Source organism: Sturnira hondurensis, unplaced genomic scaffold (genome assembly GCF_014824575.4).
Source record: "Sturnira hondurensis isolate 20B ecotype Veracruz unplaced genomic scaffold, ASM1482457v3 Scaffold0008380, whole genome shotgun sequence".
Lineage (NCBI taxonomy): Eukaryota > Metazoa > Chordata > Mammalia > Chiroptera > Phyllostomidae > Sturnira > Sturnira hondurensis.
In genome coordinates this window covers 3,440,816-3,562,772 of record NW_028081011.1, presented here as the reverse complement: position 1 = coordinate 3,562,772, position 121,957 = coordinate 3,440,816, and the positions used below count along the sequence as shown (strand labels likewise).

General features: G+C 48.0%; 5 protein-coding genes and 2 pseudogenes across 11 annotated transcripts; 3 read left to right on the top strand and 4 right to left on the bottom strand.

The window, feature by feature from the left end:
• Positions 1 to 336: 336 nt before the first annotated feature.
• SRRT (serrate, RNA effector molecule) lies at positions 337 to 12,325 on the top strand. 4 transcript variants are annotated; one of them, XM_037054868.1, is made up of 20 exons: positions 337 to 573; positions 905 to 1,041; positions 4,963 to 5,091; positions 5,307 to 5,453; positions 5,686 to 5,874; positions 7,679 to 7,848; positions 7,982 to 8,166; positions 8,368 to 8,466; positions 8,554 to 8,671; positions 8,857 to 9,014; positions 9,362 to 9,423; positions 9,537 to 9,615; positions 9,864 to 10,052; positions 10,400 to 10,573; positions 10,667 to 10,820; positions 10,991 to 11,184; positions 11,363 to 11,519; positions 11,702 to 11,803; positions 11,919 to 12,045; positions 12,190 to 12,325. In XM_037054868.1, exons 2-20 carry the CDS (start codon positions 920 to 922, stop codon positions 12,191 to 12,193), a joined length of 2,559 nt encoding a protein of 852 aa, XP_036910763.1. In that variant the 5' UTR covers positions 337 to 573; positions 905 to 919; the 3' UTR covers positions 12,194 to 12,325. The 4 variants fall into 4 exon arrangements, with proteins under 4 accessions (XP_036910763.1, XP_036910762.1, XP_036910760.1 ...); XM_037054867.1 differs by having other exon boundaries at positions 338 to 573; positions 11,714 to 11,803; positions 12,134 to 12,325; XM_037054865.1 differs by having other exon boundaries at positions 338 to 573; positions 12,134 to 12,325.
• A 58-nt stretch (positions 12,326 to 12,383) lies between these two features.
• On the bottom strand, positions 12,384 to 13,419 carry UFSP1 (UFM1 specific peptidase 1). The gene has a single exon (XM_037054874.1). The coding sequence runs from the start codon at positions 12,964 to 12,966 to the stop codon at positions 12,556 to 12,558; it is 411 nt and encodes a 136-aa protein (XP_036910769.1). The 5' UTR covers positions 12,967 to 13,419; the 3' UTR covers positions 12,384 to 12,555.
• A 173-nt stretch (positions 13,420 to 13,592) lies between these two features.
• ACHE (acetylcholinesterase (Yt blood group)) lies at positions 13,593 to 19,325 on the bottom strand. Of its 4 annotated transcripts, none has more exons than XM_037054873.1 (5): positions 19,225 to 19,325; positions 16,553 to 17,645; positions 15,730 to 16,214; positions 14,797 to 14,966; positions 13,593 to 13,947 (listed from the first exon to the last, which is right to left on the bottom strand). In XM_037054873.1, the coding sequence occupies exons 2-5, from the start codon at positions 17,618 to 17,620 to the stop codon at positions 13,826 to 13,828; spliced, it is 1,845 nt and encodes a 614-aa protein (XP_036910768.1). In that variant the 5' UTR covers positions 17,621 to 17,645; positions 19,225 to 19,325; the 3' UTR covers positions 13,593 to 13,825. The 4 variants fall into 4 exon arrangements, with proteins under 4 accessions (XP_036910768.1, XP_036910766.1, XP_036910767.1 ...); XM_037054871.1 differs by having other exon boundaries at positions 16,553 to 17,642; XM_037054872.1 differs by lacking the exon at positions 19,225 to 19,325 and adding an exon at positions 17,938 to 18,021 and having other exon boundaries at positions 16,553 to 17,642.
• A 3,669-nt stretch (positions 19,326 to 22,994) lies between these two features.
• LOC118992769 (AP-3 complex subunit sigma-1-like) lies at positions 22,995 to 24,296 on the bottom strand (annotated as a pseudogene).
• A 4,796-nt stretch (positions 24,297 to 29,092) lies between these two features.
• LOC118992768 (tropomyosin alpha-3 chain-like) lies at positions 29,093 to 29,887 on the bottom strand (annotated as a pseudogene).
• A 12,186-nt stretch (positions 29,888 to 42,073) lies between these two features.
• On the top strand, positions 42,074 to 47,981 carry MUC3A (mucin 3A, cell surface associated). The gene is given in 14 exon segments (XM_037054726.1): positions 42,074 to 42,138; positions 42,542 to 42,693; positions 43,193 to 43,394; positions 43,396 to 43,721; positions 43,724 to 43,885; positions 43,973 to 44,161; positions 45,131 to 45,246; positions 45,343 to 45,419; positions 46,248 to 46,390; positions 46,831 to 46,890; positions 47,237 to 47,257; positions 47,260 to 47,398; positions 47,603 to 47,776; positions 47,862 to 47,981. Coding segments are annotated over 14 exon segments (1,929 nt in total). The 3' UTR covers positions 47,965 to 47,981.
• A 48,707-nt stretch (positions 47,982 to 96,688) lies between these two features.
• On the top strand, positions 96,689 to 100,133 carry MUC17 (mucin 17, cell surface associated). Its single transcript, XM_037054724.1, has 5 exons — positions 96,689 to 96,706; positions 96,982 to 97,040; positions 99,173 to 99,324; positions 99,816 to 99,884; positions 99,970 to 100,133. The coding sequence occupies exons 1-5, from the start codon at positions 96,689 to 96,691 to the stop codon at positions 100,131 to 100,133; spliced, it is 462 nt and encodes a 153-aa protein (XP_036910619.1).
• The last annotated feature ends 21,824 nt before the right edge of the window (positions 100,134 to 121,957 follow it).

Here is a 121,957-nt window from a genome sequence, read left to right as displayed (position 1 = left end):
AACAATGAATGAATGGGTTTTGCACGTAACGCATACCAAGCACCAATAAAGGCTGGTTCTCCAGAAGGAGCACAAAATGGTGGGAGATGCTTTAAAATGGTTGCTCTACCCCGCTAAACGCCCGCACTCTCCAAGCCCCCCAGCCTTGCGCGGGTAGTGTTGGACAATGCCTAGAAGGTATAGAACCGGACACTTCCGGGTAAGTGCGACCTTCGACCTCGGCCTGAGGAAGCTCCCCTTCACTCCGCCCTCCCCAGGCTTTCTTGGTCCAGCCCAGCTTCCGTAGTGCTTCTCGCTCAAGCAGCTCTCGTTCCGGAAACAATCGCGAGTTTTCCGGGTCCCCGTCCCTTCCCATCATCCCCCGGTGCTTCGGGCCTTTCCTTGTTTAGTTGTAGTTAGGGCCGCGCGGGTAGTAGTTTGTAGTTCCAAGACCTGTTCCGCGAGTGACGCAGGCACTGCGCGAGCGGCGCGCCGACCGCATCCTCGGCTGTCCCACTTTCTTCGCGCCTCCTCGATCCCATAGCTCAATAACCTGTGTCTGACGATTTTCGCGGTCCTCATCGCGCGCCCGAGGCAAGGGGCGGGCCCTGGTCTCTCAGAGAACCTGCGGGCGGGAACGCGATACTAACGGCCGCGACCCCTCCCAGGTGGGGGAGGGGAGGGGCCTAGAGGGTCGGGGCTAGGGCGGGATGGGGCGGGGGGGGAGGGGCGGGCCACCGGGTGGGCTGGAGACCCCTGGGGGCGAGTGGAGCGTCGGGGCCGTCCACCTGCTGTCAAGGAGGGCCTAGGATGGTGGGGACCACGGAAGGCTGGCCTTTGCTGGGAGAGGTGGATGTGCTGCTCCAGGTGGGGCGAACGTTTCCTCTTGTCATTAATTCCCTGAACACCCTTGTCTGGGCTCCAGGCCTCAGACCGCGCTATGGGTGACAGTGATGACGAGTACGATCGAAGACGCAGGGATAAGTTTAGGAGAGAGCGCAGCGACTATGACCGTTCGCGGGAAAGAGATGAAAGACGTCGAGGGGACGATTGGAATGACCGGTAAGATACTTTTTCTCAGTTTTGTACCACCGTCACACTCTGTTGCACTCCATCCTCATTGTGTTTCCCTTATAATTTTATTAGGGCAACTCATACGAAATCGCTCATACTTCACCGTTTCATGTGGTTTATTTAACCTATTTGTACTTGGCCAAAGATTTTTGAAATATCCAGAACATCAAACCAATAGAGTTAAGAGAGTTTGAGTCTGGAAAAGCAGTATTTATAAATGTCCTTGAAATGCGTCTATTTATTGTTTCTAAATGATACCTCAAAGAAAAATAATGTGATAGAATTGACTTGGACCCTGGCTGGTGTAGCTCAGTGGATTGAGCGCGGGCCTGCGAACCACACGATCACGGTTCGATTCCCAGTCAGGGCACATGCCTGGGTTGCAGGCCAGTTCCCAGCAGGGGACTCACGAGAGGCAACCATACATTGATATTTCTCTCTTCTCTCCTTCCCTTCCTCTCTAAAAAAAAAAAGATAAATAAAGTCTTAAAAAAAAAGAATTGACTTGGAGAGGTGTCAGACCAGTTCCCAGGCAGAATGTGATTAAATTTCTTGTAATTGTCTTGCTTAAAATTAGAAAGTTCTTTGGCCAGTGATAGGTTTGAGTTGATAGCAATTAGGTTTCTGGGGTATACTTGAGTTGGTTATAGGTAGGGTATTTATATTAAGAAACATCTGATGTGACTTCAAATAAAGTAATCAAGATTAGGAGGAATTGTGGGATATTTTCTTTTCAGTATAAGAGGTGTCACCAATATCTAATTAGTTAGCTGATGGCAATGGCTTGATTTGTAAACATTACTGGGAAAATTTTTTGCTCAATTATTGTGATAATAGAGATTTAAAAAATGAATTTAGTAAATCATTCAGTCTCTAAGTAAATGTGTCTCTTCACTGTGGAGACCCCTGCACTTTGTTTTCCTTGGTATTTTCTAAGAAAGAAGAAAAGGTGTTATGAATTCTGTAGATGAGTAAGATACAGTTATTGCCTTTAAGGAGCTTGCAGTCTGTGGGCCAAATGGCCTGGAGTGTGTGCTACAACAGGGTATTTTTGAGAGGTCGTCTTAAGGATGGTAAGCAATGAGGGAACAGATCTTTATTTTATTTTGTTTTATTTGGGGGGCGGGGAAGGAGGGAGAAAGAGAGGGAGAGAAACGTTGGCCCGTTGCCTTTTGTACATGCGCTGACCAGGGACCGAACCCACAACCCACCTGACCAGGAATTGAACTGGTGATTTTTCTCTTTGCAGTACCATGCCCAGCCACACTGTCAGGGCAAGGGAACAGATCTGTTAAGGAAGGGGAGTAGTGGTGGAGGTGGTATGTCAGGGAGAGCTGCAGGGAAGTGCCGCTTACACGTGGAAAGATGAGTGTGAATTCCCAAGACACAGGTGGTGTGAATAGCTTTGAGTTGTGGGCATAATGTGTGCGGAAAAGAGTATGTATTCAGGTTTTTTTCAGAGTATTGGTTCTCAAAATGGGGTCCACAGACCCTAGGCCCCAGGGCCTGGGGGATGTGTGAAATTACAACTGTTGTTATGGTAATAGTAAGTATTGTTGTTTGCAGTGTATTGACATTTGCACTGAGGGTGCTATAGCAGGGGTAGGTAAAACTGCTGGTGCCTTAGCACACATCAAAGCAGTGGCACCAAACAGGGGTGGGGGATCCTAGCCATTTGCAGTTAATGTCTTTGATGAAGCAGCTTTTATTAAATTGGATTGTTGAATATACATTTTTTAAAAGATTTTATTCGTTTTATTTTTAGAGAGAGGGGAAGGGAGGGAGAAAGAGGGAGGGGAATATCAATGTGTGGTTGCCTCTCATTGCGCCCTAGTGGGAGCCTGGCCCTGCAACCCAGGCATGTGCCCTGATTGGGAATCAAACCGGTGACCCTTTGGTTCACAGCCTGTGCTCAGTCCGCTGAGCCACACCAGCCAGGGCTGAATATATTTTTTTAATACATAGGACAAATGGGAAATATGCATATAGGAGTATAATGGTTATCTTGAGTAGGATTGAACTGTGAGCCAAATAACAGGTTGTTTTTTGTTTGTGTTGATTTTAGTTGTTTCTATGGGATGCCTTTAAAAAATATGAATGAAAGATTGTCAAAGAATAGTTATTCATATTTGTGTATTTGGCAGATGTTTTCATGAAAACAAACTAAAAGAACCTGTTACTTCAAGAAAAATTATCAGGCCCTGGCCCATGTGACTCAGTTGGTTGGACTGTTGTCTGGTAAACGGAAAGGTTGTGGGTTTGATTCCTAGTCAGGGCACATGTCTAGGTTGTGTGTTCATGCCTGTTTAGAGCACATACGAGAAGCAACCAATCTGTGTTTCTCTCTCATATAGAAGTTTCTCTACCTCTCTCACTTCTTCTCTCTAAAAATCAGTGAGCATGTCCTTTGTTGAGGATTAAAAAAACAAACTGTCAGTTTTATAGACATTGAAGAAGTGTAACTTTCCAGTGAAAACTAAAGTTTTGGAAAACTTACATCTATTAATGTGAGATTATCAGCTTGTCACTACTTGAAGACTTTTCTGAGGAAATAGGTAGTGATACTAAACAATGTGGTCTTTTGATATGGTGTAACAAGATATATCAAGATCCATTCATAGAGCAAGGTAGAACAATGGATTTTAATGTAGCAAACTAACTCTTGTAGGGTTTTGGGTGGTATCAAAGAATATTCCCAGTCATCTGAAAAGTATTCCCTGTTCCAACTGCGTATCAATGGGAGGCCAGATTATTTACATACTTTTCAGTTGAAGAACATATATCACAGTAGATTGAACACAGAAGCAAATGTGAGAATCTAGCTGTCTCTGTTAAGCCAGACCTTGAAAATATTTGTAAATGTAAAAAGTACCATTTTCTCACTTTTTTTGGAAAATAGCCATTTTTAATAAAAATATGTAATTTATGTTAATATACAACTTCAAATTGAATAGGTATTTTTTTCTGTTCATATTTTAAATACAGTAAGTATTAATAGCTATAACAAACATAAGCCAAAACTTTAACATTCAATAATTTTTAAGAGCGTAAGGGGTTCCTAAGACAAAAAAGTTTGAAAAACCACTGAGTTAAGAGCAAAGGATTTTTTTGCAATGGGGATTAAAGCAACTGGTGACTAGTGGTGAGGCTGGGGTGACAGCCAGGAACCAAAGTTTTGAACAGTGCGGTGTACTGGCATTTAAGCAAGGGTATGGTACCATCAGATTTTTGTTTGAGAAAGATCACTTTGTAGAGAAGGGGCAGGTAAGCAAAACCAGTGCTGCCCTCAGAGGAGGGGTGACCAGAGGATAACAAGGAAGAGGGCAGTTTTGGTAGGTTGGGAGACAGTTAGGTTGGGACCCTTTGGTTCTCAGGCCGACGCTCAATCCACTAAGCAGCACGAGTCAGGGGGGTTGATTCTTTTTTTTTTTTTTTTTTAAAGTATTTAGTCTTTTTCTAAATAAGTCTTTCTATATTTTTTAATATTTTATTTATTTATCTTTTTAGAGGGGAAGGGGAGAGGAAAGAAACATCAATGTATGGTTGCTTCTCATGCATCCCCTGCAGGGAACTGGCCCCTGCCGGAAACTGGCCTGCAACCCAAGCATGTGCCCTGACTGGGAATCGAACCGCTATCCTCTGGTTCGCAGGCCCGCGCTCAATCCACTGAGCTACACCAGCCAGGGCCGGGGTTGATTCTTGTATGTGTCCTGAGCAAGGATTGAACCTGCAACTTTGGTGTATTGCAATCAGGCTCTAACCAATTGCACTTCCCAGCTAGGGCCTAGAGGGTAGTTTTACAGTTTTAGGCTTTTAGTCTTGTGTCTCAGGATTGGAAGGGCCTGTCCAGGAGTGTGATTTTAGGATATCCAACTGTGTCTTATTTACTGTTACTGTTCTTATCTCCAGAGAATGGGACCGTGGCCGGGAGCGCCGCAGTCGGGGTGAATATCGTGACTATGACAGGAATCGGCGAGAACGCTTCTCTCCTCCCCGCCATGAGCTCAGCCCCCCGCAGAAACGTATGAGGCGAGACTGGTGAGATGGCAACAGTTTCTCTGTCTTCCTTCACTTGTGTTGATAACTTGGACCATTTCCTTTTCTCTAACTTCCTATAAACACATCTTTTTTGTCCCTTTAAATCCTCGGGTGACAGATCACATTTCATATGCCCCTCCCTCTATCCCATCCTCCTTCATGCTCTGGAGAGATGATTCTCTCCTCTGTCTGACTTTTGTGTCCCCCACCCTCAGGGATGAGCACAGCTCTGACCCATACCACAGTGGCTATGAGATGCCCTATGCTGGGGGGGGTGGGGGCCCAACTTATGGCCCCCCTCAGCCCTGGGGCCACCCAGACGTCCACATCATGCAGCATCATGTTCTGCCTATCCAAGCCAGGTAGGGACCTGGGATTCTAGGGTTCTTGGGAAAAGGGAGTTGTTGGACTTGGGGAATGGTTGGGGTTGCTGAAGACCATGGCAGGGAGTGGGCTAGACACACTGGAGTGCCTGTGGGGGTGGTCACCGTTGATGCCTGGGGTGAGGTCCATGTGGGCAAAGGAAGAGGGCAGCTGGCTACCTCGGCTGCCCCAGCCCCTACAACCAAGACTTCCTGACCGGGCTCCCCTCAGGCTGGGTAGCATCGCAGAGATCGATTTGGGTGTGCCACCACCAGTGATGAAGACCTTCAAGGAGTTTCTCCTGTCGTTGGATGACTCTGTGGATGAGACAGAGGCAGTTAAGCGCTATAATGACTACAAGCTGGATTTTCGAAGGCAGCAGATGCAGGATTTCTTCCTGGCTCATAAGGATGAGGAGTGGTGAGTGCCCCTACTTTCCTGTTATCTTTTCCCTAGCATGTTTCCCCTGGCCTTGCCAGGGGAGCCTGCAGCCCTGTCCTTTTCCCATTTCCCCCAATCCAGAACTTCCTAGGGGGTGGGGGAATGGGAATTGCAACAGCATTAGCTGATGGGTTCTCCTCACTTCAACGTCTGCCACGGTCCCCCACCCATCTCCCTTCCCCACTGTCCTCAGTCAGTGGGACACCTCCAGGCAGCTGGCCAGAGCCACCTGTTCCCTTGGGACAGCAGACAGACTGCTTCCCACTTGCTGGATTTGGGTCATTGTCATCCCTGATCTCCAGGACCTGTGTGACTGTGGCATCCTCCCAAAAGCAACGAGTGAATCCAGACAAGAAAAGCAAAGATGTCAGGGTCATTTGACAGAAAAAGAATTTTAATTTTTTCTTTTTGTGGATGTTTTAATTTTAATCAACCATCTTTTCCCCCCTTCCTGCTCCTCCTCCTCATCCTCTTTCTGCTCCTTCTCCTTGAAAAGAGCCAGAACTGGGAACTACACCCGCTCATCGACGGAGCTCGGAGCAAACCCACCTCCACCCCCACCATACCCAGCCCATACATGAGCCCCTGGGCTGAGCCACGCTGCCCCGGCCAGGCAGACAGGCAGGGCACTGCTGTGCACAATGCAGCAGTTTAGCTGAATGTGATTGCTCAGGCAGTTAGTCAGTCAGGGCCCCCACCGCGGAGTCCCGCGGGGGTGGGGCATCCAGGCCGGGACACCCCAGCCAGGAGCCAGCCGGTGGCCCACCTGACAGCATGGGCCCTGGGCGCACTAGTTAAATCTTGAGCTCTGTTTGACCAAGCGGCCAAGGTAAAGATCCTGGAGGTGACGCCTGCGGCTTTTCTTTCCTCTTAATGCTCAACTTGTGGTTATGTTCTGTCTTTCACTGTCCTCTTTTTTTCTTTCTTTGTCTTACTCATGTACTTTTCTCTCTCTGTTTGTGTTCTTGCTCCTTGCCTAACACTACTACCTTTTATCTCCCCCACTTTCTCTGTCTGGTCTTTCTGGTCTTTAGTTTTCCCCTTTGTTTTTGATATCTGGGACTTTCTCACACTTTATCCTTTTTTCTCATATTTCTAATTCCTTTTTTTTTTATTAACCCAAGGTCTTGTTTTAAATGTCCTCATGCTCTACCCTAACCCTCTACCCCTCTCTTCACACCCTCTCTGTGGGCAGTACCTGAGGTTAAAAGGGCACTTCAGTTTCTCCCTGTCCCTTCACCATCTGCTTATTTTTCCCAAGGGGGGAATAAAGGTATCCTGCCTTTTGGCTTTTCCTATCTGGTACATTTCAGGTTTCACCCTGTCTTCCACCTAGGGGTGGAGGGAGTTGGTGGGAGCAGTCCTTTTAACGACTCTAGTTTGGGGTTGGCAAGGAGAGGGAGGTTCTTTGGGACCTACTATTTTCTTATCCTTCCTTTCAGAAGCTTTGGGAAACTGCACTTTTAAAGTTAGTGTTTCCCAGAGACTTAAGGCAATCAATTTGCCTTTTCAACCTTGGTTCCCCCTGTAATCATTACTCTTCCCAAATATAGAACTTTTAATTCCTGGCTCTCCCCAAAATCTTCTCAGAGCGTAAACTCTGGTTCCTTTGGGGGTATTGGGTGTTTTTATTATACTCCTTTCCCCGGTCTCTCTGCTTTTATGGTCTTTTGTGGGTGTGAGAGGATGGGAGTGAAGTCCTTATTTTCCCGGGCCCCTTCCAATGTCCTGGCCTTGGCCTTCAGTGACAATTTTGTATCTTCCCTCCCCACTTCCTTTATAGGTTTCGCTCTAAGTACCACCCAGATGAGGTGGGGAAACGTCGTCAGGAGGCCCGGGGGGCCCTACAAAACCGACTGAGGGTGTTCCTGTCCCTCATGGAGAGCGGCTGGTTTGATAATCTTTTCCTGGACATAGACAAAGCTGATGCCATTGTCAAAATGCTGGATGCAGGTGTGCAGACTGGTTGGGGCAATGAGTATCTTGTGGTCAAGGTCTTGGTTGGGAAATAGAAGTAGGTTGACAGAAAGCCAGAGGCTGAAGGCCAGGGCCCTTGGATTATGACTTTTTTTCCCTTTGCTGGTAGCTGTGATTAAGATGGAAGGAGGTACAGAGAATGATCTACGCATCCTGGAGCAGGAGGAGGAGGAGGAACAGGCTGGAAAGCCTGGGGAACCCAGCAAGAAGGAGGAAGGCCGGGCTGGATCAGGCCTTGTGGATGGAGAGCGCAAGGTCAATGAGAAGGAAGAAAAGAAAGACGATGGCAAACAGGTCAGTGTTGGGGCCTCTGGATGCTGCCGGTGAGTGCCAGGGGAAGAGAACGGAGCTATTTCGATGGTGGTGGGGTCCACAGGAGTTAGAAGTAGAGGGCTCTGTGCTGGGGTAGGGGAGAGGTGGACTTGTGGGCTCAGCTGTTGAAGTGGAAGGGGTTGATGGGGAGATAGCTATCCCAGTGACTGTCTTTACCTGTAGGCTGAAAATGGCAGTGCTAGTGATGACAAAACTAAGAAATCTGAGGGTGATGGGGACAAGGAAGAGAAGAAAGAAGACTCTGAGAAAGAAGCCAAAAAGGTAGGGACTCTCTTAAATGGAGTTAATGTTAGGGCAGGCAGGGGTCCTTGTTATCTGGCTCATGACGTCTTGCCATGGCTCCCACAGAGCAGCAAGAAGCGGAACAGGAAGCACAGTGGTGACGACAGCTTTGATGAAGGCAGTGTGTCAGAGTCGGAGTCAGAGTCAGAGAGTGGCCAGGCTGAGGAGGAGAAGGAGGAGGCTGGTAGGTTTTATTTTCTGCTTATAATCCATTCTCTTTGTATGAATGGTGGGGTAGGTGAGAAGTTGGTGAAATTAATGGGATGGTGGTCTCTTGGGAGAGACTGGTAGGGTGGGAGTTTGACAGCTTTTTTGTCCTCTCCAAAACCAACAATAAAAACTCACCAAGTCCCACCACTTCCTGTGTAGAAGAAACACTCAAGGAAAAGGAGAAACCCAAGGAGGAAGAAAGGGAGAAGCCCAAGGACACTCCTGGGCTGGAATGTAAACCCCGGCCTCTGCATAAGACTTGCTCTCTCTTTATGCGCAACATTGCACCCAACATTTCCAGGGCTGAGATAATTTCTGTGAGTGGGGAAAAATGGCATTGGGGGCAGGGACAACACCCAGGCTCCATTCTTCCAAGGGGTGGGAGGAGGCATTAGGCGGGGAGAGCATAATCTGGTGGTGCTTTTGACACTCACCACTAGTTCTCTGACAGGGAGGCTTCCCTTCTCATGGGCCCATGTCTTTTGAGGGCTGGTCCTAGTTGTACCATTTACTTTGAAGTGCTGCTCTTAAGTTCTTTGTTGTTTTTTCCTTATCTGAGTAGAGGCTAATAGGCAGTTCCTTAGGGTTCTGAGGACATGGGGTTTGAAGAAAGAAGTGAATCCTTGAATCACTAAGTGGAGTTTCTGTTCCTCCGCCTTTCCAGCTTTGTAAAAGATATCCAGGCTTTATGCGTGTGGCACTATCGGAGCCCCAGCCTGAGAGGAGGTGAGGAATGGAGAGAAGTATGACCCTGGGTAATTTGGAAAGGTGCAGGGGAAGGTTAATGGTCATCATCACCTCCACCCCAGGATTATGTTGACATCTTTGTTCTTGTTTAGGTTTTTCCGTCGTGGCTGGGTGACATTTGACCGCAGTGTTAACATCAAAGAAATCTGCTGGAATCTGCAGAACATCCGAGTGAGTGCTGGGAGCCAGACTGTTTTGAGGAAGAGGTGTGGCTCTGTATGCTGCACACCTCTTACTGCTTTTTTCATTGTTTACTACTTTCATTTTGCTTCCTATTTCATCCATTCAGTCTGCTCACATTAATTGTGTACTGTTGTCTGTGGGCTAGGCCCCGAGACTGACTTCGGGGAACTCACAGTCTAATCACTGCTCTCAATAGGGCCAGTCTTCGGTGTTGGTAAGCTTTCTGTACCTTTCAGCTCCGGGAGTGTGAGCTGAGTCCTGGCGTGAACAGAGACCTGACCCGTCGAGTCCGCAATATCAATGGCATTACCCAACACAAGCAGATAGTGCGCAATGACATCAAGCTGGCAGCCAAGCTGATCCATACGTTGGATGACAGGACCCAGCTCTGGGCCTCTGAACCTGGGACACCTCCTCTGCCAACAGTCAGTGACTCTCTGTAAAACTTTTTCAAAAGCAGCCCAAACCCCCTCATCTGTGGGTATCTCTAATCTTACATGATCTGTGGCATTGACCCTTTGTGCTTTCCTGCTTGTTGGTCCCTCTTTAGGCAGCACCTCCAGCTTCTAGCAGAACAGATTGGTGTTAGTGACTATTTGTGGGCTATGGTAAAACAAATAGAAACATGAAGATAAATCCTAAGGCAGTGATAACAGGCCAAGTGAGCCTTGAATTCTTTCAGCCTCACTTTGCCTTTCAAATTGGGTTCCTAGGCTACATACTCGGAGGGGCTTTCTGTGTCTCACTTCCCTCTCTTCTCCCTCTCAACTAGAGTCTGCCCTCTCAGAACCCAATTTTGAAGAATATCACTGACTACCTGATCGAGGAAGTGAGTGCTGAGGAGGAAGAACTGCTGGGGAGCAGTGGGGGGGCACCCCCTGAAGAGCCTCCTAAGGAAGGGAACCCAGCAGAGATCAATGTGGAACGAGATGAGAAGCTGATCAAGGTGCCGGCAAGAGCAGAGTGTGTAGGGAGAGCCTGGCTCAGGGTGGTAAAAGGCATGAGTGTGATGAACTCACACTTCCTTGTTTTCTCCTAGGTTTTGGACAAACTTCTCCTCTATTTGCGCATTGTGCATTCCCTGGATTATTATAACACGTGCGAGTACCCCAATGAGGATGAAATGCCCAACCGCTGTGGCATCATCCATGTTCGGGGACCCATGCCACCCAACCGCATCAGTCATGGGGAAGGTGAGCTCTTTGTCTGAGTTCCATTTGGTTCCCCTTTCTCCCCAGCTACCTCTAGTTTTCTACTCTGGAGCAGTGCTCTTGTCACTTTTCCCCCTAATCTTCTCCTTTCATATTCCTTGGTCCTGGCTCACTTCTCCAACCTGCCATCTGTCTTTGTTCCCAAACTACAGTATTAGAGTGGCAGAAGACATTTGAGGAGAAGCTGACTCCGCTGCTGAGTGTGCGGGAATCTCTTTCAGAGGAAGAGGCCCAGAAGATGGGTCGAAAAGATCCTGAGCAGGAAGTGGAAAAGTTTGTCACCTCTAACACCCAGGAATTGGGCAAGGATAAATGGCTATGTCCTCTCAGTGGCAAGAAATTCAAGGTCTGGGATGTTAGAGTGTTGTGGGACAGGTGGGAGCAGTGGGCTGAGCCAGGAATCTGCCTCCAGACCTGGAAGGAAACGTCTTTGGGACCAGGTGGGAGGGGAGGGTGATTATCTTGGGATATGGGGATCTAGGGAACTGCTTGCTCAGTTCTGATCCTCTCCTCTTGGCATCCAGGGCCCTGAGTTTGTACGCAAACATATCTTCAACAAGCATGCAGAGAAAATTGAGGAAGTAAAGAAGGAAGTGGCATTTTTTAACAACTTTCTCACTGATGCTAAGCGTCCAGCTCTACCCGAGATCAAGCCAGCTCAGCCACCTGGCCCTGCCCAGAGTAAGATACGATCCATGAGGGTCTACCACATTCCCTCACCCATGACAGTTGAAGGACTCCTGGTTCTTTAAACAGTTGCACCCTGAAGTTTCGGCCTTACCCTCAGGCTGTATTCCTAAAAGCCAGTTGTCTGTGTCCTCCTGCTCCCCCCCCCCCAGTAATTCATGTTCCTGTCTGTGTTGTACTCCCCCCAGGTCTGACCCCAGGACTCCCCTACCCACACCAGACTCCCCAGGGCCTGATGCCCTATGGTCAGCCCCGGCCCCCCATTTTAGGCTATGGAGGTAAGTATAGGAAGGATTTCAAAGGGCTTGGTGGTTTTGAGGGGTTGGGGAAAGAAAGCAGTTAAAATGTAGTTGAAATCATAGGTTCTCAGCTCAACACTGATCTTTTTCATAGCTGGTGCTGTCCGCCCTGCAGTCCCCACAGGAGGGCCTCCATATCCTCATGCCCCTTACGGTGCTGGCCGAGGGAACTATGATGCCTTCCGAGGCCAGGGAGGTTATCCTGGGAAACCTCGCAACAGGTGAGAGTGCTAAGATGTCTGTTTTGTTGCCTGCTTCAAATTGGGACCCTTAACTCTCATCCCGTTTTACCTCTTTCTTACCTCACAGGATGGCCCGTGGAGATCCACGGGCCATTGTGGAATATCGTGACCTGGATGCTCCAGATGACGTGGATTTCTTTTGAGCCATCTACTTTTCCTCACTCTTGGTATCCTGTACTTACGACTGCCGTGTCCCATCCAGCTCTGAAAATTTTTTGTACGTCCAGCCCTACTGCCAATAAAAGCACTTCTGCAGTGACTCCTGAGTACATATTATATACTTCCCAAGATCCTCCCAAATATTGGCCGTACAGTGGTTAAGCTGGGCCTTGCAATTTTATTGATGCCAATGGTTCCAGGCTCTACTGGGGCTTCCTGGAGACCTAACATTGGGCATTATCTAAGCCCCTGCCTTTTGAGAGTAGGTAGGTGAGTGTGTGGGACCAGAGTCTCAGTTCCAGGGACTTTGCCTCAGTCCTGGAGGTGCAGCTATTTTTCAGAGTTATGGGTGGTCCAACACAGGTTATAGAAGGAGTTTGGGTCAAAAGTTGTGTTCACCTCCTGCCAGCTCACCCACCCAGCAGCCTGTAGTTCACTGGGGTTTTTTGGAGCACCCCAGCAGTGAGGGTCCAATACTAGGACATAGGCTTCCATGCCTGGCCCCAGGCAGACTCCCAGCAAGGCTTTGGACCGCGCATCTGCATCCCCCCCAACCATTACAGGCCCCCCACCTCCTATGAAGTGGGAGTAAAGCCTCTCCAGTTCCCCCTGAAGCCCAGCTCCACGGGGAACGTGACAAAGGCGCCCCTGGGGCCCTCTGAAGTGGTCGAGACAGAGATTGGCCTCTACGCAGCCGATCCAGTTCCGGGAGCCCCGAAACCCAGGGGGCTTGTCGCCCATGTCCTCCAGTGCTGCCTGCACGTCCACCAACCCGGGTACGCCCGCAGTTTGTCCGTCTGGCCACGAGCATAGCGTCTGTAGGGTGCGGTATCCGCAACCCCAGCCCCGGTCGTCCAGGCCGTCGCAGCCGTAGTGATAGTAGAGGTAGTGGCCCGAAAGGATGGCCAAGCGAACGGGGCCATGGCCGGGTGGGGCAAGGCCCAGGTGGACATCTTTTAGCAGCTCCAGGGCGGTCGGAGGGAGCAGAGGTGGTTCAGGTAGGGCAATGTTGAGTCTGGCGGTGTGGGGCCAATTCCAGGGGGAACTCGGGCTCCGGCACTTACTCTCGGCCTCGGGTCTTGGGCTAGCTGCGGGAAGGAGGGGCAGGCGGGCTCTGGCGACAACCTCTCCCGGCACGGGGAAGCAATGGAGACCAAGTCGACCCACAGGGTTCCCACAATGCACCCCGCGCCTGCGCCGCCCTTACTGCGCAGACTCGAGTTCTGCCTCCCGGGGGCAGTAGCGGGCGCCCTGTATCCCACCTCTAACTGAGCGAGGCCGAGGGCTTCAGGGACCACCTCTCCATTCCCTCAGCCCTAGTGGTTAGGCATTCTGCCAATCCCCGGCTTCCCAACTGCGCACACGCCTTTGGCTGTAACAGTTTATTGGCAGCCCAGAGGGGCGAAGGCACCGTGGGGTAGGGGCTCGGCCGAGACATGCAGAAGACGCAGAAGACTGGGAGCCCCGGGAAAGGGAGGGAATCAGGGCGGGCAAGGTCTAGGGCTCCTCTGTTATATCCCAGCCCTTAGATAAATAGTATATACAGCTAGGGGACTGGGAGGGGCGGGCGGGGTGGTGGAACGTGGGGGTCCGGCCTGGGTCACAGGTCTGAGCAGCGATCCTGCTTGCTGTAATGGTCAAACTGGTTCTTCCAGTGCACCATGTAGGAGCTCCAGCGGTGGAACTCGGCCTTCCACTGGCGCTCTGCCTCATCCAGCGTGTCTGTGGCCCCGGGCGCCCGGCGAGGAGGTGGGAGGAAGACATGGGGAAGGCCAGGGAATGGACATGGGTAGGGGGCATGAGTGCAGGAGGACACAAGGAGTAAGTAGGGGGCCAAGTGGGTGGTGGAAAGAGGATCAGAATGTCGGAGACAAAAGACCGGGGAAGATGAAGACAGAGGGAGACCAGAGAAAGATGGCAGGAATGAGGATGGAGGGGTAGAAAATGACCGGTAGACAGGAGCACGGAAGGGATCAGGAGGGTGGAGCATCCATGGATCGATGGCGGGGGCGGAAAAAGAGACAGAAATGGTTGACGGTTATAGCCCCACTGGGAGATGCTATCTAGCCCCAGGTCTTCTCTCTCCCCCAACACCAGGCTCAGGCTCTAAGGAATAATTTTATAAAGAAACAACTGGCTTTTTCATTTGCATTTAAACAAAAGCGTGTGGGTCCCTGAGATGGGTCGTAGGTCACCACTCCCCTTGTCCAGTTTGAGGTTTTCTGAGGGAGGGCGAGGGCGCTGGGTCGGAGATCCCTGAGTGGGGCCCTTCCCCATGGTCCGACTACTCATTAGAGGAGGGGCCCAGTGAGGCCGGAGGAGGGGAAGAGTCTGTGGTCACAGCCACGGGAGGCTGGAGAAGAGGAGAAAGAAAAGGAGGGGTAGGGGGAGGCCGGGCCTGGGCCTCGGGGCAGCCTCCCCGTGGGCGGGGCCTGGGCAGGTGCTGGGAGCCTCCGAGGCTGGTGGGGAGAAGAGAGGGGTTATACACCCCGCCGGCTTCCATTACCCACTCTCTCTCCGCGCCCCACTTCTCCCCCCCTGCTCCGCCCCTGCTCACTGGCCCCTGCGTACCGGTGGCACTGAGCAATTTGGGTAGGAAGCCGTTCCAGAAGGCACAGGCCTGGGCGCGCAGCCCCCGCCGCACCTCCAGAGGCTGCAGGTTGAGGCTCACGTACTGCTGCGCTTTCCCCGTGTACGGAGGCCACTGCGGGGCTTTGGGATCCTGGGGGTCATTGGGGTCCCTGTGGAAGGAAAGGGAAGGCTCAGCCTCACGCAAGCCCGACTTGCCCTGGGGTTGGGGGATGGAGATGGAGAGGAGGAGGAGGAGGCAGCCTGCTTCCAGACCTCATGCCCTCTTTGCTCCGAGGAGAGCCCCATCCCTTCCCTCCCAACACCGCTTTAATCCTTCTTTCTCTTCTCCAGTATCCCTCAACATCTAGAGTCTTCCCCTTCCTCCTGTCCGCTTTTTGTCTCTCCCTTTCCTTCAATTTTCCTGCTCCATCGTTGTCTTTGTTTCTCTCATTTAAAAAATTCATGATTTATCGAGCCCTTAGAGTGTAACAAGGCCCAGTCCTATCTCTACAGACATCATATTTGCTTTGAACAACACCCATGTGATATTGGATTTATTGTCCCCTTCTTCAGACAGGTAAAATGTGTGCACTCGTGCACCACAGCTAATGAAATCACCACTGATCCAACTGATCCAGCTCTGCAGTTCACACTCTTAACTACTACGGTAACTCCTCTGTCTCTCCCGTTCAGCTCTTCTTGCCTGCCTCGGTTGCTGTCCTTGTCTTTTCAGGATCTGCCACCCCACTTCCTCCTTCCTTCCTCACCCATTCTCCTAGGTCATTCTCTCTCTCCCCTTTTGTCTCCTCTCCTCTGTGAACTTCCCCTTCTCTTTCTAGCCCTTCTTGTCTGTCTCTGCTTGTCTTCCACTTCTCTCTCTGTCCCCCTGCCTCCCTAGCTCCCAGAGGCCATCCTCCCCTCCTCACTGCTGACCCTGTGCGGGCGAAGTTGGACCAGTATTTCATCAGTCGCTGGGCAAAGGCTCTCTCCTCGATGGTGTAGTTTAGCGAGGGTTCCAAGGGGAGCCCAAAGATGAACTCAATCTCGTAGCCGTGGGGCACCCCCATCCAGAGGGGCCAGGAGAGCGTAGACGCACGATGTTCAAAGATGTAGGCATAGACCCGAGCACCCTGGGCGGCCAGTCGCCCAGCCAGTTGGGCCACAGGGCACACGACATTGTGGTCACCCACCACGTTGCTCATGGCCTCTCTCAGGCGTGCTGGGTCCTCAGGGTTCAGCCAGTCTGTGTAATGCAGCACCACAGCCTCGGCAGCCAGGTCACTTGCCTGGGGGACCCCGACCCGCACCCCAGCCAGGAACTGTGCCCGGCTGATGAGAGACTCGTTGTCTTTGCTGAAGCCTGGGGCCCCGTAAACCAGAAAATAGGAGCCCTCATCCTTCACCACACCCACCAGCACCTGAGGGAACAGGGGGAAGTAATGGGAATGGGTGGAGGTAGGGGCAGACACAGACAGACACACAGACAAAAAACCAGAGAGATGAACAGTTACAGATGCAGAACCACAGAGGAAGAGAGTATGAGATTGGGGAACAGGTGGAAAGAAGGAAAAAATAGACCCGTATTTTCTTTTCTCTCTGTCTCACTGGCCACCCCAGGATCAAGCCCTCAAGGAAGAGATGCCTGGGCCTTTGGGAATGGGTCTTATGGATCCCTCATGCCTGGGTCCCCAGAGGGAGGGTGGGTGGGAGAACAAGCCTAGAGGAACCAGTTCCACCCACTCCAGCCATTAGTCACCTGCAGGCCCTGGAAGTCTCCAGCATTGATGAGGGCCTCGGGGGTGTCACTGAGGAAGTCTCCGTCTATCACAGGCACAAAAGAGAAGCGGAAGACGCTTTCCTGAGGCAGCACATGCCACTCGTGGTCCACCAGGTCCTGAGCTGGCCGTGTCCGCAGGCAGGCGACCAACTCTGTGTCATTGCTACCAGCCCCACCTGGGGGACAGCCTACAAGGCGGGCCAGTAGTGTGGCCCTTCGGCGGGCCTCTCCCGTGCCCACCGTAGCCCATGGCCCATTGGGTGCACCGCTCTGCAGCACAGCCCTGTGGAACAAGCTCCGGCTGGGTGGGGACAGAAGGTGCATGCCCACAGAGGCAGCACCTGCACTCTCCCCAAACAGAGTCACTGACATTGGGTCCCCCCCGAAGGCTGCTACATTCTCCTGTACCCACTGCAGAGCCAGCCTCTGGTCCAGGAGACCCACATTGCCTGGGGCCTCCCTACTCCCTGGCAGGGCCAGGAAGCCAAAGGCTCCCACCCGGTAGTTCATGGATACCAGCACAGTCCCCTCTGCTTGGGCCAGGAAGCGGCCATCATACACATCCAGGGAGGAGGCCCCACTGTAGAAGCCACCCCCATAGATCCAGACGAGGACAGGGGCGGGGGATGCAGGCCGAGGGTATGGTGTCCATACGTTGAGGTACAAGCAGTTCTCACTCAGCTCACGGTTGGGGTTCCACATCTCGATGCCCTCAAAGCCAGGGTACAGGGTGTCCACGTATTGGTAGCAGACACTTTGGAAGGCTGTGGCATCCAGCACCCCTGACCAGGGCCGCTTGGGCTCCGGTGGCAGGAAGCGACGGGGGCCCACGGGTGGTTCTGCGAAGGGGATGCCCAGAAAAGCAGAGACAGGGCCCCCAGGGGCCATTAGGCGGATGCCCCGAAGATGGCCCCCACGCACTGTCACCAGCAGCTCTGGGTCCTCCGGGTGCTCAGCTTCTGCCCCTCCTCCCAGGAGGAAGAGGAGGAGGAGAAAAAGTGGGGACGCTGGGAAGAGAGTGTGCAGGGGACAGCATGGGGGCCTCATGGCTACCAAGGCAGGCGGGCAGCTGCTGGGAGAAAGAAAGGCAGAGGATGAAGGCCTGAGGCTGCTAGGAAGGAGATTAGGTAACGCTCCTGCTGGAGGGTTATCTCTAAGCTTCAGAGAAGGTGGGGCAGGCTGGCAAAGAGGAAGCGAGAAATGGAGGAAGGGAGACAGACCAACAGAGACAAGGACACAGGCAGAGAAGCGAGAGGGGTCAGTGATCAGGCACACATACACCCAGACGGACGAATGTAAGGAACAGAGATGAGACCTTCCAAACAATACCCTCCCCTGCCCCACAGAGGACCCACTACCCTCACCTCCTTCCCCCAGCTGGGTGGACTGGTTTGGGCCCAGTGCGAGCAGTGCGGGTACCCGCACCAGAGGCCGCAGTCCACGTACTGGCCACAAGACAGGGGCGGGGCCCTCGCTGACGCGAGGCGGATGGGGGCGCTTGCGGTGGCGTGAAGGCTCAGCCGCTTCTGCCGCTGGCCAGGGCCGGGGCCCTGGAGGGTGGGTTGGGCATTCAGGGTGTGGGAACCGCAAGTTCTGGGGCACCCCAAATCCTGCCTACTCCACATTCTACCCGCCCAGCCCGCCTCATCCACTGCCTGGCACAGCGCGCTGGTTCCCTTGGGTGCCTGTCAGTTGCGCACCCCTGTCGTCTAGCCCCAGCGAGCGGATTCGCCAGCCTTGGACCCCAGGACTCCAGTTCTCAGTCTGTCCGATGCTGTTGTGCATGCTTCCGCCAGCGGGGGGCACTAGAGACCAAGAAAATATCGGCGCTCCGGGCCCAGAGTAAAGAAGCCGGGAACTTAGGGCGGGGGTCTAGGCGCTTGCGGACACTGCAGAGGGGTCTGACGAGCGAACCGGGACGCCTGTGTTTTCGGAGCTCCGGAGATCCCCCACTGCAGGGCGGGGGCGCTATTTTGGGGCAGCAGCTGCTGTGGTTCCGGCATCTCCAGCCAAAGGATCAAAATTCCCCGGGTCGGAACTCCCCCCTCTCGCGGCGGTCACCCAGCCGCCGGCGTCCTGAGATAGGGTGGTGATGGTGCTGAGATTAACTAGGAAACTCGAGTGGGGCTAATTATAACTCGGGGCTTCCGCTGAGCCTCCCCTTCCCTCCAAATAGAGACGGAATCCCCGCGGGAGGGGGATGCCTGGGCCTGGCGGGGCGCTTACGCTGGGCGCTTGCAGGGGCCCCTGCGCTCGGGTCTCGGGACTGGGGTGGGGTCGAGGGAAATGGCAGCCGGACGCCAGGAACCTGCGTGGACCGGGTTCCGCCCCAATCAGGGGCCGTCTTATAGTGGCCCCAGACCTGAGGACCAGCGGGCTAGGGGCGCTCGGGGGTCCCCACAGGAAACCGAGAGCAAAGGCAGCAGCCAGCCGTTCGGGGTGCCGGCTCCCTACGCAGGCAACAGTAAGTCTCCAGCGGCGAGCGAAGAGTTAAGGATGAGAGTGGGGTGGCGGGGGGCGTCGCTGGGCAGGCCCGGGGGCGCAGTGGGCGTCAGGTTTGGGGGCCTGGATCCCTCCGGGAGCGCACTGTGCCCCGGACGCTGAAGGGGCCGAAGGCTGGGGGAGGGTCCCGGGCGGGGCGGGAGACTCACCTGAGGCGGCCAAGCGGGGCCGGGCCGGGCCGCGCCGGGAGCTGGAGGCGGCCGATGTTCCCCGGCGCCGGCTGAGCAGACTCTGACAGCCGCCGCCTCCGGCCCCCCGCACACACCCCCTCCGGCCCCGCACCGCGCCCCCGCCTCCGCCCACTGTCTCCGCCCCCTCCCCTCCCCACCGCCGGGAGCTGCCACCTCCTATCCCTCTTCTTTCTTGGGAGCTGAGACCCACAGACCCCGAGACCCTGACGGAGCCCTGACAGACGCCGACAGACGTCCAGACACACCGTGACCCGCACTACCAAAAGACCCGCAGTGACGGAGCAGAGTCCCACAAGACCTACAGATGAACAGAAACCCGAGGAAACAGACACACGCAGACGGACTGTCTCATGCAGTGACAGCCACAAACACAGTGAGACATTGACAGACGGATGGACACTCTAGGACAGGGTGACAGCCTCGGTCGGCGCTGGGGGACGAATAAATGAGCATCCCTGGCCACAACACAGCAGGGATGGCAGGGGCGGGGGGAGGACCGACATGTGAAAATGTGGCTGGAGGAAGTGAAAGCGTTCCTCAGAGGAACGGGCGGTAGTGCTGGAGAAAAGGTGACACGCGACACTCTTGGGGACGAAGGCGCAGCTGTGGAAATGAAGATGTGGACACGAGATCATGAGTGGAAATGAAGGGGACCCCCATAAAGGAGACGGGAGGGGGGGAGAAGTGACTTGTGGATACTCCAGATGGAAGGCCAAAGTGGTGGCACGCAAAAGGGTGCGGTGCGAGGCTGCCCTCCGCTGCAGCAGTAGAAACTTCCGGAACCCCGGCGGGTGGGTTTGCGCTGGTTTCCTGACGGGTGACCTCGGACTTTCGTCAACAGGGGCCTGTAGGTATGACATCACTATGCCAGGCTCTTATTGGCCGCTGGGACGGGCAGGTGGGAGCGGCCTGGCCAGGGGACCCCTAGACTGTTCGGAGGGGCCGGAGCTGCACCGACCACGTCCAGCCCTAGGGGATCACCCTTGGGAAAGTGTGGCCGCGAAGGCGTCTCACGCTCGGGGTGAGGGCGGAAAAGTGTGAGGCGGTGCCCGCACAATTGCGCTGCGCGAAGATGCCATACTCTCTCTGGGTGGCCCTCTCCGGAACCCGAGGCCGACTGCTCGGAGACTCGCTGGACCGGGCGAGCGTTCTAGCGTGCGCGCGCGCGAGCGACGGTGCGGGGCGCCGCGTGGGGCGGCCGCGCGCGCTCACGTTCACTCAGCCGCCTAACACCCCACGGAGTCCCTGGGTCGCGCCTGCAGCTGTGAGGGGCCGAAGGCACCGGATCTGGGGTCTCAGGAGTGTCATGGGATCCTCACGAATCGAGAAATGTGCCCCTCCCTGGGCTGCGCGGTCCTAGTTCTCCTAACTGGCGCTCCCCACCCCCAAAGCTCGCCTGTGCGCCCCCCGGGAACTGACCTCCGCAGGGCCGGGGACCCTCGCTAAATCTGGTCCATTAGAGGGCGGTGGCCGCCAGGTGGCGCCGAAGGCAGCCGCTCCGGCCTCGAGGACTGGGTTGGAATGCAGAGATTAAGCCCCACGTCATCTCTTCCCACCTTCTGGCTTTCCGGGTTCTAGTCTCCAGGCACCCTAAATCCCCCGCAGGGACACCGAGATTCCCTGCGTCCTGCCTGCAGCGTCCTGGACCTACTGGTTGAGGCCTCCCCAGTGGTCAGACCATATCCCTAGTCATTAGGGTTGTGAATAGAGACAGGAGACAGAAAAATGGACAGCCGGTTGCAGTTGCTGGAGAGAAGGATATGAGGCAGGTTTCCCAGTGAGGTAATTATGAATTATTAGAATGATACAAATCAACTATGAATAAATGAGCAGAGGCTTGCTCCAGGCCTAAGGCTGTGGAAATTTTTGGCCTGTAAAGGCCCTGACAGCGATGGGGGCTTGCCTCCCTGCTGTTCTCCAAAAAGGACTGTCCCATGCAAGTGTCTCACCTGACTTCTCTAATCCAGCGTCCCGAGGCCTGTACCACAAAGACAGAAGGAAGAGACAACTTATAGCCCCGGGTTATCGTGAACTAGTGATGCCTTAGACAGTAGAAGGTAAAAGGACAGGGCGTGTTCTAGGAGCTGGCCGGGCAGAGACTGCCTCAGAGAGGTCAGTGCTGAAAGCCTGGATCTGCCTCTGGAGTCAAAGACAGGATACCTGTGGTGATCTGGAATCTCTCAGGAAGGCACGTCATACATGCATCTGGGGGGTGTTAAGTGGATTTAGCCAGAAAGTGTCCAGATACGTCTGCAGAGGCTGGAGTGGAGAGCAAAACCAAGGGCAGTTCCTGCCTGCCTGGGAATGGCATCAGTGAGGCAGTGAGGGATCCATGGGAGGTAAGGGCAAGGGGGGTTGTGAAGAGTTCTTTTTTTTTTTTTTTTTTTTGTGAAGAGTTCTGAAATCAGTCAGAACTTTACTCCTTTCAGGGGTGGGGACTATGGAGAGTTAGTCAGCAGGAGAGGGAAGAGGAAGTAGAGTTTTCAAAGATGCTGGAGAATCTGAGGCAAGAAGGGATGCAGCCGTTAATGTCAATACCCCCTCCCCCCTCCCCAAGCCTGGGGAGATGGGAAGAAGGGCAGGCAGGCCTAGTACGGGAAGGGATGTAAGGAGGGTTATGGGGGGTGGGTTGGAATCCAAGGAGGGTGTCTTACTTCTGGAGCCCCTGATGTACGTCTCCATACCCTGGGTCAGGGAGGGGTCAGTTGAATGTTCACTTGCATGAATCTGCAAGATGTCATGGAGTGCTAGGGCATGCAGGCCCTTTGCCTCTAAGGTGGGTGTTGCAGAAGGAGACCCGGGTCTCTACAGCTGTAAGTAGCTCTGGGAGATGTGCCCATGGGCCATGTGTGTGTCCTCAGCCTGCAGTGTGTCCCGGGATTGTGAGGATGGAGACCATGCAGGTTGTGTTTCCATCTCAGGGAGGTTTTAAAAAATTGTTTTTAATGTATATTTATTTTTAAAACAGTGACGAAATATACCTTTATTTACTTTGTTGAGTCAGAGGGTTGTAAAACTTTTCCTTATCAGGAAAACAGAAAGGTGCTTTAGAAGTCCAGTTACCTTGGAGCTTATTTAAACAGAGAAAAACATCAGAATGTTTTCAGGCAATACATTCTTGGCTCTTTAAATAACAATTGTGACAAATAACAGAAAGAATTCAGGAATATTGCACTTGTGATCTGTACAAAACGCCAACATTTGGGGTTGTACATAATTTAAAGAAACGTCTCAAACATTAAAAAAAATTCTGTTACAGTCAATACAGAGAGGCATGCCTTAAGGGGCCATAGGAATGCAGTTTATTATTATTTTTTTTAATTTTAGAGAGAGGGGAAGGGAGGGAGAAAGAGAGGGAGAGAAACATCGACTGGCTGCTTTCCGTACCCGGAACCTGCAATGACCCAGGCACGTGTCCTGACTGGGGAATTGAACCAGTGACCTTTTGGTTTGCTGGACTGCCCAATCGACTGAGCTACACTGGCCAGGGCCATTGGAATGTGGTTCAGAAAATAAAGGAAAAAATCCCACTGGAACTACTCAATTTCTTAAAAAATCGCTGAGTAAGGAAAGCAATACTGAACCGCCACCCCGATTGTAGATGGCTTCTCCACAGTACCTTGACTTAAATCCAAGAGCAAAAGTTAACGCTCTCTTTATTTTTGGTAAACAACTGCGTGGCAAACGTAGATGACCTTTCCCCCTGGATTTTACCTTGGCTTGGCCTTTTAAATGTTTTCTTTAAAAGAGGATGGGTCTGGCACTTTTATACTGATGTCACCAAATATTTCTTGGGATCTCAAGAAGATTCACATTCTTTACAGCTGACGCAACATGGGCTGGAGCTCCCATTAGACCAGCCTCCGATTTCTCCAGTTAATGCATTGGTGTGTGTCATAGTTCCACTCATGTTCCACTCATGTTCCACTCAAGTTCCACTCCAGTACCATTCCCCCATGACCACCTCCGCAGGGATATTGTGAACCTTGTGTACATGGAACATTAAATCCAGTACACAGACATTTTCAAAACACTTGCCTAATGTTTATTTATACAAGTACTTGAATGATATCTCCAATGCCATGTTCACTGTCTGAAAAATCCACACAGAAGACAAAATATAACATTGCATAATGCCTATCAGTTTGTTGTCATATTCTCCAATTAATAATCCAATAAATTACAAACACTTGCACCTCTTTTGGATACCGAATGGAATGCATCCCTCATGCTTTGCTGCTGTGTATCTTCGCCGTAAAGCTGGTGGAACTGGGAGAGCTGTGGCTTCCTGTGGTTGCTGAAGATGAGGATCACCTTGATTATAGCCAGGTGCTGGGGGCCAGGGTGGAGGGCGGGTGCTCAGCCTCGCCTCGGGACCTCACTGGTGAGCCTCCTTCTCAGAGGGCTTTTTGATGAGCAGGGACCACCCCAGAGAGCCTGGAAAAAGGGTGCAGGTGTTGGGAGATCCACAGGGCCTTGGAGTAAGCCCTGGACTGGATTCTTGGGTTATGGTCCAGTGCTCCAAGTGAGGCCTCTGGAAAGTCACACTACTTGTCTGGGCCTCAGTTTCCCCATGTGGAAAATGATGGATTGCACTTATGTCAGAATTATGGGGACCACTTAGGCTGCTTCACTTGGTGTTAGGTCGAGTCCTTACGTCTGCGTTCTTAGCAAGTCAGCAGGGCAGTCCCATGAGGGTGCTCTGAGGACCACCTGAGGAGAAATGCTGGACTAGGTGCCCCCACAGTCAGTCCCAACGGCTGACAACAAGCTGTGTGGGTCATCAGGAGGTGCTTTGGGCAGTCAGCCAGAGCAAGAACTGACAGGGACACCTCTGGTCATGAAGGGAGATAGACAAGGATTTGAGCTTGTATTTGCAAATGGACAGAACTTCCAGGAACAATTCCTCTTTTACCACCCTTAGTCAACACGGGGCCTTGACTCATCTGCCGAGCGATGGCACCTTTCCCGAGGAGGTCCGACATAATAACCTCCCTCGTGTCCTCTGTGACGCTGCCCTCTACAGCCATCGCTACGGGGATGTCCTTGACTCTCCCATTTCTTCCTTCACCATGTCTGTTTATCCAGGAATTAGTCTTGATTCTCCCACCAGGTCTGCCAGCTCAGGGAACGCTTCTGCTGCACGTGCATGTCTGTGTCTTAGTGCTGCCAACACGGGGACGCCCACTTCTCTGGCAGCCCTTGCCCCACCTCTGCCACCAAAAGGCCTTCTCATCCCTGCCGTTCATTGGTTAGGATTTAGTTCAACTATGTGGTACAGAAAACCAAACAATGATGGAAACATGCTTTTCTCCTACATAAAGGAGACCTGGAAGTAGGCCAGGTACAATTGGCAGGGTGTCCTGGAGGCCAGAGACCAGGTTCCTTTACACGGAATTGTGTTCCTCAACCTTCATGAAGCTTCAGTTTCATGGTGTAATGGAGTTGCTAGAGCATCAGCCGTACCAGCTGCATTCCAGCCCGCAGGAAGGAGGAAGGACTGAAGGAGGGCATTGCTCCTCCCTTTAAAGATGTTCTTTGGAAATCATACACACAGCCCTTCATTTACATCCCACTGGCCAGAACTTAATCCTCAACTCGTAATTGGCTGTGCAGGAGATTTCAGAGGTGTAGTTTTTGTTCTGGATGACTTGGTACTTATCTAAAGTTTTGCTGTCCCAATACTAAGGAAGAAGAGAGAGAGCAGGTACTGGGGCTAGCCCTTGCTTGAGGCCACTGCCTCAAGCTATTGAGTGAGTGGGGTTGTTAACCTGCAGAGTTGGGAGCTTGAGCCAGGCCAGAGACTTTCCTCCCTTCTCCCTACACCTTCCTGTAACGCCTTCTGAAGCCTGGCCTAAGGTACATCCTTTTACATGATTCCTCCTTGGATTCATCCATCCTGTTTTTACCTTTTTGCTTTTGCTAGTTTTGAGCATTTCACACCGTTTTTAGCCTGTCTCTGGATAGGCTAATTTTATTTTCACAATTCCATTAAACATTTAACCAGTTTACAGTATTCCTCATGCAGTTCCTTCTGCTTATTCTCACCTCCTTTCTAGCAGGAGGTAGGGTGGAGTGGGTTTCATATCCTGTACACTGAATGGATTATGGACATTGCTACCCTTCTGAGGTTGATTTCTGTCCATAAATTATAATGGTTCTGAAAGGAGTGAAATGTATAATTTAATTCACCAGGGGTACATTTTGCCTTGTGTTACCATTTATCAGCCCTGGTGTCAGAACCCTGGAGGAATTCAAGTTCCTGGAGTATGACTCAACTCCCAACTGACAAGGTCCCTCGTGTGCAGACCCACTGCCTGTGCAGATTCTGGCTCCAGCCCACCCTGATGCTGGTTTTGGTTTACATATTAGCAGCTCATCTTGCATGACCTATTGGGGACAGCTAGGTTGCACCAGGTACTATCTACTATATCGGACACTCTAGGAGCTCCTGAAAATGTCTCCAGCTGTTTCTGCAGGTATCAGCCAGCCAATGAAGGCATTCCAAAGCAGAGGTTCCTTGGATGAACCTGGCTGTGATTCTAGGGACAACAGACATCGTACACAGGAGTGTGCAGAAGCGGGCAGGGCTTGCCTGGGCCTCCCCCACCTTCACTGGATACAGTGCAGGCTGGCTGCAAGGCTGGCTACATGGCCAACAGTTCTGTGGACAGCTGGAGCCCCAGGTCAATGTCTACAACGTTGGGGAAACCGGAGTGAGTTAGTGAGTAGTCAGATCCAGTGTTACTTTCATGTTAGCGTTTACTGGGGGCTTGTTTGCCAGGCACTGGCCTGAATACTTTGCTAAAAAACATCACCCCAGCTCTGGCAGCTCAGTTGGTTGGAATGTCGTCCAGTACACCAAAAGTTTGCTGGTTTCATTCCCGGTCAGGATACACACCTAGGTTGTGAGTTCTATCCCCACTTGGGGTGCATAAGGGAGGCAACCAATCAATGTTTCTCTCTCATGTTGATATTTCTCTCTCTCCCTCCCACTCTCCCCCTTCTTCTTTCTCTAAAACCAGTAAATATATCCTCAGGTGATGGTTAAAAAAATTGTCCCATTTAACTTCTGATTACAGTGTTCCAGGGGGCACGCCCTATTCTTATAATTGAACAGTTGGGAAACAGAAATTGAAGTGCAGAGTGATTAAGCTTTTGTTTACTTTTATCAGCTGGTAAGTGGAGGCCTTGGACTTCGGATGAGAACTCTGACCTGCACTGGTGTTGGTGTGCTACAGAGCCACGCACCTGTTCTGTGGCTTCCAGAAAATGAACTAGAGTCCAAGAAAAGAAAGGCAGTGGGGCAGGCCCCTTTTGTGAGTTTCTGGGGACAGCGTCCTACCTGCCTCCCACTCTCCCCCACTCCCTTCCCCACTTCCGTTCCTCCCCACTCCATTTTTCTCTCTATTCTTCTCTCCGTCTCAGGCCTCACTTGGCGATTCTGCCTGTCAGATCTTCCAGACATCTTGGACCATGAAAACAGGTCTAGGTGGCAGATGCCTGGGTATTGCTCCAGCATTCTGAAGGGGGAAGGCAGATGAAGAATACCCAACTCTGGGGGAGAAGAAGGGCAGGTAATGGTTTCTGCAGTTCTCAGGGACCTTTCCTCCTCTCCACTTGGGAACCTCACACCTCCACCTCACTCCCACACTCTGACAGCTCTCCTGAATGCAGGACCGGCATGTTCAGCCAGGCGAGGGCCGGAGGGTGTGGGGTGCCCAGCCTCCACAGTGGTCAGAGTCTCTCCATTCCATCCTGAACCCCCAGGCCACCACAGTGGTCCCTCAGTTCCCAGTGTTATCTCTCTGACTCTTTCCTCACCATCCCCATCTCAGGGGCTACTTCTGAAGTCTCTTTACTCTGCTCAGACCACCTCCTTTCCTGGGGCTCCATGGTTTTCAGGGATTGAGATAAAAGGGAAAAGGGTGCCCCTTCCCCAGTTCCTTCTCTGTAGGCTGAAGGGCTCTTGGAAAAATGGGAAGGAGGGTCTGGCATCCTTAGGGACCCTGGAGTTCGAGGACAATGGAAAAATTTAGGTAGTGAGGGGCGAAGGGTGGGAGAAATGGGTGAAGGGGGTCACCCATTTTGCTTTATCAAAGCAGAATAAAACTCATTGATACAAAGAACAGATTGGTGGTTGCCAAAGGTGAGGGGTGAAAGGTGGGAGAAATGGGTGAAGGGGGTCAAGAGGTACAAACTTCTAGTTACAAGATAAACAGTCTTGTGGATGTAACCTGCTGCGCAGTGACTGTAGTTAATAATGTATCATGTATTTGAAAGTTGCTAAGAGAGTAAGTCTTAAAAGTTCTCATCACAAGAAAATAATTTGTAAGTCTGTGAGGTCATGGACATTAACTAGACTTATTGTGGTGGTCATTTCACAATATATACATATATTGAATCATTATGTTATATTATACACCTGAAACTAAGGTAATGTTATATGTCAACTATATAGCAATGAAAACAAAACAAAATAAACATGCTACAGGCCATTTAAATAACCCGGAAAAGCATACTGCTAATCCTGAAAGTATTTTTGAAGACATTAAATATATAGTGCTCATGAGGATAGGGTTGAACAATTTGTGTTTTTTAAATATAAATTTGTGAATGCTTTTGTATATTATAGATATTAACCTTTTATCTATCATTCACATTACAAATAATCTGCCCCCCCCATCTATTTTGTCTACTTTTTATTGTTTTGGCATTTTTCCTTTATACATAAAAGTTACTTTTTTATGTGGTAGGATATGTGGGATTTTATTTTTATAGCTTTTGAGTTTTGCATTTTGATCAAAGTAGTTTCTTCTTCAAGTTAAACACATAGTCTTATAAAGTTTCCTCCAGAATTTTTAGTTTTTTCCTTGTGTCTTTGATTTAGTTTGCTTTATATTTTAATGTTGTAAGATCTAACTTTATTTTCTGTTATGTGTGTAGTCAGTTGTGTTTTTAAATAAACAATTCATCTGAATTAAATTTCATCTTTGTTGTATATTCAAATAATTGGATTTACTTCTGGCTCTTCCATTGTTTCATGGATTTATTGCTTATTCTTATGGCAATACCATACTGTTTGGATTATAGTAGTGTTACAGTATATTTTTTCTTTCTTTGAAGGAGGCATGAGAGCAAATAACTGGTCGTTTCAACACAAGGTATGATCCAGTTTGTGAGCCATAGAGAAGGGGGTAGAGATGGGACAAGGATTCTGTCTCAGAGTTCTCACCATTTTGATTGGGCCACTTCTGATGAAAAAAAATAATTGCCCCCAAATACCTTAAAGTTAACACCTAAACATCACTTTTTTTTTTTTTTTTGCTAACTCCTCCTGGAATCACCTTTCTGGTTTGGCTCATACTCTGCACAAAGCAATGACTCCCCACAGTGGAGTCTTTCTCTGGGCTCTGTTTGGCTCTCAGTAAGGAAGGTCAATACTTCTGTCCCTCCCCTATGGAGAAGGCAATATGGATAAGGTCAAAAATTACCTTCTAAAAGTGAGAAAGGGATTAAATTGCTGCTTGAGAACTGTGGAATTATTTGGAATATTTTACAAATGGTTGCTACAACAACAAAGAAGGTAATTACAAAATGTGTATGTCACAACATGCTTTAAAGACACTTTGCATTGTGCTCACATTCTCTAAATGTTCCCAAAGGTGTTCAGACTTTATCCCAACCAGAATCTCTGGGGAGAGGCAGAGACAGATTGGCAAGAAAGACATTGCGGGGAGGGGATGGGGCAGAAGCAAAAGGAGAAAGCAGCCTTCCAGTTAAAGATCAGCCCTCAGTTTAAAGGTCAGCTTCTGCCCCTTGTTCCTCAGAGGGAGACAAGGTCAGAGGGAGAAGCAGTGGGAGGTGGGACTGGGTTGCTATACATCTCATTCTGGTCAAGCAGGGTCTGGTCCAGCATCCTTTGTGAATAGAGCCGTTCCTCTTCAATGCATTTCAGTTCATCTTCCAAATCATCAGCTGTCTGTTCCAGCTTGGCTACCAATCTCTCAGCAAACTCAGTGCAGGTCTCTGCCTCCTTGAGTTTATCAGTAAAAATCTTTATCTCTTCCTCTCATCTGTCTTCTTTTTGTGAGTACTTTTCTTCAGCAGCAGACACTTTGGGTTCTGCTCAGCCAGTCTGATCTGCTTATCCATCTCTCAGCAACAGGACGCTGCCAGCTCAGCTGATTCCTCTGTGCATTCCAGGTCCCCCTCAATAATCATCAGCTTATGAGCCACCTCTTCACACTTACTATCTGCCTCTTCTGCAGTGTGCTTAGCTTTTCTGAATTGAGTTTCCTGGGGTTTCATCTTTCCTTCATCTTTTAAAGCTCAGTTTTCAATAACTTTCATACCTCTCTCGCTCTTATCAGCAGCTTTCTCAGTTTCCTCCAGCTTTTGCAGGGCAGTGGCCAGGTGCTTCTGAGCATGGTCCAGCTCTTCTTTAACCAGCTGAATCCTATGGTTCAATGAGACCACCTCAGTCTTAGCTAGTTCCCGGGACATCTTCTCCTTCCACTTCCAGCTGGAGGAGCTGGGCCCTCTCCACTGCATCATTGGCCTGCTGATGCAGAACTTGGACCTTGCATTTCACCACCTCAATAGTGGTGATCCCTGCCATGGTGCCCACCCAGCTCCTGCTCGTGTTCAGTTTCTTGCCTTCTCTGCTTGGTGTTGTGGCCACTCCTCTCTGTTAGTAATCTTATTGAGGATTTCTTAGAAGTGACATTTTGCTTCTCTCTTGCTGCTTTCAAGATCCTTAGCTTGTCTTTGTCTTTTGAAAGTTTGACTATAATGTATCGTGGGTCTCCTTGAGTTCATCTTATTTGGAGTTTGTTGAGCTCCTTGGGTACTTATATTTATGTCCTTCATCAAATTTGGGAAGTTTTTGGTCAGTATTTCTTCATATATTCTCTCTGTCCCTCTCTTTTTTGGGGACTCCCACAATGTGATATTGGTCTGGTTGTTGATGTCCCACAGGCTTTTTTTTTCACTCTTTTTTTACTCCTGTTTTTTAGGCTCAATGATTTCCATTGTTCTGTTTCAAGTTGTAGATTCTTTCTTTTGCCTGCTCAATTTTGCCTTTGAATCCCTCTAGAAAAATTTTAAATTTCAGTTATTGTATTTTTCAATTTCAGAATTTCTTCTTGGTTTCTTATGCTTTCTATCTGTTTATTGATTTTTTCATTTAGTTTCATGCATCATCTTGACTCTCTCTCTATATCTTCCTTCTTCAGGGACAGTTTCTATTTATATTTTTTCTTTGAATGGACCACACTTTCCTGTTTCTTTGTATGCCTTGTGATTTTTTTGTTGAACACTGAACATTTGAATTTAATAATGTAGTAACTCTGGAAGTCAGATTTTCTTCCTTCCCCAGGGTTTGCTGTTTTTTTGTTGTTGTTATTGCTTATTGTGCATTTCTCCTTCCTTCCTTCCTTTCTTTCTTCCTTTTTTTCCCTTATTGTAGGGGGGGGGGTCTCTGTTCCAAGGATCAGCATGAGGTGTAAACTAAAGTCTTCTCAAGCCCTTTCTCATCCTTTCCCTGTGCATGTATGGTCACTTTCTGATTTTCCCCAGGAATGCAGTTGTTTTTGAATGTCCTAGTCTTTAATTTCTGATTCCTAAAAGGGGAAAAGCAAAAAAAAAAGGCAGGGAAAGAAAAGGGTACCAGCCCTTTAAATCCCCTGAAGGTGGGGGAGGGGCCTGCAAGAATTGGGAGAGGTACAGTAACAGTGGCTGTCTCTTTTCTTGCACCTTTGTGATCAGAAGCAGCAATTACTGATTAGAGCACAGACCCAAGATACAGGAATACGTGGTCCTTTTGCCTACCCTAGCTCCCACAAGCCATGGGCAAGCTGCTCCAGGAACACTGTGCACAACTGCTTGCCATGTGGCTGAGAGTGTGGGATGGGTAGCTGCTACTGTGCTAAAGCTGAAATTTACCAAAATTAACAGTGATTTTCTAACCTGGTCTTCCCCTAGAAGTTGCAAGCCCTCAACAGACTCCAGAGTTGCAAAAACAGTTACATCAGACAGATTCTACAAACGGAATTGTTATCTAGATGGGGGATAAATTCTTTGTGTCATACCCCACAAAATTCCTAGAATCCTCCTCTAAATTATTTTTTAATTACTTTCCAACACATAATACAGTCTCCAAGTTGTTAAAGATAAACAAAGCCAGACACTAGTTAAAGTGGTAAGGACAGATTTTTAATCAGTAATACACTATTGCAATAGGAAAAAGAGTTCAGCATGAACTGAACTCCACTTTGATTTGCAGAGGTAACTAGGCATTTAAAGAGAGAGTGAGGGAATAGGGAAGCAGGTAATCAGGGCCTCAGGAGAGTCAGGAAAGTGAAAAATTACAAAAAGGGGAAGTGGGGTTGGTCTATGTGAAACTCATCCAGGTTTGCTAAGTGATGTTTATTAACATCAGGCTCTTACTCTCTCCATAGGCTGGGACAGGGGCTCTACCATCAGATGTTGGCTGGAACAGTCAATTATTGTGGCAGTCTTGCGTCTTCTTAGACGAGCACTCACTTTAAGGAGGGCTAAGGTCATGCTAGAGAATGGCCTTGAACTGTTAGAAACTAAGTTAATGTTTGTTCAAGTCTTTTTTTTTAAAGATTTTATTTATTTATCTTTAGAGGGAAAGGGAAGGAGAGAAGGAGAGAAGTATCAATGTATGGTTGCCTCTCATGAGTCCCCTGCTGGAAACTAGCCTGCAACCCAGGCATGTGCCCTGACTGGGAATCGAACTGCGATCGTGTGGTTCGCAGGCCTGCGCTCAATCCACTGAGCTACACCAGCCAGGGCTTGCTTTCTAAATTTTGAATGTACTTATACTCATGTGTGTGTGCATGTTTATAGAAAATATATATTTGTATTTTAACAAAACTGTGTCTACTGGTTCCACTGAACAAGACATCTGAGGGTCTTTCCATATTGGTACCATTCTATTTGATTCAAACATAGTGTGACTTTCCATAGTCATTCTAGTTTCCTATTTGGGGTTATCTGGGTTGTTTTCAATTTATATCAGAAATGCAATAAACTGAACAGCAACAATCCTCATGAATGCCTCCTTGAAGTGTTTCTTGAACACAGAGATGGAATGATGGAATTACTGGGTCCTTGAGTGTGCATTTAAATCTTATTAGGTTTAAATTGCTTTTTCAAAGCAGCCCAACCTACTTACACTCCCACCAACTGGGTAAGGGTGTTTATTCTTCATACCTTTCCTAACACTGATTGGAATCAAACTTTCTGATACTTGCTAATTGCCTGGATCAAAACTAGTTATTTTGTTTCCACTGGCCATCTGTATTTCCTTTTCTGGGGCCCAGCCCAAATCCTCAAATAGTATAATGACTTCCCGATTGGATTCTGCATCGCTCTCATGGCCTTGGCCATGGGGTCACAGTTCCAGGGCTAATAGCAAGATGGAGGGAGGGAAGAGCAAGTGGCTGTGGGAGTGAAGGAGAGTGAGGTTCCGCCTTCTTCCTGTACAGCTGGAATTGAAACTAAGGGGAGGCTGTAAGAATTGGCCCCAGACTCCAGAGTCCAAAGTCTTGGCCAAGCTTATTCTCCATCCAGTTTTGCTAGTTCTTGGGGTGGGGGTGGGGGGCTAGGGTGGGAGGGGTGGGAAGGAGGCAGTGTCCTAGGAATTGCTCTGAGTATGTCAGCCAGGTGGAGATGGGGCTGGGGAGGATGTGTGTTGGTTCACCAGCAGCTCTCCCTTTCTGACTCCTCCTGGGCTCATCTTATCTTCTCCGTCACTTCTTACAATAAAATCAGAGATATAGGGAGAAGTGGGGTGAGGTGGGATAGTGCAAGAGAGAAGGAAGAGGCCATGTGATCCACCACCATGCTCAGCTGGGCAGTTGGAGCTGGGTCTGCTGCATATACTGTGGCTGCCTCCCTGCTGCTGTCCCCTGAGCTTGTGCCTACTCTGTCCCCAGCCCTCACCACAAGGGGCCCATGCAGCTACTTGGGCTCCTCAGCCTCCTATGGATGCTCAGGGCCTCCCTGGGGGCCACAGGTAAGGGGGTGAGGTCAGTAGGGCAGGGTTGAAGAGACCCTCCTGATGTTCTAAGCCAGGGAGGTTGGGGGAGGGTGTTAGCTCTCAGGCCACAGGGGAGGTTGGGGAAGGATTTCTTAGAGCTTCCCTGCAAGGAGAACTGAGGCAGGAGGAGGAGAGGGAAGTTGGGTCCAGCTGGTACTGCTCTCCACCAGCAGGTTGTAGAAGTCTGCACTTGAATCAAAAGGCAGGGGAATAACCTCTTTCCAGAAATCTGCTCTTCTCACTTTGACTAGTTTTCTGAGAACCCCTTCTCTTCTGTCAAACACAGGGGACCCAGTGTGTTCTGGGCACAGGTGTTGTTTGCAGGGCTCGGGTGGGGGATCTTGAAGTCTGATTTGTTCTCAATGGGTGCGTCTAAGACCAGCTGGTGTGGGACCCTGGGTCTTTTTTCTCCCACCTCTCAGGAACCCTGCAATTTATCTGCAATTACCTCCCCTATGCCTCTCAGTGTCTGCTCCTGACCCCCAATCCTAGTCCTTCCAGACCCAGAAGCCCACGCTCCATCTTCTCACTGCCCTCCAGGGCTACTGCTTTGATGAAGGGGCTCTAGCCCAGGAATCTTCATAACCTCCTTACTTCCCTGACACACATACAGTAAGCTGAGGTGGGCTAAGGGTAGAGGCAGAAACCAGAGCTCTCAGAGCAAAGATATTTGGGTGGGAGGTGAGAAGGAAGCTAACCCTAAGTGCTGACCAAGGTAGAGGTGTACATAGAAGTGATTTGCTTCCTTGCACAACCAAAAGAAGTATAACAACCAATATAAAAATAATAAACAACCAGAACTGCCAGAAAATCAAACTGCATGGAACTCTGACAACCAAGGAATTAAAGAAATATTTATCCAGACCAGTAAGAGGGGCGGAGATGGGCAGCTGGAAGGAGAGGACCACAGCAAGGCAGCAGACTGGATGGTGGGTGAGGTGGGGGCTGGCTGACTGAGAAAGTAAAGACTCAAAACCTCTAGCTATAAATTTCTACGGGGTTGCAAAGGTTGGAGAAACTCCCAGTTTCAGAGAGAGTTTGTTGGAGAGGTCCACAGGATCCCAGAATGTGCACAAACCCAACCAGCACCTGATTGGGAATCAGCACCTGAAAGGGCACAATCTGCTTGTGGGAAGGGAGGGAAGGGACGGAAAGTGGGGCTACAGCAGAGCCAGTTGGGTGGCATTGTTTCCTCTCTGACCCCTCCTCCACATACAGTGCCACAACACAGTGAAGTGCATTGCTTCACCATGACTATAATACCTAAGGCTCCACACCTTACAATATATAACAGGTGAGCTGAGACAAAGAAATACGGCCCAAATGAAAGGTTAGATCAAAACACCAGAAAAAGAACCAAGCAATGAGAAGATAGGCAACCTGTCAGGTGCAGAGTTCAAAACACTGGTAATCAGGATTCTCACAAAATAATTGCATTCAGTTGCAAAATGAAGGAAGAAATGAAGGCTACTCAAAGTGAGATAAAGGAAAATATACAGAAAACCAACAGTGAAGGAAAGGAAATCAGGACTCAAATCAACAATTTGGAACAAAAGGAAGAAATACACATCCAACTGGAACAGAAGAAACAGGAATTTTAAAAAATGAGGAGAGGCTTAGGAACCTCTGGGACAACTTTAAGCACTACAACATCTGAATCATAGGGATGTAAAAGAAGAGAGGGAAGAATAGGAAAATGAAAACTTATTTGCACAAACAATGAGGGAGAACTTCCCCAATCTGGCAAAGGAAATAGACTTCCAGGAAGTCCAGGGAACCCAGAGAGTCCCAAAGAAGTTGGACCCAAAGAGGAGCACACCAAGGTGCATCATAATTAAGTTAGCCAAGATTAAAAAAGAGAATCTCAAAAGCAGCTAGAGGAAAGAAGACAGTTACCTACAAAGGAATTCCCATAAGACTATCAGCTGATTTCTCAAAAGAAACCTTACAGGCAAGAAGGAGCTGGAAAGAAGTATTCAAAGTCATGAAAGGAAAGGACTTACATCTGAGATTACCTTATCTAGCAAAGCTATCATTTAGAGTGGAAGGGCAGATAAAGTGCCCCCTGGGGAAGGTAAAGTTAAAGGAGTTCATCATCACCAAGCCCTGATCACATGAGATGTTAAAGGGACTTATCTAAGAAATAGAAGGAGATCAACCCTAGGTGATGTGGCTCAGTGGATTGAGTGCCAGCCTACAAACCAAAGGGTAGTAGGTTCAATTCCCAGGCCTGGGTTGCAGGCTAGGTCCCCAGTAGGGGGTGTGCAAGAGGCAACCACACATTGATCTATCTCTCCCTTTCTTTCTCCTTCCCTTCCTCTTTCCCTGAAAATAGGTAATTAAAGTTTTAAAAATATTTCTAAGTAAAAGAAATAGAAGATCAAAAACAATGAACTGTAAAATGACAACAAACTCACATTTATTGACAACTAAACTTAAAAAACAAAAGCAAAAACTAAGCAAACAACTAGAACAGGAACAGAATCACAGAAATGGAGATCACGTGGGGGGTTATCACTGGGGAAGACTAGGGGGAAAATGGGAGAAAATGTACAGGGACTAAGAAGCATAAATAGTAGGTAGAAAATAGGGGGGGGTTAAGAATAATGTGGGAAATGGAGAAGTCAGAGAACTTATATGTACAGCCCGTGGACATGAACTAAGAGGGTGGGGAATGCTGATGAACTCCTTTAACTTTACCTTGCCCAGGAGGCACTTTATAAGATAGGGGGGTGAAGGGGATAGAGGGGACAAAAAATGGGACAACTCTAATAGCATTATCAATAAAATGTACTTTTAAAACGAGATCCCTCATCAGGCAGGCAGGCATGAGTCCTGGAGACCTTAAGGTTTACCTGTGAGTGTTAATAATAAAATAGATATACTTTCTATTACCTACTCTATTTCTCCCACTGGGTAAATTAGTTTACAAACATGAACCCCTCTATAAATGTCATCAATTTCACTTTACAAGTGTTAAGAGTGACAAACAAAGGTTTCCTAATGTTGTGAGTTAGTGGCAGAGAACACTCATGCAACTATAGCACTTGCCAGCAGAAAGTGCCTAGACTACCTGTCCACTCAGGGTTAGGGTTAGCTCCCTTTTTTAAAAAGTATATTTTATTGATTATCCTATTATGGTTGTCCTAATTTTTTTCTCCCCTTTCTCCCCCCTCCATCCTATACCCACCTCTACCCTCCAGTATTTCACACTCCCTTCCTTACTCATGTCAATGGGTCATACATATAAATTCTTTGGCTCCTCTATTTCCTATACCACTCTTAACTTTCCCATCTATTTTATGCCTACCACTTATGCTTCTTATTCCCTGTACATTTCCCCCCATTCTCTCTCCTGTCCCTCCCTGCTGGTAATCCTCCATATGGTCTTCATTTCTGTGATTCTGTTCCTGTTCTAGTTGTTTGCTTAGTGTTTGTATTTGTTTTTTAGGTTCAGTTGTTGATAGTTGTGAGTTTGTCATTTTACTGTTCATAGTTTTGATCTATTTCTTTAACATCTCACGTGATCAGGGCTTGGTGATGATGAACTCCTTTAACTTTACCTTCCCCAGGGGGCACTTTATATGCCCTTCCACTCTAAATGATAGCTTTGCTAGATAGGATAATCTCAGATGTAAGTCCTTTCCTTTCATGACTTTGAATACTTCTTTCCAGCTCCTTCTTGCCTGTAAGGTCTCTTTGGAGAAACCCACTGACAGTCTGATGGGAAGTCCTTTGTAGGTGACTGTCCCCTTATCTCTTGCTGCTTCTAGAATTCTCTCCTTCATTTTAATTTTGGCTAATGTAATTATGATGTGCCTTGGTGTGTTCCTTCTTGGGCCCAACTTCTTTGGGACTCTCTGAGCGCCCTGGATTTCCTGGAAGTCGATTTCCTTTGCCAGAGTGGGGAAGTTCACCTTTATTATTTGTTTAAATAAGCATTCCACTCGTGGCTGTTCCTCTTCCCTTTCTGGTGCCCCTATAATTTGGATGTAATTTGGATGTTGGAACGTTTAAAGATATCTTGGAGGTTCCTAAGCCTCTCCTCATTTTTTTGAATTCTTGTTTCTTCCTTCTGTTCTGTTTGGTTGTTTCTTTCTTCCTTCTGGTCCACTCCCTTGACCTGAGTCCCAGTTTCCTTTCCATCACTATTGGTTTCCTGTGCATTTCCCTTCATTTCAATCAGTTTAGCCTTCATATGTTCCTCTAATTTGTGGCTAAAATCAACCAATTCTGTGAGCATCCTGATCACCAGTGTTTTGAACTGTGCATCTGAAAGGCTGGCTATTTCTCGGTCACTTAGAATTATAGGCTCTGGGGCTTTGAGCTGTTCTTGAGTCATAATGTTTGGTCTGTTTACACCTGTTATGTTTGAGGGGTGGAGCCTTAGGTGTTTGCCAGGGCCAGGACACCCAGTAGCTGGGTTGTGACACTGTATGTGGGGGCGGGGTCAGAGACGGGGAAAAAAATGGCACTTTGCTCCGCTCCGCTCTCTCTCAGATTTCTGTCCCCTCTGCTGCTTCCCACAAGCAAACTGGGCCCCTCTGGTGCTGGTTCCCGGGTGTGTGGGCCCATGTACTCTCCAGGACCCTGTGGGTCTCTCCAATGAACTCTCTGTGAGCCTGGGAGCCTCTCCCGGTCCCTCGACCCTGAGAAAGTCTTTCCAGTTGGTGGTTTCAGGCTCTAATTCCCACTGGGGCCCTAGCCTGCAGGGTCTGTCTCACTGTTCGCGCCTTTGCTTGATTTATCTGCATGTGAATGTGTGACCACAGTCAGGCAGCCGCCCTGCGCCCTCACTGGGTCCGCCCGTCACTACCCCACGCCTGGGATCCACCAACCGCCTCCACCTCCGCTCCTGGGTCGGTCGGTTGGAACCATCTTTCCAGCCCAACCCCACTCTGATGCTGACTCTGCTCCCCGCACTGGTCTGGCTGAGTGGCTTGTTGTTGTTGGACTTCCATACAGTTCAATTTTCACTGTTTTGGCTGCGTTTTTGTTTCTAAAACTTAGCTGTCTTTAAATTTAGTTGTGGGAGGGGGCACAGTGTTTCCACCTATGCCTCCATCTTGGCCAGAAGTCCTCATTTTCTTATTCTTCCCTCTCTTCTTTACATCCCTATGATTCAGATGTTGTAGTGCTTAAAGTTGTCCCAGAGGTTCCTAAGCCTCTCCTCATTTTTAAAAATTCCTGTTTCTTCTGTTCCAGTTGGATGTGTATTTCTTCCTTTTGTTCCAAATTGTTGATTTGAGTCCTGATTTCCTTTCCTTCACTGTTGGTTTTCTGTATATTTTCCTTTATCTCACTTTGAGTAGCCTTCATTTCTTCCTTCATTTTGCAACTGAATGCAATTATTTTGTGAGAATCCTGATTACCAGTGTTTTGAACTCTGCACCTGACAGGTTGCCTATCTTCTCATTGCTTGGTTCTTTTTCTGGTGTTTTGATCTAACCTTTCATTTGAGCCGTATTTCTTTGTCTCAGCTCACCTGTTATATATTGTAAGGTGTGGAGCCTTAGGTATTATAGTCATGGTGAAGCAATGCACTTCACTGTGTTGTGGCACTGTATGTGGAGGAGGGGTCAGAGAGGAAACAATGCCACCCAACTGGCTCTGCTGTAGCCCCACTTTCCGTCCCTTCCCTCCCTTCCCACAAGCAGATTGTGCCCTTTCATGTGCTAATTCCCAATCAGGTGCTGGTTGGGTTTGTGCACATTCTGGGATCCTGTGGACCTCTCCAACAAACTCTCTCTGAAACTGGGAGTTTCTCCAACCTTTGCAACCCCGTAGAAATTTATAGCTAGAGGTTTTGAGTCTTTACTTTCTCAGTCAGCCAGCCCCCACCTCACCCACCATCCAGTCTGCTGCCTTGCTGTGGTCCTCTCCTTCCAGCTGCCCATCTCCGCCCCTCTTACTGGTCTGGATAAATATTTCTTTAATTCCTTGGTTGTCAGAGTTCCATGCAGTTTGATTTTCTGGCAGTTCTGGTTGTTTATTATTTTTATATTGGTTGTTATACTTCTTTTGGTTGTGCAAGGAAGCAAATCACTTCTATGTACACCTCTACCTTGGTCAGCACTTAGGGTTAGCTTCCTTCTCACCTCCCACCCAAATATCTTTGCTCTGAGAGCTCTGGTTTCTGCCTCTACCCTTAGCCCACCTCAGCTTACTGTATGTGTGTCAGGGAAGTAAGGAGGTTATGAAGATTCCTGGGCTAGAGCCCCTTCATCAAAGCAGTAGCCCTGGAGGGCAGTGAGAAGATGGAGCGTGGGCTTCTGGGTCTGGAAGGACTAGGATTGGGGGTCAGGAGCAGACACTGAGAGGCATAGGGGAGGTAATTGCAGATAAATTGCAGGGTTCCTGAGAGGTGGGAGAAAAAAGACCCAGGGTCCCACACCAGCTGGTCTTAGACGCACCCATTGAGAACAAATCAGACTTCAAGATCCCCCACCCGAGCCCTGCAAACAACACCTGTGCCCAGAACACACTGGGTCCCCTGTGTTTGACAGAAGAGAAGGNTGTCCCCTTATCTCTTGCTGCTTCTAGGATTCTCTCCTTCATTTTAATCTTGGCTAATGTAATTATGATGTGCCTTGGTGTGTTCCTTCTTGGGTCCAACTTCTTTGGGACTCTCTGAGCGCCCTGGATTTCCTGGAAGTCTATTTCCTTTGCCAGGCTGGGGAAGTTCTCCTCTATTATTTGTTCAAATAAATTTTCCACTCGTGGCTGATCCTCTTCTCCTTCTGGTACCCCTATAATTCGGATGTTGGAACATTTAAAGATGTCCTGGAGGTTCCTTTCATTTCTTCATTCCTTTCTGGTTGGATGTTTTGTTCTTCCTTCTGGTCCATTCCATTGATTTGAGTCCCAGTTTCCTTTCCATCACTATTTGTTTCCTGTGCATTTCCCTTCATTTCAATTAGTTTAGCCTTCATATGTTCCTCTAATTTGTGACTATAATCAACCAGTTCTGTGAGCATCCTGATAAACAGTGTCTTGAATTGTGCTTCTGAGAGGCTGGCAATCTCTCGGTCGCTTAGAGTTATAGGCTCTGGGACTTTGAGTTCTTCTTGCGCCATCTTTTGGGCTGTTTGTGCCTGTTTCGGAGGCACAAAGATCAGAGCCCTAGGTGTTCACCAGAGCAGGGCAACTCAGTCGCTGGGTTGTGACACTGTATGTGGGGGTGGGGTCAAAGAGGAACAATGGCGTCCCGTCTGCCGCCTCCTGCTGCAGCCCCCACAGGTGGCCGGTGCCACAGCTGCCACTGTCACCTGGGCCCACGTGTTTCGTCCCACTGCATGTGAGTGTGCCACCGCTGTTAGCCCTCCACTGGGTTCGCCCCCTGGGGCCTGGGTGGTCTGTCTCACTGTGCACGAATGTGCGACCGCGGTCAGTCTGCCCCACACCCTGACTGGGTCCGGGCTACTTGCGCGCCTAGGTCTGGGGATCTTTTCTGCCTGACCCTGCTCCGCTGCTGGCTCCGCCCCTCTTGGTCGGACTTCCATATAATTCAATTTTCTGGTCTTTAACTGTGTCTTTGTTCTCCAAACCTTTGTTGTATTCAAACTTGGTTGTGGGAGAAGGCACAGTGTTTCCACCTATGCCTTCATCTTGGTGGAAGTCTTCCCTTTGCTGTTCTATACACAGCTTTCTCCTTTCTGACCCTTCATCTCCTGGTGCCCAGGATGTGTCTCCACCTCCAGCCCCACCTTGGCTAGGTTCTCTCTCTCCCTAATGAAGAGGAGAGTCAGCTCAGACTGCACCGAGTCACAGGGAAAGCAGCAGAGGTGGCAGCGAGCCACCAGGGACCAGGACTTCTGGGTAGTAGGTAGAGGAGGGAGGAGGATGCAGAGTAATGGAAGGGAGCAAGGAGGAAGGAGTGGGGGTGTCAAGGGCAGAAGGTAGAAGCCTTTCTTGAACCTGCAAGTGACCATTCCAAAGCTGGAAGGACAGACACTCCAATGAGGTTGACAAGGTACTGAGGGTATCTCCCACCTCCCTTCCCATTGGAGAGGCTGCTCTGGGAAGCAGATAATATTGGCCTTCAGAACCTGAAAGTCCTCAGGCCCAAAGTGCCACTGACTGGGGAATAAGCAATAGCACTTCCTGCCTTCTATGTTACATATATGGAAAAATGAAAAAGGAAAAACTTATGGGGTATTATGATGACAAAATGGCCTATGAATAAATTCTTCTGTTCTATTTACAATTCAGGAACTTCATCCATAGCCACATAGTCTTCTAATGCACTCCTCCCCAGGGAAGGAGCAGCCCATGCTGCTCTCAGTAACTACCCACGTTCCAAAGGCAAAACTGGGTGGCCACTCAACACCCCTAAAACTACTTCTCCCATTCCTGGCAGGAGGGAAAACATACTTTTGACTCAACACCTCTACACATTTCAAACACATTCCTGAAACATTTCTCAAATCTCCAATCAATTCCAACACCCCAACAACTCCAATATCCAAGTTTGTCATCCAGGTAGAAACCACTCCACCTACTATAATTGTCTATACGAGTGCTACAGAGTGCATCAAACCAACCAGAGGAGTAGTCACCACCACTTACCCCACCACTACATGTATAACAATGACTCAGGTGACCTTGCTCAACACTTATACAACAGCTGTGACAAGAAATAACACACCATCTCTAAACATGTTGTCAAAAACTGTAGCAAGCACAGTACCTTTGGCTACAATGACATCCTATGAATCTAGCCTAACAGGGACTACCATGGATACACAGCAGACATCCACAAAAACTGAACCAGAAGAAAAAACTGCAGCCCCTGCAGACAGGCAAGTTGACAGACACAACCTCTTATGCTACATCTACCAGGAAAACCACACCTACCCTGACCAGTGATGTTTCCACAGAGACTGTCACAACAGAGATAACTTCTACTCCCACTGTGACATCCTCAGTCACTCCCACAGAAACAGTCAGTTCTCCCATATGTACCACCTCTACCCCAGTGACCACCAGTACCTTGACATCCACCACCGCTTCTGTCTTCTGTGCCTGTTTCTGCCATGCAGCCAGAGCCCCCTTTCAGCACAAACACTATGCCTATGTCTTCCTTGATTACTACACACTCTACTACTCAGGCCCCACCCACCCATAAATCTCCCTCCACCACTGTCACTGTGGTCATGACTGAAGTCACCACTTGTGCTCACCCTTTGACCTCTGCAACCTCAGTCACAGCAATCTCACTCACTCCCTCCACAATGGCAACACCCATGACTGCTCCTATTCTCAGGAAACCAACCTCTACCCTGACTATGACTCAAACTACTCCAGATACCAGTACTTCACAGGGCTCCTCCATGGGAAGCACATCTACACCCACAGTCACCCCCTCTGTTCCTACCATGGGCACCATGCACACATCCACAGCTACTACCCTGTCTACTGAAATCCCTACCACTGCCTCGACACAGGTCATTTTCACATCTACAGGCACCGTTGGGTTCTTGATCCCCATGACTGAACTCACCTCAACATCTATCTTTTCCAGTATGCTGGCCACCCCTACCAATATCATCACGTCATCTCCCACCACACACAGTACAGCAACAATAGCCAATGGCACCTTAGTCTCTGCTGCTACGACTTGAGATGGTGCTTTGCTCTCCATAACTTTGGATACATTCTCAAGTATGTCTTTCATGCCCCTTCTTCCTTCATTGAGTACATCTACAAATGCAGTAATCAGTTCTTTTAGTACCATTGTCTCTTCTTCAACATCTGAAATAGCACATTTGACTTCTGTCTCTTCTACCAGTGCTAATTCAATGCTCTCTACTATCTCTACAAATTCTCCCCATTCCTCACAAACTGTCACTGCAGGTACACATTCTTCTGTCACTGCTTCTCCTACTTCATGTGAAACTACAAAAACTTCTTCAATCATATCTTCTCCAATAACCTCTTCTATTGAAACAACTCCGACTGTTTTGATTTCCCCCACCATCCCATGTCCAGAATACATATCCATTACAATAGTGCCTACTTCTCCCACCACTCCATGCATAGAAATTGATCCAGATAGTAGTTACTTTTACTCCCACTATCCCATTATCGGCCTTTACCTCTATTACTGAGATGGCCACCACCTGTCCTAGTTCCACCAGTATGACAACAGTATTTCCTACACATACAGACACTTCTACTTCAGATTTGGAAACTGATCCCACCAACATCATAACTGATGCCCCAAATTCTCTCAGCCCTGGGACTATTCCCATTAGCATAGTTTCAACAAGCACACGAAGACCCACCAGTGGTACCTGGATGAGCTCCTACTCTGTAACCACCCCACCTGTGTCCAGCTTCACTAGCCTCCCACCGACCATGAAGTGAAGCAGCAGCTTTCCAACTGCATGATAATGTTGAGCAAGTCGACACACCCCAGCCCAACGATGACCAGGACTCCAAAGACATCAGTGGTCACCACTCAGACTCCCACCACGTTTACATCACCCAGGACAACTTTGACCACTACTCAGATGACCACACCGTCTCTATTGACCACCACCCCAGGTTGGACCTCCTTTCCCCCCTACTAAATTCCCATGTATCCAATGTCTGGCTCTATCCTGAAATTCCCTTTCTTCCTGTGCTACCCAGGCACCTGTGACAATGGTGGCACCTGGATACAAGGCCATTGCCTTTGTCCCTTGGGGTTCTCTGGGGACCACTGTGAGCTCCAGGAGATCAGATGCCAGAATGGAGGTCAGTGGGATGGCCTCAAGTGCCACTGCCACAGTACCTTCTATGGCTCCCAGTGCGAGTTTGCTGTGGAAAAGGTGGAACTGAGTGAGTTGCCCGAGTCCTGCCCTATGCACTTTCTCCTGGACGGTGCCCCTGACTCTCCCTGGGCCCAGCCCTGTGGTTGGCCTGGAGCCATCAAGACTTTCATCCCTGCCTTATCTCCCAAGCCTTCTCCCATACCATCTCATGTCTCTTTTCTTTCCTCACCTCCAGGGGATGGCTGAGACCATAGTCCTTCTGGGACCTCTTCCCAGTCTGAACTGCTCAGAACTATATTAGTTTCTAATTGCTGTTGTAAGAAACTTTCACAAACTTAGTGGCTGAAACAACACGCATTTCTTATTTGACAGTTCAGTAGGTTAAAAGTCCAATGTGGGCCTTGTTGCACTAAAATTAAGGTTCTGACAGGGCTTTGTTCCTTTTCAAAGGATCTATTTCTTTACCCTTTCTAGATTCTGGATCCTTCAAGATCCCCTCTCTCCATATTCAAAACCAGCAACATTGCATCTATGACTTTCTTCCATCCTCACATCTTCCTCTGACCAATTCTGACTTTTCCTGCTCCCTCTTCCACTATTAAGGACCTTGTGCTTATATTGGGCCCACCTGAGTAATTTACGTTGATTTTTCACATATTAAAGTCTAAAGTCAACTGATTAGTAACCTTAATTACATCTGATTACATTTGATTCCTCCTTGCCATGTAATATAACATATTCATAGGTTCTGGGAATTAGGACATAAACATCTTTGGGGGCAATTATTCTGTCTCCCACTGGGGCAGACAAGGGAGAGACCACAGGTCTGACTTCCGTGCATCCTGACTTCTTTCTTTCCCCCATCTCAGGACAACTTACCCCATAATTCCTACATCTAGCCCTCTTGCTATTTAGTTAGTCCTCAGAGAACATGGGGAGGGGCATGACAAAAGCCTCTGGGTTGGGGTGGTGGTGGTGATGTCAGATAGGAGTATATGGTGTAAATGGTGATTAGAACAGAGCATGCTGTGTGCAGAAATGGTGGATGCTGAAGTGGGCATGGAGGTGTCTGTCCAGCAGACATTCACCCCAGACCTCAATGACAACACTTCTGAGGCCTACATGGATTTCAGCAACACCTTCAAGAATCAGGTGAGGAGAAAGGGAAGGGGACTCAAAAGTCCTCACCTGGAGCTGAGCTTGGGCTCCTGAATGACCTCAGGTCTGGAGGTTTAGACATGAGCCCAGGGATCCTTGGCATTCCAAATGAAGAATGTTTACCGAAATATGCAGGGGTTCAAGGATGTGGAAATCCTGTTCCTGGGGTCACAGAGATAGTGTTAGGTGAGGGGAGTGGGTGCGAAGAAAGGCTAGAGAAGACATCCCTTGGTTTTGGAAATCATCAGATTTCATAAGGAGAGGGATGAAGAGAGTATGCAAGAGAATCACTCTATGGGGGAAATTTTTAAATCTCTACCCAAGGATATATTTTAGAGGGGGAGGAGTTGGGGGGGAGAGAGACAACAAGATAGAGAGATAAAGAGAGAGAGAAATATCAATGTGAGAGAGAAATATTGATTGATTGCCTCCAGTAGGTGCCCTGACTGGGGATCAGACCCACAACATTTTGGTGTATGGAACTATACTCCAACCAACTGAGCCACCTGACCAGGGCCATGGGGGATTTTAGAGATCATATTCTGGGGTAATTTCTCTGTAAGAGTAAAACCATCATTACATTTTTAAGTGCATTGTAAGTAGAGGGACTGCATGGGACACACAGGGAGGTGGTGCACATGGGCTGGTGGGAAGCCTGGTGTCTGGACTGTGGTTGGTCTCTCTCTGGCTGGCATCTGGTCTGCTGGGTGGGTCAGTATGAGTGAGGCAGAGAGTCCAGGATGGCCTGGTTTGGTAATGGCTTAAAGCAATGCAAAAGAATGGCAATCATTCCTTGTCCTGCCTTCCCAGACTGACCAACTCAGGGACGCTGGCAGCTCCTTCTGAACATAATGTCTGAAATCCCAACTCATTGTCTCTGGCCCCCTTCTTCCCAATATGTGTACCCATGGTTGGTCCTGGAGGTGTCCTTCTAAGAATCTATGTGTCCCAGCCTGGACACCTTTCAAGGCCCCCGATCCCCTTGACCCCCTCAGGAATGGAAGCATCGTGGTAGACTATTTGGTTCTGTTGGAGTTGTCCTTCAGTGTCCAGCTGGAGAATGAGTATGGGAAGATGAAGACAGCCCTCAAGGAGGAACTCCAGAATGCCAGCAAGAACAGCTGTCTGAATAACCAGAGTGAGGTGAGGCTGTGGGCCTTGGGCTGGAGGGAGGGGTCAGTGTCCCAATCCCCATCCCAGCCTGTACTAGTTCAGACAGGGGTCTCCTGGGTTCAGGTGCCAACCTTGGGATACCTCCAGCAAGTTTTGAGAAGGGACACAGGTCCACAGCCAATTGGGTCAAGAATGGGGCTAAGGAGGAACTTGACAGAGTCTGGATTCTGGGGAAGAGACCCATGACAGTTTTCAAGGCTTCCAGGATTGCTGAGGACTCCTGATTAATCATAGATACGATGAGGGAGGCCAAAGGAGCCTTCCCTTGCAGCCCGTCCACACACTCCCCTTACCGACAGAGCCCTTGCTGCCATTCACTGTGCTTGCCCTGCTTCCTTGTCCATGAACCCTTGACCTTTCCCACCTAATTCAACCTGTGCCTGTGTCCCCCCCCACCCCCCCCAGCCCTGTGTTATGACTCCATCAAGGAGAACAACAACATCACCACGGAGCTGAGCCCGGAAGGTCAGGGAAGGGCAAAGGGCTGAGTGGCCCTGGAGGCCATGACTCCTCTCAGCAGTGACATATGCCCATTGAAATTCCCTGGGGATGCTGGAGAGACCTTCTGGGGAGGCATGTGAGGTAGCCCTGCAGTACTGCCCTTCCTGGGCAGCAAGTAAGGTGAGGAGAGGGTGTGGATCCTGGGGGCCTGGCCTGCCCTCCCCTCATGTAATCCCAGGGTCTACCCCACAACACCCCATTCTTGGAAATGTGGTCGAGACATTCATTTTCAGAATCATTTCAGCCAGGGCCCTGAGCTGCGTGGATGAGGTCACTGTCTGTCTCTACCCTCCCTATCCCATCTTCCCAGCCATCTGTTGCTGCGCGCTGCCCAGGGTTATAAGGATTTCTACTTTCCCTTGGTGGAGGGGAACCGGCTCCGCTGCCTCACCAAATGCACGTCGGAAGTGGATGGCGCCATCGACCGTAATCAGGGCCAGTGCTTTCTGGAGAATAGTGGTCGGGCTTGCCCGTGAGGCCCGCCCACGGGCGGGAGTCCCGCCCACAGCCTTTTGGGTCTACCAGTCAGCCCCGCCCAACCAGGCCCCCAGCCCCTCTAAGCCGCACCCATTCGCCCGCGGGTGGAGTCCCGCCCACCTGCTACCNAGGGTAAAGGTGCTGAATGATCCTGCCAGGGAGGTGGTGAGGGTCTGTGACTTGTGGCTGCCTCCTCCAGCTGCTTCGCTACCAACACGCACTGGTTCCTGGGCTCGCGCTGCAAGGTGTCTGTCTCCTGGAAGGCGCTGACTGGGGGCCTAGCGGGGGCCGAGACCCTGCTGTTGCTGCTGCTGGTGGCATTCGGCATCCTCGTGGTGGGTCCCCGACGGAGGCGCGGTGAAGGTGGAGACTGGTGAGCACTCTGAGGATGGGGGTGAGGGTGGTAAAAGGGTGTCAGATGGGACAGCCCTGCCTTGACTACGTGCGCCTTGATTCAGGTCCGGGGACACGAAATGGTTCCTGATGCGGGATGAGGACTCTGTGGGGACTTTTACAAACTTGGGCTTCCAAGAAGACAGCACAGACAAGTACTTCCCCTAGGGGGAGGAGCAGGAGTTTCCCTCCCCACCACTTCGGCCTGAACAGGACCTGAATATCTCCCTTGCTCAGGACAGACATATACCTCCTGCTAGGGAGCTTAGCTCGCTGCTTGCAGTCCTTGCTGTGGAACATCCAATGTCCCCTGCACAGGCCACTCCAGCAAGGCAGGCACAGGGGCAGAGGAGCAGCCTGGACCCTGCATGACTGGGTCCCGCTGGGGACCCAGTCACCACCCCCCCGCCCTTTTCCCTTCCTCTTTTCTGTCTCTTTAGTCAAGGAGGAAAACTTCCATGTTTTTACTCCCTCTCTCACGCACTCTGGGGCAGGTACACATCCAGAGACTTGAGGTGGCCTTGTCCTGGATGTGAGCCCTGCACTACCCCTCCGCACTGTCCCAGGCAGCGGGAAGGAACCATCTACACTGCATCCATTTCCAGAAATGGTCCCAGTCTCATGCAGCTCAGTGTCCTGGTTTCCTTGGGCAAAATGAGAACGTCCTCTGAAATCTGTCTTTCTCCCGCCTTGGGTAAAACCTACCTGGAGACTAAGTTCAGATCCAGGCTCCACTGTTAGGCCTTGGGCAAATCAGTGACTTCTTTGAACCTGTAAAGTTAGTATAGCATACTTGTTCTGATGCCTTGCACAGTTATTATGAAAACCAGAAGTGTTCAGTCAGTTCTCTGGCCCACTGTACCTTCCTGTGTCGGCCCCCATGCTTAGATGGCTTCCTTCAGATCCCCAGTAGCCGTGTCCTTGTCTGGGTCTCAGGCCTTAGTCTCCATTTTTCTGTGAGCATTCCTATTGCCTGTTCCTCAGCCTATACTTAAAGCCAGCCCGATACCCATCTCAGCCTCCTTCCCTCCTTATATAACTTCCTGCCCTACCCCTTGCTCCCATTTCATAAATCATCTCCCCCTCTGAACCTGCTTCTTAAATCACTCCTCCCCCACATCCCAGCCCCCAGCGTAGTCTCCTCCAGGACCATACGCTCCCCTTCCCCATCCTTGTACCTTCAGCCCTAAGTCCTTACTCTCCACCCCAGTGCTCCAATCTGGTATCTTCCTTCCCCACCCACACCCCTGTCCTTAGATGATGTAGATGCCCTTGTCATCTTAGGCCCCTGCAGTTGTGTTCCCCAGGCTCTGGTCCCCCATTCTGAGGCTCCATCCCTTCCTTTCCCCCTAGGGATCTTGGATTCCTATGGGTGGGGCACTGGGACATGGGTTCCCCCCAGTCCTCAAGGGTGAGGGCAAGTAGGCCCCTGAGGGGAAGCTCCCTCAACCCCCTCCTCATTTCCCTCATTCTCACTCCCCTCCCCTACTGCCTCATCCCCCTTCTACCCGCTTCCCAGCTCCTCCTCCTTGCCCTCTTTCTGCTCCCACCCCTGTCCCTGCAGTAACCTCTGAGGCCAGAAGCCCCCAGCCTCCTGAGCAGGAAGGTCTCTTTTGGGGCATGAGGTCTGCAAGTCTCTAATTCTCCCATGGAACACAATATAACACTTACTGTAAAAGAAGCTGCTCTGTCTTTCTCCTTCTTGCTTCCTGGGGCCTCCACTTGGTTGGGGAGCAGGGACATCTGGAGGAGATGTTATAAGAGAGCCTGAGAAAGCTAGTTTCTGGGGGGCCCATTGTCTTAGGGAGTGGGAAACCCTTCCATCAGCAGCACATGGGTGCCGGTTGGGTTCATTATCTGTACTTTTCCCTTCTTGACCTCAGGAGCTTAGGGCTGAGTCAGGGAGGTGGGTAGCTCAGACTGGGTGAGCTGCTATTTGTGCTGATGGGTAAGCTGGGCCTCCCAGAAGATCTTGACTCTCTAACCCTGGGCGGCAGACACACTCATACCAGGGCCTGCCATGCCCGGGGCTTGGGCCCTTCTGCTCCCCCTATTGTGGGCAGCCAGGCCTGCTGAACTGGAGCTGAGGATGGTCAGAGGTGGCAGTGTGAGGCTTTTTTAGTGAGGGTTTGGAAAAGGTTCCTGGAACCTTTTCCCAGGACAGTCAAGGGACTGGCAATGGCCAGGGATGGCAATCAGGAACATAAAGCCTCGGGTGTGAATGGAGCTCCACCTAGGAGAGGGGCTGGTGGTTAGGCTCTGGGGAAGGTTTGCACTACTTTGAAAAAGGCCAGCTTGAGGTGGGCGGTAGTGAAGGAAGGTTAAAGGAAGGAGGGGCTTCTCAGGAGTTGGGGTGGAGGGTTCTTCACTCAGCCCAGCCTGTTGCTGGCTGCTCCTTTCAGGGTTTGTCTCCCCCTCCCTCATAATCACCTCTCCCTGGCATTTCCTGGCTCCTGACTGTTGGCAACCATCACACACTCACAGCTCTGGCTTCCTCCCTTTGGCCCAGCCCCACCTGTGACTGGGTCTTGCTTACTGGCAAGACCCTGGCTCTGGGTGGTCAGCTCTCCAGGAGTTAGAAGGGAGGAGGGCTGACAGGCTGCTCTTTGTCCAGCTTTTGTGATTACTAGGCACCACTCACCCAGCCCCATTATTGCACCTCCACCCAGGGCCAGGCACCGTCTTTCCCCAAAGCAAAGGTCCCCAGGGTCCTTTTAATAGGTTCCTGCTCCCTGGGAGGTGCTCATTTCTTGGTCCCTCCTGACAGGCGAAGGTCCTGCAGCCAGGGCTCTGCTCTCTGGGAGATGCTGGTGATTTTGCATCTTGCCACTGGCTCTCTGGCTCTGAACACTCACCACTGCCATGACACCTGATGAGTGCAACCCAGCCTGGCCCAGAGCTCCCTGGTGGTCCCTGCATGTGCTGGCCTCGGGCAGGGCTGCAGCAGGTGGCTGGCATTTATACTTCTGCCCTCCCTCCCTCCCTTTGCAGGGCATGGGGCTCCCAAAGGGCTGGACACCGGCCATGACCTCATCCTGCATTTGGGAGTGTTGAAGTGGTCACCCCAGAGACCTATGGGTACAGAGGAAGAGGCATGGCCTATGGTTGTAGAGTTGATGGCCAGCACCAAGTGCCTGGCCTAGGGGCTGAGTTGGAGCTGAAATCTACCCCCTAGGCCCTCCAGGCTTTCCCTGGGAAAGAGGGACTTTTTCTTTACCTAGACAGTGGTCTCTGCCTGCCTCATCCTGGGGGCTGCTTCTGCCCAGAGGGCCAGGTCTTTCTGACCTCACAGAGGCACTCACTATCCAGGTTGCCAGCCCTGGCTGGGGAGGCAAGGAGTCCACGGGCATCTGGCAGCTTCACTGCTTGCTTGGAGAGAGCTTCAGGGGCCCCTGGGAGAGCCCCCTCTAATTGGAAATGGCTGAAGGGCTGAGGGGGAGACAAGCTCTGGAGCCCTTGTTGAACCTTGTCAGGGCCATTTGTCTGGGGAGCAGCAGATTACAAGCTGATTTCCAGTGGGTTCTCTCATGCAGAACAGAATCCCTTGATTCCCCAGCCCCAGAGACAGGGAAGAGCTCTGGGGAGGGGATGGACAGGGCAGACAGTGGGGCCAAGGGCTATGGGGGATCAAGCCCAGGGTCCCAGGTAGAAGAGGCAGCTCTTGAGTTGAAGGAGCTGCAGGATGTTCAAGGAGGGAGGGCAAGTGGGTAGGAGTGTCTGCAGGAGGGAACTAGGCCCTCAGAGTCCACCTCAGCCTGACGTGCTGATGTACCTCCTTCTCCCTTACTCAGACACGCTGAGAGGCAGTGCCTCAGGCCAGGAGGGGCTGAGGGGAGAAGAGCAAGGGCTCTGGGTGTGTAAAGCATGTGAATTTAGGGACATCATAGGAGTACATTAATTACAGCTATATTAGCTTTGAAGTAATAAACAGAGTATAGGAAGCTATGGTGGGGCATCGGTGGGGATGTCAACCTCAGGAGGGGTCCTGCCTGTTCCCACTCCTTGGGCAGACTCTGGGCCTCACTCTGGCCAAGCTGTCTGAGAACAGGGATGGTGGTGGTGGTGATGATGACGATGGTGAAGGGCCTAATAGTCAGCAAGAGCACAGCCTCTGTGTGTCCAGCTGTGCATTAAGGGAGAACCACCCTCAGAAGTAGAGGCTCCTGTTCCTAAGGCATTGACACAGATGAATCCACTAGCATGCAAGAGTTAAAAACCATCTATCTATGATAAGCGCAGAGAGCTGTCAGGGGTCAGGAGGTTGGGCAAATAGGGTCATTCCAAGGGGACACCGGAAAGTCTGATGATACCTGGAGGCCAACTGCCCCCATTCACAGAGGTCTCTGCTGTTTACAAAGCCATTTCAGAGCTCCTATGACTCTCACAAGGGAAATTGTGTAGGCAAGTGAAGGCAGACAGGAAATTGAGGCTCAGAGTGGGTGAGTGGCCTACTTGGGGCCACACAGCAAATAATTAACATGCTGTTACCCATTTAACACTAGGTTTGTGCTGCCCTGTACCACACTGAAACCACAGAAGGACCTCAGCCCTCTGCAACACCCCACTGCCTGAGTGTATTCTGGGTTTCCAGGGCAAGGAGGGGTTCAAATGTTGGGTCAGAGACCACCAGTGGCATCTGTAGTTTTCTTTGTTTCTAGTCTGCACCCTCCCCTGGGTAGTCCAGTTCACTGTGAGGACTGATGAGGTTTTGCACAAGTACAGTAAGGAGCACAAATGCCAGTTTGAGAAGGTAGGAAACACATGCATGGCTAAGCAGGGGAGCCGAGGGGTGGGGGTGCCTGGAAGGCGAGGGGACGTGTACTGCATGGGTGTGAGTTTCGAGGGGGTAAGGTCAGTGGTGAGGGGGCATCTTTGGGTGACAGGAGCATTAAAGGCAAGTGGAGGTTTTTAGACACCAGAGGACCATATTGGGTGGGTTGCCCCATGCCAGGGCAGATCTGAAGAGAAGCAGTGAGAGCCGTCCTCGCATGAGGTCATGAGGGTCCAGCTGGGGATTCAACTCTCTGGAAAATGGAGAGGAAAGTTCCAGTAGGTGATGGGCTGTGAGGGCACTGGGGTAGATGGTCCTAGGTCTTATGTGACTGAGAGGGAAGGGGCCTCTTTTTGGTGATTAACATTGGCTTTCAGGTGGACCTATTGATTTTGGGTGACCATGGAGTTTCTGGGTGGAGCTTTTCTGGAGGCCTTGGGCTCAAGAGGGAGCCCAGGAGTGGATTTCTGCATGCCCCATTAGCTGCAGGGGCCACAAAGTCCAGACAATGCCAGATCAACCTGGGGCTTGGAACCTGTACCGTGTTTTGTGTACGTAAAGTTCCAAAGCGCTCTTAGCCGGGGTTGGGGAGGGGAGCTCCTCAGGGTAACAGTGGGAGACAGGGACTGTCCTGGAGGGTCTGGGGCAGGAGCTGAAAGGGGTCAGAGCTCTGTAGCCTAGAAAGTTGAAGGTGGAAGTGGAAACGATGAGCAAGTACAAAATCAGGAAGAATGTGGTAATGGTGAGAACAGATTTGTCCATGATAGACAAGGGGGCAACTTTGAAACTTGTGTGATGTGAATTTAGAGCAGTTAAAAGCATGTGCTATTTGATACTGAGAATAATAAACTTACTCATTCAGCACACACTCCTAGGCCAGATGGTGGGTGCTCTGGACAAGGTAGGGTGAGTGAAACAGCTTATTGTTGAGTTTTTTAGACGGGAACATGGCAATGGTACAGAAAGAAGCATACCCTGAGACTGGTGCTGAGGCTCTGAAAGGGGCCCCGGGATGCCAGAGGAATGTGGCGATGGGCCTCCAAGGCTGCTCCTGCCTAGGCTGGTTGGGGAGGTTGCAAGGAGAGGTGGATTTATAGCTTGGTGGCTGTTGAATAGTACAGGGAGAAAGTATTAATAGTTATTCAAAGGCCTTAATTAAACAAATTCAGAACTGACAAAGCCATACATAGTTATAGGGAGAATTAGAATATTGATTTTAAAACTTCCTGGGGTACAGCAAATTGGGAAGCCATGCTGACCCTGTAGTTTGGCCATCATATATATAAATTTTTATTTATTTTTAGAGAGAGAGGAAGGGAAGGAGAAACAAAGGGAGAGAAACATCAGTGTGAGGGAGAAACATTCATCAGTTGCTTCTCCTATGCACCCTGACTATACATGCCCTTACTGGGATAAAGCATGCAACCCAGCCATGTGCCCTGACCAGGAATTAAACTGGCGACCTTCTGCGTTGTGGGACAACACCCAACTAACTTAGCCATACTAGTTAGAGCTCCTATTTTCTTCTCATAGCCTCATTGGACATTTGAGTTTCTTTGCTCAGCTTCCTAGTTGAGCTTCCCTGATTCTGGAGATTAACCTTGAGAAGGACAGCCTCACCTACTCTGCCACATCCTTTGTGTATGGTGGCCGTTGCCACCAGAATCTTGGACTAGGAAGGGTCTGAGGCTCTTCACCCAGGACACTGTTTAGGGCAGCATTTCCTTGTCCCTTCCAGGAGTGAGTTAAAGCCTTGGGCACAGAAGGGGCTGTTTGTCTGGAATCTGGGGGGTGAAGCAGATCCTTTAGTTTAGGGCTTCCACTTAGACAGTAAGCAGGGAAGAAGAGCGGAAGTGAGGAAAAGGATGAGTAGGTGGCATCTTGGGACCGAAAAAGATGAGAGATTCCACAGGATGAAGGGCAGCCTGGTGAGATGGAGAGGAATTAGGATTCTTGGAGCTTGTGGGTGTGCCCCGAGAGATGACTATCGTAGAGATGGTTAAGGACAGATTGAATGGCACCAAAATGGAATAAATGATACAAATACAGGAATAAAGACAAGAGAGAGCTGATGTCCAGAGTCCATTCCCATAAGTATCCTGGCTTTCATCTGTGCCCTAGACCCCACTACATGGCTGCCATGGCCTCGTCCATCTTCTGCTTTTGCTCTCACTGCCCCTTCAGTCTGAGCACAGTTGGGATCACGGTATTTCACTGGGCATTCTTAACTGCTTCTCAGTGAAGGCCAGAGCTGGCATGTTGCTAGCTTTCCCGCTGCTCCCACTCACCTCTCAGTGTTTAGCTGCACCCCAAGCATTTCTCTGGGTTTCTGTTCATACCATTCCCTCAGCTAGAACACTTTTCCTTCCTCTACTCTCCAAACCCTCCCTTGTGCTAAAAGTAGAAGCCAACTTTAGGTTGTGCTTGGATTCCAACTTATCAGTTGGTTGAACTAGGAAAGTATTTAACCCTCAGAAACTCAATTCGTGTGTCGAACAGAAATATTAGTGTCAACCTGACAGGATTAAATTAAATAAAAGAAAGCATGGGGAAGAATTTCCATGATGCATTTTCTTCAGAAATGCTCCCTGAGCACCTGCTCTGGGTCAGGTTGAATCGAACAGGAATGTTCTTTCCTCTCATGGAGGCTCTGCTCTCAGAGGGGGCAAAGGCACCCCATTGGCCATGGCACCCACAATCACTGAGTTACGGCCCCAGTGGGACAAATGTGGGAATCTGGTAGGTGGCCAGTAAGTGCCAGTAAGTGTCTCCCCACCCCTATTCATTCTTTGTGATTCGGTTAGGGACAGGATCATACACTGCCTATATATGCCTTTTGATTGTTTGACTTGTCTACTTTTGTAACTTAAAAAGCCCAATACAATTTATAATGCCTAAATCCAAAAACCTTCTTTTTAAAGAAGAAGAAAGATAATACTTTCTCTTTGAAGCTTTCCTCAACAAGAGAGGCAGAGGGGTTGTTCCCCCCTTTCTCCCCACTGTTCCTCTGCACTTCTGGCTCCCACTCTCCCCACTTGAGGGCTTCAGCTACCCCCACATTGGGGACGAGGAGCTCCATGAGGGGTGGTGGCTCATTGGTCTGTGGTCCTCAAGGCTGCGTGGCCCTGGCAATCCCAAGTACTGCGGTGGGAGGGCAGCCTGAACAGGTGGGCTGTAGAGCTGAGAAGTAGTTTTCCCATGGGTGCAAAAAGGCAGGGAGGCTGAGGACTGTGCTTGCCTCTAGGTGAGATACAAAGGGGCTTCTGAGATGCAAGTGGAGGAGTCGCCCTCAGAGGCCAAGAGGGCAGCGTGGCCCTTTGCTCAAGGGAGGAACAAGTGGAGAAGGCAGCTCTGCTGCCTGGCCTGGATTTCCTTTGAGTCCTGCCACCCTTGGCTTTGGGTTGACAAGAGCCCACAAGTGCGCTATCTCCCCGATCCTCCTCTATCCATGACTCGGGGTTGTTCCCACCTCCACCCTTGGCAGCCTTTCCAGTTCATCCTCTCTGCTTCCACCATGCTGAATTAGAACAAACCTAACTCAGAGGCAAGAAGATTGGGCAAAACAACCCTGGCTGATGTGGCTCAGTGGATTGAGTTAATGGACTGCAAACCAAGGGGTTGCTGGTTCAATTCCCAGTCAGGGCACATGCCGGGGTTGTGGGCTGGGTCTGTAGTAGGGGGTGCTCAAGTGGCAACCACACACTGATGTTTCTCTCTCTCTCTTTCTCCCTCCCTTTAAAAATAAACAAGCAAACAAACAAACAAATAAAATCTTTTTAAAAAAGAAAAAAAAACAAAGAAGATTGGGTAAAACAAATGTAACTGCTGGCTTACAACCAAGCAATCTTTTCCATTTTTTCCATTAATTTAGAATTCAAAAAATCTTAGAGATTTTTTTACCTTCCACCTCAACTGTATTAATCAACCACTGATGGTGCCCTTCCCCTAATGTTTTGATGGTGGTCTGCAAAACCAAAGACCCAGAACTGTTGATGTGGGTGACCTGTCTTCACTGATTGCTCACTCCCCATCTATACTGGCCTCCAGTCCTGGTCCACCCCTTGGCCTCTCCCTGAGAAGTTTTCAAAACCATGTGAAAATGGCATCTGGGACAGTGGAGGGTGCTGCTATTCTGACTGCCTCCGTGATCCCCTCTTCCAGTGGTCAAGGAGGGGGGTGAAAAAGATGTAGTTCCATGGCATCTTTGGGGAAGAGAAGGGGACTGTCAAGAGAGACAAGAGGCCACATGCACTGCTCTCTCAAGAAAATACCCTATAAACCATCTGTAGAATCTCTAATAACCCCTAGGTTTATGGCACTATAGTCATAAAGATTCTTTCTATACTGGATCTTATCAATCTCATAGGCAGGGTGAGGACGAACCAGGGATTATAGTCCCATTTTACATAGGAAAAGAGGGTCCTACATGTGCAGTCACATGTTTTAAGTGGCACAGAAAAGATGTAAGAAGCCCTCCAGTCCAAGGGCTCGGGCCCAGCATTCTTACTGTTAGACAACTGTAGCCCATTGAGTGAGTTGCAGGACCCAGGGTAGAGGAGGAGCTCACCTGGGCAGGTTGTGAGGACCACAGGATGGTCAGGCAGAGGTGGAAGTATAGTAGGGTGAGTGGCTTGCCTTAGTATAAGTGTGTCTGGAGACAAAGGACAGGGAGTAAATTGTGCATGGTAATGTGCTTTAGCTCTCCTACTCCCCCTGGTCCAGTGGAAACTGCTAGGATGAAGGGGAGTTTCAGATATAAAGGAAAACTAAGTATCAGCCAGATGATGGAAGGTGAGTGAATGGTCTGCAAGTCACAGAGTGTGAGGAGCAAAAGGAATGCGCATGGGCATTAAGAGTACAGTGAGTACAACTGTCTGCTCAAATTTATGTTAGAGCGCCCAAGTAAATGAACATATCCCAGGGTGCTCGGGAAGGAATGTGCAGGCAGAAATATATACATATTTCTACACAACCATACAGATTTGTCAAAGCTCATAGCCATACTACTAGCAATTCAGCTTGTCAATTGCAGCCAACCCCTCCCCCAAATTATCTAGTGACATCTTGTCCTCTAGACGAAAAATAGTATTCTGCAGAGGAGACAGAGGTCTAGATCAAACCGTCCAAAAACTGTCCAAATCTATAGGTCCCCCTGACACTTCCTGTGTATCCTTGAAAATGAAAGCCCTTTACCTTTCAGATGGGCTGCAGCTCTCTCTCAGCCAGGCTGAGACAGACTGCCCCTAAACTCAATGACAACTTCACAGACCACAGCATCATCTCTGATTCTTCTCAATCCACAGAATCACCTTCATCCCCCTTTACTGAGAATGTGTCCACATCAAGTTCCAGTGAAGTCTTTTTAAAAAATATATTTTATTGATTATGCTATTACAGTTGTCCCAATTTCCCCCTTTGCTCTCCTCTGCCTGGTACCCAGCAACACCATCCCTCCAGCAACACCCCCCTAGCTCATATTTATGGGTAGTGCATGTAAGTTCTTTGGCTTCTCCATTTCCTATGCTATTCTTAAAATCCCCTTGTCTATTTTGTACCTACCAATTATGCTTCTTAAATCCTGCACCTTTCCCCCCATTATTCCCCTTCCCAGCTGATAAGCCTTGAAATGATCTCCATAACTATGATTCTGTTCCTTTGCTATGTTTGTTTTTTAGATTCAGTTGTAGATAGTTGTGAATTTGTTGCTTTTTTAATGTTCATGGTTTTGATCTTTTTTCTTAAGCAAGCTCCTTTAACATTTCCTGTAATAAGGGCTTGGTGGTGATGAACTCCTTAGCTTTTCCTTGTCTGGAAGCACTTTATCTGCCCCTCCATTCTAAATGATAGCTTTGCTGGATAGAGTCATCTAGGTTGTAGGTCCTTGCCTTTTATGACTTTGAATACTTCTTTTGAGCCCCTTCTTGCCTGCAAAGTTTCTTTTGAGAAATCAGCTGATAGCCTTATGGGAACTCCTTTGTAGGCAATTCTCTGCTTTTCTTTTGCTGCTTTTAAGATTCTCTCTTTATCTTTAACCTTTGGCATTTTAACTCATGTGTCTTCATGTGGTCCTCTGTAGGTCCAACTTGTATGGGACTCCTGTGCTTCCTGGACTTGTGTGTCTATTTCCTTTGCCAAACTGGGGAAGTTTTCTTTCATTATTTTGCACATCAGTTTTCAATTTCTTGCTCTTCATCTTCTCCTTCTGGCATAATCCCTTATAATTTGGGTGTAGGCACACTTGGAGATGTCCCAGAGGTTCCTATGCTTATCCTTGTTTTTTTAAAATCTTGTTTCTTCATAACTAAGGTGGGGGGTGGAAATGGGAGGGAGGTGGGGAGCACTGGAGGGGGGCAGGGCTGGGAATATAAGACAGAAAACTGTACTTGAACAAGAATTAAATAAAAAATAAAATAAAATCTTGTTTCTTCTTTTTGTTCTGGTTGAATATTTCTCTCTTCATTATGTTTCAAATTGTTGGTTTAGATCTCCATTTCCTTCCTTTCTCTCTTTGTTTTCTGTGGATTACTCTTTATTTCACTTAGTGTAAACCTCATTCATTCATTCATTCATTCATGCTGTACTTAAGGAGTTTTCTGAGCATCCTGATAACCAGTGTTTCGAATTCTGCATCTGATAAATTGGCTATGTCTGTTTCATTTAGTTCTTTTTCTGGGATTTTGTTCTGTTCTTTCATTTGGGCTACATTTGTTTGTTTTTTCAATTTAGCAGCCTCCCTGCATTTTTTTCTCTGTATATTAGGTAGAGCTGCTTTTGCTTCCTGTCTTAGTAGTTTGGCCTATGTTGAAAGGCATCTGTAAACTATGTGGGGCAGAGCCTTAGATAACTGCCATTGCAGGGTTCCTGCTTTACTGCTTTGTGGCTGTGTGGGGAGGGCTCAGAGAGTGGGTGATGCTGCCACCTGACTGCTGGCAGTTCACCCAGCGCTTGCCCCATTTCCAGTCACTTCACCCCCTTTCCTGTGTGTGACTGGCACTCTTCCAGCTGCTGCCCTGATGGCGAACTCTGGAGTGGATGAGTTTGTGTATGTTTTAAGACTGTGTTAGCCCTTTAAGTGGTGAAAATCCAGCAGTTTCTTCTTCTGCCCCAATGGTTTTTACAGTCAGAGGTAACAGGGATCTATCTTCCCAGGACTAGAATCCTGTGCTGTTCTGTCTAGCCTGGTGGTGTGGCGACAGGGTGGTGGGCTGGAATTGCTCACTCTGAACCTATCCCTCCCGACTGTTCTGCTGCTTCCACCACTGCCTTTCTGTGCCACACGACCTCTCCACCTGTTTTTGTGACTCCTCCCCTCTTACCTGTCTGGATGAATGTGGCTTCTTTAAATCTTTGGTTGTCAGACTTCCGTACAGCTTGATATTCATGGACAGATCCACTGTCTTTATAGGCATTCCTGATTCTTCAAAACATACTGCTATCCTGGACTGCACCATTGCCATTACATCAAGGCCAGGTGAATGCTACCAATTCTGGTGCATTAACAACATCTTTTCCTCTAGGGTCCAACTTCACCACCATCTCAAAAGTGTCCAATATTTTCTACTTACTCTTATTGCAGCATGGACAATGAAAGTCCTGCATCCCCACCAAGCCCTAGTGAGCTCTCTGCCTGCACTGTGGTCTCCAAAGACTGTGGTCTCCAGTGGTCAGGTAATAGACACAACTCTCAGGGGAGCCAACCGACTTCAACCCTGTTTCTGATGTGTATGAAGGCATGGTATCTTCTGAGGTTTCTCATACAAAAGGCACTGGAAGTTCTGCAGCCACATCAAACCCTGAAGAGTCACCTACAAGTCCAGCTGTCTCAGAATCAACTGCCACTGCAGCCGCCCAGGATTTCACAGACCACACAATCACCTCTGATTTCTCTAAACTCACAGACACATCAACAACCACCTCTGCCAATGATGATGGAAGCCCTGGGTCCACATCAAGTCCTATTGAATACTTTATTACTTCTGCTGGTAATGGACAAACAACTGTGTCCATTGGACATCCAACCACATAAAACCACATATTTTTATCAAGGACCCACTTTCTATACAACAGGCTCAGATGTGTCCAGACCAACTTTTCTACTTGCTCTTTCTTCCTATAGCACAGACAATGCAAGTTCTGCTTCTCCATCTAGTCCCAGTGAGCTCTCTACCTGCACTGTGGTCTCCAAAGAAACAGACATGACTCTCACAGAGGAGTCAACTGTCTACACTACTGTTCATGATTCATCAAAATCGTTTCCTTTGAAACCTCCTTTATAAAATCTAAAGGATCTTGCACACAGATAGGTATCAGGAAACATCAACACAGCCTTTACTATGGAATCCACTGTCTAAAGAATTCACTCTTAGATTCATCTAACAGTTCCATGTGATATCTTCTGTACTAGTTGGTTTATAAACCATTCTTTTCCATCTGATTCTGGTGATTCAGTTTTCCCCACAGTGGTCTCTGGGAAAGCATCCTAACTCTTCTTGAAGCATCCACCATCTATACAATCATGTCTGATTTTTCTCACCCAACTTTCAGCTGTCACCTTCTCTACCACTGTTAATGGAAGTCCTGTTTCCACACCAAGCTCTGGCCAAACAGTTTTCATGGACAAGGTAACTGTGTACACCACCATTTCTGATTTGTACAGTCCTACAGTTTTTGTTGATACTTCCTCTACTGCTCTGAGTGGTGATCCTGCACCCTCATCAGCTTCTGCCTTATTGCCTTCCATGACCACATAGCCTTCACGGAGACATTCAGTGGCTTTATCACTATTTATCCCTCCAACACAACTGATTTATCCAATGCCTCTGACATCACAGCAGATCTTAGTGCATTATTCTTATAAAGCCCATCCATTCTTCTATCTCCCCAGTCACCTCTGGACAAATATTTACCGCCTTGGGTGAGGATTCCACTCTCTTTTTCACCAGCAGTGATTCTGTCAAGTCATCTCTTTCTACTTCCATTGCTTCTGCCACAGACAGTGCTAGTCCTGCCTCCCTGCCAGCTGTCAGTTCTTCCTCTACAAGTAGAGCCATCTCTGGACTGATAGCCACTACCTTCAGTGGAGGATCTATAATCTTCCAAATCAGCCTAGAGCCACCAAACACAACAGTGTCGTCCGACAGCTCCTGAACCACAGTCCCTGATACCTCTTCTTCAGCTTCAACTATTCCAGGCTTCTGCTCCAGGCCAGTTCCTGACCCTTCTTCAGCCATTAAAACATCTGGTTTTTCTCCTGTCTCCACTTCACACCTCTACTTATCCTCCCTCCCCTGAATTCAGTGCCACTTCAACTCTCCATTCCCTTTTCACTAGCACCTTCACAACTGTAATGACGACTCACTCTCCAACTATGACACCAAGTGAGTCTCTCTGTATTTCACTCTGTGGGCCTCTCCTGTCCACCTTTCTTCATCAGCTAATCATCTTAGACTTTTTGTGGTCTTGTTTCACCCTTCCCACATTTTCTTGCTGCCAGTGCACATCGCCCCTACAATGGGATATTACTCTGTTCTGATTGATAGGCTCTTGTCTTCTTTGGCCATCCTCTTTCATCTCCTGTTTCCTTCCTCCTGTTGTCACTCCTCTTCTCCCCACTGTCTCCTGGGGATTGAGGTGGCAACTGAGGGGTCTTAGTTGCTGTATGATCATCTGGCTCCATGCCCCTCTTTCAGTGCAATTCCTGAATGATGGGACTTGGAACAGGAGCCAGTGTTTTTGTCCCTTGGGCTTCCATGGTAACTGCTTTGCATTTTACCCCATTCACAGAGCAGTGCCAGAAGGGGACTACCTGGAATGGAAAAGAGTATGTCTGTCCCCAAGGCCAACTTAGTTACCAGTGCCTACACCTTTTGGATTTCTTCTTCTTAGAAAGAAGAGACCTTTTCTGAGACCTGTAAATTGCCTCCCTGCTCCTTAATTATTTAAAATTGGAGGACAGCACTGGAAGGAGCATTTGTCACCACAGCTTCACTATGTAGGAAGAGGAGAAAATGTGACTTTTACCTAGGCCAAAACACAGGTAGAACACAGACCTTCTGCTTCCCCCTTCAGTGCCATTTTCACTAGCTCACATGCCCTTCTCATCAGGTTGTTTCTATTTCAGTCCTTTCTGGAACCTACCACTTAGTTTTCTCTGGGTTGTGATCCTGGCCACTATTCAGAGACAGGGGAAGAATTTTAGTGACTCCTACCTGTTTCTTGAATTTTCTTCTTCTCTTCTACCCATTTTTCTCTGCCTCCATGAGACCAACAGGTGGAGAATTAACCAATTTCAGAAGACATTACTGAAAGATGAATTTCTCATGCATAATGTGGCCTGTTCCCACAGAAATCCCCCCAAAAGTTAGTGCAATGTTAAGTGTTACAGTGAAAGTGACTTCACAGAAGAACAGAAAAACATACCCTCCCAGGCATACTGGGACTTCACTCGGCTGTTCAAGAGCAGGGGAAGGCCAGATTCCCAATGTGGGTGTCTGATGTGAGAGGAGATGCAGGAGTTCATCCTGATTTACTGTTAAGGGTTTCTCAGCTCCTGCGTCCCTTTAGTCTACCCACATCCTGGGAGGGGCCTTTGGAGAGCTTCCTTCTTTGAGTCGTATCCCACCCACATCCTGGCAGAGAGTGTCTCTGTGCCTTCGCACCCTTCTTTCCTATGGGCTAATACATGGGCTCCCTAGGGGAAGAGGCCCTGGGGGTGCCTCCAAGATAGGGAACAAAGGCTGCTGCCTGCTCCAGACCTGTATATGCTCTCTGCCTCTTTTTTTTTTTCAGGTGAATAAAGCTTACATGGGCAATGACTTCCCCCAGTTCAGAATTGTGATCGTTAGGAAACTGCTGTTTCCTAATGATGTGAGGGGTGGATTTGTAGACTGTGGGAAACCCCTTCTCTTCCCTTCTTCCTCCTGTCCAGAATGGTCAGAGTAGCAGTACCTGGCTGGACCAGAGGGGCCCCAGTCCTGAGGCAACACCTGAGGTCTCTGAGACCATTCATTCATTCATTTATTCATCATTCATCTGGTCAACAAACTTGTATTGAAAATCTGCCCTATGCCTGGTGCTGGGAACACAGTCTTCATGGTCTTCATGAAGCTTAGAGTGGCAGAACACAGACAGCAAAGAGGCTATGCAACCTGGTTAGAGTTATGGTAAGGGGCACCCAAGGCGCAGTTGGAGAGGTCCTGGAGGCAAGCTTGGTGATGTGGAGGGAAATCTTCCTGGAAGAAGTGACAACTAGGTTTGAAAGATGAGGAGGAATAGGCCAGGTAGAGGGAAAGGAGGGGGAGGCTGTTACAGCCGGAGAAGCAATGATGAGGAGCCCAGAGGTGAGAGAGAGGGGGCAGATTCCAGGAATATAAGAAACTGGCTGCCTGAGGGCAAAGGAGTCATGGTGGGAGAGGTGGTTGGAAAGATGACCATTACCAAGTCATTTAGACTCCAAGAATCAGCAGTTAGAGCCCATGTGGGATAGTATCTGATTTGCACTGCAGACTATAGCCTGGCTGCCAGACTGAGAATAGGTGGAGGGATGAAATGATGGTGGCCTGGACCAGACGTGTGACAATGCAGAAGAAAAGTAGTCTGATATGAAGGGTTTTTAGGGGGCAGGACCAGCAGATCATAAGGATTTGATGGGTGGGAGAAGGATAAATGACACCAGATTTCTGGGGTGCTGGAAGTGTGGGGTCCGTTTGCTGAGGTGAGAAACATTAGAAAGACAACGTGCCCGATCTCATCTGATCTCGGAAGCTAAGCAGAGTCGGGCCTGGTTAGTACTTGGATGGGAGAAACACAAGGAAGATGGAAGGAATGGAAGGAATGGAAGATGGAAGATGGAAGATGGAAGATGTAGGATGGAAGAAGATGGTAAGTTTGGTGTAGGCCATGTCAAGTTTCAGGTGCCAGGGTCCAGCTCTGCAGAGTGGAGATGAAGATGAAGATGGAGATGAAGCAGCCAGCAGTCAAACACGTGAAAGGAAGAGTTTGAATGGAGCCACCGGCGTTTGCATCCCTGGAAGCCCTGAGAGTAGACCAGATGGCCCAGGGATGGCCCCAGCACAGGAGTAACAATATCCCAGGAAAGAAGCACAGGGAGCACCAGGACCTAAGGGATGGGCATGAGAAAGAGACCTCCCTAAGGAGAGCAGAAAGACGTGGAAAAAGGGTTGGAAGGGTTCCCTGAGGTCATCATGTCCCAGCAGCTGGGGGAGGAAAGGGTTTCAGGAAGAAGAGAGATTCACACTGTCAAGAGCCCCTGGTTTCATGGCTCAGGGGCCCCCAACTCTCCCCTCTCCCCCCACTTTGGCACTGTTAGCACTATTGTCTCCATCTCCGTTTTGGCCCAGGATATTTTTTGATTCAAGTCCTCCTGGGTCCTGCCCCTGACTTCTCTGTCACAGTGCCTGTGAGCAATGACTGATCTTGTCTCAAGATCTCGTCCCTTGGCAGCGTTGCTGGCCACCTAACAAGAAGCTTCTACTTTGGAATCCTATGTTTCTAAGGTGATTTCATTTCCATAAGCTCATTTATTTGGTTTCCAAAACATAATTCAAGAGTCTCCATTTTTAATTTTGTAATTTAAAATATTTTTATTGTGGTAAAACACCCATGACATGAAATTTGCCATTAACCACTCTAATTTTACGGCTCAGTGGCACCAAATACAGTGGCACTAAGTACACGCCACGCATTGCTCTGCAGCCACCGGCACCTTCTGTCTTCAGGACGTTCCATCTTCCCAAACTGAAACTCTGTTTGCCCGACATACAAACTACATGTTCCCCCTCATCCCATCTCTGGCAACTATCTCTCCACGTTCTCTTTCCATAAATTTGACTACTCTAGGTACCTCACATTTGTATTCACATAAATACTCATAGTGTATTTGTCCTTTTGTGACTGACTGGCTTACCTCATTTAGTGTAATTTCCTCAAGGTTTATCCATGTTGGAGCAGGTGTCAGAATTTCCTTCCTTTTTAAGGCTGAATAACATACTTGTAGACCTATGCATACAGACCACATTTTACTTATCCATGTATCCATCAGTGGACACTTGTGTTGCTTCCATGTTTTAGCTACTGCAAGTAATGTTCTGAATGTGATTGTACAGATATCTCTTTGAGTGCTTGCCTTCAATTCTTTTCAGTAAATATCCAGAGGTAGAATAGCTAGATAATATGATAGATCTATTCTCAATTTTTTGAGGGTCCCTCATACTGGTTTCTGTAGCAGCTGCACTGTTTTACATTCTCAGCAATAGTGCACAAGGGTTCAATTACTCCATATCTTCGCCTAGGAGCTTCCAGTTTCACGAATGAATTTGGCCTGTTGGCATTTCCTGTGATCACTGATATTTTGGGATCTTGGATTGTTTTGCTCTGTAGGCTTCCTCTAGGTTATTAACTGCTAGAGGGAAGAGTCTTCAGTTTGTCTTGCCTCTGAGTCATAAGACTGATTGTCTCTCTCCACCCCTCTTGCTTCTTGGGCCTCACTTTCTGGGAGAGTGGGCAATATGGGGTGACTGATGAACCACCAGCTCCTGGTTCTAACCATGGCAGTGTCACGGTGAAACCTGGCATCATCTTGGAGGACACTTCGTAAGTGCCCACTCCGGTGTCCTGGAAGACATTTTACACTTCAGAGTTTCAGGAACAGTTTGCAAACATCACTAAGATTGTAAAGGCCAAGATTTATGAACGAGACCAAGAAGCTACCCAGTAATTCTGAAGAATGCAAAGGTAGGCCCAGCTTTACCCTTTGGTATTGTTGGTGGGGAAGGGATGGGAGGGGATCCCTTGGGGAGGTCTCAGCCTCATCACCTGCACCGCCCCCTGTCTCTCCCCTCTTCTGGAACTTCAGATCCCTAAAGGGATCTAAGACCCAGGCCCAGGTGCCTTCCCAGACTCTATCGTGCTCCCAGAAGCCTCTTCCTGTCCCATAATGAGGTTGTCACCAGCCTTGATGTCCCCATTTGAGTTTGCTCACAGGCCCAGCTGCATCTAGGGTTGGGTCGAGACCCTGGTAGTCTTGTTTCAGCATGGAGGGCATGGTAGAAAAGAAAGAGGAGGCTGGCTACCCCAGGGGGAAGAGGGCAGCATCTCTGTTTTGTTCTTTTCTACCACTCTTGGCAGACTCCTCAGCCCTGTGCTTTGATGAGGAGCTCACCACCATGAATGAGACTTTGAAGCTGGGCTTTGATCTGTAAGGTAAGCAGCCCTACGGAGTAGTGGGTGTGGGGAGGGCATGGTGTGGGCAGTAAACATGGGGGCTATGGCCATGTTAATGAGGCTGACTTTTTCTGTCCATCCCTCACCCCCAGAACAATGCACTCAGAAGTCAGCGAAAGACTATGCTTACATCTACTATGTGGATGAGGTGAATGGGAAGCTGGCCTGAGTGATTAGGCGCACCCTGTGGATGAAATTGAAACTTAACTGTCACCAGGACGAGTGCCAGCTGCAGAGAAGTGGCCCCTGATGCCTGCGAGTGCCCAGCCCCTCTTAGCCCTGTGCCCACCCTCTTGGCTGGTAGAGCCACACCCTTGCCCACAGTCACCCGAGAGGGCAAGATAGGGGTGGGCAGAGCTCAAAAGGCACCACCTCCCCCATCCCCTGCATCCTTTTTATTGCTACCTGAGACTCCCAGCCCCACCAGAAGGAGGGGGAAGCACAGATTATAGACCTGAGCATCCTAGGACTGAGCAAGTCCCTTTCTGAGAAAGTTTTAGTTATTTCCAAGTCTATATCTATATGTCTGTATCTATCATTCAATCTTTTGTTATCCCAGCCATGGACCTATTATTACATCAAGCAAGAAATTCAGGAGACTGTAAACTAAAGTACAAAAACCATAACATAAGAGGCTTGTCATGGTGCCAGCTACTTAGAGATTAGATGGGAGGAAGCACCCATCACTCTCAGATTCTGAATTCCTGCTTTGCACGCCTCGTTTCCCACCATCCCCTCACTGCCCCTTAGCCTTGGGGAGTCAGGGAGGGTACCCAGCACTTGTCTTCAAAGTGAGAGCTGGTTTCCTGGGCTTTGAAATAGATTTTTTTCTTTTCCTTTTCTTTTTCACATCCCCAAAGAAATAGGTTTTTTCTTTGGGGATGTGAAAGATGTTGGTGGGCTAGCCTGGGCTTGCGGGTGTGTCCCCAGATGTCCAACCTCAGGCACACGCTGGTACTGGGCAGAAAAGCCTGTGAACTGAGTGCCAGCAAAAGCCTAGTATGTGGGAGTGCGGGGGCCGTGCTGGTGCTACTGGTGGTCGTGGTGGTTGGCCTGACCATCATCTTTGGCTGATTCCAGAAGAAACTGCACAGGTGAGCTTCTGGGCCTGGGTCTGATGAGGAGCCCACATTTGGAATATCTCAGCTCTGCTTCCTTTAGCTCAGCAACTGGACGTCAGCCAAGGCCAGCAGGATCTGGTCCCTCCCACCTCTGGGTTTAGCACGGAGCAGCCTGCTGGTCTAATAGGGTGTATCCCTTTGGCAGAGAAATGGAAACTAACACTTATGTACTGAAACTGGATAATGTAATGAAATGATGTGGCATTTGTAATCACCTTGGCTGCCACAGAGTCCAGGACACTGGAATGCTGGGAATGGCCACACCAAGACACTGAGAATGTGCTGTCTGATGTCACTTGGCCCAGCTGCAAAATGAATACGATTTATATGAGAAAGTTGCCATGAAATGCCATTCAGCACAAGCCTTGAAGTCTCGGCAAAGAAAGCCACTCTGACACTAGCCCCGTGCCCCCACCTCACAGATAAGGAAACTGAGGCCCACTGAGAGGAGTGGAGGCAGGGCAGGCCATGGCGATGTTCCCAGGCAAGCTTTTTGTTTTGGACAGCTCCTCCCTGACTCAGGGCTTGGCCACAGTCAGACCCATCTGGAAGCTGATAGTCAGGGCCTCCTGAGCCCCCTCTTTCCCTTCTCTGCCAGCAGCTGCTCACAGTGTTTCTGTTAGCAGGCGAGAGTATATTATACTCAAGAGTGGCAAAGAAAAGCCATCCTTGGCAGTTTCAAGAACATAGACATCTGGGAAGGTACCTCTTGTCTGGGGCAAAGCGGGGTAAGCAAAGCCGGAGGGTTAAAGGCTGGGAAGTCATCTCAGCCAGAACTGGTGTGGTTGTGGGTGACACTCGTCCTGCCAGCCCGTCCCACACTGGCTTTGACAGCCAGCTGCTCTACAGCATCCTGACCTGGAGCTCCCACAAGCAGCCCCTGATGACCTCCAGTCTTTTCTCAGCCCCTCCAGCTGGTGTGCAGTCTCCCCCCACCATTTCCCTCTTCCACGCCTTTCAGCTACTGCACCATTGTCTGGAAGGTTCCCCTCGCCCAAGTCTCTGCACCCCCAATACCGCTCTGTTTCCAAGATCAGGTTCAAACATTGCCTCTCTGTGTATTCAGAGTCCCTAGCAGCCCCAGGCCCAGATGCTGTGGAAAACTATCATGTCATGGCTGTCTACCCCCATCCCCACCCCTGAGCAAGTCCTGCCTCCCCAGTCCTCCTGAAAACACTGTGGAGGGGCAGCAGGGAGGGCTGGGAGCTGGTTCCTGCTCCCAGAGAGCACCCCAAGTGAGGGCAGCAGATACACACACAGTGTGAGGGGTGATAGGATTATGTCCAGAAGTTTGCCTGACTCAGTCTGGGCAGAGGGTGTTGCCTGAATCTCTGATTCACTATGGACTTAAGAGCATTGCTACCTACGAGCTGGTGTTTAAGCTGTGTGCTGCCTGCTTCCAATGAGGAGCAAGCCCTTACCCCAGTGAGAAGGGACAGGGTGTTCCAGGCAGGGGGCACTGCTTTAAAAAAGGCATGGAGGTGAGAAAGAGTGTGGCCTGCACTGAGACTGTAGACAGGTCCATGGACATGAAGTTTGCAGAGCCAGGTCACGGAGGGCTTCGTGGGCCACGATTGGAATACCCATTGCAGGGATTAAAGGAAAGGGGCCAGATGTGCATTTTGAGCAGTTCACTAAGGTGCATTTAAGGAGACAGCACTAAAGTGGGAAGACTAAGGGAGTGCGTTCCCAGTAACACAAGCAAGGGACAATGAAGCTGAGCAAAGGCAGTGAGGACCGGGAAGAGTGGACAGCAGATGAAAGTGTTCAGATGCCAGTGAGAAGGGCAGGGCTTGTTGCTTACAGGCTTGGGGAAGGAGAAAGCCTGGTTGTGGGGTGTGGGGGTCCACTGCCTTAGGCAGGACACAGAAGGGAGAAGCAGCAGGGGGTGCATACTGAGTGAGGTCTGACTGGGGCTGACAGAGGATGAGGTGGGCAGAATGTGGGCACGGGAAGGGAGGGAGGCACAGACGGGGCCCTGGAGATGAGTTGAAGAAGGCCAGGAGGAGTGGTTGGGAGGGGTCTTTTAGCCTGTGGCAGAGGATGAAGTTACCTGAAAGACTGGGGAAGTGGGTGCTGAACCCATGCCAACTTGAATGAGTAGATTCAGGGCATAGCTGGTTTCTGCCTGCGTGTTGCCATCACTGTGAGTGTGTTTTGGTGACCCTGAGCAGTCCCTTCCCCCCACTGCACCCTGACCCCAGTCACTCCTGTGCCCACACTCACTATGGCCATGGCTTCTGACCACAAGACGTATGAGGGTGCTGCTGCTCTGGTTCCCTCCTGTCCCTGCACCACACTGGGACAGCTCCCCAGGCTCCAGAGTTATCAAGACCCACCTCATAGATAAGCTACAAGGGTAGAAGAATAGATGGGCCATGGGCTATGCAGTTTAGGGCATATTTGGACTATTCCTTTTTTTACAGATTTTATTTATTTATTTTTAAAGAGATAGTCAGGGAGGGAGAAAGAGAGAGAGAGAAAGAAACATTGATGTGAGAGAGAAACAGATCAGCTGCCTCTCAACCGGGGACCTGTAACCCAGGCATATGTCCCTACTGGGAATCGAACTAGTGACCTTTTGTTTTTCAGAATGATGCCCAACCAAATGAGCCACACCGATCAGGGGAGGACTCTTTCTTTCACTAGAAAAAAAAATTCTCCCCCTCTGTGTCTCTTCAGCCTCCCCCAACCCACTCTCTTCCCAGTCATTCTCCCCACAGATCAGAATTTGAAGAACAAATTCAGCCTTAAAACCACCCATAGCCACTTCTGGCCCTCCCTGAAGAATGTGGACCCCACCACAGCTAGGAGCTGCTCCCATTTCCCCACTTCTGCCCCCTGCCACCCTGAGGCTTCCAGAGAAGGGTAGGGCACATTTGTTCCAGAAGCAGTCCTCTGGCCTCACCTCCTCTCACTGACCCTCCAGCTGCACCTTTAGAGGCCCAGCGAGGTGACAGCTGATCAGTGAGTGGGGCAAGGACTCCCAACCCTCACCCAGATCTGGACAACAAGACAGCAGCAGACAGAGAGCCCACCACAAGTCAAAAGGAAACAGATCTTGGGGCCCAAGGCAGTGAGCTCAGAGCCGACAGGCTGGGCTCTGACCCCTCCTATGAGGCCCTCTCAGCACACAGAAGTCCCAAGGTTGCCCAGACACCACTGAATCCTTGTTTGTTCCATCCACAGTGACTCCTCACTTTGGAATTTTTCTACCAATAAAAAAAGTCTAAAGAGCAGAGTGTGGTGTGTTCCTTCCTCTCCTGCGGTTGCCTCCGGAAAGGTGCTCTTCCAGGGGAGGGCACTCCTCCCAGGGTCGGGTGCCAAGTCCAGATGTGGGGGGCTTTTATCCCCTCTTGTGCTGACATGTGGAATACAGAGCCGCTCACCTTCTCCAGGCTGGGCAGGGCCAGGCTCACCTCTGCTTGGGGTCCCTGTGGCAGGTGAAGCTACGGTCAGATTCCAGTAAAAGAAGTGAGCACTCAGGGAGTCAGGGGTGAGAGCAAAGGAGCAAGCACTTGGTTCTGCTGACCTTGAGGGGATGCCCGGGTCATTCCAGATGGCCATGGGGCCCATGTCCACGGTGAACCCACAGTGCCCTAGGCTCACAGAACCCAAACTCTCAGTCATCCCAGGATGGTGTGCCCATGACTGGCACCCTGTGTCCTGAAGGCTGGGGAGGGTTACCCACAGAAGCAGTAAAGAGGGCTTGGCAGAAGGGATGGAGTCAAACACAGGGTAGCTTTCTTCTTCAGGCTCAGGTCCAGTCCCCTCTCCTCCACCCCTCACCTCCCTCATGGGCTTCCTCAGTTCTTCCAGGTTGCTTCAGACCCAGGTTCCTGCCTTCCTGTTGGGGTGTGTCTGTATGCTGCCTGCACAGGGAGGTGCTCCCCCTTCTCTGACCTTTGGCCTGTCATGTGTCAAACTCCCAGACTGACTCAGATGTTCCCCGTTTCTCGGATCTCCAGTGTCTCAGGATCAAAGGGCTCTAGGGCCCATTTATTTCTAGGGTTCCTTGGCTGATCTTTAGTTCACTTATTTTCAAGACGGCAGAGGACAGGTGCGCTACCCTCTAAGCTCCGATGTCAAGACCGGTGAGAATGACAGCCTGCCTGCTGCCCCTTCTCCTCCTGCTCCTGTCTCACCTTGGTACTATTGACGGAGGTGAGTAACCCCCCAGCACCTGCCCCTCACAGCTCCAGCCCCACCAGAATCGCTGAGATCTGCCAAGGTCCTAAGGACGGCTGCTTCCTGAGGGCACAGGTGGGGGCTTTCTGCCCGGAGTGCAGCCTCAAGCCCCTTGTCTTCTCTTCTACCCTCCTCAGTGAGATGTGGGGGAAGAGCAAGGGCTTTGGAATTCATTCAAGTTAGCATCTCTCAGCCTCAGTTTTCTCTCCAGAAAGTGAGAAGGAGAATGCTGACTTGCTAGCACTAGATGTTTGGATGAAATTTCCCAGCACAATCCCTGGCTTATGACAGATGTTTGGCCTGTGTTAAGGTCTGTCCTTACCTCGTGAATGTGTCCTTCCCTACCCCTCTCACCTCCCATCCCTGCACCAAATGCCCATTGTCTTTTTTACATAACATGAGAAAAAGGCCTTAAATCTCTGCCCTCTGTATAACTCTGGTCTTGGCCATTTCTCCCTCACCCCACCCTCTTCATGTCTCAAGGATGTCACAAGCCTGTTGGGTGTCCTAGAACCAGGAGAGGGGCCACTGCTGTAGTCAAATGGGCAAAAGATAGGGTTTTGGGCGCTCCAGGTTCTAATCCTATTGTGAACCTGCTGTTATGCCATGGGGCTACTCAGTTCATTACTGGCCTGTTTATCCCAATAAAGGACAAGGGTCCTCTAGGGTCCTTACAACTCAACTGCTCTTGGCTCCATTGCCTCGGTCCGGCTGCAGCGTATCTAAGGGTCCCTCGGGTGAGAGTAGGCGTCGACGCTGGGTAACAGGCAACTACACAGCTCAAAGGCAGGTGAAGCACTGTTCCGTTTATTGCAAGTACAAGCAAGTTTTTATATTTTCATTTCTGGTAGTGATTAACATTACAGGTGCATAGCATGATCAGTTAAGCAGAAAAAAATCAATACCAAGGTAACCAGAAAAAGTATGAAAGTTCCCATAGTGTCAGTTATGTTAAACAAAAGCTATTTTGACCAGGAGAACCATTAATCAGACAATTTGAAATAGTTCTCTGTACACAGTTTGAATGTCTTACTGTTTATTAAAGTTCTCAGAATTTGTCATGGGCAACAGGTACGCTTAGACCGAGCAGAGGTTAGGAAATTCATTATAAGCCTTTGTAATGTCTAACTTAGCTATCTATCTTGCTGTCTAAAATGTTTTTTGTATACTGTGGACTCTAACTCCTTGGTAGTTGTTTCTATGTGCTTAGTTTGTAATAGCTAACCAGCTTCTTCTGTTTTTATGCCTGTCTAATTCTAATTGATATATATTCCTATTCAAGGTAAAGGAGGGGCTGTTACTCTAACAACTCTTTGACAATCAGGGGCTATTTTCTTAAAGGGGTTTTTTGCTATTCTATGAGGCAGTTCTGTGGGAATACATATTTTTCCCTGAACTGTTCTTTCTTGGGTGGCTTTCACAGGAACAAATAAATAAAATACGATGCCTTAATTCAGCCAGGGTGATATTGCTTAGGACTTGAGCCAACTGTTGTTTTTTCCCTGAGAGTGGTCATTAATTCTAGGAGATTCCAAATTATCAGAAGTGCAAAGGTTAGAATACTAAGAAACAGTAAGAATAAAAGCAACACCATATATCCACTAATGCCACGTCCGTCCTGCTGGAAAACACTTCTGTGAAGACTTTGTCCCCAAGCTGTGACTGTGTCAGCTGACCTGGTTAGTACTGGACGTGGCATCTCCCCCTTTTTTATTTTTCAGAAGAAAGGTTTTGAGATTCAAAGAAGTCTTGTGGACAGAGGAGAGAATCACTTGGAAGATGACTGGGAAAACAAGAATAAGAATGAGAACGATAATTATGGTTACTCCAATATGAGTTAAATTTGACCACCATATAGTAGGATTAACCGAATTTTGAATGGCTTTCCAAATCCTCTCTGCAATATCTGTACCTGACATTTCTAATTTAGAATGACAAATATCTCTAATTTTTCTCTGGAGTTGTTCTATGTCAGGAGCAAGGTTGGTATCATACCAGATTCCTTGCAAATGAGCTTTGACTTTGTCCCAAGGGTCAGAGTCATTAGTATAAGGATATGGAGTTACACAAATCCACTTATATTCTGCATGACATCTAGTAATCATCTGCATTTTGATGTTCTGGCTCTGATTTCCTAAATAAATAACTGTGTCTTCTAAGGCATTAACTCTCGTTTCTAACCTTTTATCTATAGACTCTTAAAGGGCAAGGGCAATAGACACATTACGGGAAAGCTGGTTAATGTGTTGAGCAGTATGGACTTCCTGCATTAGGGCTGTGGTTGAGAGCGCTAGGGAAGTGATTATACTGATAAGAGCTGTAATTCCTAAAATGAGAGTTGCAACAAATCTCTTTGATCTCGTTAATGCATCAAGCTTCTGGAGAATGTGATATCCTGGATCATCATACCATTCTCCTGTTAACGTTACTGGGAGAAGAACATGGGCTGGCTGGTGAATAATTAAAAATGTTGACTGGTTCTTAGGTAGTCCTGAATTAACACAATTCGTCAAAATACAATTTTTACATAATATTTGGAAAGAATTGCCTATTTTAGTAATATTGGGATTTCCTGTCAAAATAGTATGGGGGGTATTGACACATGTATGAACTGCAAAAATATCTGATATATTTTTGGTAGGTCTGCTGAAAATTATCATATTAGTTGCTGCAAGAAGGAGGAAGAGGTCTGAATATAATGCCATCCGATTATGACTTGGAGACATACTCTGATATTTTGGACTTACCCATCCTGGAGAGAACCACCTTCCTAATGATTCTTTAGGAGTGAAAATATTGTTTTGAGAAATTTGGAATTTACTGGCAGTATTAATAATATATTTGGTATAGTTATAACCTGGGGAGGATACAGAAAAATCATAAATAGTTAAAATTAGTGTCTCTGGGCTTGTAAACCATGGCAGCCTTTTTGAATCCACAATCTTGCCACCATGGAAAGCCTGTTTGTCTAGTAATTTGTCTTCAATAAAGATCTCTGTCAGTATATTTGTTGATGCAAGAATCTAAAATAAAGTCAAAATTATCTGTCAAATTAATATGAGTCATTATAATTATAATGACCAAGAGAAACTATATTTAAGCCCCAAATAGATCTATTATTATTTTTCCTAGGAGAATCAGTTATAAATCAGTTCTGTAATTGATTGGTAAGCAACCTGGGGGAGGAGTCCCAGTTGCAGTAAAGCACATAGGGGCATCATCACTAAAGCCTTTGAAAGTAAAGTTACGGATGGTCCTATAGGGTACTAATGAATCTGATATTCCTGGCAAGAGTCCTGAGTTGTTAGTATATACCTTAAGGTTCCTGGTTCCCCAGGCAGTAGGGTGAAAAGGGGGAGGATTAGGGATATAAGCCCAAAAAGATTGATTACAACCAACAGTAACTACCTGGGCTGACACCAGTGCTATCATAGCAAGAAATAAAGTCTCAGGAGAAAGGGATTGGCCACTATCCGTGACCACTCTTGTTGCTTCTTCAGAGAACTTCTTAATCTGTCCCCAAGTGGGTAGATCAGCTCTGTGAGTAGCTTGTGCTAGATGTGGAGGCGGCTGTAGAGCAGGATCAGAGAGATTCAGCTTAGCCATCTTAGGTGTTAAAACTTTAGGTTCCCCATCTTCATGGATGGGCTCAAGGAACTGTGGGAGTGGTGACCTCTGTCGCTTCTTTGACCCCTCGGATGAGCCTCTCAGGCAGCCATATGGGTACTTCTGCATCCTGTGGAAAAATACAAGCATATCCTCGCCCCGATGTTAATAGGGGATCAGGTCCTCTCTACTGCCCCGTGATCAAGTCTTTCCACTTGACCATTAGGACAGGGGAAGGTGAGTGTCCCCAGTGTCTCATCATGGGTGTGAGACTTTGATTATTAGCATTTAAATGATTAATTACAAAAAGAGCATGCCGGAGAATGTGGTGGGGAGTTAGATACTTCTGACTCCCGTCTTGCATTTTTTGAATTTGAATTTTTAGGATTTGATGAGCTCTTTCAATTATACCTTGACCTTGAGGATTATATGGAATTCCCATCTTATGTCTTATGCCAAACTGCTGGCAAAATTCTATAAAGCTTTTGGAAGTATAGGCTGGAGCATTATCAGTTTTGAGTTCAAGAGGTTTTCCCATATAAGCAAATGATTAAACCGTATGTTGAATAACATCCTTATTTGCCTCTCCAGTTCTTGCTGAGGCAAAGATGACATGAGAGCACGTATCTATAGCAACATGTACAAAGGATAGTTTTCCAAATTCAGGGATGTGCGTAACATCCATCTGCCAAATAGCATTGGGCTTCAGCCCTCGTGGATTGACTCCTGAGGGTAGAGCTGGAATACGCGTGCAACACGCAGAACAATCCCTTACTATTTGCCTTGCTTGTTCTCTAGTTAACTGATATTGCAAACGCAAAGCAGTAGCATTTTGATGATGCAGTGCATGCGAAGCCACTGCTTTTTCTATAGCTGTAAGTATTATAGTTTTAGTTAATTCATCAGCTCTTTGGTTTCCTTCTGCCAGGGCCCCTTGAAGCCCTGTATGCCCCCGTATATGTCCAATAAAAAAGGGGTTACTTCTTTGCTGGATTAAAGTTTGCAGGTTTTGTAAAGCTGCATAGATACTGGAGTGATAGGAAATAGCTGCAGTTTCTATGGCAGGAAACAGGTTGACTATATAGAGAGAGTCAGAGTGAAGATTAAAAGGTTCTGACACCTGCTGGAAAGCAGAAATAACTGTAGTCAGCTCGGTCGCGAGACCCGCGGTGATCTTTTACTTTTGCTTTCTGCTTTTGCGGCGCGGCAAGCACCAACAGTCTGAATTCATCAGGATTATAGCTCGCCGCTTTATCTTCTAATTCAGCCTGATAGTCTGGTGGTAATTCATCATATTTCTCAGGTGGTTCTTGGTCTGACTCAGACTCACTCTCACTTTCTTCCACTCTACAGTTGTTGCTAGGCGGCGGGGCGGAAGGTGCCAGGCTTTCGTAGCCCTCTATCTTGGGACCTGCGCACAGAGGCTGTTTTTCCTCCTCTGTTGCCTGCTTTGCAAGGCAAACAGCCTCATGCGTTGGGTCAAAACTATCTTTCAAAATATTCCAAAGGGAAAAAGCATCTATCGGGACCTTCTCCGGTCCGTGTAGAGTATAATACACTTTCATATCCTGACCCAGTTTCTGCCAGGTATCTAAATTCACTGATCCCTCTTCAGGGAACCAGGGCGCACATTCTTGAACAAAATGAAAAAATTTTCTCAGCTGCCTCCCGGAGACATTTACTCCTCTTTTGTGCAGCATATGCTTAGTTATATCAATAAATAATCCTCTTTCCTTGGACTCTGAATGTCCCATGATTACTCGCCCTTTGCTACCTGGTCTATTCCTACCAGGGGGTCTGCAGCACCCAGTTGGCGAGAGCCTAGCCTACCCGATAAATATAAGGGGGGGGGGTCTTACCTGAGGGTCCCTGTTCGGGCGCCACCTGCTGCAGTCCGGCTGCAGCTTATCTAAGGGTCCCTCGGGTGAGAGTAGGCGTCGACGCTGGGTAACAGGCAACTACACAGCTCAAAGGCAGGTGAAGCACTGTTCCGTTTATTGCAAGTACAAGCAAGTTTTTATATTTTCATTTCTGGTAGTGATTAACATTACAGGTGCATAGCATGATCAGTTAAGCAGAAAAAAATCAATACAAAGGTAACCAGAAAAAGTATGAAAGTTCCCATAGTGTCAGTTATGTTAAACAAAAGCTATTTTGACCAGGAGAACCATTAATCAGACAATTTGAAATAGTTCTCTGTACACAGTTTGAATGTCTTACTGTTTATTAAAGTTCTCAGAATTTGTCATGGGCAACAGGTACACTTAGACCGAGCAGAGGTTAGGAAATTCATTATAAGCCTTTGTAATGTCTAACTTAGCTATCTATCTTGCTGTCTAAAATGTTTTTTGTATACTGTGGACTCTAACTCCTTGGTAGTTGTTTCTATGTGCTTAGTTTGTAATAGCTAACCAGCTTCTTCTGTTTTTATGCCTGTCTAATTCTAATTGATATATATTCCTATTCAAGGTAAAGGAGGGGCTGTTACTCTAACAACTCTTTGACAATCAGGGGCTATTTTCTTAAAGGGGTTTTTTGCTATTCTATGAGGCAGTTCTGTGGGAATACATATTTTTCCCTGAACTGTTCTTTCTTGGGTGGCTTTCACAGGAACAAATAAATAAAATACGATGCCTTAATTCAGCCAGGGTGATATTGCTTAGGACTTGAGCCAACTGTTGTTTTTTCCCTGAGAGTGGTCATTAATTCTAGGAGATTCCAAATTATCAGAAGTGCAAAGGTTAGAATACTAAGAAACAGTAAGAATAAAAGCAACACCATATATCCACTAATGCTGGAAAACACTTCTGTGAAGCCGTCATCTCCAAGTCGTGACTGTGTCAACCGACCTGGTTAGCACTGGACGTGGCACTCCATGACTGTGGGGACCTCACTCAGGTTGGCAGAGGATGACAGCGGTCCTTGTCAGACCTTCCAGGAGCTTCCTCTGCCCCTCCCTCCACTCCGAGAAAGAGGGAGGTGAACCAAGGCAGAAACCAAACCATAGGCCTCAGGACCCCCAGCAACTTGAGATGTCATCCCAGGGTGGCCTGAGCACAGATGGAAGAAGGTTTGGAGAAAAAGGCCAGGGCCTCCTATTGCCATGTCCTGAACTTTGTCCTGCCCTCAGCTCTAGGAGCAGTGGGACCTCCTTGTCTCCTGGCCCCAGAGCATGATCAGCTCTTCTCCACGGAGGAAATGGGATGGGGGAGGAGGAGAAAGTGTACCTGAGCATAATCCTCGAAACTGTATCCTCCTTGGCCCCAAACTACCCACAAGAGGCAGGGCCTTCTCTGAATGCCAACCTGAGCGCTGACCAAGGGAATGAAGAGGATGGGGAGGCACGGGGATAGAGGCTTGCATGAGGATGGGGCAGTGGCTTGGCTTGCTCTAAAGGCCATCACTTGGCAAAGATCCCCAGTGTGGCATTACCTGGAGCTACTATCTTACTAGTATTAAGAATGACAGCCGCCCCCTGGCTGGTGTGGCTCGGTTGGGCATCATCCTGCAAAGTGAAAGGTTGCTGTTTCAATTCCCGGTCAGGCACATACCTGGGTTGTGGGCCAGGGTCCTCAGTTGGGGCATGTACAAGAGACAACTGATTGATGTTTCTCTCACATATTGACGTTTCTCTCCCTCTCTTTCATCTTACCTTCCCCCCTCTCTCTAAAATAAACAAACAAATAAGTAAATAAAATCTTTAAAAAAAGAAAGACACCCTCTTCCTGATGCCTTTTCTAGACCTTCCAAACTTGTAGTCACTTTAATGTTGTTTTAGTCAGGGAAGATCTTTCTGGCTCCCTCCCTTGCATTCCTCCACCCTCCTGCTTTCTCCTTTCTTTTTTATTTTTTTTAGATTTATTTATTATTTATTTATTTATTTATCTTTAGAGGGTAAGGAGAAGGGGAGAGAAACATCACTGTATAGTTGCCTTTAATGCATCCCCTGCAGGAGGCTCGCCTGCAGGGAACCTGCCTGCAACCCAGGCATGTGCCCTGACTGGGAATCGAACCGTGATTCGCAGGCCTGTGCTCAATCCACTGAGCTACACCAGCCAGGGCTCCTTTCTTTCTCCCTTTTTTTTTTCTTTCCCTCTCTGGACCTTCTTCCCCCCCCCCCCCCCGTCTTGGCCTTCTTTCTCCTCCTTCCTCAATGCCCCTGCCCACCCCCTTGGCCTCTTCCCCACATTCCATACTTTGGCTCATTGTGTCTCTAGCCTCAGTCCCCGCTTTATGAAATGAAGTCTTTCAGATTCGCTGGCCTACTCTTCAGGATTCTGTGTTCCCACCATTGGGCCTGGCATTGGCTTGCCTACAGAGCCCTGGCCAGCTTTGAGTGGTATCTGACTCGCCCATGCCCCCTCCCTGTGGACCCAGAACCACATCCTTCCACTGAATACTGGGCAGGGGATGCCAGGATAAGGCATGGGCCTTCTATTGGCCTCCACCTGGCTTTTCCTGGACGACACATCCTCTCACCCTCCTTTATCCAGCACACACTGGTTATCTTGCACACCAGCAAAATACAATGTCCTGTCCATGCAGCCCAGTGCTATTCAGCCTTGGGAAATATTCTCTCACCTTCCATACCTAGCAGGAATAGGACCAAGGTGTGGATGTTTACTCACCTGTCTTTAACATGTCTTTCTACCCTCCCCTGTCCACACCTGTCCTGGGGTCTTTCAACCACCCCTTGTTTCCACCACCACCCTACGTTTGTCCTCCTCCTGAGCAAGCTTAAGGAGCATACACTACAGTGCCTAGCCTTTCCATTTCCCCGTGGGGGTGACTTTTCCTTCAAGTCCACCCATCCAGCATGGATGAAAGTAAACAAGGCATGATCTGCTTGGGGAGGAGAGGTGGCTGATCCCTCAAAAGGGAAGGGCCTCGAGCCTCTTCCTCCAGGGGCTTTTATTGGATTGTAACACACAAGAATACAGGGTGGCAACGATCAAATAGTAGATAATATTTCAAAGAAATCTGAGGGCTTAGTCTGAGTCAGAGTCTGTCAGGAAGGGGGGTTGCAGAAACTTTGGAAGACATACTCACTTCCTGCTCGGACCCTTATCATGTGAATGAATGAAAGCACTCTTAGCAGAGCAGATTTCACAGGTTTGTCAGGAATTCTTTGTGATGCCAGATTCCGCACCCCCCCACCCCATCCACACTCCAAGGCAAGGAGCTGCACCCCTCCCCATCAGGTATTCAGGCTTAAGGGGATTAGAGCCAGGAAGCACTTCTCCCAGAGAACATGGGGATTCGGGCTATGTCACATAGCCAGAGGGCATGGGTCTATTGCTCACTCTTTGTTGCAGCCCCCTGAGTCCATCCATGGTGGCCTCCCAAGTGATCATGTGTGGCTTAGGTTGCTCCCCCCTGTGAGGAGACTTACCCATCAACAACATAGACCATGTTTGGGGGCAGGGAGAGGAAACTGAGGCAGCATTTGCTACCAGAGACAAGCTTTGTCTCCTGTGGCTCCCATTCCAGAGGTCTCTTGCTCATCCTTAGCCACAGAGGGTAGAGTTACAGTTCCTGAAACCAGGCAGAGCAGTCCACAACATTTCCCCACCCCTAACCCCACTCCATCTACAAGGCCTGCCTCCTCTGAGATTCTTACCTTCTCCCCTCAAACCCACCCCTGCAACCACAGGCGACCAGAAAAGGAACATACATTTTTTTTCTTTGAGCTGCCATAATAAATTACCACAACCTGGGTGGCTTAGGACAACAGAAAGTTTTTATCTCATGGTTCTGGAGGCCAGAAGTCCAAAACCAGGTGTCAGCAAGGCTGTGCTCCTTCTGAAGGTAGGAGGGAAGGATGGGTTCCAGGCTTCTTCCATGGCTTCTGGTGATTTGCTGGAAATCTTGGCATTCCCTGGCTTGTAGACACATCACCCGTCCCTGCCTTTGTCTTCACACGTGGTTCTCTCTGTGCACATGTCAGTGTCCAAACTTCCACTTTTTATATGATATCACTTCTATTAGATTGTCCTCAAACCATTCCACGACTGGAACCCATTAGTTTCCTAGGGCTGCTGTAGCAAGTATTACACACGTTGTGACTTAAGACACTAGAGATTATTGACCACAGTTCTTGAGACCAGAAGTCTGAAATCAAAGTGTCAGCAGGACCATGTTCAGTCTGGTGGCTCTAGGTTGGATCCTTCCTCACTTTTTCAGCTTCCTGGTATTTTTGGCCATTCTTGGGGTTCTGTGGCTTACAGAGAACCCCAGCAGTCACTTGGCTGTCTTCTCCATGTATGTCTTCACACTGCCTTCACTCTGTGTCCAAATTTTCTATTTTTCTAAGGATACCAGTCATGTTGGGTTAGCACCCACCCTAAGGGCTCCACTTTAACTTGATCACCTCTCTAAAGACCTGTCTTCAAATAGGGTCACATTAGGAGGAAGTAATTATAATTTTAATATGTTTTTGGGGGGGACACAGTTTAACCTGAAATAATTGCCCCAAATCAAAAGGCATATTGGTTGCCGAGAGTGCAGGAAATAGGCACTGACACAGCTAGCTGGAGGGAGTGTAACTAGCACAATTCCACAGAATGCCACTTAGAAGGAAGTAACACAGTGTTCAATGCTTCTGCTCTTTCACCTAGCCACTTCCATGGTTAAGAATTTATCCCATCAATATACTCGCACACTTGCATAAAGTCATGCCCATGAGGACATTCATATTTTTCTGTTGTTGTCACGACAAAGTTCAATGAATTAGTCACACATAACAACACCCTTGGATTATCTCACAGTTTCATGAGCCAGAAGTTAGGGCACAGATATGGTTCAGCTGGGTTCTCTGCCTAGGATCTCACCAGGCTGGGGGCTGCTCTGTGGAGGAATCCTCTTCCAAACCCATTCAGGTTGTTGGCAAGATCAAGTTTGCCACAAGGTTCCCCTTCCTCTGAAAAGCCAGTAATGGTGTGTCCTCATGCTTCAGATTTCTCTTCTTTCCTGCCTCCTTCTTTCAAGTGCTCATGAGAAAACACTGAGCCTGCTTTGATTATCCAGGATAATTTTCCCACTTTGATTATTAACTTTAATTATACCTACAAAATTCCTTTTGATACAACATATTCTTGGAAGTAACACCAAGGAGTACCAATCCTGGGGGGTCAAAATTTTGCCTATATCACAGCCCAAATATTCATTCCAGAAGATTGATTAAATAAATTACAGTACATTTATTCCATGGAACACTGTGCAGTCATTAAAAAGGAGGCAGCTTAATATGTTATTGATGTTCAAGAAAGTAAGTGAAGAAAAGCAAGACATGGGACAATGTGTGTGGTATGAAACTATATGGGCTTTTTAAGGATATATATAAATCCTTAAAAAGCTTCACAAGAAACCAGTTTATAGTAGCTGATTTTGAGAAAGGAAATGAGAAAAGGCAGGAGAAAGACATTTTTCAGGCTATGTCTTTTGTACCTTTCAAGTTTTGTACCATGTATGCAACAATTATTCAAAAATCAAACCCATTTCTCCTTCCTCTTCTTCTTCCTCCTCCTCTTCACTTCCTCCTTCTTTTCTTGTTTTTCAAAACAATTTTTTTAGGTAGGTCCTGAGAAATGTCAAGCTAGGGCTGTATTTTCCTTTACTGAAGTATGATCTTCCTGAATACTCTACCCAGCACTCTGTGAATTACGAGTTTTTCCAGTTTGGCTAGCAGGAACAGCATTGTTCCCATCCCTATGTGAGAGCCAATTTCTGTTCCTTCTAATCTTTTCTAGTGGTATTTCCTTGAACTTGGGTAGTTTCTTCATAAGCAACCTCTAATCAGTACTTGCACTGCTCTTTCCTCTCCAGTAACTCTGTCTTAGAAACTCAAGATGCCTGGTCTCCTAAGACTCTTGTCTGCATCTCCCCAAGTCAGGAAACCTGCTAGGATCTACTGGGGTTCTCTCTCCCTGCACTGATGCCTGGAATCTGTTCTTAAGCCACTGAGCTAGGGCAATTGCAGGGTTCACCCTGTCTGTTTCTCGTTTCTTGAGAACCACTGCCCTTTGTTACCTGACATCTAGTGTATCAAAAATCATTGTTTCATATACTTTGAATGGTTACATGGTTGTTTGAGGGCTGGGTATTGTTTTAGGTAGGAGGTTAATCTAACCCTCATTACTCCATCTTGACCTGAAGTGAAATCCAACAGCTTTGCTGAGGATCTTTCTTAGTGTTTAATCTATTTTACATACTTAGCTAACTACATTCCTTTAAACATTTAAAGTTGCATTTATAAAATTAACACATTACATTTTCTGTTTAAAGACTTCAAGTGTTTGATTAATAAACCAAACCTTTCCAAGTACACATGAAGCTCCATAATTCTAATGCATTAAATGTATTTATTTTAAAACTTCCCCAAAACTTAAGTAATTTTACACACCTAATAAATTAACTATTTATGGCGAATCTTACGTTCTCTTAAATGTTCAAATACTATCTACAACCCTAGCAAGATTTTAATGTAAAATAACAGATATAAATCCATCACTCAATTATATATTTTCAGTTGAAACTACAGGTTGGTTTAATAAAAATATTAATACTAAGGTTTGAATTTCTTTCTTTTTTTTCTTTTGGTTTGAATTTTTTAAGATGATGAGAGTAATTGTATCTGTTTTAGCTCTTCACTGTATTAGTTAGGATATTTTTGTATTTGCTGTTACAAATATGCCCAAATGTATAATAGCTCCACCACAATAGAATTGTTTTCTTGCTCATACAGCAATACAAGGCAGATGTTCCTGGTTGTCAGGTAGCTTTCCTTCATGTGATGATTCAGGGATTTATATTTCTTCTCCCTGAGGCTCACTATTCCCTTGGGCCTCCTCATCATCTGCTTCTAACAGGCAGAGCAATTGGGACTATGAGGAAAGCTTTATGGGAGAAGCCTGGAACCGGCATCCATCAGCTGTGCTCACATTCCATTGAGAAGGAGGTAGCCACAAGTAACCACTTACTTTCTCTAAGTCTGACTCCTGAATTGGGCAGGAATTCCCTGTCTAATACCTCACCATGTGACATTGTTCTGGCCTCCTCAAGTACGTGTGAAGCATCATCCCCCAGCCCCAATTTTCTTGCTTTACCTCTGTGTGGACTAGGTCTTGATGCCTGATTTCTAGACTGTAACAAAGGAGGTGGTTGAGGTATCAGGGCCCTTTCCAGAGGAAGGTGGGGGAACTCACAGAGGTGTCGAGGGAATGAAGGATCCTCAGATTGGTAAGCAGGGTTAGAGCTCCAGCAGACTAACTTCCCTTTCTCTCAGATGTCAGCGAGGTAAGGACTGTTTAGAATAGAGGAGGATGTATATCCTAGGAAGATGACTAGGACCCCCAGAGCCAACAGAGCAATAAAGCAGGTGAAAGACAGTACCCTAGGAAGTAGAGCAAAGGAGGCCCCTTGGTGTAAAAAATTGGAATAATCTTCAGTAGGCTGGCAGAGAAACCTGATTTTACAGGCCATGACTGCTTGGATACCGGGGTCTCATAAATATTCCTCAAAGGTTGGGGGAAATGAGCCAGGTTATGGAAGAAGGTTGAGGCTCAACCTCACTAAAAACAGATTAGGAAAAAAGGCGTAAGACAAAAAATGCCTCCAACAACTACATTCAGTTCATTTCCGACAATGCACTGTGACACAAAAATTTCTCTGAAGATAGCTTTAGTCAACAGTCCACCATAAATATGATTTCTAGCAATGACTCCTATAAAGCCCAAAGGGTATATATAGCTCATCATTAAAAGCTGTAATAAAAGAGCGAACACATTTGAACTAATTCTTTTTTTAAAAATATATTCGATTTATTATGCCATTACAGTTGTCTCATTCCCCCCTTCACTCCTCTCCACCCTGCACATCCCTCCCCCACCATTCCCCCCGTTTCGTTCACGTCCATGTGTCACAAGTTCTTTAGATTCTGTATTTCCCATAGTATTCGTGCCCTCCCCCTACCTATTTTCTACCTACCATCTATGCTAATTATTCTCTGTACCTTCTCCCCTCTTCTCCTCCTCCCACTCCCCTGTTGCTATCCCTCCATGTGATCTCCATTTCTATGTTCCCGCTCCCGATATAGCTGTCCTCTTAGTTTGCTTTTTGTTTTAGGTGTGGTTGTTAATAACTGTGAGTTTGCTGTCCTTTCACTGTTCATATTTTTTATCTTCTTTTTCTTAGATAAGTCCCTTTAACATTTCATATAATAAGGGCTTGGTGATGATGAACTCCTTGAATTTGACCTTATCTGAGAAGCACTTTATCTGCCCTTCCATTCTAAATGAGAGCTTTGCTGGATAGAGCAATCTTGGCTGTAGGTCTTTGGATTTCATGACTTGGAATACTTCTTTTCAGCCCCTTCTTGCCTGTAAGGTCTCTTTTGAGAAATCCGCTGACAGTCTGATGGGAACTCCTTTGTAGGTGACTGTCCCCTTATCTCTTGCTGCTTCTAGAACTCTCTCCTTCATTTTAATCTTGGCTAATGTAATTATGATGTGCTTTGGTGTGTTCCTTCTTGGGTCCAACTTCTTTGGGACTCTCTGAGCTTCCTGGATTTCCTGGAAGTCTATTTCCTTTGCCAGACTGGGGAAGTTCTCCTCTATTATTTGTTTAAATAAGCATTCCACTCGTGGCTGTTCCTCTTCCCCTTCTGGTACCCCTATAACAATAATGCTGGAACGTTTAAAGATGTCCCAGAAGTTCCTAAGCCTCTCCTCATTTTTTTGAATTCTCGTTTCTTCCTTCTGTTCTGTTTGGTTGTTTCTTTCTTCCTTCTAGTCCACTCCTTTGATCTGAGTCCCAGTTTCCTATCCATCACTATTGCTTTCCTGTGCATTTCCCTTCTTTTCAATTAGTTTAGCCTTCATATGTTCCTCTAATTTGTGGCTAAAATCAACCAACTCTGTGAGCATCCTGATCACTAGTGTTTTGAACTGTGCATCTGAAAGGTTGGCTATTTCTTGGTCACTTAGAATTATAGGCTCTGGGGTTTTGAGCTGTTCTTGAGTCATAATGTTTGGTCTGTTTGCATCTGTTATGTATGAGGGGCAGAAACTTAGGTGTTCACCAGGGCCAGGCGACCCAATCGCTGAGTTGTGATGCGGTCTGGCTGGGTGGTTCGTTGTTGTCGGACTTTGTACAGTTCAATTTTCACTGTTATGGCTGCGTTTTTGTTTCTAAAACTTTGCTGTCTTTAAATTTAGTTGTGGGAGGGGGCACAGTGTTTTCACCTATGCCTCCATCTTGGCCAGAAGTGCTGGAGTAATTCTAAATAACCTCACATACCTTATCCAAGTGAAACTACCACTAACATTTATGCATCAACTCTTAAGATGAACTGTCTATGAAACCCTGATGCCAACACCAAAAATTACACTACTACTAAGGGGCGAGTGCATTCACAACCTTATCTAACGACAATGCCACCTCTACTTGCAGAACCTGCTGAACAGAATACATCTTCATATCAGAATACTAGAACCGATCCTGGTAAAACTTCCAAAAAAGATATTACAGTATTAACAACAATTAATGCCACGAGTGAACAAGAGACATCCACTAGAAGAGCTAATAAAGTAATACAAGCGCCTTCGAAGAGTGACAGCCCTACAATAAATTCTAAAGAGACTAATATATCTACAAAAATTTCTACACCTAGTTCCGCCTTTATTGCAGGGTCTATAGAAGCTGATCCATCCAAAACACTTCAGACTGACAACATGACTACAAGGACAAATTCCACAGAAAGTAGCACAATTTCAACCATGACCAGTGAAATCAGCATCCCAGAGACATCCACTGCACACACCACGACACCTGCAGCATTTACTTCTGTGAGCACCTCTTCCCTGACGATCTCTACAGATGCTACTTCATCTTTAGCACCTTCTACAGGCAGTTCGTCTTCTCCTGCATCGTCTACAGAAGCTAGTTTGTCATCCACAACCCTGTCTGACAGTACCACTTTCAGTCCACCTTCCACTGAAAGTAGCACAATTTCTACATTGACCAGGGAAACCAGCATCCCAGTGACATCCACGGCACACACCACGACACCTGCAGCATTTACTTCTGTGAGCAACTCCCCGCTGACAATCTCCACAAATGCTGCATCATCCTCGGCATCTTCTACTGATGGTTCCACCTCTACTGCAGAGTCTACAGGCGCTGGTCCATCCTCAACATCTCCGAGTGACAGCACCACTTCCACTTCACCTTCCACACAAAGTAGCACAGATTCAACCATGACCAGTGAAACCAGCATCCCAGTGGCATCCACTGCACACACCTCGACACCTGAACCCTTTACTTCTGTGAGCAATTCTCCACTGACAATTTCTACAGAAGCTGTGTCATCTTCAGCACCTTCTACAGGCAGTTCTGCCTCTACTGCAGGTTCTACAGGATCTGGTCCATCCTCAGCAACTCCGACTGACAAAACCAGTCTCAGTCCGGCTTCCACTGAAAGTAGCACGATTTCAACCATGACCAGTGAAACCAGCATCCCAGAGACATCCACTGCACACACCACGACACCTGCAGCATTTACTTCTGTGAGCACCTCTTCCCTGACGATCTCTACAGATGCTACTTCATCTTTAGCACCTTCTACAGGCAGTTCGTCTTCTCCTGCATCGTCTACAGAAGCTAGTTTGTCATCCACAACCCTGTCTGACAGTACCACTTTCAGTCCACCTTCCACTGAAAGTAGCACAATTTCTACATTGACCAGGGAAACCAGCATCCCAGTGACATCCACGGCACACACCACGACACCTGCAGCATTTACTTCTGTGAGCAACTCCCCGCTGACAATCTCCACAAATGCTGCATCATCCTCGGCATCTTCTACTGATGGTTCCACCTCTACTGCAGAGTCTACAGGCGCTGGTCCATCCTCAACATCTCCGAGTGACAGCACCACTTCCACTTCACCTTCCACACAAAGTAGCACAGATTCAACCATGACCAGTGAAACCAGCATCCCAGTGGCATCCACTGCACACACCTCGACACCTGAACCCTTTACTTCTGTGAGCAATTCTCCACTGACAATTTCTACAGAAGCTGTGTCATCTTCAGCACCTTCTACAGGCAGTTCTGCCTCTACTGCAGGTTCTACAGGATCTGGTCCATCCTCAGCAACTCCGACTGACAAAACCAGTCTCAGTCCGGCTTCCACTGAAAGTAGCACGATTTCAACCATGACCAGTGAAACCAGCATCCCAGAGACATCCACTGCACACACCACGACACCTGCAGCATTTACTTCTGTGAGCACCTCTTCCCTGACGATCTCTACAGATGCTACTTCATCTTTAGCACCTTCTACAGGCAGTTCGTCTTCTCCTGCATCGTCTACAGAAGCTAGTTTGTCATCCACAACCCTGTCTGACAGTACCACTTTCAGTCCACCTTCCACTGAAAGTAGCACAATTTCTACATTGACCAGGGAAACCAGCATCCCAGTGACATCCACTGCACACACCACGACACCTGCAGCATTTACTTCTGTGAGCACCTCTTCCCTGACGATCTCTACAGATGCTACGTCATCTTTAGCACCTTCTACAGGCAGTTCGTCTTCTCCTGCATCGTCTACAGAAGCTAGTTTGTCATCCACAACCCTGTCTGACAGTACCACTTTCAGTCCACCTTCCACTGAAAGTAGCACAATTTCTACATTGACCAGGGAAACCAGCATCCCAGTGACATCCACGGCACACACCACGACACCTGCAGCATTTACTTCTGTGAGCAACTCCCCGCTGACAATCTCCACAAATGCTGCATCATCCTCGGCATCTTCTACTGATGGTTCCACCTCTACTGCAGAGTCTACAGGCGCTGGTCCATCCTCAACATCTCCGAGTGACAGCACCACTTCCACTTCACCTTCCACACAAAGTAGCACAGATTCAACCATGACCAGTGAAACCAGCATCCCAGTGGCATCCACTGCACACACCTCGACACCTGAACCCTTTACTTCTGTGAGCAATTCTCCACTGACAATTTCTACAGAAGCTGTGTCATCTTCAGCACCTTCTACAGGCAGTTCTGCCTCTACTGCAGGTTCTACAGGATCTGGTCCATCCTCAGCAACTCCGACTGACAAAACCAGTCTCAGTCCGGCTTCCACTGAAAGTAGCACTATTTCAACCATGACCAGTGAAACCAGCATCGCAGAGACATCCACTGCACACACCACAACACCTGCAGCATTTACTTCTGTGAGCACCTCTTCCCTGACGATCTCTACAGATGCTACGTCATCTTTAGCACCTTCTACAGGCATTTCGTCTTCTCCTGCATCGTCTACAGAAGCTAGTTTGTCATCCACAACCCTGTCTGACAGTACCACTTTCAGTCCACCTTCCACTGAAAGTAGCACAATTTCTACATTGACCAGTGAAACCAGCATCCCAGAGACATCCACTGCACACACCACGACACCTGCAGCATTTACTTCTGTGAGCACCTCTTCCCTGACGATCTCCACAAATGCTGCATCATCCTCGGCATCTTCTACTGATGGTTCCACCTCTACTGCAGAGTCTACAGAAGCTAGTTTGTCATCCACAACCCTGTCTGACAGTACCACTTTCAGTCTACCTTCCACTGAAAGTAGCACAATTTCTACATTGACCAGGGAAACCAGCATCCCAGTGACATCCACGGCACACACCAGGACACCTGAAGCATTTACTTCTGTGAGCAACTCCCCGCTGACAATCTCCACAAATGCTGCATCATCCTCGGCATCTTCTACTGATGGTTCCACCTCTACTGCAGAGTCTACAGGCGCTGGTCCATCCTCAACATCTCCGAGTGACAGCACCACTTCCACTTCACCTTCCACACAAAGTAGCACAGATTCAACAATGACCAGTGAAACCAGCATCCCTGTGACGTCCACTGCACACACCCAAACACCTGAAGCCTTTACTTCTGTGAGCACTTCCCCACTGACGATCTCTACAGGTGCTTTGTCATCTTCTGCACCTTCTACTGGCAGTTCCACCTCCCTTGCAGCATCTACAGGAGCTAGTTCGTCATCAACAACCCTGACTGACACTACCACTTTCAGTCCGGCTTCCACTGAAAGTAGCACTATTTCAACCATGACCAGTGAAACCAGCATCGCAGAGACATCCACTGCACACACCACAACACCTGCAGCATTTACTTCTGTGAGCACCTCTTCCCTGACGATCTCTACAGATGCTACGTCATCTTTAGCACCTTCTACAGGCAGTTCGTCTTCTCCTGCATCGTCTACAGAAGCTAGTTTGTCATCCACAACCCTGTCTGACAGTACCACTTTCAGTCCACCTTCCACTGAAAGTAGCACAATTTCTACATTGACCAGGGAAACCAGCATCCCAGTGACATCCACGGCACACACCACGACACCTGAAGCATTTACTTCTGTGAGCAACTCCCCGCTGACAATCTCCACAAATGCTGCATCATCCTCGGCATCTTCTACTGATGGTTCCACCTCTACTGCAGAGTCTACAGGCGCTAGTCCATCCTCAACATCTCCGAGTGACAGCACCACTTCCACTTCACCTTCCACACAAAGTAGCACAGATTCAACCATGACCAGTGAAACCAGCATCCCAGTGGCATCCACTGCACACACCTCGACACCTGAACCCTTTACTTCTGTGAGCAATTCTCCACTGACAATTTCTACAGAAGCTGTGTCATCTTCAGCACCTTCTACAGGCAGTTCTGCCTCTACTGCAGGTTCTACAGGATCTGGTCCATCCTCAGCAACTCCGACTGACAAAACCAGTCTCAGTCCGGCTTCCACTGAAAGTAGCACGATTTCAACCATGACCAGTGAAACCAGCATCGCAGAGACATCCACTGCACACACCACGACACCTGCAGCATTTACTTCTGTGAGCACCTCTTCCCTGACGATCTCTACAGATGCTACGTCATCTTTAGCACCTTCTACAGGCAGTTCGTCTTCTCCTGCATCGTCTACAGAAGCTAGTTTGTCATCAACAACCCTGTCTGACAGTACCACTTTCAGTCCACCTTCCACTGAAAGTAGCACGATTTCAACCATGACCAGTGAAACCAGCATCCCAGAGACATCTACTCCACCCTATACGACACCTGCAGCATTTACTTCTGTGAGCAATTCTCCACTGACAATTTCTACAGAAGCTGTGTCATCTTCAGCACCTTCTACAGGCAGTTCTGCCTCTACTGCAGGTTCTACAGAATCTGGTCCATCCTCCGCAACTCCGACTGACAAAACCAGTCTCAGTCCGGCTTCCACTGAAAGTAGCACAACTTCAACCATGACCAGTGAAACCAGCATCCCAGAGACATCCACTGCACACACCACGACACCTGCAGCATTTACTTCTTTGAGCACCTCTTCCTTGACGATCTCTACAGATGCTACGTCATCTTTAGCACCTTCTACAGGCAGTTCGTCTTCTCCTGCATCGTCTACAGAAGCTAGTTTGTCTTCAACAACCCTGTCTGACAGTACAACTTTCAGTCTATCTTCCACTGAAAGTAGCACAATTTCTACATTGACCAGGGAAACCAGCATCCCAGTGACATCCACGGCACACACCACGACACCTGCAGCATTTACTTCTATGAGCAACTCCCCGCTGACAATCTCCACAAATGCTGCATCATCCTCGGCATCTTCTACTGATGGTTCCACCTCTACTGCAGAGTCTACAGGCGCTGGTCCATCCTCAACATCTCCGAGTGACAGCACCACTTCCACTTCACCTTCCACACAAAGTAGCACAGATTCAACCATGACCAGTGAAACCAGCATCCCAGTGGCATCCACTGCACACACCTCGACACCTGAACCCTTTACTTCTGTGAGCAATTCTCCACTGACAATTTCTACAGAAGCTGTGTCATCTTCAGCACCTTCTACAGGCAGTTCTGCCTCTACTGCAGGTTCTACAGGATCTGGTCCATCCTCAGCAACTCCGACTGACAAAACCAGTCTCAGTCCGGCTTCCACTGAAAGTAGCACGATTTCAACCATGACCAGTGAAACCAGCATCGCAGAGACATCCACTGCACACACGACACCTGCAGCATTTACTTCTGTGAGCACCTCTTCCCTGACGATCTCTACAGATGCTACGTCATCTTTAGCACCTTCTACAGGCATTTCGTCTTCTCCTGCATCGTCTACAGAAGCTAGTTCCTCATCAACAATCCCGACTGATACTATCACTTTGAGTTCACCTTCCACTGAAAGTAGCACAACTTCAACCATGACCAGTGAAACCAGCATCCCAGAGACATCCACTGCGCACACCACGACACCTGCAGCATTTACTTCTGTGAGCAATTCTCCACTGACAATTTCTACAGAAGCTGTGTCATCTTCAGCACCTTCTACAGGCAGTTTCACCTCCTCCACAACCCTGACTGACAGCACCACTCCCAGTCTACGTTCCACAGAAAGTGGCACAGTTTCAACAGGAAGCAGTGAAACCAGCACCCCAGTGACATCCACTGCAGTCACCACAACATCCACATCGTCGACCTCTGTGATCACCTCCTGGCAGACTACTTCTACTATGAAGAGCACTTTTGCTTCTACTTCTAGTGCTCCACTAACTACATTATGTAAGCAATTTTTTAATTTTGTGTTTAACTTACATTTATTCAATCTCTCTCTTCTGTTGTTAATTGTAAGTGTGTACTCATGTAGTACTTTTCCTCCTACTAGTTGTCCATTAGATAATTTCATCTACAGTCTCTCACTGTATTATTCATTTCTCTCTTTCTTTAATATTATCTAGGTTCCCTTTTTTTACAACATAGTTTATCTTTCCTAACCTTGACACCCACTTCTATTTCCCACTAAGGTATCCACACACTTCATATACCACTTTTATACTCTGGCAGTTCCCACTCTATTGCATTTTATATATTCTAATTTCATTAACTTTATGGCTTTCATTCTCAGCTTTACATCTTTTTAGAGTTATCCCCATTGCTTTTGGTCATGTTTAAGTGGAAATTTCTGGGTTTTTTTGTTTGGTTTTTTTTGCAGGAGATGTTGCCAATAGTATTCACATGTACCTTGGCAACAGTTTCTCTGCCGCCTTTCAGTTCTATTTGATTTTAATTTATCCTCTGAGCATCCACCATAGAAGCAAAAGAAGGTTCATTTTAATCCACTCTACTCTGCCTCCATGTCCTCGAATGCTTATCCTTATGCCTGCATCTCTTCTCTTTGATTCTAGAGATTTTCCTCAATTGTCTTCACTCTGGCTAGATGAGTACTGCCTGACCCACTTCATACCCACTGTTATAATATACTGTTATATTATTATATATAGTATACAGTATATGGTATACTATTACACCAGTCAGTATTATTATGAGATTGGGAAAGGGTGTTTGACATACATTGAAGGAAGTACAGTAAGTCTTCAAATAATGTCTCATTTAACTTTGTTTTATAATAGTATTAATGAGATGCCTTAGGAATTTAACTCTTGTTCATATCAGTCAGTTTATGGTAGAGTTGGTTTTGTTACACATTATTTTAATTTGCAGAACCTATTGATGTTGTTAAGTGAGGACTTGCGGTGTAGTAGTTAAAATAATTGAAAGCTTTACTGATTTAAATGAACACTATATATGCTTACAGACACATGACCTGTGTCTGACACTGCCCAATCTGTCTTACACTGATAAAGATGAAAGGCAGCTCTTCAGTTTTTGTTTGCTGCATTTTCTTAAGGCTTTGTAAATTGTTCCTCTGTTGAGTTCTATTTTCCCTGACCTTTCTATTATGTGGATTTGTCCTCTGGTTTCTCTCCAATGTGTCTTTGTCTTGGTGAGTTCTCTCTGGTTCTTAGGTGGTGGACTGAGGGTCTTCAGAAGGGAGTTGTACACCTTGTGTTCCCAGGAAATCCTGCAGGTGTTTCACAGTGAATGCCAGTTGGCTGTGTGACTGCTGAGCCTGGAGCTAGTTTTGGTCATCTCCCTGAAGGCAGATGGTCCCTTCTGTCTTCCTCCTATCCCCTTGAGGTTGGCTTTATCTTTAGGTTGTTGGGCAACAGGTGAACACCCCCCAGCATCTGCTTTTGCTTTACTCACATCTATGGGCTTAAGCACTTTGATACAGTTTGGACGTTCTTCAGTAATGAGAGAGAAAGAGAGAGAGAGAGAGAGAAGAGAGAAGAGGATTTATGAGTCTCCAGTGTGCCCAGGACTCTTGTGTCAACTCACCCATTCTTCCTGAATGTCTTGGTCCAGAGGCTGTAAGCAGAGGCAGTTTGATGTGACTGTTATGGGTGTGGCCCCTGCTCTTTGAGTCTGGTGGGGTAGACCAGGAGACAGAGGTAGGGCAGGGTTTTGTAGAGTGCATGCACCCCTTGAGTGCCTCCCCAGAGGAGCCGTACCTTAAATACTGGTCTTCACAAGCACAGCTCTTTTCAAGAAAAGCCAAAAAGAACAGAACTTTTGACTTTCCAGGTTGGTTGGCATAGATGTTTGAGAGCTGTCTATAACCATTTCCTATCTTGAAACTAAGTCTGCACTCTTCCCTTGAATTCCATGTCCCAGCAAATTAAAAATGGGTCAGAAACAGTCACAACAGCAATGATGTTGTCCAGGACAAGCTCCTCTGAACCAGGTGTTGCAGGGACAATGTCATGCTTATTCCCAAGCTCAGTGGACTCCAAACTTATGAAGTTCCCTGAGTTCTCTTCAGTCTCTATCTTTTTTTTTCTCACCCTCAGTCCTGACTGTGTTGCTCCCACTTCTCACAGCACCAAGTTTTTCTTTCTATGATTTCTGGTGCTAAAGGAAAGCATGCTGGAAATAGGACTCCACAACCAGACCAACTCTGCTTCCATGTGGAACCTTAGCCTCACTCCACCTCACCCCTCCCATTTGTAAAGTGAGCATAATACTGCCTGTCCCACCCAGGGGCTCAGAGAACATCAAATTACACTGTGGTCTGTGAAAATACATAGCAAGATACAAAGTACTGCACAAATACATGTGGTTGAGATGGGTCTTGTCCCTTTCAGTGATGTGCCTCAACGGAGGGACATGGAATGGGAAGGCCTGTGAATGCCCCCCTGGCTTTACAGGAGATAAGTGCCAGTCTAAGACAGTGGTCTGCCAGAATGGAGGCTCCTGGGATGGAATCAAGTGTGTATGCACCAGCCTGTACCAGGGGCAGAAGTGTGAGGAGATGGTCTCGAACATCGAGATAAGTGAGTAAAACTGCAGGGCTCTTTCTTCCCCAACCTTGGGCCGCACCTCCACACTGGCCACCCATTCCTGCTCCTTCTTTGCTAGGAATATGGCCTCTTTCTGGGGCAAGAACGATTTTACCCAGTGCTAAGAAAGTTGAAATATTTATAAAATGAATAAATCAAGAAGGTATAGTTTGGAACAAAATACAAATTTGGTACAGAGTTTACCATAAAATATACTTAAAATAAGTGAGTATATGATGGAGAAGAATAGAAAAAGTGTATAGAATTCTCTAATAGAATATAAGACCCAAGTTCCCTTGGGCTCCATTGCAAAGCCATGAGGAGTACATTGTACCTCCTCTCTCCAGGGGCACTCTGGTGAGATCTGAGTGGGGGTTGGGGGTGGGAGACCAGGCTACTCCCCCCCTCAGAGCAGAGTCACCAGTGGTATGGGTCTCCTGGGTAGGAAGTTTAGTGGGTCCTACCCTCAGTGACACTGTTGTCTGACCCTCTCAGAACCTCCGGAGACTGTCTCTGCAGAGATGAAACTGAGTGTAACAGTGACCAGTGTGAGTTATACCGACAAGCTACAAGACCGGTCTTCTCTGGAGTTCCAGAATTTCAGTAAAGTATTCACGGAACAGGTGGGCCTGGGACAGCAGGTCCCCATTGCTACTCAGCTCTCCCCAGAGAAGGATCTCTAAGGGTTAAGAACATAGATGAATGTCATGTTGGAGGTGTGGGAGTTTCTCAGTTCACCACTTCCTCAGGGCTTGCCAGGGAGGGAGGGGAAAGACAAAGCAAGATTCCAGCTGGGGCTTCCCAGGAGTCTCAGGGGCAGGGCTGGTCTCTGGGAAGAGACATCTTTACCTGGGCAGAGTGCCCCTGTCCTCTGGGGATGGGGACAGGGAGATGCTGCACGTCCATCCTCTGCCCTCCTGAGTACTATGGAAAGGCCTAGCAGGCCTCCAGGCTGGGCTTCTGGGATAACGGTGGCCTCCTTTCCTTTCAGATGGACCTGACTTATGCCAAAATCCCTGAGTATGCAGGGATTAACATCACAGAACTGATGTAAGTATCTGAGGCTCCTAGGAAAAAGGCCTATGGAGTAGAAACTGTAGTCATCATTATCAAGACAGTTGTAACTATGCCCCTCTGCTAGAGCTGTCATAACAAAATATCCCAAACTGGATGGCTTACACGCAGATATTTATTTCTCATGGTTCTGGAGGTGGGAAATCCAAGATCAAGGGGTCAGCAGGTTTGGTTTCTGCTGAGGCCTTTCTCCTTGAATTGCAGACAATCGCCTTCCCACTGTGTCCTCGCATGGCCTTTCCTCTGGGCATGTGCATCCCTGGTTCTCTTTGTGTAACCAAATTTCCTTTTCTTATAAAGACACTGATCAGATTGGATTCAGTCTGACAGTCTCATCTTAATTTAATAATTTCTGTGAAGATACATTGTGAGATACCAGAGGACTAGCGCTTCAACCTATATGGTTTTGGGGAACACAATTCAGCCCATAAAACCCTCAACAATTATAGTTTCATGTACATTTTCCAAAGGAAAGCTCATAACCACTCTGAGTGAGCCCAGTAGGGCTATTCCCATTGTGCAGATGAAGAAACTGAGGCTTAGAGAGATGTAGTGAGTTGCTTGAAGGGTCATTTACAGGGTGGTAGTACCAAGATAGCAAAACACCAGAGCACCTGAAGGCTATGACTTGTGTGATGGATACCCCATTAGTCTTCATTGATGAAGCTAAATAACTTAGCTTGCAAAGCGAAACCCCTAGGACAAAAGATGTCCAAGTTCACAGTTGTCCTATATTCACTCCTATTCACCTAGTATAGGATTCTGCCCTCACAGAATCTTTACCCTGTTACTGATCCCAACTTCATTAAGTTCTTGGGAACACAAGGGAGGTATCCTGGCTTACAGTTTACAGAGCCATCATTGATAATTTTCAAAAGGGACTTATAACAAAATATTTTTTTTACAAAAAGCACAGAAAAATGCTGTTTACCAGCCTTCATTTTCCTTCCTTCCCCAATTCTAACATGAAACATCTCTCTCACAAGAGAGGCCACCCCACGTAGGACCAGGTGGGGCTCCCAAGTCTCTGACCAGGCTGCCTGCACAGCAGGTGTCAGGCCAACCTGGGGCAGGACAGGGCAGCTCTTTGGCAGCTCAGCTGCTCTGGAAGGGAGCAGCGTTTTTCTTTCTGCCCCTAAAACCTCTCTCCCAAACCGGCACGTGCTGACCCTGTTGGACTCTCTCTTTTGCTCCTGGGGTGGGGGTGGGAGTGGGGGGCTCTGTAGTGCCAGTCCTCCTCCCTGTACTCCGCCTGTCCTTCAGTCTCTCAGGCAACAGAGGGAGGGAGGATGGGCTCTGTGGACCAGGGATTGAGCCAGCACCTTTATGGTCCTGCCTAAAAGCATCGTGGGTTTTTGTCTATCCCACCTCCTTAGGCAACTAGGAAGACAGCTGGGCTCTGAGGTCTGTGAGAAAGCACATTGCAGGAAAATGGTTCTTGATCAGAGGGTGGGGCATTGGGAGCTAGGGAAAAGGAAAGGAAGCAAAGGGAAGTTGTGAGCATGTCTGAGGCCCTGGCTTCTCCTAACTCTTGAGCAGGGAGTAGGGAGAAACTTTGGACAAGAATTTTAACCTTTTAGGTTTCAGGGACTCCTTTTAGAATTAACAAATATCTGCGGGAGTAAAAAAAATGGACATATGCACCTCGAAATTTTTGCATACAGTCTTAAGAGGCTCACAGACCTCCTAAAGTCAGCCTACCACCTAGAAAATAATAAATCCCATAGAAATCCCGGGAGCACCCTCCTCCCCCATGGTCAATGGCCCCTTATGGATACCTTGCCAGAAGCCGCCCAGTCTTCTACTTCAGTAAATATAGTAATACCTTAAGGTCGACCACTTCCATGGTACCATTCCTCTGTCCATCTTCATTCCCAAGCCTTCCCTGAGTCTTCCAGGTGATATGGGTCCTACAGTGATGTGCAAATGCAGTGCCTGCAATAGAGTCTTAACCCAATAGACATTGGGTCTTCATTTTCAACTGTCCTCCCCCAGCTCTGCCTTTCCATGTGGGCTGAGAAGGCAAAGCCTGCCTGGGGAAAGGGTTGGGGAGATGAGTGCCCATTAGCACTCGGGATGACCAAGGACATCTTTCTCTCTCTGCTCAGTCGTGGCAGTGTGGTGGTGAAGCATGACGTCCTCCTGAAGGCCAATTTCACCCCGGAATATGAGAAAGTTTTAAAGAATGCCACCAAGGAGATAGAGCAAAAAATTAACCATATAACCAACGAACAAGTAATGATGGATAATAACTGCACAAGTAAATTCCTAGGCTTCTGGGGAGTAGCATGAGGAAGCTTTCAAAGAATCTTTGAGCTTCTTATGCCTGGGGTGGGGGAGGGCAGAGAGGCAGATGGGGGTGGGGATGGGGGGTGGGGAACGGGAGAACACTAAGAGACCAGAAATCAGTCCCAACCCTTATCACTCTGACTGGCAGATGCCAAGAGAGGCTCTGAAAGGAGGATGCAGAGGCAGATGTGTTAAATCCCAAATATGCACAAAAATGAGGATGAGCCTGGCTTATTGCCCAACCTAGTTGTTTCTCAGTGCAATGAGCAGTGTGGGGATCTTGGCCAAGGAGGGTATGGAAGAAGAAAGACACTTGAGGGGGTCACGGCTCTGGAAAGCTGAAAATGAGACTGGCATTTCCTCTTTGCAGGGACTGATTTTCACCCCCATGCCCTCCCCCCATACACACACCTAAGTTCCCTGCTAAACAAGCTCATCAGGGGCTTTGTGTTTCCTTCACAGGCCTACTGTGCTTCAAAGAGAACGCCACCAAGGTGCAAAGCATTTCAATTACCCAATACAACCCTGAAGGTTGGTGACCCAGGGGCTTCAGGGAGGGCAGGGGAAGCAGGCAGAGCTCCCAGACTTTTGATCATGTGCCTCCATGCCCCCTCAGAGAAATGCCGGGAGAAAGCTGGGAAAGACTTTGCTGACTACTTCTTCGTGGTGTATAAGGACCAAGAAGCAAAGTGCATTAGCCGCTGTGAACCTGGCTTCAATACTTCCATGAACTGCAACTTTGGGAAGTGCACAATGGAGCGCAGCGGCCCGCGTTGCTAGTGAGTGTCTCACTACTCCACTCCAGGCTGGCTGCCCTCCCCTCTGCACCCCCTGGGGACTCCACTCCTCAGGACTCCAAGGTTGTGGAGTGAGTTCTGGACTTTCCTGAATGCAGCCAGCCACAAAGGACACTCATGGCCAGAGCCCCAAGGCCAGGTCCAGAATGGTCTGAGAATGGCTCAGTAGCTGCCTTCCTTTCCCTGTGCTTTGTGTCCAGTGAAGCAGAGGAGACCGTCAAGCTCTGAGGAAGCAGAGGGAAGGCCCCAGCCTCAGAAAGACCCTCAGTCAGATGGGGAGGGCAGGGACTTGCTTCCAGGGAGAGATTAACATCCCCTGCTGGTGAAATGGAGATAGAAGATCACACCTACATGGGGAGAATGGAAAGCCTGTAAAGGCCAGGGGAGCAGGAAGGCAAAGCTCTCCTGGGGAGGAAAAAAACAGGGTTTAGAAAGGGCATCTCCAGGGAGGAGTTGTTCTGGATCAGGCATGGGGGATTGTTCTTCCTCATAGAAAGAGAGGTTGAAAACTAAATGGTTACTGTGTGGGTGAAACAATCTTTTCTGGGTTTTCAAGTTGCTGGGTGCAGTGCAGGGAAATCCTAGTTGGGCCAGCTGTTTTAGGTCTGGGTTGCAGAACCTATAGGCCTAGAGCTGGGCATTGTGTCTATTTAAGGCCACCCATGGAAGCTGGACTTTGTTTCTGTTCATCCCCTCAGGGCTCCTTGCTGTGCATCCCAGCAATCTCTTCACCTTTTCCTCATTATCCACTCATGGGGTCAGGGCTGATTCTGAGGCTGGGGGACAGTGGGCATTGGCCGACCCTGACTCTGAATGGCTCCCTCTCCTCACCTGCTCCTTCTCTCCATCTCAGCTGCCTGACCACAGACACTGACTGGTACGGAGGGGAAACCTGCGAGTTTAGCACCAAGAAGAGCCTGGTGTATGGGCTCCTGGGGGGAGCAGGTGCAGTGATACTGATTGTCCTTGTCATCATCCTGGTGTTCATGTTCCGCTCCAGGAGAGAGGTGAAAAGGTGAGCCACTGCCACTGACTTTTCCATTTGCCTCCATCTCCTCCTCCTTCCCTGACCCCTCTGTTTTTAATTATGTTATCATTGGGGTGGACAGAGCCAGTCCCCAGATTTTTGTTCTCATTCTCTGCTCAAAATGAGATCTCTCCTGTGTTTCTATCAACAGGCAGAAATCCAAAGTGACTCAGTTGTACAAGTGGCATGGGGAGGATGGTGAGCCAGCCCATGGGACCTTCCAAAACATGGGCTTTGACACCTGTGGAGGTATTAGAAACTCTCAGTGGACTGAAAATATCTCAGTGTGGAGACTTACATCTGAGGCATGTGGGAGGGGCTGAGGGAGCAAAGAGGAAAAGCATTTTCTTCTCCAAAATGTTGGGTTCCACATCTGCAGCCTTATTTCCACCACTGGCTCCTGCAAGGCCCTGGATGGTGCACCAGCACACTTAGACCATGAGGAGGTGTCACAGGTTATTGGAAGGTTGTAGGTTTCTCCAGACCACAAAACTGTGCCCTCTGTAGAAACAGATAAGCACCTAGGAGTGGGTAAGCTCATTAGCAGGTGAGTTATAGCTCAGTAAAGTGATTACCTATAGATTTTGTTAGGTCAAATGTACATGCCAAAATGTCTAGAAATTGAACCTTTAAGTTCTTTTTAAAAAAATATATTTCATTGATTATGTTATTACAGTTGTCCCCTTTGCCCCCTCCATTCCCCTCCACCCTGCACACCCCTTCCCACCCACATCCCCCACTTTAGTTCATGTCCATGTGTCTTAAGTTCTTTAGTTTTTACATTCCCCATACTATTCTTGCCCTCTCCTTGTCTATTTTCTGCCTGCCATCTATGCTACTTATTCTCTGTACCTTCTCCTCCTCCCACTCCCCTGTTGCTAACACTGCATGTGAACTCCATTTCTGTAGTTCTGTTCCTATTCTAGTTGTTTCCTTAGTTTGTTTTTATTTTAGGTGTGGTTGTTAGTAATTGTGAGTTCGTTGTCATTTTAGTATACATGTTTTTTATCTTCTTTCTCTTAGATAAGTTCCTTTAACATTTCATAAAATATGGGCTTGGTGATGATGAATTTCTTCAATGTGACCTTATCTGAGAAGCACTTTATCTGTCCTTCCATTTTAAATGAAAGCTTTGCTGGATAGAGCAATCTTGGATGTGGGTCTTTGTCTTTCATGACTTGGAATACTTCTTTCTAGCACCTTCTTGCCTGTAAGGTCTCTTTTGAGAAATCAGCTGACAGTCTGATGGGAACTCCTTTGTAGGTGACTGTTCCCTAATCTCTTGCTGCTTCTAGGATTCTCTCCTTTATTTTAATCTTGGGCAATGTAATCATGATGTGCCTTGGTGCATTCCTCCTTGGGTCCACCTTCTTTGGGACTCTCTGAGCTTCCTGGACTTCCTGGAAGTCTATTTCCTTTGCCAGATTGGGGAAATTCTCCTTCATTATTTGTTCAAGCAAGTTTTCCACTTGTTGCTGTTCTTCTTCCCATTCTGGTACCTCTATAATTCAAATGTTGAAATGTTTAAAGATGTCCTGGAGGTTTCTAAGCCTGTCCTCACTTTTTTGAATTCTTGTTTCTTTATTGTTTTCTGTTTGGTTGTTTCTTTCTTCCTTCTGGTTCACTCCATTGATTTGAGTCCTAGTTTCCTTTCCATCACTATTGGTTCCCTGTGCATTTCCTTTCATTTCACTTAGTGTGGTCTTCCTTTTTTCATCTAATTTGAGACCAAAATCAATCAATTCTGTGAGCTTCCTGATCACCGGTGCTTTGAACTGTGCATCTGATAGGTGGCTTAGATGTATTGGCTCTGGGGCTTTGATCTGTTCTTCTGTTTGAGTCCTTTTTTTGGGTCTGATTGAGCCTGTTATGTAGTGAGGGGTGGAGCCTTAGGTGTACACCAGGGCTGGGCAACCCAGTTGCTGTGTTGTGACGCTGTATGTGGGGGCAGGGTCAGAGAGGGAACCATAATGCTTGCTCCACTCTCTCTTGGATTTCAGTCCCTTCTGCCTCTTCCCACAAGCAAACTGGACCCTTCTGGTGCTGGTTTCTGGGTGGGTGAGCTTGTGTACATTCTAGGACCCTGTGGGTTTCTCCATCAAACTCTCCTGTGAGGCTGGGAGTCTCTCCCGGCACCTCAACGCCACAGGTGTTTTTGATTGGTGTTTTTAGGCTTTATTTCTCATTGCTGGGGCCCTGGGTTGTGCAGTCTGTCTCGCTGCCCATTTTTTGCCTGGTTTATCTGCGCGCGAATATGTGACTGTGGTCAGCCAGCTGCCTTCCGTGCCTCACTGGGTCTGATTGTTGCCACTCTGTACCCAGGGTCTGCCAGCCACCGCCTGCACACCCTGGTCTGTCAGCCACCACTTTTTCCCGCCGTGACCCCTCTCTGCTGGCTGCCAACTCCACCCCTCTTTCCAGTCTGCATGAATGGTTGTCAAACTTCTGTACAGTTCAATTTTCTGTCAGTTCTGGTTGTTTTTTTCTTTCTAAATTTTTGTTGTCCTTCATCTTGGTTGTGCGAGAAGGCACAGTATGTCTACCTATGCCTCCATGAAGTCCAAATTGCATTTCTATGCATCAGCAACAAACAGATAATGCATGCTAATATACAAAACATTCTTAGCTCTGGCTGGTGTAGCTCAGTGGATTGAGTGTGGGCCTGCAAATGAAAGGATCATGGTTTGATTCCCAGTCAGGGCACATGCCTGGGTTGCAGGCCAATTCTCAGGAGGGGAAACACGAGAGGCAACCATACATTCATATTTCTCTCCTTCTCTCCTTTCCTTCCCCTCAAAAGATAAATAAATACAATTTTTTAAAGATTTAAAAAACACTCTTTATACAGCACCTAGAAATACTATCTAACAAAGATGTTTAAGACTTTTCAGGGGAAAATGGTAAAACTTCATTTAAAAACATTGTAGTAAACCCATATGAAAGAAAACCCACATGCTTATGAAACGGGGCAACCAGTATCCTAAAGCTGCCACATGCCACCCAATCCAAGCCAAACCTTACTGTACTTCATCAACTTGAAGGTGCTGATAAAGTGCTTATGGTTTTTCTTTGTTGAATTTGTTGAATTTTTAAATGTGATTTTTTTACATCTTTTGAGAATCAGAAGATGAGGTCAAGTAATTTAGGTAGCCTCTCTTGTTTGCAAAAGTTTTCAGAATCTTGAGAAGTGGGTATGCATCCCTCACCCAGCAGTGGGTGGCATTAGAGGGAGATGAGAGCTTGTCTTCCTAACCTTCTTCTCCCATGGGGCTTTCTCCCTGTCTAGAACCAGAAAACTCCATTGATCTGGACTCCATTTATACCAACTTCCAGCCCACCTTGGAGAACATAGACCCTAACAAAAAGGTAAGGCAGGTCTGCATGAAATGCTCACCTCCCTCTGCTCTGAGACCCCATCTGCCTTCCTACCATGGTAGGATTGTCAGGAAAGCAGCCATGTTTATGATTTGCTAGTCCAGGTGATCATCCAGGCCTGTGCTTCTGGGAAGTGGGCATAACTCGGGATGGCAGTGGGTTGGGGAGGAGAGCTAAGCAGCAAGGGCAACCTTTTTTAGACCCTGAGGCTTCAGGCTGAGAGGTTTCCATTTGCACTTTAAGTATGTCTTTGATGGCCAATTTATTTAGTTATTTTAATTTTCAAACACACATGAAAGTCAAAATAGTACTGCAGTAAATACCTATATATCTCATCTAAGTCAACAATGTTTAACATGTTTAACTTATATATGAATTGTTGCTGAACCATTTGGAAGTCAGTTGCAAACAGTATGACAATTGGTAGCTATACACATTAGTATATACCTCACAATGCCATTATCACACCCAATAAGTTGATAATAATTCTAGAATATATCCAATATTTATTTTTTTCGGTTAACCCAGGAACATCTCTTATTGTCAGTTTTTTCAAATGTGAATACTACAAATTTCAGTCATTGACTTCTGTTGTATCTCTTCAGTCTTTTAACCTATGACTGGCTTCTACCTTTTTTTTAAATACAGGGGGGCAAAAGTAAGTTTATATTTGTTAATATGGAAAATAATACATTAATTAGTAAATAATAATTTAAGAATAAACTCTGTTTTGTATTCACAACCATAAACATACTTTTGCCCACACCTGTATTAGTTTTTGTAAGAGCCTAATATGGTTGTCTTAAAGAATGCCTCACATTCTGAATTTGTCTAATTACTTTCTTAGAGTGTCATTTAACTTGTTCCTCAATCTTCTGTATTTTCTATAAACTAGCAACAGGTTCTACAAGCTTGATTACAATCAGATTAACCATTTTTGCTAAGCATATGTCATAGTTAATGGCATTGCATCACCTCAAGAGGTACATAAGGTCAAGTTATCTCACTATGATTGAGGCCAAGATAGGTCACTTGGGTAAGGGGTGAAAACTCCTTAATTGCCACTTTTGTTTTAACTGGATAGGTATTTGAGGGCAAAAGAAATACCCTCAAAGTATTCACACCTCAAAAGAAGTGTAATTGGTTTCAGGCACTAGTTCCCTTCCCCGAAGACAACCTTGTTGCAGAAATGAACTCTTAGGCAGGACACCTTTGACCTGCCTAATTTGGGGGTTGGGTAGAGTGGAGGGATACAGTGGTTTGCACTAGGTTCTGGGTAATAGAACAACTTCTAAACTGAGTGCTTCCCCTGTTCCAAGACTCTTATGCTTCCAAATTCCAGGTTTCTCGTGGGCCCAGCCCTCAAATAGTTCTAACTCTCTTTTCAGATAACAATTCAGAGGCCTCATGTGATAACATCATTTTAAGGCACAGGCAATTTCACATGGAGCTGTGGGGTCTGGAAGTGAGGAGACCTCAGTTCAGCTAAGTTTGATGGAACTTTTCCACATTGAGAGCATTCTACAGAAACATAATAAGGAATAAAGAGGAAGAGGAGAGAGACCACTGTTCTGAGATTGAAAAAAGAAACTCCCACCTTTTGCAACAGCATGGATGGAGCTGGAGAATATTATGCTAAGTGAAATAAGCCAGGTGACAAAAGACAAATATCATATGATCTCACCTATAAGAGGAAACTAATGAGCAAACAAACAAATACGCAAAATAGAACCACAGGCATGGAAACAAAGAACAGACTGACAGTGATCAGAGGGTGGGGGTGAATACGGGTGGAAAGAAGGGGAAGTGACTAGTCAAGGAACATGTATGAATGACCTACGGATGTGAACAACAGGGTTTGGATTGATTGTGGGAGCAGGGAGGTGGGCGGGGCAGTAGAGAGCAAGGGAAAAAAAAATGGGACAACTGTAATAGAAAACCAATAAAATATTTTAAAAAGTAGAAACACCGTGCGAGCTCCAATGGGCTGGCCAAGACCTTAGGGAAGTCCCTTCAGCTCATTCTGGGAAGGTTCTTCCTGCTCCGTGCCAAGCTTCAGCACCAAGGACAGCGTTCCCACCCACAGGTTTACAATGGTGATGCATCAAACACAGGAGTGCACTTACTGTTACACAAAAACGATGTTTAAGATGTACTGCATTCCCTCCTCATGAAAAACATATGTTTTAAAAATATATATAGCATTTTCTTTGAGTATATAAGGTTATGAGTATTTTAAAATTTCTTTTAATCTACAGATTGTTTCTTTTGTTAATATAATAATACATAATAAATAAATAACAACACCATCAATTATTATTATTTTTTTATGGTTTCCATGCCATTCTCCAGTCAAAGCCCTATACAAACTCCTGTTTCTCACCTGCCATGCTTTCTTCTCCTCCTCTTCTCTCCTCTAGGATGTAGGGTATGATGAGTTTAGCCTCAAGTGACAAAAAGGAAGTCTGCAGTCAGGTAGCGTGTCATCTCCTGACCTTCCTTGGCATCACTTGCTGGCCACTCTGGACGCCACAGGGGTCCCACGCACATTCACTCGCTCACATGACAGAGGGACTCACTTCCTGCTGGGAGAGAACCAAGTTCTTCTTTTGGAAACAGGCTCTTTCCATAGATCTGAAGAGATGGAGTTTGGGGTTCTATTTTCAGCTTTCTCATTAACTCCCTCGGTTAAATTTGGGAAAATCATATTTGACCATTTGAATTCAGTCTTGCCTTCTGCTGAATAAGGGCTAAGTTGTTTTTAAAGTCGCTCCCATCATTGAAGTTTTTACCATTTTTAGAATGCCTTATTACTCTTTCTGCCATGCAGCTCAGGATTCATTTTGTTCTGGAAGGTCTCTTCCACAGGCCTCCCCACTTAAACCTTAACCTAAGAAAGAGCATGGGCTCTGCTGCCCCCACATGGTCACTTAGAGCATCTGCGGGTACCGTTCAGCAGCTCGCTGCTGTTCTGTCCTGGCCTCCTTGGCTAGAGAGCTTTAGGCTTCACTTGGTTCATTCCCATACCTTAAACTAGGCTGTCTTAGTCTGTTCAGTCTTCTGTTACAGAACACCATATACTCGTGGCTTATACAAAACATGATGATTTCTCACAGTTCTGGAAGACGAGATGTTTTCGATCACAGTATGGACAGATTTGGTGTCTGGTGAACACCTGCTTCCTGGTCCACAGACATCTGTCTTTGTTCAGTGTTCTCACATGGTGAAAAGGGCAAGAGAACTCTCCTGGGCCTTTTTTATAAGGGCAGTAATCCCGTGGTGGTGGTGGGGGGGAGGTCTGTCCTCATGACCTAATCACCTCCCTGAAGGCCCCTAAAAACCATCACATTGGGCATTAGGTTTCAACATGTGATTTTGGTGGGGGAAACACATTTAGTATGCAGCATGCACTGAACCCAGGCATCGTTACTGTCAGAACTGCCTCCCGCCTTCCACAGGCCCAGACATCAGAGGCCATAGAGCAGGCATTTAGAAGGTCTACAGACCCCACACCCAGTCTGAAACCATATTACCCACCTCAGCCCTGTCCTGCTCTCTCCTCACATCTGCTCCATGCTAACCATGCTAGATGGCTCAATGCACAGCTGGCCCAGGTCCAACACGGGATCATCTACCCAGCCACCTGGGTGAGTTTGGGAAAGTAATTTCTCTCTGGACCTCAGTTCTCTCAGCTGTGAAAAACTGAGTGACCTTGTGCCAAGCACCATTCCATGTTTATATTTTCACTCATTTATTCCCTACGACCCTGTGGAGTGAGAACTCTCATCATCCTCATTACATGAGTGAGAGAATTGAGGCAAAGAGTTACATCCAGCAACTTGCCTAAGATTATGCAGTCAGTGGGTGTAAAGCTGAGATTATAAACCAGTCGTGTCTTTGTTCTCGACCACCAATTACGTGTTCTCCCAGTGGGACCACTCTTGGAATTAACTGGGTTAATACATGGAAAGCCTTTGGGGGGAAAAGTCTGGCTCATAAAGTTCTAAAAAGAGAGAAAACATTAGTTGTTGTTACATCAGCTTTCTCCCTCACAATTCTCTCTCTCCATAGCCCTTCTCTTTTAAGTCTCTTCTTCCTCTCTTCCAACACTTGCAGAGTGATGGGCTTGACTGGGAGCAGGATGAGAGAGAGGTCCTGCCACTCCTCAGAAACAGGGAAATCCAAATGCACAGAGATGTGTATTTCAACCTTTCAAAGAAGGTTGAAAGTGGATGGATACACCTAGGCACAGAGAGGAGAGTCTGGCGGGGGCTTGAAAGCAAAAAAGAATTTGAGAACCATCCCTGCAGGCTCACCTCTGGCCACCTGTGCCACCCCCAGTCACACAGTTCCCTGTGCCATGGCTCCCCTTTGGTGCTGCTCCTGTTTGGACCGGGTGTCTGTGTAGGCCCATCACCTCTGGTCCAGCATATCGCCTTGTCTGCCTCATGGCTACTCTCCCTGTGGCCTGCCCTTCCTGCAGCAGCCACAGGATCCTTCCCTGTTATGCTGTTCACCTGCTCAAAAACACTGATGCCTCCACCTTCTTGTTAAAGCAAGATCTGAACTCCTCCTAGCAGTCTTCAAGGTCCCTGGAACTGGGGCCCACCTTCCCTCATGGCTCCATCTCTCCATCTCTCTATGGCATGTTCTGCTGAAATGCCACCCACTTTCCTCAGCTGCTTCTTCAGCCCAAAACGCCCTTCCCACACCTTCCTCTCTAGAACCTGATTCAACCTGCAACTATAATTCCACTTCCCCCAAGAAGCCCTCTCTGATACAACCCTTCACAATTAATCTCTCTCACCTATGTCTTAATCATCTCAGGCTACCATAACAAAACACCATATGGTTTCAATAGCAGACATGAATTTTCTTACAGTTCTGGAGGTTGGAAGTTCAAGATAAGGGTGCAGGCAAGGTCGTGTTCTGGTAAAGGCGTTCTCCCTGGCTTGCAGATAGCCACATTTTCACTGTGTGATCACGTGGCTGCTTTTGTGTGTGCGTGTGTGCATGTGCACACACACCAGATGGGGTGGGAAAGGGCCAAGCCCTCTGTGACTCTTTATAAGGGCTCTAGTCCCGTTAAACCAGGGCCTTACCTTCATGACCTCATTTAATTCTTAAAGGCCCCATTTCAGATGCCATCACATTGGGAGTTAGGGCTTCAATGTATAAATTTTGGGGACACGAACATTCAGGCCAGGGCCCTCCTGAACACTGCTATGTATATTTTTTATGTCACATTCATAACCTTCCCTACATGTTCGTCCCCACAGGGGGCACGTGGGGCTTTGTTCCCTCTGTTCCCCACAGCACCTAATGCAGCGCTTTGTGTGTAGAAGATGCTATTCATGGTTGTTTAATTTAGTTGAATCAAGATTCATTCCCACAATGTTTTTTAAATTGTTTCCTGTCAAATTCATCACATGCATCTCTGGCCTTTTTGGCTTCTGTCAACACAACATAATTGAATTCGTACTTGCTCTCTAATTGCTTCATGCACGCGTATCTCCAATCCTATGAAAAGCGCCGTGTTCCAGGCCACAGAATCTAGCCCAGGACGTGCATGCCGTGCATGCCGTGCTCACACATTCTGGTTTCCTCTCTGCTCCTTTCCTCCCCCAGCTGAGAGCCTCAATCTGTCTGGGAGAGATCCAGACAGAAGAAATGGTCAGCAGAGCTTTTTCTCCATCCCAGGGGGCCCTGGGAATAAACACAGCATCCTGGTCTTCCTCTTTCACTTCTCTGGGTCTTGTCATGCCACTTTCAGTCACCAGAGGCCCTGGGGATGGGACAAGTATGAAATGAGGATGGAAGTTCAAGGACCGATCCCTGATGGTTAGCTAAGACAAATGCCATGAGCTCACCCTCAGAATGTGTAGAGATGAGGGAAATAATTTTCTAAAGCACCCTCTAAAATTCAGTTCTTGAAGACATAAGGATCTTGGCATTAAGAACCTCAGAGATTTTACTAGAGCTGGGAAGATGTGAAAATTGTGTTTTGCTTGATTTATGGGTGATGATACAGCAGGCGGGGACGGGGGAGGGGAAGTGCTGACTTCCTGATGCAGGCTGCCTGACAAGAGGCAGGACTCACAGGGAGCCAGCGGCTAAGGAAATTTACTGTGTGTTGTAGCCAGGGGAAGTGCAATTGGACCTGGGCGATAATCAGCCTGATTAGCTCAGTGCCTCCCGGAGACAGCCAAGGTCAGGAGGCGTGTGTGGTGGGGGTGGGGGGCCAGGTCAGCCAGCATCAGTTAAGAACAACTGGGGTCCTGAGAAGTGAATAGAGCAGCAGACCCAGAGAATACAAGTCCAATACCCAGTCGCATAATCATGGGAGGTAGGGTGGGTCTGAGTGAAGAGGCTAAAATCAGGGAGGGGGTGGGAGAAACAAAGGCACAGGTAGTGGAGAAGTCAGGAGCCAAGGGAAGAATGGTGGACAGAGCTGGGGTACTCGTCCTCCTCACTGGGTGCTGGCTGATGGCTGATGGGCAGGTGCTGGCCAAGTTAAAAACTCAAGATGCGCCTTCAGCAGCCCCCTCTCAGGCCTCTCAGACTGGGCCTCTGCTGTGTGTGCCGGCGTGAGCGGAACTCACTGGTGTTGAACTTGGTAGGCCACAGGCGTCTTGTAAGGCAGCTGCAGGAACACCTAGAGACCTGGCTTGTGGGACTGAACTGCAGCCTCCTGTTTCTGCTCCCCTCACCCCCATTTCAATAGAATTAAAATTCAGATCTTTGGGGGAAAGGGGCCCTCTATTCCTGGTGAGGATTGAGGGATTTTGTTCTACATGACTGTTACAGGATGCCGATGGTCCCCTGCCAGGTGGCATCTCCAGACTTTCAAAACTGTTCAGACCAGAGTCACAGTTCAACCATTTGTGAGCCCTCGGTAAAGGCTAGCCCAGTGCCCAGCATGCACACACATTAATGTGTAACTTCTCAACCTGGGCACTTCAACCCAGTATGCCCTGAAAGGATTACAAGTCTTGGGGAGTTTGTAAAGGAAAAGATTTTTGAACTGGATCTGCAAAACCACAAACCCTATATGGGAAAATTTTCTTTTCTGTTCAACAAAGGGCACTGCAGAGTCAATGGAGATACCAGTGTCTAGCTGGAAAAAGACACTTGCAATGTCTGAAACTGATAAAAACTAATATCTAATAAACTCATAAATCAACTTTAAAAAGACAAGCAACTTGAAAAAATAGGCAAAGATTGTGAAAGCAAAATGGTAGACAAGCACATTAGATGCTCACTGGTGACTGGAGAGAGCCCACAGCCCCCAACCACCCGGCAGGGCTTCCCAGAGGCCAGTGCCCCATCCTGCCCCCAACCCCATCACAGATAATTTGTGGCCTCTGAATGGACCAATGCATTTATTTTTCACATGCTTGAAAGCGCACCTTTATCTCGCTGAATCCTTACAACACCCCATGAGGAAGTGACCTTATTTCCTTTTTTATAAATGATGTAACTTAGGGGTTGAAGAGCTAAGTGGCTTGCCTGTGGTCACCCAGTGAGGGAGGGGAAGGTTTGCACTGAGTGTGCTTAGTTTGAAAGCCCAGCATGTGAATGAGCCTTAAGGAGAGCTGGCTGCTCTCTCTCCAACACCAACAGGTCATAATCACTAGCTCTCCCCCAGCACATCCACGAGGACAGAGGTTGTCTGCCTGAGTAAGTTTCAACAGGATCGGAGGTGCTCGTTTCTATGCCACAAGGTAGGCCAGATGGAAACAAAAAAGAAGACACCCCTGAGCACTCTCCGGTCCCCGGTTAAGCAAAACCTTCCTGGGGGAACTTGGGCACTATGCTGTTTTCTCCTCATCATCCTCCCTTACCAGAATGGAGCTGTTTGCACTGCAGTGACCCATATTAAGAATATTCAGGCCTGGGCCCTGGCTGGCGTAGCTCAGTGGATTGAGCGCGGGCCTGCGAACCAGACGATCGCGGTTCGATTCCCATTCAGGGCACATGCCTGGGTTGCAAACTGGTTCCTTGCAGGCTAACTACCAGCAGGTGGTGCACAAAAGGCAACCATACATTGATGTTTCTCTCCCTCTCTCCTTCCCCTCTAAAAATAAATAAATAAATAATCTTTAAAAAAAAAAAAAAGAATATTCAGGCCTGGGATTTGGTGCAAAAAGTCAGAGACACCTGCTTCAATGCTATAGTAGCTGAGGGTTTGCTGCAGCTTTAGTCTTCAACCTGGAAAGCAGGCTGAGCTGGAAACCCTGCTGGTGAGCTCTTCTCAGGAATAGCCCCACAGGTCTGGCTGACCCCACAAGACTCGGTAGGCAGCCAAACAAGACCCCTGACACTCCAAAGGAAGGGCTAACCCCTGTAACAGTCTCCCAGGGCTGCTGTAGTAAAGCATCCCAAACAAAGGGACTTAAACAAGAGAAATTTATTCTCTAACAGTTCCGGAGGCGAGAAGGCAAAGTGTCCGCAGAATTGGTTCGTTCTGAGGGCCATGAGGAAGAATCTGTTCCATGCCTCTCCCCCGCCTTCTGGTGGTTTGTGGGCACTCTCTGGTGTTCCTTGGTTTGCAGACTCATCACCCCAGTCCTCCCTTAATCTTCAGGTGGTATTCTCCCTGCATGCGTGTCAGTGTCCAAATTTCTTCTTTTTATAAGGACACCAGTCATGCTGGATAAGGGGCTCATTGGAACTCCACTATAACCTCATTTCAACTACTTACATCTACAGCAACCTATATTCAAATCAGGTTACATGCTGGGGTACTGGAGGTTAGAACTTCAGTGTGTGAATTGGAAGGCAGGAACACAATTTAACCCATAAAAAAGCTTTTCTCCTAGAAGAATGGTTCTCTCACTTGGGTGAGGATCAGAATCACCATCAGAGAACCTAGAGGAGCCCTGACCAGTGTGGTTCAGTGGGCTGGGCGTAGTCCTGCAAACCAAAATATTGCTGATGCAATTTCCAGTCAGGGCAGCCAATTGGTGTTTCTCTCCCTCTCTTTCTCCCTCCCTCTAAACTTAAATAAATAAAGTCTTTAAAAAAGATAAAAGAACCCAGAAGCTCAGGCTCTTTGATACAGGATAGGGCCCCGGTGACTCTGACGCCCAGTGCCCACCACTCTACCGTAGGACTTCGAATTGGATGTCAGGTGCAGGGGCCTGCGTTGGCTGCACACCTCAGATGGCCCTGCAGCCAAAGCTCATCTCTCATCAGATCTGAGCCTCTGTTCCTGTGTCTACTCTTTTCCCTCCTCCGCCAGTGCCCACTCCAATACGCCTTGATATATTAAGGTAGCCTTGCCCCAGTGGCTCAGTTGGTTGGAGCATCATCCTGTTACGGTGGCAGCTAGGAATGGGCAGCCAGAGGGGATACAAAGGCAGCACCCTCACCATTGCAACCTAACAAAGGACTTAATTCAAGAGGCTGGAAGCAAAGGAAGACACGTCTCCCCCCCCAGCTCAGCAGTCCTGAGCCTGGCCCGGTAATATTGCTTGGCATTTCCAACAACACAAGCAAAACTATGATAGTGCAGGAGGTGGGGAGCCCTTGAAAGTCTGTGTATCATCTCCACTTGCTGGGAAAAGGAAAACCTTGAGGCTGTGTATTCACCCCAAGGCCTAGAAAGGGGGAAAGGAGGGGGTCCACAGTGCTTAAAGAAAAAGCCCAGAAAACAACTTCAGTTAACTGCTTGTCTCCTATCACGTATGCAAAATGAACAAATAGAGTCTAGAGCAAGATAAGGATTTGGGCTAACATACTCCCACAGATACCTACGTTTGGGTAGTCATGTCTCCCCAGGGAAAGCTGGCACTACATACTGTCAATCAGTATGTAACTTCTTCACCCCCATCCTTCAACTATATAAGTCCTCAGAACAAAGGACTCACTCTCTTGGCTCCTGACCCTTTCTTGCCACATGGGGGAGGGGGGTCCCTGGGCACCTGGCCTCTGGCCATCTGGGTGCTGGCCACCCAGCCTCTGGCCGCCCTCGCTTTTGCTCTCCCATTAGAACTTAGCACTAATAAGCTTTGCTTGCATGTTAGCAGGCTGGCTGATCTGTAGTTCTTTACTGAGTTGGCAAAAGAACTGAGTTTCCAAGTCACAGCACCATTTATATGATTGGATAGTAACTCAGATCTCACCCTTTGTCTCCAGCCATTCAGACGGCAGTGAGTTCAGTCTCGCACTGTTGGGGTAAAGATGTGCTGTGGGGGTGGGGCATTCAAATGTGCTAGGCCAGTGTTTGGAGGTAGAAAGGAAGAAATCTAGAATGAGCTCTTGACAAAAGAGGCACTTCCTGTCTGTGGCCCAAATTCTTGGGTGTCCCTATGTGAGTGGGGGCCTCAGGGATATGTCTGGGGGTCAATCCCTAAGATGTACAGGGGCCTCCCAGGGAATTCCCATCACCCATCACATGGTCTTCTTAGGCTTTTCTGCCTCTAAACCTAGCCGGAAGAAAAGTCCGTTTAGATCATCAGCCTGTTGTAAACTTGCAGCATTTCTCTCCCCCAGGTGTCTTCTAGCACTTCAATTTGCATCCAAACACCCCTTGCAGGAGCAATAGTACATATTCCAGGTGAATGTCTGGCTCTCCACCTCACCTCTCCAGAAACTGCCGCGCCCAGCGGGCATAGGTCTAGTTGAGCATTAAGTCTGAAAGGCATTCACGACAGAGAATGACACCTGGGAGAGGATAGGCTAAGATGGGGACTAGGGCAGATGCTAGGTTTCCTGCCAGCTGCAAGAAGTCCAGGCAACGAGAGGCACACTTAAAAAGCAATCACACTCCCATCCCTGCGGCGCTTTCCCCACTTAGGTTTAGTTCTTGAGAGGAGAAGGCAAGATTTTAGCCTTTAGTAGAAGTGCTGGCTTTTCCAGGTTCTTTTCTCCTAATTATGCCTTTTCTTCGCTCAGATTTGCTTCATTTATAAGCTTCCCCCTCTTCATTTCATAGTATACTCCTTAGGTCAAATGTTTGGCAATCTAATCAGGCTTAAGTTTTAAAAGACTTATTATGCCTATTTTGGAATGTGTGTGTAAGTTGCAGAAGGATTATGTATGTAAGAGAAGGTTCAGGTAAGTTGTAGATGGTCTGTACAAGTTGAAGAAGGATTGTGTAGGGGGAAGGAAGGAGAAAGAAGGAACTAAGGAGGTGAAGGAAAGGAAAGAGTGAGAGGGAATTAAGGAAGTGAAGGATTGTGAATAAAAGGATAAGAAGGAATAAAGGAAACAGATATATACCACACTCGCGTGTGGCAAGGGCATTGGAGTGGGTAACTGAAGAAGCAAAGTAGAAGTAGAAAAGAAATAAGAAGGAAAAATAAGCATCTAAGTCTTTGAAACACTGCAAATTCTGGACCTAGGAGCTACCAGGTCCTGAAAAAACAGGGTAATTAACTCATTGCTCAAACTCATTACAACTTGCAGAAAGAACAGGGGGTCTGTCTTTCCAGAGGAAAAAAGTGATATTTTAAAACTCAGGCCCTTTTCAGTCACTGCTTGAGGTCTGAGCCTGATACCTCAGCTGTTTTTTCCTCCGGATTCCTGAGCAGAGCAGAAGGGGGAGAGGTCTCTCTAAGGGTGGGCCATACTGCTTCTCCAGTCACTACCGGAGAATACGCCACTGGTTAACCCCTCACCTCCCTACTAAGCTTGTTTTGTTCCGGGAAAGACTCAGGAACTACTAAGACTGTTTCTCAACCCTCTAGAAAAGGGGTCAGACAGTCTAGTCTACTGCCTACGTTCCCTTGCCAGGCTTACGCCAAGAAATGGTTTCTCCTTTTCTAGGTGGGGAATCAAAGGTCCATTCCTGCTGGTACCCCCTTAAGATTTATCCTTTCTAACTGGTCACAGTTTGATCCTCCAAACTTAAAGAAAGACCGACTGATCTCTTTGTAACACAACTTGGCCCCATATCAACTAGGGGACCCTAAAATCTCTTTTGCCAATGCCTAGTCAGGTAATCAGAAACCCCCAACATACAGTCATTAGTATTGTTCAAAGAAATTTGCATGGGAATCATACTGCTTTTTAACTGTCAGTTTTGCTTTTCTGTTCCCCCGGGAGCAAGTCGGTTTTAGTTTGAGAGCTCTCCTCTGTCTTGGTTACAGGTATTCTTTACTTGCTTTCTTATCTTTTGGAGACTTGGTTTGATCTTTGCTGTTTTGTGTACACCAGGAATCTTCTGTCTCCACCATTGGGCCTGGTCAGGGTTGTCTGTGGTACTGGGGGGTGTGAGATAAGATTCCGGGGCCAGTATTCCAGTCCCTCCTTGAAACGGTCTTTGTCATTTTTGGCTCTGTTTTTAAAAAGAGTAGCTGGGTTTTGATTCCGCCAGAGAGCCTACTAATTAGACAGTAAAACTCGGGAAGAAAAAACAGGAGTCTTTTAAACACTCTGAATTCTTCCGGAGGCCCAGGAGCTGCGGTTCCAGGAAGACGCTGCATCTCCCCGGGGCTCTTTTCTAGCCTTTGTAAAAGTTGTCGAGGTCACTAGATAATGAAACTGCTCACCTTTTCACACTAAAGGGATACAGCAATTACCAAGAATAAAATGTTTTTTTCTCCCTTTCTTTAGCCTCAGAGCCGGAAATGGGGGCAATCTACACGCCCAGCTCCCCGCCCCCACCCCACTGCCCGGTGTTTTACAAAGAAGGGCTTGCCTCTCCTCTTTAGACTCCTTCTGTGTTTAATGCAACAGACCCCCGAGACTGGAGTGACCCAGAGCCACATAGATCTCAAATATTTTGCCACAGTAGGGGCCTCTCTTATTGGGTTGAACAAATTATATCGGACTCCAGTCCTTGCAGGAAATATACTGAATGCTAGTGCCATCCTCTCTTTTCGGCTCTTTGTGGCTGTGGCCCGAGCAGCCAAACTTAAAAAAAGAAAGCCTTAGGATCTGCAGAACGGGTCTGGTTTAATCGAAGCCATCAACTTTGCCAGTAGCATTCACAGGAACTGGGATAAGTTTGATCCTGAAATTCAAGAAAAAGAGGCCTTGCCTCGCTGTACGTCCATTCCTCAGAGGTTAGGCAAGCGGTGGGGAGCTTCCTCACAGGCAAGCTTTTTTTGTGTAATCTCATGCTCCATCTCTTTGTTCTGGGTCGAGGGAAACATCTATTTCAGGTCTACTGATGACATTCTAGATGACCCTGTTCTAAGTTAATGGCAGTGATTTCCCTTCACAATTTATATATTTCTCCCTACCTGATCCCTCCAGAATTTGGCATTCTGAAGGAGTGAAGACATAAGGTTTCTACACCTAAAATCAATAAGGCCAATTGCTAGTGGTAATTTTGTCAACCAAGACTTTGGCTGCCTGAGGGAACAATGTCACGCCTGAAGGAGGCAGGCCTGGGCTCTGGTTGTCACCAAAAAGGAACTGGGATTGAGGAACTGGGATTGACTTTTTTAAAAAATTTTTTTAAAGATTTTATTTATTTATGTATCTTTAGAGGGGAAGGAGAGAGGGAGAGATACATCAATGTATGGTTGCCTTTTGTGCATCCCCTGCTGGGAGTTGGCCTGCAGGGAACCTGCCTGCAACCGAGGCATGTGCTCTGACTGGGAATTGAACTGAGATCCTCTGGTTCGCAGGCCTGTGCTCAATCCACTAAGCCACACCAGCCAGGGCTGACTTTTAAAGCTAGTGAAAGCCCACTGGAGAAAAGCCTGGTACCTTAGTTAGTTGTACGGTTCGTGGCAGTCTTTCCAGGGAAGGAACAAAGGTTGCATTCCTGAAAGGTGGCTGGGAGGTCTTCAGAGAAGCGGGTGCTACAGGCAAGGCCAGATGGCAGGTGTGTGGCTCAGCTTCTGTGCCCTGGAAGGCAGAGCAGAGTCAATCTACAGGCTTCTTGTGTGAGTTCCAGCAAAGCAGATTTAAGGATCAATTGCTGCTCTTGTTGTGTTTATGCAAACAGGCAAAATTAAAACTGGACTTAATGTGGTCCCTTTAATGACAATGAGGGTGACCTTAAGGAGAAAAATCATGATCCAAGGAAAATCACAGTGCTCAGTGGTGGACATTAGACTGGTGCAGCTGTCTTCAAAGTTTGTTTTCATTTGGAAGTTGAAACTGGGTCTGTGACCTCAAATACGATGCTCAATTTACAGGCAAGAATGATCTGTCAAGTTGCCACTGTTAAATGTCATTCTGTAACAGGGTGCAAGCAGCCCCCCCCCAAAAGAGGAATTTGTAATAGCATCCAGAATTCAGGGTGTCCAGGAAATATTAAAAATATAGGATGTCCACCCCCACAAGTCTGAACTGGGGGATGGAACACACAGAGCAGGGCCTTTGAGAGTTGTTTTGCATAAGCAACAGTTTTGCAGACAACCTCTAGAATGGTCATTTAATGTATCTATAACTTTTGACTGGTTTCATGGATATGTTAAATAGCTGTGGCTGTGCTTTGAGCCAGGGAGATGGGAGTGACTTCCACCCAAGATGTGTAACTGGGAGGCAATTCCCCCTGGTTACAGCACGCCTACATGGGAGCTTGCAGATGACTCGCTTCACGCCATGGGGCCAAGCCTGCCTGAACTCACTATGGCAGCCCAGAAAAGCTGGAAAAATATGGGAATGCTGGCAGGTGTAGCCGATTGTGGGAGGAGTTGGAAATGGGGATGCAGAGGAAGACTGGTACTAGGATTTAAACCCAGAAGTGGCAACCATGCAAGGGGAATCATGCAGCTTTGGAGAGAGAAAGGGCGGGTACCATGCGGCTCTGGCTAGGTTTAGAACTACATGGCTATGGGGCTCCCTTTGCCACGTAGCTTAGGAAGCCAGAAAACAAAATGTAGCAGCGATGCAGAGCTCTCTCTTGGCAGTTTGGAAGAATGCAGGAGAGACGCTGCGGGAAGGAAAGGGGTGAAAAGACTGTTGCTGGTGGGCCAGGAGAAGGTGCCACGTGGGTTTGGATTAAGAACCTGAGATCCAAGCAACACAGCTGATGGTGCTGGGAACAATGGGAGGTCTGCCAGCTGAGCACAGATTACTGTGAAGAACCGGGGGCTACCTGAGCCACAGACCTCTATTATTTTCCTGAGATACCGTACCCCTGGCTGGCTGGACCAGGCAAAAGGGGAGGGAAGGAATGTGTGTGTTTGTGGGTATTTTAAGGGACTTTGGGATTTTAATGAAGACATTAAGTCATTACTCTTAAGTCTACATAACTTTTGAATAAATAATTCCTTTATTTTTCACCAGTATTTGACATTGAGAGCTATAGTTCCCTGGTGGCAGGCAAGGCGAACCTAGTACAGGCAGACCCTGGGAGAAGGGGGGTCTTTTCGGTAACAATTCCAGCAAAGGCCTTGTGACTGGATGTCTCCCCAAAAGACAGTCTCACAGACTCAGAGACTGGTTTGTGGGTTGTTGTGTGAATTACCCATTTTGCACAAGTTTGCTCTTTGCAGGTTTCCCTACCCAGTTGACGAGCCCCTGCACCCAACATGGACAGGGGGCCAAGTCTTACTAAAGACCTGGGAGACTCAAGGCCCTGAATAGCAGTTGGCCGAGCAATGGACAGGTCCCATGATGTCCTGTTGACAACACATTCTTCCCTGAAGCTGATAAGAATCAAACCCCATATCCACCACACAGCTCCATTATTAATTGTACTGGTAATATTACCATTTGGACCCATGATAATCAACTTACTAACTGAATTTATCTCTTCTAGAATAGAGGCGATAAGGCTACCTCTGGGACCTCAGGCTCCAGACACCTACCACCGGCCGATGGAAGGGCACCTCCCTCCACCTCCTCTGACTGGAGTTAGTGAGCAGACAGAACCTAAAGAAGGCTCAGTGCCCCTTTTACAGCAGGAAGCAGCAGAGCAGTTGTTGCCCCCAAACCCTTAAAGATTTGGGTTCCCAATGCTTCAGGGGGGATGTTAGGTAGCATAGACAGTAAACTAAGGGAGGAGGAGGGAGACAGGTCTCACGTGTGGACCCAGCAGTCCTGAGCCCAAAGTCCCCAAAGATTTGGGTTCCTATTCCTGGAGGGAGGGACTGTTACCATTGCAGCTAAGAATGAATGGCCAGAGGGGAAATAAAGCAGGGCCCTCAGCATCTCGGTCTAACAAAGAACTTAATACAGGAGGCTGGAAGCAAAGGAACACATGTCTCACCTGTTGACCCAGCAGTCCTAAGCCTGGTTCGATAAGACTGCCAGGCATTCCGAACAATAACCAAAATTGGGATAGTGCAGGAGGGGGCAGCCCTTGAAAGTCTGTGGATCATCTCCACTCACTAGGAAAAGGAAAAGTTTGAGACTGTATTCATCCCAAGCCCTGGAACGGGAGGGGTATACAGTGCCCAAAGGAAGGGCCCAAAAACAACTTTGGTTAACTGTCGGCCCCCTGTCACGTATGCAAGATGAACAAATAGAGTCCAGAGCAAGATAAGGATTCGGGCTAACAGACCCCCACCCACACCTAATTTGGGAGGTCATGTTTCCCAGGGGGAAAGCTAGCATGGCCTTTGAGGCAGGAGATAGAAAGGAGGAAACTCTGGAGAAGCTCCAGGGCTAAGATACAGGACAGAGACCCTGTTCTAGGACCAGTTGTTCCTGCTTTCTGGAAAAGCGCTGGATCACGGTGGACATTAGAAATGTCTTGAAATCGAGGTGTCAGCAAGGCTGTTCCTTTCTGGAGGTACAAGGCATTTCCCAGCTTCTAGAGGCTGTTCACATTCCTTGGCCTGTGGTCCCTTCCTCAGTTTTTATTTTTTTTATTAAATATTTTATTTATTTATTTTTAGAGAGAGGAGAAGGGAGGGAGGAAGAAAGACATCGGTGTCCTGACCAGGAATCGAACCAGTGACCTTCTGTTTTGGTTGGGGTAATACCCAACCAACTGAGGCACACAGGTCAGGGCCTTTCCTCTGCTTTTGCAGTACGTCGCTCCACCCTCTGCTTCCGGCATCACATCGCCTTCTTTTTGACCACAGGTAAGTCTCTCCACTTAGAAGTCATGTGATTCGATTGGGTCCGGAAGAATTTTCCCATTTCACAACCCCTAAACAAATCACATCTACAAAGCCCGCTTGCCATTTAGAGTAACATTCTTCAGAACACGGACGTCTTTGGGGGCGTTGTCCAGCCTCCCACAGGACCTAGCTTGGCATTTGCTCCATATGGCGAGACAGTTTTCCCAAAGACCCACCAACAGGCCGTTTCCCCCAGACTTGTGATGTGACCTCTTCCGAATGCCAAGTCGTTGCGCCCGCACAGGTCTGACTCTGAGCCCTCCCTTGCCCCATTTCTCTGTCCCAGCACAAGTGTAAGTGCGGTTTTGGTGTTTTGGTTTTGCTTTGTTTTGTTTTAACCGTGGCTTTACAAAGTATCTCTGACCTGTTAGAGTGAATCACCCTTTACTCTCCCTTTTCAATACTTTCTTATTTATGTAAGGGCTT

What these genes read in the sequence shown, in the direction of transcription:
- MUC17 (XM_037054724.1), top strand. An exon ending in ATTAACATCACAGAACTGAT is followed by an intron (nt 97,041 to 99,172) that starts GTAAGTATCTGA and finishes CTCTCTGCTCAG; the next exon opens with TCGTGGCAGTGTGGTGGTGA. An exon ending in GATGGATAATAACTGCACAA is followed by an intron (nt 99,325 to 99,815) that starts GTAAATTCCTAG and finishes TTTCCTTCACAG; the next exon opens with GCCTACTGTGCTTCAAAGAG.
- UFSP1 (XM_037054874.1), bottom strand. Translation starts at nt 12,966, where the DNA reads ATGGGCGACAAGCCCCCTGGGTTTCGGGGCTCCCGGAACTGGATCGGC.
- SRRT (XM_037054865.1), top strand. Translation starts at nt 920, where the DNA reads ATGGGTGACAGTGATGACGAGTACGATCGAAGACGCAGGGATAAGTTT. An exon ending in CTGAGAAAGAAGCCAAAAAG is followed by an intron (nt 8,467 to 8,553) that starts GTAGGGACTCTC and finishes TGGCTCCCACAG; the next exon opens with AGCAGCAAGAAGCGGAACAG. An exon ending in GAGCCCCAGCCTGAGAGGAG is followed by an intron (nt 9,424 to 9,536) that starts GTGAGGAATGGA and finishes GTTCTTGTTTAG; the next exon opens with GTTTTTCCGTCGTGGCTGGG.
- ACHE (XM_037054873.1), bottom strand. Translation starts at nt 17,620, where the DNA reads ATGAGGCCCCCATGCTGTCCCCTGCACACTCTCTTCCCAGCGTCCCCA. An exon ending in GAGACTTCCAGGGCCTGCAG is followed by an intron (nt 16,215 to 16,552) that starts GTGACTAATGGC and finishes CTGTTCCCTCAG; the next exon opens with GTGCTGGTGGGTGTGGTGAA. An exon ending in CAAATTGCTCAGTGCCACCG is followed by an intron (nt 13,948 to 14,796) that starts GTACGCAGGGGC and finishes CCGGGGCCACAG; the next exon opens with ACACGCTGGATGAGGCAGAG.